General features: G+C 41.9%; 8 protein-coding genes and 1 long non-coding RNA gene across 13 annotated transcripts in view; 5 read left to right on the top strand and 4 right to left on the bottom strand.

Annotated features, from left to right (window-relative positions):
* Nucleotides 1-1101: 1101 nt before the first annotated feature.
* On the top strand, nt 1102-4995 carry LOC134871393 (dexamethasone-induced Ras-related protein 1-like). The gene is made up of 3 exons (XM_063894167.1): nt 1102-1271; nt 3136-3673; nt 3963-4995. The coding sequence occupies exons 2-3, from the start codon at nt 3403-3405 to the stop codon at nt 4490-4492; spliced, it is 801 nt and encodes a 266-aa protein (XP_063750237.1). The 5' UTR covers nt 1102-1271; nt 3136-3402; the 3' UTR covers nt 4493-4995.
* A 35237-nt stretch (nt 4996-40232) lies between these two features.
* On the bottom strand, nt 40233-46378 carry LOC134871264 (5'(3')-deoxyribonucleotidase, mitochondrial-like). Its single transcript, XM_063893962.1, has 5 exons — nt 45783-46378; nt 44016-44116; nt 42847-42907; nt 42499-42613; nt 40233-41347 (listed from the first exon to the last, which is right to left on the bottom strand). Exons 1-5 carry the CDS (start codon nt 46041-46043, stop codon nt 41208-41210), a joined length of 678 nt encoding a protein of 225 aa, XP_063750032.1. The 5' UTR covers nt 46044-46378; the 3' UTR covers nt 40233-41207.
* On the top strand, nt 45512-46514 carry LOC134871265 (uncharacterized). Its single transcript, XR_010166655.1, has 2 exons — nt 45512-46019; nt 46293-46514. It is a non-coding gene; the product is annotated as an uncharacterized LOC134871265 (long non-coding RNA).
* A 1118-nt stretch (nt 46515-47632) lies between these two features.
* On the top strand, nt 47633-54666 carry cops3 (COP9 signalosome subunit 3). The gene is made up of 12 exons (XM_063893979.1): nt 47633-47950; nt 48699-48828; nt 49606-49718; nt 50070-50119; nt 50855-50947; nt 51069-51248; nt 51366-51506; nt 51778-51951; nt 52798-52884; nt 53118-53231; nt 53346-53426; nt 53846-54666. The coding sequence occupies exons 1-12, from the start codon at nt 47896-47898 to the stop codon at nt 53897-53899; spliced, it is 1272 nt and encodes a 423-aa protein (XP_063750049.1). The 5' UTR covers nt 47633-47895; the 3' UTR covers nt 53900-54666.
* A 300-nt stretch (nt 54667-54966) lies between these two features.
* On the top strand, nt 54967-70478 carry usp22 (ubiquitin specific peptidase 22). Of its 2 annotated transcripts, XM_063894184.1 has the most exons (13): nt 54967-55381; nt 59086-59218; nt 62781-62894; nt 63072-63173; nt 63839-64005; nt 64084-64231; nt 64849-64951; nt 65899-66057; nt 66173-66299; nt 66378-66469; nt 67039-67101; nt 67243-67392; nt 68160-70478. In XM_063894184.1, the coding sequence occupies exons 1-13, from the start codon at nt 55262-55264 to the stop codon at nt 68200-68202; spliced, it is 1521 nt and encodes a 506-aa protein (XP_063750254.1). In that variant the 5' UTR covers nt 54967-55261; the 3' UTR covers nt 68203-70478. The 2 variants fall into 2 exon arrangements, with proteins under 2 accessions (XP_063750254.1, XP_063750255.1); XM_063894185.1 differs by lacking the exon at nt 67039-67101.
* A 60-nt stretch (nt 70479-70538) lies between these two features.
* On the bottom strand, nt 70539-76861 carry LOC134870420 (tumor necrosis factor receptor superfamily member 13B). Its single transcript, XM_063892572.1, has 5 exons — nt 76683-76861; nt 73629-73762; nt 72896-73012; nt 72342-72608; nt 70539-71592 (listed from the first exon to the last, which is right to left on the bottom strand). Exons 2-5 carry the CDS (start codon nt 73741-73743, stop codon nt 71339-71341), a joined length of 753 nt encoding a protein of 250 aa, XP_063748642.1. The 5' UTR covers nt 73744-73762; nt 76683-76861; the 3' UTR covers nt 70539-71338.
* Nucleotides 76862-85814: 8953 nt separating this feature from the next.
* On the bottom strand, nt 85815-97007 carry LOC134871116 (somatostatin receptor type 2-like). Of its 2 annotated transcripts, XM_063893713.1 has the most exons (4): nt 96562-97007; nt 93908-94560; nt 92427-92752; nt 85815-91618 (listed from the first exon to the last, which is right to left on the bottom strand). In XM_063893713.1, the coding sequence occupies exons 2-4, from the start codon at nt 94293-94295 to the stop codon at nt 91187-91189; spliced, it is 1146 nt and encodes a 381-aa protein (XP_063749783.1). In that variant the 5' UTR covers nt 94296-94560; nt 96562-97007; the 3' UTR covers nt 85815-91186. The 2 variants fall into 2 exon arrangements, with proteins under 2 accessions (XP_063749783.1, XP_063749784.1); XM_063893714.1 differs by lacking the exon at nt 96562-97007 and having other exon boundaries at nt 93908-94704.
* A 15779-nt stretch (nt 97008-112786) lies between these two features.
* Nucleotides 112787-115595, bottom strand: LOC134870359 (somatostatin receptor type 2). Of its 2 annotated transcripts, none has more exons than XM_063892496.1 (2): nt 115486-115595; nt 112787-115248 (listed from the first exon to the last, which is right to left on the bottom strand). In XM_063892496.1, exon 2 carries the CDS (start codon nt 115241-115243, stop codon nt 114236-114238), a length of 1008 nt encoding a protein of 335 aa, XP_063748566.1. In that variant the 5' UTR covers nt 115244-115248; nt 115486-115595; the 3' UTR covers nt 112787-114235. The 2 variants fall into 2 exon arrangements, with proteins under 2 accessions (XP_063748566.1, XP_063748565.1); XM_063892495.1 differs by having other exon boundaries at nt 112787-115381; nt 115486-115593.
* A 6192-nt stretch (nt 115596-121787) lies between these two features.
* LOC134870766 (zinc transporter ZIP11-like) overlaps nt 121788-129857 on the top strand; it is a 102008-nt gene continuing 93938 nt past the window's right edge. For both annotated transcript variants that reach the window (XM_063893157.1, XM_063893156.1), the window contains exons 1-3: nt 121788-121887; nt 123551-123664; nt 123784-123822. In XM_063893157.1, the coding sequence (XP_063749227.1) occupies nt 123557-123664; nt 123784-123822 (147 nt within the window). In that variant the 5' untranslated portion in view covers nt 121788-121887; nt 123551-123556. The remainder of the gene's footprint in view (nt 121888-123550; nt 123665-123783; nt 123823-129857) is intronic.

The raw sequence follows: 129857 nt of genomic DNA, 5'->3' as shown, positions 1-129857 counted from the left end.
ACGCTGAATCCATTTCTGACCTTTTCATGATCAATAATGGCAGCTTTAGACAGAAATTGGTCACATTTGGACTTTTGGCGTATATTGTGTGACGATTTTGAATATTTAGGGGACACTTGATCTTTTGAATTGCTTATTTATTGGATCTAAAGGTCGCAACACTGCTGATGGTGGTCAAAATCAGGCCACTGAGAGTTCAAATATGGGAATTCTCTTGTTAAAACTGTCATTTTTTGACCCAGCTCTTGCACCACTGGCGTGAATCATACCAACCTACAGTTAACCAACCAGCCATGTCGCACTCTTACACAACAACACCTCACTCCTTCAGCTTCCCAAGACACACACACACACTTCCATGACCTGTTTAACAACACATAAATAGGTGACTGAGTCATAGAACAGCGCGGGTCAGTGTGAGGATGTTGTTATGTTAGCATGGCGTCTCAGAGAATCCATAACATCCAGAGGGTGTTAAGAGCTGAGGCTCAGGGGCCATTCAGATTCATATGGGGAGTTTTCTCTGGTGAGTGGAGAGCATTTAAATGACTGGAGATTGGTTTTGGAGATTATTTTCTAAGTCTATGAAAAAATTACTCTACTTTTCACTTCATTTCTCACCTCAGTGAACGTGTTCCTCATAAATGAATGGTCTTAATCATTAGTTTCAAGTCTTCCTTAGTACAGCATGATGTATCATTTGTAATTATGATCCAATTTTAGGTGAAAAAGCAGTATATAAATAGGTTTCTATCCAAATTCTCAACACATTTCACGATAATGAAGGAAAAAAGGGGCAAATGAATGTTTATTTTCATCCATCATTCAACTGTTGCATTGCTATTGAATCATCATAATTGAAAGAGCGCCAAACAAAACCCAAGCATCCAAAAGTGAAACCAATGTGAAAGTGCATTTGCAACACGGCCATGAATGTAAAGGAATGTATGGTAGATGTAAAAGTCTTGAAAGGTGCAGTTTGCCCCTCCCTCCCCCCACTAATCAGGTGTGCTGCTCCCTACAGGTGGAAGGGGGCGTGGCCTGGGGAACAAAGGAAGAGGGACATGTTTGGGGAAGGATGTTTGTTTGTTTGATTTAATTTGGTAGAGGACAAACTGGGGAGGCATGTTGAGATGGAAAAGGGGGGCTTGCAGCTTTCCAGGAATTGAATTAAAAGGTGTTCAGCTCTTTGGAGGTACCTCAATCAACTGAAGGCAACCATGAAACCAGTGGAGTCTGCAGACCATGAGCAGCTGACCTGTCTACTGCCAGTACGTTGTTCCCCTTTGCAGTGCAACTGTTTTCCCTGGATCGTATGCTGGCTTCTTGAATCATGTTGGACACATCGTTTTGTTGGATTATTTCAGTCTCGTTAAGCAAACATCTTGTATTTTTTGAGTAGGACAAATCTTCCGTCACTGTGTGGATATTCCAAAAGCTGTTTATGGTGTTGTACTTACCTGATAGATTGTCTTTAAGCTAGCATTAAGTTTCCTGCCCGTGTTTTCCTGTGGTTGGGAAAGTAGAGATTTAAAGTGCCCACGTTTTTATTATAAGTAGGCTTTAAACTAAGGTGACAACTCCACTGGTTGCAAAGAGACGTCAGATTGTATAGAAGTCTATGAGAAAATGTCCCAACTTCACACTTGATTTACCCCTCAGTGAAATGTTCCTATGGTCTTAATCTGTAGTTGCAAGTCTGCTTAAACACAGCCTGATGATCATTGTGCAGGATAAAGCATGGTATGATTGAGGACAACGACTTTATCCCTCTCACAGTTTTTGTTTTCAGTTCATGAAAGTTCATTTTGGTTGCCCTATCATTAAGACGTGGATTCAAAGGGCAAAATGTCAAAAATCTAGGCTTAGATTGGGTAGCAAAGGTAAAGTCATGTGACTTTTTATTAACAGCCTCTGGTCAAACATGATGTAAATATGGCCTTTATGTTCAGTCAGTGGTTTAACCCGAGGAAGGTTACCATCTACTCAAAGCTCCACATAGATCTCATGTGTTTTTCTGCCCTCATTTCTCTGAGAGTGATTTTTGGGTCTTGATTTATCTGCAAAAGTCTATTTTTATTTAACTTTGTCACATTATTTTGCGTCTATGCATACACCAACTTTCCAGCGTCAGCTTAGGTGCTCATTCAGGTGCTTTTCATGTCCCTTTTGCACTACTCCTGGGCAGATTCTACCCTCTGCACACCAGACTGAATGAGCCACATTGAAGCTGCGAACATTATTGAATCAATACGTCTGAATCAGCTGTTCTCGTGCCTCTAGTTTCACCCGGCAACAGCCTCCTCCTCCTCCTCTTCCTCCTCTTTACTCACAGAGACTACTTCAGTTGTAGGAGCTCCATACAAACATATTTTTCTTTAGTAAACAAATGTTGTTCTTTACAGATAAATGAGCATGACAGTAAACGTTTCATTCCTTTTGCATTTGAGAAAAACACAATTTTTTGAAGAAAATGAACTGAACAAAGAAATGGAATATGTTCATATTTTGAACACACACACACACACACACACACACACACACACACACACACACACACACACACACACACACACACACACAAATAGGTATTTTTCTCCTCACGTAAGTCATGCCATTCATAGGGATAGACTTGCACTGTTAGTGCCCCCTTCTGGTCGCTTGTGTAACTGCAGCGTCTCAGCTCTCCTACCTGTTGACATGAAGCTGCTGCACTCACTGATGATGAGAATAATGGATATGAATACACTGAAATAATCAGACTGTGCCTGCATTACTAGATGACAGAACACTGTGGCATTTCCCCAAGTGCAAATATGTTTTCCGTCTATTACTGTTGTTGCACATTTTGTCCTTTTGGATGCATGAGGATATACTGTAAACAGGGTTCAGTTCTGCCTGATTTTTGTTAAAACTTTCTGGAAACCTGCTTGCTCACTCAGGCAGAACTCACATCCGCTGACAAGGTTTTGTATTCTGGAGACAGTGTCCAAAAGTCTAAACAGAGTGTCCCAAACATGGCTAAATACCGGAAGAAGCATCAATAATTTACTTGTAAAGTTCCTTAGTATTTAGTCTTTTTGCGCAGCCTGCTTTCTTTAGTCATTCAAAGCTATGTTTTTGGACTGTCTGCAGGTCAATGTTTCCCAGTGGGCCCGTCCTGCCTCCGTTAGAAACAGCACACTGACGCACCAGTGTGAGATTGGTCTGCTTTCCCAGCCACTCAATGAAGCTGAACTGTGACGTAGTCCAGGGGGGAGGAGACTGAGAAGAGATTAAATACCGGGCTCCAGTCAGGAGTCATTCAGAAACACTCAGCACAGCATCCAAGAGCACCTAAAGCAACGTTCTCCAGCTTTTTTACGCACACTATCCACGGGAAAAGCATCTCCAAACTCAACCATGATTAAGAAAATGTCTCCGTCTGAGAGCGACTTTGACATCCCAGCAAAGAACTGCTACAGGATGGTGATTTTGGGATCCACCAAAGTTGGGAAAACGGCCATCGTGTCCCGTTTCCTGAACGCCAAGTTTGACGAGCAGTACACGCCGACCATTGAGGACTTTCACAGGAAACTGTACAGCATCAAGGGGGAAGTTTACCAGCTGGACATACTGGATACCTCGGGGAACCATCCTTTCCCTGCCATGAGGAGACTGTCCATACTCACAGGTAAATATCTCACTGTGGTTCGGCTGTTGCAACAGTGCATGTGAAATTCTGCGGACTCTGTGCCATTAGTGCATGGCTGCAGGGTGCACAGGTTTATGTTCTAGGGTTCAATATCCCTCTCCTTGTATTACTATCCTGTTAATTCTTGCACTTTTTGTATTGCTTTTTTATTTGTCTCTTTATATTATGTTGCAATGAGGACACTTGCATAGGACAATCAATCCTTTGAATCTTTAAAAAAAGAAGCTGTTAATGTTTTTAACCAAAGCCTCCCTTCTTCTTCCTCCAGGTGACGTGTTCATCCTTGTCTTCAGCCTGGACAACCGCGACTCCTTCCAGGAGGTGCAGCGGCTCAAGAGGCAGATCTTTGAGACCAAGTCGTGCTTGAAGAACAAAATCAAGGAGAACATCGACGTGCCTCTGGTGATCTGCGGGAACAAGGGAGACAGGGAGTTTTACCGGGAGGTGCAGCAGGAGGAGATCGAGCAGCTGGTGGCCGGAGACGAGAAGTGCGCCTACTTCGAGATCTCAGCCAAGCGCAACGAGAACGTGGATAAGATGTTCCAGACTCTGTTCACGTTAGCCAAACTACCTCACGAGATGAGCCCCGACCTGCACCGAAAGGTGTCCGTGCAGTACAGTGACATTCTGCGCCGGAAGTCTCTGAAAAACAAGAAGATGAAGGACGTTGGGGAAGCGTTTGGCATGGTCAACCCGTGCGCACGGAGACCCAGCGTGCACAGCGACCTCATGTACATTAAGGAGAAGGCGATAGGAGGCGGGCAGGGCAAAGACAAGGAGAGGTGTGTGATCAGTTAAGAGATGTGAGGACACACACTTTTGACACATATCTTTTGAAAGGAGAAGGAGCCGTGTGTGTGCGCGCTCACACTGAAACGTGAGGTGTGGAGACGCCAGGGCCGCCGTGCGTAATGACGCAGCGCCGTCTCCATGGACTTCAACTGGACAGTCTGCTTGAACTGACCAAAAAATAAACACAAACACTGTCCATGAGACTTCTCTTGTTCTGTCAATCAGAGCCCAATGTGTGACGTGGCTTCAACTCGTGAGACTCGTGTTTTGTTGACGTCATTCCTTTTACAGATGCCAGAGAGAGGAGGGTGGCAGAGGAGACTTTTGGCTAGGGAGTGCTTTTAGAGGAGGAGAAATAATGTTGTTTACATCTTATGTATTTTATAAAGGCTAAGTACACTTGAATGTTTCGTTGCATACTGAGCTTTTTTTAAATTGTGAATGTATATTTATTGTCAACTTTTGCAAAGAAAATCTTAATATAATAAAAAATCAAAAACTAAAACAGATCTTGTATTGTTTCTCATTCCTTCCATGGTACCCTCATTCTGTGTTGTTGAGCTTCATACACTCAGACACCCTGCCATGACATGCACTGTGCACATAAGACATCTTTCAGCCTGCAGGAACATCGCTTTACAACTAAAATCTCAAATGTGCAGAGTCTGCATGATGACAGAAGCTGCACAATTCACAAACCTCCTCAAGTAGGTCTGTATGTTGAAGGTCATCAATCAGGGGCAGAATCCAGTGTATTGTAAAGTCGTTTTTTAAACTGCAATGGGTTTGAATCACGTTAAAACATTGAGAAAATGTAAAGTGCAAAATGGCGGACAGAATACTGTAGAATAAAATACCATTGCAAAAAAACCAAAACATCAGAGGCCAGGATCTGATGTTTGACAGATGTGAAACCTATAATCTGGGTATCACCAGGAGTTAGAAATCACATCCAACCATAATCCTTACGGAAGTGGTCCTGAACACACCATCAAGAGGGTTGATGAAGAGCAGATAACGTCACCACCAACTCTGAACATGTGTAAATATTCATATGCACACCTAATGATGAATGAAAGCATGACTTTAATACAATGAATAAATGCTCTTTGTGAACTACAGGAACATACAGAAATACATACAAGCTCGAGCGTGAGTTAATGCACGCTCAGAGCATCAGCAGTGCAGAATTACAGAATCTCAATCATTAGTTGTTCATGTTTTGATTGTTTCAGGGACCCTTTAAATAAAATAGTGAGCTGGTGCATCCTTCAGACGAACAAACCACTTCTTCTGTTGCTTATAAAGACCTGTGACTGAAATAACGTCCACCTGTGTATTTATAGAGAAAGGAAAAGGGCAGCTAGCTTAGAACAGATTTTGCACAGCAGACTGTGATGATATTTGCACCTCTTTATAATCTGAATCAAGAATACATTTAATAATCAAAATCGTGAAATAGTTTAAGATTAAAAACCTGGATGATTGGCTCTAAAACTCATAAATGATGACGATTGAGGTACTTTTTAAGTTGCATCAATTAAGAAATGTCTCTAAGTGGTTGACCAGCTAACCAATCAGAGACTGGGCTCTGTTTTCAGACAGAGGGGGAAAAGAGGTGCTGCAGCCACAGGCAGAATGAGAAAAAAAAGAGCTTTCTGAGCATCAAAGCACGGAGACATGTCCCAGGAGAGACACTACATACTGATATACACCTGAATATCAGCAGGAGAGGACTCTTTAAAGTAGAGACGCTACATACTGATATACACCTGAACATCAGCAGGAGAGGACTCTTTAAAGTAGAGACTCTACATACTGATACACACCTGAACATCAGCAGGAGAGGACTCTTTAAAGTAGAGACACTACATACTGATATACACCTGAATATCAGCAGGAGAGGACTCTTTAAAGTAGAGACGCTACATACTGATATACACCTGAACATCAGCAGGAGAGGACTCTTTAAAGTAGAGACTCTACATACTGATATACACCTGAACATCAGCAGGAGAGGACTCTTTAAAGTAGAGACTCTACATACTGATACACACCTGAACATCAGCAGGAGAGGACTCTTTAAAGTAGAGACACTACATACTGATATACACCTGAACATCAGCAGGAGAGGACTCTTTAAAGTAGAGACACTACATACTGATATACACCTGAACATCAGCAGGAGAGGACTCTTTAAAGTAGAGACACTACATACTGATATACACCTGAACATCAGCAGGAGAGGACTCTTTAAAGTAGAGACTCTACATACTGATATACACCTGAATATCAGCAGGAGAGGACTCTTTAAAGTAGAGACACTACATACTGATATACACCTGAACATCAGCAGGAGAGGACTCTTTAAAGTAGAGACGCTTCATACTGATATACACCTGAACATCAGCAGGAGAGGACTCTTTAAAGTAGAGACTCTACATACTGATATACACCTGAACATCAGCAGGAGAGGACTCTTTAAAGTAGAGACTCTACATACTGATATACACCTGAACATCAGCAGGAGAGGACTCTTTAAAGTAGAGACTCTACATACTGATATACACCTGAACATCAGCAGGAGAGGACTCTTTAAAGTAGAGACGCTACATACTGATATACACCTGAACATCAGCAGGAGAGGACTCTTTAAAGTAGAGACTCTACATACTGATATACACCTGAACATCAGCAGGAGAGGACTCTTTAAAGTCTTTTCTGATATATATCATGTGTTTTCTGTTCTAACCCTCCTTAGTGTGACAGTAACCCTGAACTGAACTGAACTCAGCATAAAGTGTTAAGAAACGTCTTGAATAAAACATGTGATGAGCTGCTGTTTTTACACCAGAATTCAAATGTCCATGTGAGCATTTTAATAACAGGCTATCCAAAACAAAAACAAACCTTGCTGCCAGAGTAATCACAGCCTGCAGCCGCACACTGTGTTCTCACCAGATCTGCTTTATTAGCAGTCGCTTCTCAAACCTCCTCCCCCCTGAGACGAAGCAGAAACACAGTGTCCAGTTCGCTCTGTGACGTGCCCACTCCTCACTATCAGCAACCATCACAAACACACTCTGAGCATTAACGTGTGTGTGTGTGTATGTGTGTGTGTGGTTGTGTGAGGAGTCAGGGACACACTGCAGAGTACTGTAACTCCATGTGCTCTTCTCCTCATTGCATTCATTATAATAAAAGAGTATCACAGTGTTTATTATTAGGATGCTTCCTTGTCTCCTGTGGTGGAATGCAACTGAGTAGAGTCTCTACTTTAAAGAGTCCTCTCCTGCTGATGTTCAGGTGTATATCAGTATGTAGAGTCTCTACTTTAAAGAGTCCTCTCCTGCTGATGTTCAGGTGTATATCAATATGTAGTGTCTCTACTTTAAAGAGTCCTCTCCTGCTGATGTTCAGGTGTATATCAGTATGTAGAGTCTCTACTTTAAAGAGTCCTCTCCTGCTGATGTTCAGGTGTATATCAGTATGTAGAGTCTCTACTTTAAAGAGTCCTCTCCTGCTGATGTTCAGGTGTATATCAATATGTAGTGTCTCTACTTTAAAGAGTCCTCTCCTGCTGATGTTCAGGTGTATATCAGTATGTAGTGTCTCTACTTTAAAGAGTCCTCTCCTGCTGATGTTCAGGTGTATATCAGTATGTAGAGTCTCTACTTTAAAGAGTCCTCTCCTGCTGATGTTCAGGTGTATATCAGTATGTAGAGTCTCTACTTTAAAGAGTCCTCTCCTGCTGATGTTCAGGTGTATATCAGTATGTAGTGTCTCTACTTTAAAGAGTCCTCTCCTGCTGATGTTCAGGTGTATATCAGTATATAGTGTCTCTACTTTAAAGAGTCCTCTCCTGCTGATGTTCAGGTGTATATCAGTATGTAGTGTCTCTACTTTAAAGAGTCCTCTCCTGCTGATGTTCAGGTGTATATCAGTATGTAGTGTCTCTACTTTAAAGAGTCCTCTCCTGCTGATGTTCAGGTGTATATCAGTATGTAGTGTCTCTACTTTAAAGAGTCCTCTCCTGCTGATGTTCAGGTGTATATCAGTATGTAGTGTCTCTACTTTAAAGAGTCCTCTCCTGCTGATGTTCAGGTGTATATCAGTATGTAGAGTCTCTACTTTAAAGAGTCCTCTCCTGCTGATGTTCAGGTGTATATCAGTATGTAGTGTCTCTACTTTAAAGAGTCCTCTCCTGCTGATGTTCAGGTGTATATCAGTATGTAGTGTCTCTTTATTTTTCTCATACTGCCTGTCGCTGCAGCACCTCTTTTCACCCTCTGTCTGAAACCAGAGCCCGGTCTGCTCTGATTGGTTAGCTGGCCGGCTCAATTGTGATTGGTCAACTGCTGACACCATTTTTTCTTGTACTTTGGTATGTGATCTGAGTACTTCTTCCCCGGCTTGTCTCAAACAGCTGATAGCCCGGTCTGTTTTCCTCCTCAATAAATATGTGTGATCTCTAATCTGAAGGTCAGTCCAATAAAATGCAAACATGTATTTAAAAAGATCACACTCTGCCCGGCTCACACATCAAATGTCTGTGAGGCGGGCAGAGTGTCTTTATGAACACGTCAGCAACAAATCTGGCAAAAGCGTCATGATTTTGTACCGGCGTCACAGGGGGTTGGGGGGGGAGGAAGTCCTAGGTAAATAACCAGTGTGTGTACAAATACTGCAGCAGAACAATGAGAGGCTGAGTAACGGTGCAGGAGTCATGTGAAGAATGTCTCTGCAGATATTACAGAAATGTGTCTGGATTGAAGGATCAAGTCTCAGTTACATCATGCAGACATTACACTGAGGAGTGAAGGGAGTATTCAGATGGTTTACTTCATTAAATGTACTAATACCACACTGTGAAAGTCGTGTATTATAATTAAATAAAGGATCAACAGTTTACAAACATAATATATATATATCCCAATATGATTTGAATGGAATATTGCAACCATTTGTAATGAATATATTTGTGGATCCTGCATTTATTTAAAACCAGAAACCCTTTAAAAACATTATTTATTTACTAATGTAATTTAAGATCTCTTTAAACTGTTTATTATTTTGATATAGTCACTTATTTGTCACAGTTTATAGATTCTTTAGCTTCATAGTCAACTGTATTTACATATGCATTCTTTTTCATTCATTCTCTAATGTTGGCCTTGTTTGTTTTGTGCAGCTGCAACCATTTCCCCCAGTTTGGGATTTAATAAAGTACTACCAGTAACGTTGGTGGTTGTAAATCCTCCTGTGCACAATCACTTCCACTGGGACTGATTTGAATGGATTTAATATAGAATAATAAAAGTCTCTCTCTGCTGTCATTGTAATATGCACTGTGGCTTTAGTGAGGCAGGATATGAATTTGAACTCTGTGCATGGAGACACACTCCCAAACAAAAGTACAAATTGAAACCTGGCACATTTCTGCCCCTTCCATTTAAACAACCTTCTCTTTTCTGAATGCAATGCAAAGTAAAATGCTCAAAGCTGTTTGGGTGTGTAATGAAATGGCAGCAATGAGCTTAACGTGCGTCATTAAAGACACACAGGGTGAGCGGATGGAGGAGTAAGTGCTCTGCTGAGGAGGAAGGACACATTAAAGATCCATAGGTCCGTGCTTATGAAACGCCATGTGGTAACTGACCTCTGGAAACATCGGGGAGTTTTCCAGAGAGGGGGGGTGGATATTAAAGTGTTGATTGCAAAGCTGCAGAGTGAAACCTGAGAGCTTTCAGGGAAATCCAATGCACTGCACTTCCTGCATTTCTAGGTCAATAGGTCTGTTCGGTTTTTCTCTCCATCACTTGACCTATTTTTTTGAATGGTTATGAAGTGAGGTAACCTGATAAGTGAGTCAGCTATTCTGGAGAAATCTGGTTGGCATTTGAAGAAATAAAAAAATATTTACCTTCTCTTTTTTATACGTTCATGCACGACGGCCACCTGTTGCTGATTGGCAATAAACTCACCGTGTTTGTTTGATTTAGAGACGCATATTGTCAGGTTAATCATGTAAATTCAAACGAAACGACTCAGCTTGTTTAGAAAAGAGCTGCGTGCAAAAGTAAAGTAGTCATCGGGTGACTTTGGGGTTCAAACGCTGGTGGGAGAAGCTCTTAGGTTGTAGTTCAGTAAACAATAAAGGTCCTGCATTCAAAGTAAAAGTTCAAAACCAGCAGTGAACATAAACACAATGACCATAGAATGATCTATAGAAAACACACACACACACACACACACACACACACACACACACACACACACACACACACACACACACACACACACACACACACACACATACATACGAGGTAGAAGACACCGTAATAGACAAACATACTACCAAAAGATTTGAATAAACATGAGATATTGAGAGGATTGTAGAAGTGTGCAGCTTTTTAAATGAACATGCAATAAGTTCAGCTTCAGGGCAAGATGTTCAAAACAGATTCTCTGAAATAGGATGAGTATGCGTCTTCATCCGTGAGGAGCAGACCTGCTGAGATCAAAGAGAGACAGGTCTACATTACAGTGACATAACACACACACACACACACACACACACACACACTGCAGCTAGGATGCTCTCCATGGTGCACCTGTAGAGGGTCAGGATGCTCTCCATGGTGGACCTGTAGAGGGTCAGGATGCTCTCCATGGTGCACCTGTAGAGGGTCAGGATGCTCTCCATAGTGGACCTGTAGAGGGTCAGGATGCTCTCCATGGTGCACCTGTAGAGGGTCAGGATGCTCTCCATGGTGCACCTGTAGAGGGTCAGGATGCTCTCCATAGTGGACCTGTAAAAGTTGCAGAGGATCCTGGAGTCCATGATGCACCTCTGCAGCCTGAGGAGGAAGGAGAGCCGCTGTCCAGCTGTTTCGGTGATGGTGTTTGGGTACAATATCAATATTAACATTCTAAAAGCAGCAGGAGTCTAAAGTCCTTCTTTATTTTTCATAAAAACATGCTAAATAAAAGACAGATTTGATCCGTCTTCAGCAGCAGACTTGATTCATTCTTGATTTGTTTATTGGTCCTTTTTTGTTTTCAAGTAAACAGCTCTTTCCACTGCTCTTTGACTCCTGATTAGGTTTGACCTAGTTTATAGGGAGGCTCTTTAGGGTCGTAAAGACTGAGGGATTAATCAGCGAGATGATTGGTGGATTAACTGCTGATGAAATGATGGTTAGTCAGCTGAATACTGACTTCATTAAGTACTGCACCTCAGTACATTTGAAGTACTTGTACTTTGCTTAAGTATTTCCTTTGTTTTTTGGTGAACAGTTTGCTGATTTTGCTTCAGACTTCTCCTGGTTAATGTTAGAGATCTTCTCCTGAAGCAGATTAAACTTTGGACCGGTGAAGCAGAGACTCTGATAGAAGTTAGTATTAACTCGGGTTAAATTACAAACAGGAAGTGTGTCCTGCTGCTGTGTCCCACACATCTACAGCAACAGAATGCATCCCCTCATCACATACTGAGGACTCAACAGTTGTCAAGCTCTGGAGGAGTTCTTAATAAAGTAGTTTGCATAGGAGACAGCAGAGATACAAAGTCCCTCGTTTTCATGAACCTTTGTGCACCTGTCAATCCTAACAGTAAACACAGAGCAGAATCCAAGGTCACGCTAAAGGGTCCTTGAGCATGTTTCTCTTAGGAATTGGGATGTTTAATGTTTGTTCAATAAAATGTAACTCTTGTAAAAATACATCTGCACCGCAAATACAATAGATGAATGAAGTCAAATGCACTGCTAATGTACTGTGCGTGCAATTTAAAATGTGCAAATGTTGCATATACCAACATTACCTTTATGTTGTCTCCTGTCTGTTTGCAATCTGATCCTGCAAGTAATGCAAAATAACAAACACTGTATGATTTATGAACTAAATAAATGTAGTATAGCTCCAGTCTAACCTAAACTTTGATGCACCTGTGTGGTAAAGTTCATAATGCAATTTCAAACAGTTCAAATGAGTTGTGCAGAACTACATGACGCCTGCAGAGCTCTACAGGTATATCCTGCTCGTGCTCTGGCCTGCAGGTGTGTGAACAGTTTCTTTATTATGCATGCACGTCTTTTCTTCCAGAGCATTCTCCTCCACTCATCCCTGCAGAAGGTGTGTTTTCCTGCAGGACTTTGATGCGTGTATGCTCTGGGATCGGCAGCATCAGAGCAGCAGGCCGGAGATAAACAGCCGATCTGACAAGGAGAGCTTTTATTAGAAGCAGATGATTTCTGTGTGTGTGTGTGTGTGTGTGTGTGGGAGGATAATCTGCTACTACAAAGGCTTCAGATCAGGAGAGTAGATTCAATTACTGATGACACAAGTCGTCATCAAAGCTCCTTCTGAAGTCCTGGGTGTGTGTGTGTGTGTGTGTGTGTGTGGCTTTGACGTCGCTGTCTGTTCCACTGAATACAATCAGCCAGTAAATACATATAAATTGAACCTGCAAAAAATAAGACTCCTGACACTGATCAGACGAGCAAAACCAAGATATATTGAACGCAAGATAATAACTAGGAGCTAACTCGCTCATCAAGACACTACTAGAGGTTGGAAACGATATGTGTATACATGCTATAACATCTCAAAACTACACAAATGATTTCTTTACAACTGAAAATCTCAAGGAAACCATGTTGCCTGTTTTAAAGAGTCCCTATTCTGCTTTTTAGGGGTTTTCCCTTTCTGTTCTATAGGTTTTAGTGCATGTAAATGGTTAGCAAAGGCTAACATCCCTGTGTTCCCTCCCACATTGTACGATAGGCTAAGGGGCGGGACATCTCTGAGGGCTTGACCAATCAGAACATAACCAACCAGAGCAGACTGGGTTCTGGTTTCAGACAGAGGGTGAAAAGAGGAGCTGCAACACAGGCAGTATGAGAAACACAAAGAGCTTTCTGAACATTAAAGCATGGAGACGTGTGTGTGTGCGTGTGTGTGTGTGTGTGTGTGTGTGTGTATGTGTGTATGTGTGTGTGTGTGTGTGTGTGTGTGTGTGTGTGTGTGTGTGTGTGTGTGTGTGTGTGTGTGTGTGTGTGTGTGTGTGTGTGTGTGTGTGTGTGTGTGTGTGTATATGTGTGTGTGTGTGTGTGTGTGTGTGTGTGTGTGTGTGTGTGTGTGTGTGTGTGTGTGTGTGTGTGTGTGTGTGTGTGTGTGTGTGTGTGTGGCCTGCTTGCTTTTGAATAAATCCACTCTTTCTCTGGCTGCTTTTCTTTCCCTGAGGAGAAGTGGAGTAGCCTCTTCTGCTCTCAGGTTTGATTACTTTTAATTAATCAGTACGGAGACGTGTGATTAAAAAATAATCAGGCACTTACATTTTCAACAGGAAATCAGCAGGTAGTTTAAAGAGTGGAAAAATGTAAGAAATTATTTTAGTTTTTATTGAAATGAAAAGTTTATTTGAATTATTTTATATTTGTTTTACCTTTCATAGTGCTGTTTAAATAACACCTTATTTCCATTTGATGCTACTGTGTACTTTTACTCCTCTACATTTTTCAATACCTTTAGTTGCTAGGCAGATTAGGATGAACGATGGTAAATATAATCAGCCCTTAAATCAGACTTTAGTTCACCTGCAGTAAATCCAGCAGCAGATATTGTGATTTTAAATCTGCTTCTTTGTGCAGTGAGGTCCACGGGACTGAATCCCTCCTGCTCGGGTGTTTGATCAGTTTTAATTCATCAGCAGGGAGCCCGGCTTTATCTCATTTCACACTGCGTCTCTGATGAAAAAGAGCAGAATCTATAACTCCACGCGTCTTGACTTTGCAGGGAATAAAAATGCAGAGAATTTATATAGTACATATTTCTTTACCTGGTGAGGTTTTTTTTCTATAGCATTTCAATTCATTACGATCCACTTTGGACCCAAAAATCTACATTTTTTAAATGATTTGATCTTCAAATCTAAAACATTAAACCAAAAAAATCACTTTCAATTTATGCTTAACTCTAGATGTGAAAAATAGGAGGTATCTGAACAAAAAAGATCCACAACTATAAAGCAAAACTAAAACTATAGTAATAATTCATCAAAAGGTGTCAAAAATCACACAAATATTAGTTTTTGGTTGAAAAAGTTCAGAAGTTTCCTGTTTGTATTCTATTTTCTGTTGTTTATTAATAAACATCTGTTAAGCAGCTGATTGTATTACATAATGGGAACATCAGTTAAGATTTCAGGATGTTTTTAATCCATTAAGATCCTTTTGGGACCAAAAAAACCCTGAAAATATAAATACAAATAAACAATATATGAATGAAATCGCTGACACAGCAAAGCCAGTTTATGTTATGGGGTCATATCTATTTGTGAATGTGGATATAACACCATCACTCGCTCCTCTGGACACAAAGCCACATTCATATTTTAAAACACGTCTTTATGAAATGGAAACAGGTCAGTGCTTCCTGTGTTCCCTGCAGACGCTCAGCAGCATCTCCCCCCCCCCCCCCCCCACGCTGTGCCTGTCTTCAAATCAGGCTCTATTTCACACCTCTGATCCCCTGGCGTAAATAATCAGTCCGCACTTTGAGGTCACTAGGTTGCTAATATCTGGATTACGGCCGGATTACGGCGCTCAGTATTGACCGAAACAACACCTGCACTCTCATTGGCTGATTATCAAGCACAGTTACGTAAGCCAGGCTTTAATTCGCTGCAGAATGTGTTGCTAAACTCCTAAATGCATTGGTGTGTAAAAAACCCAAAGGCATTTCTTATATGGTTTATGATGTAACAAGATAAGGACGCAGTTCTTCCATATCTGGAGTTGCACTATAGGGGATTTTCGCTCCAAAGGGACACAAACAAGAGCTTTAACATTCTGCAGAATCAGATTTATGATGATGACGGAAATGAATTGGACGTTTATGCTTCTAAAGGATTAAATAATCCCCTCTAGACGTACGTAAAGGGTAAATCCATCATGCAGGCAAAAGAATGCAAACTTTGATCCATTATTTGTTTTAATCTGGTGATAAAAAGTAATCGAAAATACCTGTTGCATGTGTTGTTAAACTGATGAATAGGGTTCTTGAGTTGCATGTGTTTTGGCACATTGTTTTTATATTTGCACTGCAGCAAGTTTCTCTGAGAGGAAATGAGTTGGGCCGTTGCAGCGCGTTTGCACCCATTCAATATTAAATATATACACCGTACTTTGTAGTAGATGACTTGTTCTTCCACATCTCTCCGTTAATATTATGCAAAGTCAAAATGCAAAATAACACATGTGGTGCCGTTTGATTACTTGAGAAATGCCTGGGATATTATAACAAACAAAGGTAAACAGAACCACCTAACCTCTGTTTGATTTATGCCGTGATGTTACAGTGTAATCGTTATCCTGGTTAATCAGTAATGCTTAGTTTGGTATTCCTCCCTCAGTAAATATCTGCAGGTGGATGTCTTGCAGGCAGACAGGATATCCTGCACGGCCGATGTTTACATGAGAAGAAAGTCAGATACTGACTTTGAATTCTTGTGAATCATGAAAGCCACAACAAAGGTTTCCCTTTCAACCATTGACTGTGTACTGGAAGTAGACATCAGCCACATTGAGGTCACCCATTGGTTTGTGGATTTACATAATTGAAGCCTCAGGTTACGCATTTTAGGAGTCAGAGGTGACAATATTTGGATAAAGGTAGTTATTGTTACGCCTCTTTTCTGAAAGGTAGCCATGCCCTAAGACCGCTTTATGGTCTATTTTACTCTAAATTGTACCATCAATTATCAAAATGATCACCATCATGTGTTAAAGAAGACTTGAAACTAAGATTGAGACCATGAAGTCATCAGGGTAATGTTTAGTGATGTAATAAATAAAGGAATAAGAAGGGTCATTTCTTCTCATAGACTTCTATACAATCTGACTGGATACTAGTAGCCAATACTTAAGCATACACTGCTTTATGATTCATTTTACTTTAAATTGGACCGTGACTTACTAAATGAATATCATACTGTATTGTGAGGACTTGAAACTAAAGATTGACACCAGAAATTCATCAGGAAAATGATCTCAAATATGCTCATTTTCTCATAGTCTTCTATACAATCTGACTTTGTCACCTGCTGGATGATAGTAGCCACAATTTAAGCATACCTTGCTTTATGATCTATTTGACCCTAAATCGGACCGTGACTTACTAAATGAACATCATGCTGTATTAAAGAAGACTTGAAACCACAGATAGAGACCATAATCTCATCAGGAAAATAGGGTCATTTTCTCATAGACTTCTATACATTTGACTTATTTTGCAACCCGTGCAGTCGCCCCCTGCTGGATGAAAGAGAGGCGGCCCCACCTTGAAGCATATGATCTATTTTAGTTCATAAGGACCATCATTTACCAGTCAGACCGGTGATTGAAAAAGGCCTGTTGATTTAGGCTCTGTGAAACATCTGCCTATCATATGATTTCATAGCAGAAAGCACGAGGTACAGATCAAATACTCCTGCCTGCTCGAGATCAAAAGCTGGTGGAGAGAGAGAGGGAGAAATCCAACCGATGAAGGATGAATCGCTCTGCACAGGAAATTCATTAACGGTGGAACAATTCCAATTAAGGAACTGAACAGTTTGTGTTATTGGTTCTTCTTAAGACAACCTCTACAATCAATCCTAATAGTTTTTGTTTTGACAGTAACTCACACTAGCTCACCAAACATCGTTAGCATTAGCTTAAGAGTTAGCATACTCTGTTTATGTTGTGCTTAGGGCGAGGGTCACTTTCTCGCATTTACTCTTTACTTTCCACCTACCTTTTGACAGTTGTAGCCGTACCGTAATGTCTTGCATCAGTGATCTTATTCATCTTGATTAAACTGTACTCCCACATTTATACTTGTAGCTAATAATGGTGCATGTAAGTTCATGAAACACTGGGTTCTGCTCATTATGAACTAAAAGCAACTCTAAATCGAATCCTTTCACATTTTTATCCAAACTCATGATGTTGACAAACTCCAAGACAAGGTCACTGAACCTTCAATCTTTTATTACGTTTCAGGGTAATGGGATTGAGTCTGCTTTGTATATAAATACCTGGGATTCTTAATGAATGAAGCCTCATATTCAGCAACTTGTGGAGAAATGGAGACGCTTTCTCAGAAATATTCTGATGCAATGAAGCATGCCCTCATTTATGATCTATTTGACCCTGAATTCAACCATAATATACAAAATGAACATCATGCTGTATTAAAGAAGACTCGAAACTAGAGATTCTATATGCATGCATTATGTTCCGTGTTTTGTTTTGCATAAACAACTACAGAAAAAGTCTTAATTGGGAGTCCTCCTGGGCTCTGGTTTCAGACAGAGGGTGAAAAGAAGAGCTGCAGCAGAGGCGGTGTGAGAGAAATAAAGTAGAGACTCTACATACTGATATACACCTGAACATCAGCAGGAGAGGACTCTTTAAAGTAGAGACACTACATACTGATATACACCTGAACATCAGCAGGAGAGGACTCTTTAAAGTAGAGACACTACATACTGATATACACCTGAACATCAGCAGGAGAGGACTCTTTAAAGTAGAGACTCTACATACTGATACACACCTGAACATCAGCAGGAGAGGACTCTTTAAAGTAGAGACACTACATACTGATATACACCTGAACATCAGCAGGAGAGGACTCTTTAAAGTAGAGACTCTACATACTGATATACACACCTGAACATCAGCAGGAGAAGACTCTTTAAAGTAGAGACTCTACATACTGATATACACCTTAACATCAGCAGGAGAGGACTCTTTAAAGTAGAGACTCTACATACTGATATACACCTGAACATCAGCAGGAGAGGACTCTTTAAAGTAGAGACACTACATACTGATATACACCTGAACATCAGCAGGAGAGGACTCTTTAAAGTAGAGACGCTACATACTGATATACACCTGAACATCAGCAGGAGAGGACTCTTTAAAGTAGAGACACTACATACTGATATACACCTGAACATCAGCAGGAGAGGACTCTTTAAAGTAGAGACTCTACATACTGATATACACCTGAACATCAGCAGGAGAGGACTCTTTAAAGTAGAGACTCTACATACTGATATACACCTGAACATCAGCAGGAGAGGACTCTTTAAAGAAACGTAGCATGGCTTTTGTGTTTATCTGGCCTCAGATAGCCTTCTCTTACTGCTCCTCGCATTGGTTGTGGTTCACATGAAAACATCATCTTTTAGACGATGACGCGTGTGAGACTTCAGTCAGTTCCGAGTCATAACTTTTAACTGCAATATAACTTCCATAAAATGATTCAGAGAGAAATGCTCAGTATGTAAGCTGAAGCCGGAAAGAGTCAATTAAGCGAGGTTTTACTTTCAAAGAGCTCCTGCGTCACTACAAAGCCAGGAGACCTCCTAACTTGGGGTTTTTATAGTGTGTGTGTGTGTGTGTGTGTGTGTGTGTGTGTGTGTGTGTGTGTGTGTGTGTGTGTGTGTGTGTGTGTGTGTGTGTGTGTGTGTGTGTGTGTGTGTGTGTGTGTGTGTGTGTGTGTGTGTGTGTGTGTGTGTGTGTGTGTGATCATCTGGTTTGTTGTTCGATGGTTACTTCCTCTGGATTGTAGGAACCAGCATCCATGTTCTGGTTTTGTTGTCAACAGTCTGACGTTTTTGAATTTAATAAACAAACTTCTCTTGGAAACTACCTCATGTTCACACACGTTTCTATTTTAGTTTTCAAGTCTGATAAAGCCAGGTCTTAATTGTTTGGAATGCTGTTTCTACACTGCTGAGGTTTACTTCAAATAAGTAATTCGTTACAGATTACTTTTTAACTTGAACGTTGTGGTAATGATTTTTTCCTCATTGAAACACAAAGAAATCCACAAAAACAGCAAAAATATTTGTATTTTTTATAATGAAACGTACATGACAACAATGCTCAAATAAATAATGAATTAAAACCTCAACTGAGATGACATAAATTAAAGTAAATGCAGTTAATAAACAGACACCCATTACGGGAGTGAATACAAAAACAACATTAATGAAAAATATTTTAAAATGAAAATAAGATTCAGATATTTTTTTATATTATATTTTAAATCATATTTATTGGTCATTCTTGTGTCGCTAATTTTTCGTTCATGTTTTGTATATTTATAATTATTCTCTATACTTTTTAAAATAATATTTCTATATTTAATCCTCTTTTTTTCACAACCTAATTATTATTATTATTAATTATTATTGTTATCATTATTATTATTATTATTATTATTAATTATTATTATTATTATTATTAATATTATTAATAATAAGAATTATTATTAATAATAATAATGATAAATTGTATTTGTACAGCACACTTTATAAACAACGTTTTCCCAAGGTGCTTCACAATGCTATGGGGACAAAGAAACACACTAAAATGAAATAAAGGCTACCTAAGGATCATATTTAATACAATACATCTGAAAATAAAGTCTACCAGTGAGCTGAGTGTCCAAAAGATCAAAGAAAAAGGTTCAGAGCATAAAAGGTTTCAATCTAAAATGAAGCAGTCAGGGAAATGCGGTGAGGAACAGACGGGTCTTCGGGCTTTTCTTGAAGACTGAGAGGGATGCAGAGGTCCTTACTTCATCTGGTGTTCCAGAAGATTTCCACAGACGAGGGCCGAGGGAGGAGAAAGCACGGTCTCCCATGCTGGCCAGTTTTGTCCGGGGAACAGCTAAGGAGACTGGAATCCCTCTGAATGTGTACAACATGATACACCAGTGCAAACTACGACACTTGGCTTTAAACCCGATTCTGAATCTGATTATCCTTCTATGAATGTAATAACTAGGTTCCTACATCAAGGTAATTTAATTTAGAGCATTAAGTTAACTATTAGAAGTGAAGAATGTCAGAAGTCTGACAGAGAGGCGGTTCTTTGCAACAAAACAAAAGTTCAAAGAAAACCTCCTCTGTGAAATTCCATAGCCTTTGTTGTGAGCATATTTATTTGTTAGACATGACTTTGTTTAACGCATGATAACACGAGTGTTGCATATTTGAGTGTTTAGTGTCTCTCCTGGGACTTAGTGTTCAGAAGGCTCTTTATGTGTCTCATACTGCCTGTGCTGCAGCACCTCTTTTCACCCTCTGTCTCAAACCAGAGCTGCTCTGATTGGTTAGCTGGCCAGCTCTGTTGTGATTGGTCAACCCCTCAGCCTTCTGCATAGAATTTAAGGAAAGTGTCCTTACTCTCACACATCCCTTTGCTCTCGAGCTCACCTTCCTCTCTGTGTCTTAGTGTGTTGCTCTCTTGACTGACTTTAGATGATCTTCTTTGAGTCCTTGACCCCGTGTGCTCGCCGTAGAGCTTCTCAGTTATCCATCCAATCCTCTCTGAGCCGTCCTCGCTCTCACAAAAGACCCTGTCAGTGCAGCAGCACCTGTCATGTTTCCCTTTTGTTGCCAGCGTTGCTCCCTCTCACCTGCTGCAAAGCGAGCACGGAGGTGAGCGGCAGCCGCTCGTGCTGCACGATGTGAGGGAACATCCAGAGCTTTAAACGTGAGTGCCTGATTGGTTCGTTTGATAAAACCAGGAGACAAAAACTGACCCGTCTGTCTGTGGATACAGGAGTTACAAATACTGTGTGTGTGTGTGTGTGTGTGTGTGTGTGTGTGTGTGTGTGTGTGTGTGTGTGTGTGTGTGTGTGTGTGTGTGTGTGTGTGTGTGTGTGTGTGTGTGTGTGTGTGTGTGTGTGTGTGTGTGTGAATTTGAACACAGTTTAACCCTCTGAGGTCTAATCCCTTTTTCTTGTGTCAACTCTGCTATGCCTGATCAACTTATACACACCTTTCTTTGCGAGCGCTTGTTGTTCCGTTGTGTAGTGAGCTATAGTGACACATACTGAGTATAGTGTGAGTATGTAACACACACTTTGGTATCAGAGCCTTTGCAGACCCTTTACATGCACAGAAACCTGTATCACACACTACAGGAAAGGGAAAACCCCATAAAGTATGGCAGGGCCTCTTTGAATGTTGTCACGTTGGTAGGGAGAGTCTGCAGGTGACTTGTATCAGTGCCAATTCATAAACCCCCCCCCCCCACTGAATCACACGGTTGGGCGATTCTGATGAACACAAGAGGCTCTTTCATTCTGAAGAGACAGCAACTTGCAAGAAGTTTCGACATCTGAATTGAAAGACCATCTGCGTGAATGTGACCCAGCACAAGTTGGTTTGAGTCGAGGTTGTTTTGGCAACAATTACAACCTCCAGTCTTTGAGATAAAGGTCATAACCCTCAGTCAGATTTGAAGGAAGTGTGTTGCGTATCGTCCCTTTTAAAGAGAGGCATATCAATCTGACTTCTTTAATGCAATTCTCCCGTTGAATTGAACATACATTCTTAGATAAAGAGTTATGATTAATGGGCCTAACACATCATTATCACACTGGCTTTCTGTGAAGGGTGTGTGATGTCACTATAATGTGTGTGTGTGTGTGTGTGTGTGTGTGTGTGTGTGTGTGTGTGTGTGTGTGTGTGTGTGTGTGTGTGTGTGTGTGTGTTACATCAATTACTCCCCCTCTCTCTTTGATGTTCAGGTCCCGTCACACAGCACATGTCGAGGGCTGAGCGAACACGCTCTCGTTTGATCATACTGTTGTTGTGGATTTGAGGATCAGGTTAGGGTCGTTTATCCTACTCTCCATCCCTCCCTACATCTCCAGTAGGTCACGTAGGTCTTCGGACCAGGGCCTCCTGGCTTTCCCTCGCCCTCGGTTGAAAACTACAGGTGGCCTTTGAAGTAGTGGCTCCAACTCTACGGACATTCAGTCTGCGCGCGAAGCTGTAGGAGCTTTTTAAGAACAACCGAAGACCCCCCACCTTTTTAAATTGGCCTTGTGTCTGCTTGAGGTGTGTGTGATGCTCATGTTAACCTCAAAGTCTGGCACATGGTTTTATTGTCTTCATGTTTCTTTGGTCTTATTTTTGTTTTAAAATGAACAATAAACAACAATAATAAACATATTATCATTATTGTTGTTGTTGTTGTTGTTGTTGTTGTTAATAAAGTAATTATTAAATACAAAGATCTGACACGAGATCACCTTAACACAAATGAACAGTTAATAAACATACATTTAAAACATCTAGACTCTGTGTTTCACTTGTGTTTCACTTTTGGAACATGTTTGTTTATTTTATGAGCAGCAGCACAACAACAACAACAGTAAACAAAGCATTTCAGAAATAGGTTGCACATTTTTTGTTCGTTTTTTTATCAATATTTTATTTTATTTTAGAACATTCTCTACGTTTGCACACAGACCAAACATGTTCTTATTTAAATAGGGAACGATTCAAATGGAATTGTGAGCTGTAAATGTCATGACCCATACACACACAGGGATTGTTCCAAAATCGTTGAATGCAAATTTAATTAATACTGCATTTCCTAGAAATCGCCGCATCGTCTGCCCATCCCCATATCTTAACTGCATTGAATGAATTCCACATATCTGCATTGAGACCGTCTCGTTGATAGACCTCTGTGAAAGGAGTCCTGAGCATCTATGAGTGACCTTTATGCCTCTGGCAGTCACTATAAAAAAACTTCTGCAGGCTTTATTCTACGTCAGTCTTTCTTAGGAAATTAAAAATAGATACTCTTCTAATCCCAGGAGAAAAGTCAGTAACTCCCTGATATTTAGACTTCTCCTGCAGCTACACTCATCATGCATTCCTCCGAGGCTTCATATCAGCTCATTTGAGTGAAATTCGTCTGATCTACTGTCCACACTGCACGCGGATAATTCACTACAGCAGTTCCTTGGAAACCGTCTTGCATGGAAGAAGGCTCTGTGATAATTTTGAGGACACTGCTGGAGCATCTTCTGATGATTTAGGGCTTGCTGCTGTGAACCGATGACAGGAAATAAACTTTGAGACGTGCTCCTCCCCTGTCAACAGGATTCCAGTGAATGATCTTTAACTGTGTTGCATGGATTTCCCAGGAGTTATTTCCCCCTGCAGCGACGGGTCTTGTGTTGTTATTGTTTAAAACAGAAGCAGAAGAAGCTAAATATGAATGTGGCTCCGGCATGCATTAGCTTAGCTTAGCATAAAGACTGGAGCCTGTGATCGCACCTCAAAATAAGTCAGTAATGAGCTTAGTAAATGTACGCTTAACAGGATTAATTAAAAATGCTTGCTTTTATTGGAGTTGTTGCATTTTTCCCCCAACTTTTCCTAGTAACTGAAATCTAATTACATGTTCTGTTTTATCTATCTGCATTTTTGACCTAGAATAGCAATCAGGGAGGTCAAATATTTTCAGCTACTGTCTCTCTGCAGAAGACTGGGCAGAGGAAGAGGGAGAATTTGGAGTTAGAATTGACAGACTCCCAGAGGGAAGAGATCCGGAAAGGAAGGAGCTGCAGATAAACATGCACAGAAATAACAAATGAACAACTGTAAAGAGATGCAGATATTCTACAGGGAGATTAAAAAAACACTTCAAATGACCAAAAAGAAACTCAAATGACCAACAAATGACCCATAAAGAGTTCAACATGACTACAAATACACTAAAAGGACCAGAAATTGACAAAGAAAATGGTACAAAATCAATACAAAGAGACACAAATGACCCAAAGAGACCAAAAAAAGACTCCAAAAAGACTACAAAGAGAGTCATAACTCCCGAAAGATAGTTAACGACCACAAATTACATAAAGAACCATAGAGGAAGGCTACACGACTGTTATGCATGTTTCTTTTTATTAAGTAGAAGGGCCTTAGACTCAAATGCCGCCACAAACTACCAGTATTTATGCTAAGCTAAGCTAGCCTCTGTTGTCAATGTGAGATATACTTTAAAAGCTATCATAGCATACAACACATCAACAAACTCAACCCAGAGAAGCCAGACGTCCCCATTTCAACTCCTACCAGTGAACAAAGATATTGTGTATTTTACTTTAAGTGAACCTCTTCTATCCAACCGGAGGAATCCGCTGAAGCACTGCAACTTCCCAGCAAGACAAAAGGACTTGAGAAACAGCATTATACTCAATGATACTTCAGTTTCCTCAACTCAGACCTCCACTTGACTTTGTTTTGCTTGAGAGGACGGATTTACAGCAGTACAGACGTGAGCGACATGAGGCAGCCTCACACTGACATCATGGCGACTCTTCTTACTACGTGTTTTTTACGCTGCTTCAGGGACTGGTTTGGACCTGTGAGGGCGTTAGGGTCCTGGTTCAATTGCCATAAACTGTTGGGTACACGCTGTTTTGGTCAAATGAAAAACAACATGCATTTTATTTTGGGAATTAAGGATTCAATCAAATTTTGGTCAAGGTATTTTGGATTTTATTTGGGTGAGCATAAGATGCTGGGTCACAGTCTTTGAGAGACAAAGAGGCTTTCAAGTGTAATTACATAAAACCTAGATAAGATCAGTTGTTAAATGCCATGGTCTGTGCTGGCCTGTTTTTATTTTTGGGACTGTTTTTACAGGAGTGCACCTCTGTATTTCACCCAGATTAAAGCTGCATTGTCCTGTATAAAAGCCAGTTATGGATAATACCTGTAATTCATGGCCCCACTGAGAGGGCCATTAGTATTTCTAGGAACATAATACACTGTAGTACAATGTGCTGATCAACAATAGCAATAACAGAAATGAAATTGCTTCATGGTTTTCAGGCCTGCGTGTGCACATTTCTCCAGAGTCATTATGTAAGAGCAAATGGACTGATGCCTCCGACCTCAGCACATGAGAGTGGGTTGAGAGTGGATGATTGTTTGTAGCCCGCAAGCCTCATGAGTCAACCACTGGCCTCTCAACCAAACAACCTTTTAATCCCAGTCTCTATACAACCCTGTACGCCCAGCTTATAGAAAGCCTTGTACAGCACATTTATAGACACCCTTGTACATCTACTTCCCAGACAACTCTGAACCCCACTTTTGTATGTATAGACAACTTTCTTTAACCCTGTAACCCAGTTCTAATCATACCTGTACAGCCGGTAGCTAGACACCCTTTCACACCTACTTTCTAGACAACTCTGCACTAGTTTCTAGATAACCACGTACACCCAGTTTCTAGAAATCCTTGTGCAGCACATTTCTAGACACCAGTGTTTTCCCAGTTTCTACATCTCCCTTTCCTAGAGCCTACTTTATAGACAATACCCCAAGTTATAACCTTGTACAAGCGGTTTCTAGACAACCTTTCAGATATGGACAACCCTCTCAACCTGGTTTCCAAACACCCTTGTACACTTGGTTTCTGGACCACGCTGTTTCTAGAAAACCTTGGACACAGAAAACACTGTAAACCCAGTTTTAGAGCACCCTGTACACATGGTTTTCTAGGGAACCCTGTATACCTTACTTTAACCCTGCTTTTACACCTAGTTTCTAGACATCAATGTTAACCGGTTTCTAGACAACCTTGAACATCTCCTTTCTAGACAACTCTGTCCTAGTTTCTGGATAACCGTGAACCACCAGCTCAAGAAAACCCTGTTAATCCTAGTTTCTAGAAAAACTCCTAATACTCAGTTTCTAGAACCTTTCTTCACCACCCCGTACACCCAATTTATAGACAACCATTTCTTGTGTCCAGAAAACCCTGAACTAAGCTTTCTAGAAAACACCATAAACCTGGTTCTAGATCCCCCCGTACACATGTTTTCTAGACAGCCTTGTACAGCAACTCTCTGGACAACTCTGTACTATTTTCCAGATAACCGTGAACAACCGGGTCTAGAGAACCCTTTGAACCTGGTGTCTAGACAACCCTGTACACCTAGTTTCTCGATAACCCTGAACACCCTTTTCTAAACGACCCTATACACCAGCTGTATAGACAACTGTGTACACCTATAGTTTCTAGAAAAACCCCGAACTAAGTTTTCTAGACAACACCATCAACTTGGTTCCAAATGATCTTGTACAACCAGTTTCTGGACACCCTTGTACACCAGGTTTCTAGATAACCCTGAACATCACATTTCTGGACAACCCTACAGTATACGTCCACTTTAGGGTAGGCATGTGAGAGAATGAAGACGTACTGTAATACATTTGCTGTCAGCATATACTGTACACAGTCAGTGGGTTTACTGTATATCAAGGAAATGTATGACGACACACAGAACGATCTCTAAAGACAGCAGTCGGGTGGGAGGGTTACCAGCGCTGAGGTGAGGGAATTTACTGTTGCTCCCTCTTGGAATGCTAACGCTGAATGATTGAGGATCAAATGACGTCTTAAAAGCTAACAGCACATGAGGGGGTAAATAAAATAGTTGTCAACCCCTGGTGAGCAATCATTACACCGTAGAGAATCTGCATGAAGCGGAATTGTAGCTCTGACACAACAAGGTTCGTATGAAATGATATTCAATGTCATTCAAAACAGTATTAATGTGTAGTTTAATTTCTGATTGATACTTAGGCTAGACATTGTGTGTGGTGAATAAAGCTTCAGGGCTCCCTTGGGTTTCCTGGCGCCTAAGCACGACACACCGCGTCAATCTGTACCTTAAAACAACCACTCACCAGGGGAATGAAGGGAATGCCATGTAAGGATTAACATACCGCCTGGGGAAGTGGCACACACTGCCACACACACACACACACTCATGCATTTCAAAGTGAAACTTGGCATCAATATTTGGCGTCGCACCGTAAGCCTTCCTCTGTGCGGCAGCCTCAATCTGTTGGGCAAAGACGTCAATGTGTGAAGTTTCCTGGCACAGAAATATGCGCTATGCAGGATGAGTAGGTGGGTTAAAATAGCCATCGTAGGAAAAAGACTAACACCCCCAACAGTAACTAAAATGAAGTGTGATATCCACCATGTGTAATGCTTCCCTGTAGCTATTGCACATGGGCAGCAGACAACACAAACATTGTGGGCCAAAAACGAAGTCAAAGATGCTATTTCTGGTCATATGATACCCCTGAGGTTTAAAATCAACAGGACGTCTGAGCGAAACCCACCCCCTAAACACCGTGAAGCTTGGACCAGACATCTTCACACCAAAAATGATTAGTTTCCTGGAAAGAAAGGAGATATATTTTAATTAACTCTGTCTTTTTTCCAAATTTAAGCACTTTTTTCTCACTTTACAACGAAGGGATTCAGGATTCAGCTGCTCTTTCTTTATCCTTTCTTTTCTTCACACACACACACACACACACACACACACACACACACACACACACAGACACACACACACACACACACACACACACACACACACACACACACACACACACACACACACACACATATGCACAGCAAGCTTCTGTAAAGACGCGTGTGGTGTTGTTTGCGTCATCCTCTATTTCCACAGCTCCTGCAGTCCAAGTGTCCTTTGCCTCTGAGCTTGCTGCATTATTTATCCTCTTGAATTCAGTGGAAAACATCCGTGCTCTTGGTGCACACGATGGAAACTGATATTTCTTCTTATTCAGCCTGTTGAGTCATACAGGGAGCAGCTTGGGAGAGGACCACTGCCATCAACAGCTCAACAATCAAGTCATGTACAGAGAAATATGAAATATTTATAGCAAAACAGTGATTCACTCTTCTACTAACAGGAAATACTTGTATCAACGTGGCTTTTTCTGCACGTTTTACCCTAAACTGGCTCAGGAGCACTGCCACTGTCAAAACTGCAGCTTTTCAACAAGGTCTGTAAACACGAACCTACCTGTTGTGAATGCATAGTATTGTAGCTTCACACAGTGATGAAAGAAGTGTGTGTGTGTGTGTGTGTGTGTGTGTGTGTGTGTGTGTGTGTGTGTGTGTGTGTGTGTGTGTGTGTGTGTGTGTGTGTGTGTGTGTGTGTGTGTGTGTGTGTGTGGACGTGGACGTTTCAATCTGCAATACAAGGTTTTTAGGCCTTTCATTCTGGTTTTCAGGTCAGAAAATGTACTGCTTTGCTTACAAACACACAGGAACTCTTTGGATGACTGATTTGTGACGGGAAGTTGAGGGTTTTATTAGAAACCTATTTTAGACCATCCATAGAGAGCGTACTCAACCCTACCCTTTGCATATTGCACTGGTTGCTGGTGAGCCCATGTTTGGTGATTATTTGTCAGATTTCATTATGTTATCGTCATGTTGCCACCCATTAGAAGGAGAAGCTCGCTCCTGTGCCTGGAAATGAAGCAGCTCTCTGCAGGGATGTTAGCTCACCACGGCTATATCTGTTCCTGGGTGAAGATAAATGGCACAGTGATGGGGTGGTCCTCCTCCTCCTCCTCCTCCTCCTCCGCCGCTGCAGTGGAAATGTACCTGCTTTTCCATTTCCCACACACTGGGAGACATAAACAAACACACACAGGAAGCGCTGTTCTTCCCACACTGACTGAACACACAATAAATCATGATTAGCCGATGGTACCACGCAGCTTATCAGCCCCAGGATCATGTGCATGTTATTTTTTCCAATTGTCAGTGTGTGCAAAGCAATGTAACAACCTCCGTCAAAACAGGATCATTGAAGGATCACACTACCCATTTTCCCTGCACTTTTTATTCTTTACATCCCTGCAGAAATCTCCAAACCTTACTTGGAAGTGAATTACATTTCCAGGGATTGTCAGCGGAGCAGGACTTATGCATAATTAGTAATGATGTGAAGCTAGTGCATGACAGTGAGCGTTAAGTGCTTCAGAGTCAACTCTGCACTTCACTCAGAGATTAATATGAATCTCATTGTCTTCCTCTGAAAAGAAAAGCTGGTCCCATTATCTGCAAGCCTGACATGACTAGATAATGGTTTCACAGAAATACTGTAACCCCGTGTCTCTCTGGAGACAGATATTATCATCTCAACCCTCTTCAATTCGCTCATACATTTGTGGAAAAAGAGCAAAAGGGACAGTGAATTACAGATTTACTCACCTTACAATGAATGCTCCATCTAAAAGAAATAGATGTGTAAAGCCTAACCTGCTTTACAGTCTATTTTCCTCTGCAATGGGACCATGATCTCCATTATAACCATCAAGCAGACTTGAAACGAGTCATTGGGGCCATACAAATATAATGAAAATGTTTACTCAGGTGATAAATTAAGTCAAAATGATGGTACATTTTCTTATAGACTTCTATGAAAACAGAGGGAACGAAACCTGTGTGTAAAAGGTTACACAGTGTCTCTGATAATCAGGAAAGCTTATCAGTGTAACCTACTACGATGGCAGTAAGGGTTATGTGTGTGTGTGTGTGTGTGTGTGTGTGTGTGTGTGTGTGTGTGTGTGTGTGTGTGTGTGTGTGTGTGTGTGTGTGTGTGTGTGTGTGTGTGTGTGTGTGTGTGTGTGTGTGTGTGTGTGTGTGTGTGTTTTTTCAGTAATTACTTGCAGTGTTTGACTTCCCCTCATAACAACAGCTCAGCAAAACACAGCGTTCTGTTCCCTGAGGCACATGGATATATGACTGAAGCACGGGAGACAGTGAACCAGCCCAACAGACTGGCGGAGAGCTGTCAGTGGGTGAATCACGCTAGCACCAGTGGCATACACATGCTAACCGTTGACTCAGATACTTCATACGAGCATCTGGGATATTTCCTTACACAACTTGCACATGCACAGACTCATGCTCTCTTCACTTACACCTGCCTTATTCAGCTTTTGGTCTAATATTGAGAGCAGAAACTATAAAAGCTACATTCAGTGGATACTGTTATTGCTTATTACACATCCAGGAGTTATGGAGCATGATTATCATTCATGTGACGGTGTTTTTCTGTATCAATATGAGGGATTTAAGTACAGAGAACCTTTCTTTGAGCTTTGGTTTTGGACTCCACTCGCTAATAAGTGAAATGTCTGTATGTTTAGATGCTTAATGCTCCACTAGCTAGTTGGTAACTGTGTTTATCAGCCATGTGGGGCTGAGAAAGAAGCATATAGTGTTCTTTCTTGTGCTAACAACAGCAATATGTGGTGGGAAATGACACTATAAGAGCCGAGCAAGTGAACCAAAACAATGCGTTTAAACATACACTGTTTAACTTGTTGCTAGCTCGATGACATTAGCTTCACTCCTTTAAACAGCACAGGAGAAAACAAAGCTAACAGCTAGCTGCTTGCAAACTTTAATATTAGAAAGTACCTTAAGCTACAGTTCTTCTGATTACTTGAATCTCACCTAACGTGACATTGCTAACGAGGGGGTGCACCCTCTATTACGACACAATTTTAGTACCACCTTTCCGACAGTCTACCCAGGCGAGTTGGGGGATCGTGTTTCTTTCATTTCTGTTTGTGTGTCTTTTGAACATATTCAGTTTATTTTGTATAATATAATATAGCCTGTTGTTGTAATGGACGCACTGACTGGTTGGCACTCAATTTCGTTGTTGTCCGATCGCCCTGCATCCGATCTGCAAGGGAGTCGCTCAAAGAAAGCTAAAGCTATGCAAGCCATCGAGGCTGCTCCCAATTCTGCGGAGCAGGAGGCCGGAGCTGACGGGATGATGATGGAGAGACTTGGAGGAGCAGTGGCGGTGGATTCGGGAGGGCTATCAGAAGCGTCCATGAGGGAGGAGGGGGGCACATCACCAGGACGGAGCTGCCATCCATGGAGGACCTCTACACCCAGTGGTGTAGGAAGAAGGCCGGTAGGATATTAAAGGACCCCCATCACCCCAGCAACAATCTGTTCTGCCTGCTGCCGTCTGGCAGACGGTACCGCAGCATCCGGACCAAGACCACCAGACTCAGGGACAGTTTTATACCACAGGCTATAAGACTGCTGAACTCCTGAGCTCTGTGAATGTCTACTCACATCTGTTTATAGTACACACACACATATATATATATCTATATATTATACACATCTGTTTATAGTACACACATCTATACTCTTTTTGCACTATTTTATTTATCTTATTTGCACCATGTATGTTGAGTTGTTGGAGGAGCATGGGATATAAGATTTTCATTGCCAACATATACGTTGTATATGCTGTGCATATGACCAATAAAACCTTGAAACCTTGAACCTTGACCTTGCGTGTCTGACAGTGTCAACTACCGCTCCGAATGCTTCCACTGAAGTGGAGCTATGCAGACCCAACGCACCATCAATGCAGACCGTCCGTCACCCTCCCAGCACATCACACACACTTGCAGAGATGACTTCTCCCAGGTGGATCCTTAACCAACACCGTTTCGTCCCAAGGCTAGGCCTACGTCTCCACCAGCTTCCTCAGGGTGCTTGAAACAGATACGAATTACACCATGTCGGAAGGTTTGACAAAAAAGTAAGGTGCCACTACTCCGACAATGGAAAAAATGTTGTCGGAGTAGTGGCACGTTTAAAATGCCGCCACTCCGACAATTAGACGTCAATGTCGGAGTAGAGATATGTCGGAATAGCACACGTAACCGCTAACGTTAGCGTAGCAACCGAAAAAAGGCCATTTCTTAATTGGACGATTGGAATTTTTGCAAATAGCATCAGGTCTTGTTCTGCTCTGATTGAAAGCTGTTTTAATTCAAAGGGTGAACCTGCAAAAATACGAGGCGCTCCACAATGCTAAATAATGTATCTGCTGCACGTAGCGCTCACAAAGATGTAGCTTGAGTGAAGCTAATGCAGTAGCACTTCATCTGGTTAGATTAGAAACGCACCTGCAGGATACCTGCTTTTGCACCTATTCTAACTCGCTTTGGATAAAAGTGTCATCTAAATGAAATGTGAGGTAATGCAGCGATCAAAACACAGTGCTTTGTTTTTAAAGAGGCCAGTGTTTGTCATCAAAATATGACCCACAGTTTACTACTGGCCCCTCCTGTGTAAAGCATGAGTCATTTCAGTCATGAACCATGAGGGAAGTTTGCTTTACCTGGGAAAGTGAAAAGCACATTGCACGCTGTAAAACCTTTGAGTTTTAATTAATTGAGATGTGCCAATGATCCCATCCGGAACAGCGTCTGACTGAAGGAACAAAAACACAACTGGGCAAACAAAGCTCCACCTGACCCGTCCCGTTGTGCTTTATTGCACTTTCTGTACTTCCTCTTATATCCAGCCATGCGTACATCATTGGCACATGCACGCTCAAAACACAACCAATCCTCCTGGAGCACGGGGATGATTCCAATCTGTAACACTGATCCCACACCTTGCTTCTGAGGACATCGTGTACGTTATATGTCCACGCCACAGACAATACGAACTGTACTCTGCAGATGATTTCCTCCGAAGGCTCAATGTGGCTGCACCCCCTCAGACTACAGAGCTCATCTTAAAGAGGAATTCTTGCTACTACTCTTTTGGGATTTCCTTCCACCCTCTGACGCATTCGCTCAATATGGACAAACAGAGCATTCCTCACAAGGCTGTTTTCATTATTCCAAGGATGTCTCGACAGATTGGCTTTCTTGTGAAAAGCACCCGTTGCTGATTAGTGAGAACTTTGTGTTTAGGTTTCAAGGATTCAGCTTGAAACTGCTATCATGGAGTGATGTAAACATAGTGGAGGCAGAGTGGGAAGAGTCCAAAAAGGAGTTCCAAGAGGATGCATATTGGACACCTCTCCCAGTGATTGTCAGTACATTTACACGTTGCTGTGCTTAAGTACAATTTTGAGGTACTTGTACTTTACTTGAATATTTCCATGTTATGCTACTCTGTACTTCTACACTACAATTCAGAGTTAATGATGTACTTTTAGTCCAATACATTTATTTCATACCTTTAGTTGTTAGGCAGTTTTGGATTAATGATGTGAAATATAATCAGCCCTTAAATACTTTCACTGGAGGAACATTTTGAATGCAGGACTTTTACTGTGACAGAGTATTCCTACACTCTGGTACTTCTACTTTACTCAAGTACAAGACCTGAGTACTTCTACTTTACTCAAGTACAAGACCTGAGTACTTCTACTTTAATCAAGTACAAGACCTGAGTACTTCTACTTTACTCAAGTACAAGACCTGAGTACTTCTACTTTACTCAAGTACAAGATCTGAGTACTTCTACTTTTACTCAAGTACAAGACCTGAGTACTTCTACTTTAACTCAAGATCTGAGTACTTCTATGTTTACTTAACTTCTGAGTACTTCTATGTTTACTTAACTTCTGAGTACTTCTATGTTTACTTAACTTCTGAGTACTTCTATGTTTACTTAACTTCTGAGTACTTCTATGTTTACTTAACTTCTGAGTACTTCTATGTTTACTTAACTTCTGAGTACTTCTTTGTTTACTTAACTTCTGAGTACTTCTATGTTTACTTAACTTCTGAGTACTTCTTTGTTTACTTAACTTCTGAGTACTTCTATGTTTACTTAACTTCTGAGTACTTCTTTGTTTACTTAACTTCTGAGTACTTCTATGTTTACTTAACTTCTGAGTACTTCTTCCACTGAGACTAAACGATAACACAGGCCTGTAGTCTCCGTGATGCTGCTGACAGAGAAACATAAACAGGCTGAATGGTGTTGTGGTTCGCTGTGTGTCTTTGCAGTACAGCGTTTCTGTTGTTGCATGTGAGTCTTGTTTGTATTCAGAGGCATCTTAACCCACACAAGGATCAAACTGAATTTATATAAGTAAATGGATACATATTAGAGCGGCAGTATTCCTGCGAGTCCTCAGGGGATTATTTCTTTTGCTGTAGCCTTTCAAAACAAACAGCCACACACTGTTGTGCCTCCAGGTAAAGTGACACATACAGGAGAAATCAGCTGTGAGTGGGTCTTACTGTCGACAGGTGAGTCACTGTGTGGGTGTCTGAAGGATGACGACAGCCTTTTAATTTATATACAAACACAAAGAGACACACACACACACACACACACACACACACACACACACACACACACACACACACACACACACACACACACACACACACACACACACACACACACACACACAGACAGACACTCTCAGACGAAGCAGTCCTCATCAGTTTGTTTTTCTGCTCGATATCGGAGCCACACTGAATAAATGTTGATTCAACGAAATCTTGGCTGAACAATATTTTTCAGTCGACCGCCAAAAACAATAATTCCATCCAATTCTGTTTTGTGAACACTTGTGTTGGCTACTGCAAAACGTGGATAGATTAAAAGAATGAAATGTCCCAGAACGACAGGACCCACTCTACAGAAGCTCTCAGATTAGCAGAGGAGGAAGAAGTACTCAGGTCTTGTACTTGAGTAAAGTAGAAGTACTCAGGTCTTGTACTTGAGTAAAGTAGAAGTACTCAGATCTTGTACTTGAGTAAAGTAGAAGTACTCAGATCTTGTACTTGAGTAAAGTAGAAGTACTCAGGTCTTGTACTTGAGTAAAGTAGAAGTACTCAGATCTTGTACTTGAGTAAAGTAGAAGTACTCAGGTCTTGTACTTGAGTAAAGTAGAAGTACTCAGGTCTTGTACTTGAGTAAAGTAGAAGTACTCAGGTCTTGTACTTGAGTAAAGTAGAAGTACTCAGGTCTTGTACTTGAGTAAAGTAGAAGTACTCAGGTCTTGTACTTGAGTAAAGTAGAAGTACTCAGGTCTTGTACTTGAGTAAAGTAGAAGTACTCAGATCTTGTTCTTGAGTAAAGTAGAAGTACTCAGATCTTGTACTTGAGTAAAGTAGAAGTACTCAGATCTTGTACTTGAGTAAAAGTAGAAGTACTCAGGTCTTGTACTTGAGTAAAGTAGAAGTACTCAGGTCTTGTACTTGAGTAAAGTAGAAGTACTCAGATCTTGTACTTGAGTAAAGTAGAAGTACTCAGATCTTGTACTTGAGTAAAAGTAGAAGTACTCAGGTCTTGTACTTGAGTAAAGTAGAAGTACTCAGATCTTGTACTTGAGTAAAGTAGAAGTACTCAGATCTTGTACTTGAGTAAAGTAGAAGTACTCAGGTCTTGTACTTGAGTAAAGTAGAAGTACTCAGGTCTTGTACTTGAGTAAAGTAGAAGTACTCAGATCTTGTTCTTGAGTAAAGTAGAAGTACTCAGATCTTGTACTTGAGTAAAGTAGAAGTACTCAGATCTTGTACTTGAGTAAAAGTAGAAGTACTCAGATCTTGTACTTGAGTAAAGTAGAAGTACTCAGATCTTGTATTTGAGTAAAGTAGAAGTACTCAGATCTTATACTTGAGTAAAGTAGAAGTACTCAGGTCTTGTACTTGAGTAAAGTAGAAGTACCAGAGTGTAGGAATACTCTGTCACAGTAAAAGTATTCTAAATGTTCCTCCAGTGAAAGTAGAAAGTACTCTCCTCTAAATGTACTTAAAGTAGCGACAGTAAAAGTAGTCATTGTCTGATTGGTCCATTTCAGAATAATATCTCTGATATGTTTTATAATGATTGATCATTAAAGTGTTCTCAGAGCTGGTAAAGGTGCAGCTAGTTTGAATGGCTTTGTATACTGCAGGGTAGCTGCTGGATTTACTGCAGGTGAACTACAGTCTGATTTAAGGGAGATTATATTTACCATCATTAATCCTAATCTGCCTAGCAACTAAATATATGTAGTGGAGTAAAAGTACACAGTACAGTAAAGTAAATCTACTTGGTTAACCCTGACCCTAACCTCTGCAGATCAGCTGCCTGTATTTACCTCAACAAACTGCTTGCTAGTTAGATATTGTAGGTTTTCCCCAGAAGATGGCCTCTTCCGGCCAAAGTCTCGTTTTTAGATTTGGAAATAGATCCTCTCTTTCCTTAATGGCTGTCAAAACACCAAGTAGCTCACAGTGTGAAAAGTACTAAAAAATAAACCGCCTTTTATCCGTCTTACTCTCTCATTGTTGACCGTCACTTCATAGCGTCTCTCTGACCTTTGCTAAGACGCGTCAGCATGACCTCTAGTCGCTTTGAGTCGTTCAAAAGGCTGGATGTAGATAAATCGATGAATGACATGCAGGGAAGGTTTTGTTCCATTCAACAAAACACAACTCTGAAATTACTCAGCTCAGTTGAGCAGCACAGCAGAGACACAGTGACACGCTGAGGTAACAATCTGAGTGGTTGTTTTTTAAGGGCTTGAATGAACCCAGGACCCAACGCTGTGAGATGATCAGTATCCACACATCCGGTCCCATTCACACAGGCACTCTGAATGGTGAGTGCATGCCATTGAGTCACAGAATTGTGTCAAAGGACCTGATGTTATCACTTCTAAATGGTGCAAACATCAAATGGAAGATAGAGCTAGCATCTTTAAGCTTTTGGGATTCTTTAATAAATCATTTCTGCGTGTGGTTTACCAGTAGCTGCTGCAGCAACACACACACACACACACACACACGAGGCATTCATTGACAGAAATATGGCTGATGCAGTGTTTGTGCAATGGTTCCTCGTCATGTAACATCCATGCTAACAACAACAACACGGGGCGATCAACGGAACTAATGAGTTCCTCCACAGGAGTTGTATATGCGCTTCTTAAAGACCTCGTTGGATGGTAGGAAGTGTGCAGAGGAAGCAGAGGTGTGACTTTAATGTGCACCAGTTCAATAACCTACCGTCTAACCCCCAAACTAACACTTGGTTCTACTCTTTGATGAACTGTGTACTCCTTGAGCATAGTTTTCGATGTGTATGGGTGCACCAATTGTGAATTTAAACAAAACTACTTGGTTAGGTTTAGGGAACACTCATGGTTTGGGTAGAATGAGTACTTTTGTCATGCAGCTTAAGGCCCGTACAGAAGCTAAGTAAGAGTATGTGACCCTACTGTAACCTGTGTGTGTATAAAGCCCTAACATGGCAGGGCCCCTCCTATGTTGCAGGCTCAAAACATACTTTTATTCTCTAGCGTTCGACTCCTTATCTGCCTGATGTGTTTGTGCATAAGAGCAGTGTGTGTTAATGTGTGTTTCTTTTATTGATTTGTTCTGTGAAAGCTTGTGTTTGCTACCTGTTCTGTTGTGAACCATCAAGATCTTCTGGCTTCCTCTCAAGGTCTGAGGATGCATCACACAACTCATTTCCTCTCTTTATCTTTATTTAAATCTCAGTTCCTGAATTAGGTAGACAATTTCATTCTTGGAAGGTTAGAGTCCGGCTTGCCGGCGCTTTCCTTTCCTTCCTTTCCTGAACAAATACAGCAGCTTTATAAAACATGATCCACTTTTGTATCTGTTGCTTTTTCTCACCACAAGCAGCATCAACACCTCCCTTACAACCTAAATGTGTTATAAGACATCAAACAAATCCCTGATTTTCTTTACACAGGACACAGAAACAGCTCCTTATACCACGTCACTACACTTTCCCTCTCACAATTAACGCGGTTGCTAAAAGCATGTGTTACTCTGACGCAGGGCCGCCGACAAAGGATCTGACCAGTCACGTTGCCAACCTGCTGCAGCGACAGCTTGAACGTTACAGGGTTTTCATGCCAAAGAAAGTACAGCCATGTAAACTGCTTTATCTAAGTATTCAGGGAGGGTCTTTAACCCCTCAGACTGTTGATCACATGAATGCACGTGAGTCGTTCATAATACTGTGAGCCTTGCACATCTAGTGCTCTGATATTTGAGTGTACGTATACACACTTCTTCTGTATTTCTATATTTGTTATGACTTTGTTTCTGAAGTAAAAACCTTTTACTGTCTTTCCTCTGAGGCTCGCTGGGTATGATTCCCTCCCTGACCAATAAGCATGTCGACATTACACTGTACTTCTATGCATTTATCACTAACGAGGCCCGGGACCCCCACTGCCTCAGCCCCTCTTTAGACTGCATGCATTTCACTAATGCAAACAATATCTATTTATTTCATTTAAGTATTTGAAGTTCTGCAAAACCCTCCAAATATGTGCACATTTGAACACAAGCTACCGTAACAATACTGCACATATCATTTCATACACTGCAGTTTGTTAGTGCATCCAGACTTCATGTAAATAAAGTTTCTATATCTTAACTTCAATGGTTTTTACTTTATGTTTTGCTCGTTTTTCTCACCTTTCATCTTCTTTAACCGTGCTTATGTATGCACTACTGCACAATTTCCAGTTTCTGTTAACCTACTTGGCGATAAAATCTGATTCAATGCAATATTAAGTTTGGTAGATTTAGAGATTGTGTATGTAAAACAAACTCTTGCTGTAATTTCTTCTTAAATACTTGGTGTTTTTTTTTAATGTTCTTTCATTGACAGCTGGTTTGATGCTAACTACATTTGTACATTGTCTACAATAAAGCTGAATTATGTCTAGTTATTTGATTTGATCCTTAATTGGAGTAATCGGCACAAAACCCTCTTTCCCCCGGGATAAATGAAGTATTCTGATTCTGATCTGAGATTTTATGATACGGTTTTTAGTCTCCTCCAGCAGTGAGATTTATTGGGACTGTATAGAGTTGGCTGCAAACACCATCATGCATGAAGTGATGGACATCTATGCGTTTGATATCGAGCATTTCTTTAAATATCATGTCCATCCTGAGAGTAGACGGAGGACGGGCTAAACAAAAGTTCTCTTTCTCCTCTGATAGATCCACAGAGACACAAACAAAGAGGCGGTTCATCAGGTTCACGTATCATCAGGAGACCGGAGTTTCCAAACCTCTGACAAAAGCAGTTTTTGTGAGTTCTTGTGACGTTTGACCCAAGAAAAAGAGCACTAGAAGCACTTTGGTCCTCCTTTATTCATCTCTTTGTTTGTGTGAAGCGAGTAAAAGTAATAACTCGTGGACAGAAATATAGCATTTTGGACGAGGCAGAGAAACAGCAGTCAGCGCTACGCACATTAGTACATTAGCATTCATCACTGACAATAAAACACATTAGGACCAGCCAGGAATACCCAGAGTGGATTCAGATGTAGAGTAGGTCTTAATTGACCATTATCAATAATAAAATGACCCATTAAAAGGTGTTTTCTGAAATATTTAATGGCTAAATGATCCTCAGACTGTTTGTTTTCTTAGCTAAAAAGACAAATGCACTTTTGTGGCGTCAAAACAATTTGGGTTTATTATTATTTGTTGTTTTTGAGTCACAAATGTGGAGATAGCACTCTGTTTTCTTTTAAATCTGGGGCATTATGCTGATGGAAACAAGCTACAAAAATAACTAAATAATGATCAATATGAAGAAATGAATTGGCAAAAGAAGAGGATCAAATTGAAAATGGCATAAATCAATTAGTGCTTCATAAATAAATGGATTCTGGTCATTTAAGGTCCTATTTCCTTCTCGTTTTAGTGTATATCCAGTAGGAAAAGCAGCTCTAAGTGCTCAAAGTTCAGCCGTACGAAGAAAGCACTTCATCTGTGTGTTTATCAGAGTTTAACGTGGAGGAAGTAAAGCGTTGGATGTAATCAATGCTGAAAAAAGTGGAAAATGCTCCTGCTGAGGAGTGTGTGTGTGTGACAGGAAGCTTCATTTAGGCCCCAAAAATCAGTGCAGAAAGTGGCTCCAATAGCTGCAAATATCCAACAGGTCTCCTAAGATCATTAACAATAGGAGCAGTGAACATAAGGTGAAGTACGCAGGCAGTATATTGCAGGCTCTGTGGCATAAGCGTGGTCTAGATGGTGAGTAATTATGCAAGTCAAATCTTTGCAAAGAGGCTTGCATGGTATCTAGACGGGCGAATAAGCAAGGTTTGATCATGAAAATGACTCAAATTCTTAAGTTTGGACCAGAAATGAATCGAATAAAGTGTGTGCAAAATATATTTACTGGCTGTGTGAAAGTAGAGCATGTAAAAAAATACACACAAAACATTTTTCCTTTACATTTTGGTTCATTCTGAAATACGTCTTTTATTCACTTTTTTAAATAAAATCTCCCCCAACTTTCCAATAAACCGTTCCTTTCTGTAATATTTCCAACATACTCAACATGTGTGATGGTTTTTGGCAACATGCATATACTATGTTTCATTCATGATGCATAGATGATTGTGTACCGAGTACATACGAAATAAGAACAACATGTATGTGCTTTGTGACAGTGAAGTAATCTGGCTCAGTGCCTACGACTCGTGGAGACTGTGAGTGTGTAGTGGAGTGTCCTGTGCCTCGCTAATAACACACACTCCTGATGAGCCTTTTGTAAAGAAGACAGTAGATGAACGGCATAAAATAATGGCCAAAAGGCAGCTCACAGTGGGTTCAAGCTGCCCTGTTAGACGGACCGTGTCACAGTTTGCTCACACACACGGTCTCAGAGTGCCCCCCTGTGGTCTAACGATAACATGTCCTCTGAGTGCAACAGGTGTGAAAACATCCAGCATGAGTATAATGTCTGTTAAGCCTTAGTTAATTCAGTGAGACAGCGTTCCCTCGAGAACCAGTGATGATTTCATCCCAAATCTGTCCCTAATGAAGTAGTCAACTGCTGGGGCTTCTGGGTAATGTAGTTCCTCACTGTGTGTAAAACATCCAACATGTGTATTAATGTCTAATTAACCATTTTTTTTCAGAGGTAATTGTGCAAGACAGCGTTCCCTCGAGCCTGAGCGATGATTTCGTCCCCAAATCGGTCACTATTGATGAAGGATTCTGGGTAATGTAGTTCCTATCTGAGTAAAACATCCAACGAGTGTGTACAGGTGTTCATTTGGCTCTTTCATCATTATTATTTTTTCAGTTACTTCCACGAGACGGTGTTCCCTTGAGCCTCAGCGGTGATTTCATCCCCACATCTGTAGCTAACGAGGAAAGTAAACGGCTGGGGATCCTGGGTAATGGAGTTCCTCACTGCCTCCTGCTGTCCAGGATGGCCTTCCAGTCGTCGGCCCACGAAAGGAGTCTCCTCTGGGGGGGGCTGAGGGACAGGTGCTTGTTGTGGCAGGCGGTGAACAGGATGTGCTCCCACGTCGGTGCGGGCTCCACACCTGTCAGGAGACACATACGGTTAGGTGACTGACTGACACACACACACACACACACACACACACACACACACACATTTTTTTACGCATGGTTATTTTATTTGAGCCTAAACTCCTCGCAGCTGCAGCAGAATCTGACTAACAGGCGCTGAAGCAGCTGCCTGATAACGTGTCGATGAGGATGTGAGGAGGATGGTGTAAATAATTAAAACACCCGCATGCCGTCACACGAGCGGCTCAGGAAATCACATTAATTTAATCCTTCTGTCTTTGAAACACATTCATTCATGCTGAAAGCTGTCAATTTGAATGCTATTATTAATAAAATAGGTCCTTTTAGATACTCTTTATATCTTTCCTACTGTCTATATGTATATATTAAATGTTCTAGTTGTATTTATAGTATTTGTAACAGGAGCTGCTGTGACAAAAAATACCAGAAATTGGGATAAATAAAAAGTTTGTCCAATTTAATCGGATTAAAACTCAGTCAGTCAATATCTCTGTTTGCTCAAATCTCTCCTAAGAAAAGCAGAAGTCAAATAGTACTTCAGCAACTTGAAGAAGATGATTTAGTTCAAAACAAGAAATGAAACAAATTATTTAAATTAAGGGATTTTTTGACGCAATGACATCTTAAAATATGAGTCAAAGCTTTGTTAAAAACCCTAATTGGATGCGTCAAATGTAAAAACCAGACATTGGTTTCAGCCCTAAGTACAATACCTAATGTCTCTTTGTCATTTAATTAATTAAGATTACTTCATTCTCAGGGGATACACAATGCATGTGCTCCCAAACATGCGTACTATCGGGTATTGGATCGCGTATCATTAGATTTTTCACGATTTTGGTTCTTTAAGAGGTCAAAGCAGGTCACCTGCATATCTGTCACACTTATTAAAACCTTTCCTCATATTTATAATCAACTTTACTTCATACAGTTAATAAAACATGTCAGTCTAATGCAAACAGTTGAACTAGTTTGCTGTTATTAAATAAAATACTGCATTATTTTTGCATTTTCAGTACATTTTGAGATGGCAATTTCCCCCCGGTCTCCCCTTTATTTACCACATGGTGTCTAGATAAACAATAACACATTTACAACGACAATTAGATAAACAAATCTATAATCTATCCCCTGTCCTCACCTAGTATATCGGGCTTGTCGTCGATGAGGATGTCTCCGCTGATCACCGTCTTGTCTCTGGTCAGGATGACCTGCTCCAGAAAGTCGTGACCAAAGTGCTTCTCCACCCAGGCATACTGGACACACACACACACACACACACACACACACACACACACACACACACACACACACACACACACACACACACACACACACACACACACACACACACACACACACACACACACACACACACACACACACACACACACACACACACACACACACACACACACACACACACACACAGTTATTGAGAGTCATTTCCAACGGGGGACAGGGTGATTGTTGTTTTGCAGATGCTCACCTTCTCATAGGGACAGTGCTGGATGTGGTTTATAGGGCTGGTGCAAAGAAAGACATCTGTGCTGCAGAGAGGAAGCAGAGGGGGGAAGTTAAAACCACACACTTCAAACTGTGTCTACATGACGGGGTGTACTGTCCCGACAGTACGAGGGTTATTTTCGGCCCGTTGTGTGTTTTCTGAGAATGCATCAGGCGATCACAGCGTCCTCCAGGTTAACTCACTTTACACTTAAATGAATCAAAGAGTCTGTGATCAGATTATCTGAAGCAGAACCAGGGCACCGTGCAGTTAGGGTCACGACTCCTGCAGGACTGAAGCTACTCGTATCCAGCATTCACCGTCTTTAACTGGAGGCAAACTATGTGAGCATATCTGCATTATAGTAGGGTGGAGCTGCAGGGACGGCCTCGAGCTCAATCTGTATTTTACAGACTTAATAAAAATACTTATATCCATTTATTCCAAATACTGCAGCCCTATACCTCAGTGTCTGACTCAGAAACATAATAATTAGGGATCATTTTCAACAAGAAATGACATATTGATGCAACACAAGTACAAACTAGGTGTCCCATCAGCTGTTTATATAATATGGATGATTCTTCTGTCTTTGTGGCTTCAAAATGCATACAAATCATGGAAATATGTTATTGTTATTATTATCCCCCTTAACTCATATGTATATTTTTATATATATGTTTTTTTAAATATATATTTTTACTGTAGGTATAATTATTTTTCTTGTTCCTTTCCCGTTTCTAAATAGGGAATTGCTTTTGCATTTTAGGCTCCCGATAAGCAGATTCCTTTGTCTTGTTTTAATTATAATGCGTGCAGAAATAAAGAGTACAACATTTTTTAGTGAACATTTGAAATGATGAGTGAGTGTAAATGCAACCCATAATTTGGTGTTTCATTTTTACCTCTTAATTAAAATTGTAGTCAGGATTTATTTGTAAGCCTAATGCTCTTTTATTCTACTTCATGAACTAGAAAACTGCAACATAAGAACATATATGGACATATTAAGTCAATAAATAAAGAGTATTAAAATTAATGTATATTTCTTTAGAATTCAGTTTTTCACCTCTTTATTTCCCCTCTAGTTTTAATGCTTAAAGCTCTTTCAATGGACTTTAAGTCTTAGAGAACTACTTGATAAAACCTACTTCTCCATCTGGGCCATCTCCCGGACCGCCTCGACCCCCCCCGGCAGCGGCTCCAGCTCCATGAAGAAGTCCTTGGACTCCCAGATACTGATGGCTTTCTCCTGCAGTCAAACACACACACACAATCAGTGATAAGGCGAGCGTACAGTGTGTGTCCACGTGAGGGGCGGGCACGTGTTCCCTGACAGGAGATTGTTGAAAAGCAATTTGTGCAGGTGAGAGAGACACTTCAGTGAATGGGAGAGCCGCTGCTGCTGTTGCTGCACAGCTCCACTGACGGTTCAACGACGACCGATCTGAGAAACATTGCGTTCGATTCCTTCTGTTACGCTCGGAGTGGACCCTGACCCCGTTCCTGCTGTCGTAACACTTTTTATTGTCCTTTTAAAATGTAGGTTTGTATTCATGGGTTTTTCTAAAGAAATATAGTATGAGGACAATACTGTGGCGCTGGTGTTGTATAAAATATATCAATTCTGACGCCCATAAGCTGTCTCTGCCGTCTGACCAGACACCTGAGAACGCCCCCAGTAAGAGGGAGCAGAGACCCTGTTACCCGGTTTAGAGTAAAACCTGGTATCAGGGTAAGGTATTATGCAATTACCACTCATTACTCTGGGTTGCTTTTTCAAAAAGACCTGACCTTGTACATGTGAGGAAGGTCATTCAGGGTCTGCAAACTTTGACAATACCCTTTAACATGCAGGGTTAAATATTATTTAAGTGTGTGGGAACACGATGAGGTATTAACATACCTCAGCTAACCAATCAGAGCTGCTCTGGTTTCAGACAGAGGATGAAAAGAGGAGCTCCAGCACAGGCAGTATGAGAAACATAAAGAGACACTACATACTGATATACACCTGAACATCAGCAGGAGAGGACTCTTTAAAGTAGAGACACTACATACTGATATACACCTGAACATCAGCAGGAGAGGACTCTTTAAAGTAGAGACTCTACATACTGATATACACCTGAACATCAGCAGGAGAGGACTCTTTAAAGTAGAGACTCTACATACTGATATACACCTGAACATCAGCAGGAGAGGACTCTTTAAAGTAGAGACTCTACATACTGATATACACCTGAACATCAGCAGGAGAGGACTCTTTAAAGTAGAGACACTACATACTGATATACACCTGAACATCAGCAGGAGAGGACTCTTTAAAGTAGAGACACTACATACTGATATACACCTGAACATCAGCAGGAGAGGACTCTTTAAAGTAGAGACACTACATACTGATATACACCTGAACATCAGCAGGAGAGGACTCTTTAAAGTAGAGACACTACATACTGATATACACCTGAACATCAGCAGGAGAGGACTCTTTAAAGTAGAGACACTACATACTGATATACACCTGAACATCAGCAGGAGAGGACTCTTTAAAGTAGAGACACTACATACTGATATACACCTGAACATCAGCAGGAGAGGACTCTTTAAAGTACAGACACTACATACTGATATACACCTGAACATCAGCAGGAGAGGACTCTTTAAAGTAGAGACACTACATACTGATATACACCTGAACATCAGCAGGAGAGGACTCTTTAAAGTAGAGTAATTGAGTAATTTAATACATCACACCACTGTTTACATCTCACTGACATACAGGCAACTCTGCAGCTGCCACGTTTGATTCTAATAGTGTATAAATGGGATATGTTCTGGTTTTAATTAACTATGTTACTGGGGACCCAACTCATGGAAAGTGCTCCAAAACAATATCATTACACGTCACTTACACACAGATCACTCCGCAGCTGCCCGTACTGTGTGGACACCCAGAAACCTCTCCTGTCCTGCAGGGTGATGAAGGGGTCCTCCGGGTATCTGGCTCGGTACTTCTTCAGGAACCCGCCCTCGAAGTCCGCCAGAACCCCGTCCATGTCCACCAGAACCCGGAGCCTCTTACCGGAGGACATGTTGACGGAAATCCTCCTAACCGGATCACGGAGCAACGTTTTTCCTCTTCCGAGTAGGCGGGTGGTAGAAAGTAGTAACATTGTTAACGAGTAAAATGAGTGGATGGTGTTACATAAGCTTTCACCACGTGATTGAGTTGTTTTCTGTCTTAAGGGGATTTGATTTTACTGCCAGCTTATCTTTGATCATTCTGTGCGTCTCGTTTATAGCCAGCTAAGACAGCTGGCGGGTCAAACGCCTGTGGCCACAGACAGTGTAATGGGAGCTGTTTGTTTGTGTATTTGCAGGCCAGCAGCGACTCATAATAACCTTTCTAAAAACACCCACAGAATGTGAAACATGTAGCTGATGGTGCTACCTGAGCAGAAAACGATGGAAGGCGGCGGGGAGAACAATCTGTACAAGAACCAGCATCAAAGATATGCTAGGAGACCAAGAGGGTTCACTCCTATTTCGTCTGGTGTAGACCCTAACCCTACAGATGTAAAGCCACAACTTGGAGTTATAAAATATATACATAACGTGAAAAAATAAAGAGTTAAAACATTTCACATTTGTCAATAATGATGAGATATTTTAACAATGTGTTTATTATTTTAAACGGTGTACTATTACTGTTGTCTTATTCTGCACGGGGGAGGGAATGGGTCTTAAAAATGGAAAACATGCACAAAAATGACATTAAAGTTTAAAGGAAAGCCTTTCACCATCATAATCATTTTACTGCAGCAGCAAAGTGTGCAGGCATTAACATTTAACAATCTTCAAACGTGAAAGAAACTATAAATATGATCAAATAAAATAACAATATAAAGGACATGAACCACAAGAATACTCAATGTAAACTGTTCTAGATAATTTAGACTGTTCCACTGTACATCAATACAAACGATAGTGTATGAATGCAAATAGTCGTAAATAAATACATATGATAGTGTATAGATACATATAGTAGTATATAAATTACAGTTGTGTAAGTAGTAGGTGTGCCAAAATGTTCATGGTTGTTCATGCTACTGATGGTACTCCACCTATACTACTATTAATAGTAATATAGTGGAGTTTACTTCTTGAATGAATATTTATTGACAATAATAGCCACTTCTGCTTGGAATAGGTGATATTGTTGTTCTATTTAACATTCTATTGCACTATTTTATTTCTATTCTGTTATTTCTTTCAGTATTTTTATTGGTTTTATTTGTTTTACGTGCTATATGTATCATGTTGCATTGTTAGAGGAGCCTGGGAGTTTTTCATTGCCAAATCTGTAGCTGTAGCTGCAGTGCATATGACAATAAAGCCTTTGAATCTTGACTTAATTCAATAGGAATTATCTTCCCAATATATTGATTTTCAACAGTTACCAATAAAATAAAGGAGCTTGGAGTTGGGACTTTATTTTATCTGCACGAACAAAAGACCAACAGAGACATGAAAGGTGATGTTCATGTTTTATTAAGGACAACAACACTTTGGTGTGGAGTCAAGTATATGTGAACGATGTAATGCCAGTGAGACAGGAGCTCTTACATCTTATAACATCTTTGTTGAATACACTACCCAAATGATACGTCAGTTCCTGTATGTTTTTCTAACGTAAGGAAGCTGGTGCTGCAGTCTGAAACGAGCAAATGGAGTCTCTTAACCGATAAGACAATCACAATAAGTTAAAATGTGCAAAACTAAAGAATAAAGACATATGAAAACAGTGACAGTTATCATGTTTCATATTTCCCGCACACCATGTGTGTGTGGCGCTTTAAGAATCCAACGCTCGCTTCGTAAATCTCGTTGCAGTCTGTTCTGTTTTTGTACCATCGCGACAGTTTGACCTCAGTGGCGGCCCCCTGTCTTCAGTCCGTACGGAGTTGTTTCTGACGTTTGAATGAAAAACAGTGCAAATTACCTCCACTTTGGACCCAGGAAATAATGGCTTCAGCCTTGGAGCAGTTTGTGAACAATGTGCGGCAGCTCTCCGCTCAAGGTATGTTTGCTAAAACTAATTTTAATGGAAAGTATTAGATAGTTAGCTTAGCATAAGCTATCCAATGCCTTGCCGATAGCTTTATCTTTTTGCCTTATCATGTAAACAGACTGTTAAAAATGACTTTCTCCGGCTGCTAGAGTACCGTAAAGGACCACCACAAGCTGCTTTAGTACACAGGAACGTTATGTTAACCGCAGGCGTGGTGGTTTATCAACCAAAATGTCTTAAATCCTACTTTTTGAGCTAAAGGAATAATATCTGAGCACTGCCTACCAGTAGTCCCGCCCTCGCCTCACGTGATTGGCTGTCGGACGGAATAAGCGAATTCTATTGGTTCAAATCACGCTTGCTTTGCTTCTTGATTCAAGGCCTTGACAGGACACTTGACCGGATTTTTATTGACATACATTGCTAATTTAGGATGATTGTAAATATTTTTGTGGTTAAGTTTGTTTCCTATATTTGCAAAGAACAGCCTATTGATGGAAGAAGACGGTTAAATTGCAAGGTTACCACAAATCCCACCATTAAAACAATGAGGAAATTAAGACTAACAACCTAGTGGTCAATTAATTACAGGACAAGTTGCCTACAAAAGCAATTCTCAAATTAGATTTACATCTACCATTAAGATGTGAGCTGTCTTAAATATGAGATATGTGTCCTTCCAAAGATCTAAATGGCATACAAGATGTTTCTAATGTGTTTTAATTTCCCCCTGATTTTTTTGCCCTTTCACCTCCAGGCCAGATGACTCAGCTCTGCGAGTTGATCAACAAGAGCGGGGAGCTGCTGGCCAAAAACCTTTCCCACCTGGACACGGTGCTGGGAGCCCTGGACATCCAGGAGCACTCCCTAGGCGTGCTGGCTGTGCTGTAAGTAACCTACTCCATCCTAATTCTGTCCAGGATTGACACCGTCCGTGTTAAGAGCTCTTACCCAGTGTCTCCTGAAGTCTTCTGCTGTTTTTTTAAACTCTTGTTTCCCTTTTTGAGTTTACTTCTTTCGATTCTCCACACTCCTGCCTTCATGGAGCTCCCAATAGAGTTGTTATTGTTGTATCTGTTGAAGGTCATATTGTACGTTTTGTGTTGAATAGGGTAGAAGTGGACGAGAAAGAGAGTTAAGGAAAACGAAACTTCACGACTATTTTACACAAACAAAATATGATATCAAGTAAATGCATCTTGAATAAAGGGTGCTATTTCCTAATTCTCACTCTTATAAAGGGCTGCGTGTTGCAAACCTGATGTTGACAGGAAGCAGCCGACAGCTACCTGTTGCACGTACAGTAAATGATGTAGGCCTGAGATAGATTTGTAAAAAAGGAAGTGATCCATCCTAGAAAATCCAAAAAGGCCAATGCTGCATTGAAGAATCAACAAATATGAGCAAAGATATTTTTATTGCTCTTTACATAAATGGGGAACGCACAGAATAAAGTATTTTGGTTTTACTTGATGAGAGAGTCATGATATACATTCCCTTCTGCATCATAACGCTTTAAAACTCAACTTAAGAATGATATAGTTGACTCTCTACGAATGGAAATGACCTGACATATAAACCCACCAGTGTGTTGTCATTACCAGTGAAGGTGTATGGCCTGTATGTACGTCTCCTTGGTTCACTGACCTTGTCTTTTGTTCCAGATTTGTGAAGTTCTCCATGCCAAACATCCCTGACTTTGAGACGCTGTTCTCCCAGGTCCAGCTCTTCATCAGTACCTGCAACGGGGAGCACATTAGATATGCAACAGACACTTGTAAGTCCAGACTAACCAAAAATCTCACTACTAAATGGTTGTTTCCTGCTGGTGTTTTCTGTGCAGATCTCTCTCTGTTCATTGTGTCGTCAGCTGTACACTTATAAATGATGCAAGCCATTTTTCATGCATGTACTTTCCTCAGTTGTAAATCAGACACTGGAACACTTTTCCTGTGTCCGCTGACCAGCTCTGCATATGAACTGGGCTTACAATTACATGTAGTGCAGCCTAAAGTGCCAGTAGAGGCTAGCTGATGCATCTCGTGTGTGTGTGAGCAGTGCTTAACCTCCAAAAAACAAAAGGTAACTCAATAATTGAACAGCTTCTTCTTTGTGTTTCCTCTCACAGTTGCTGGTCTCTGCCATCAGATGACAAACGCCCTCGTAGAGCGGAAACAGGTGAGACTTAGTGTTGGTCTTCTGTGTTTTCTCTAATGTCTTAGCTTTCCATGATCGTTACTGCCACGTGTCTCTGTTAACATTCCCCTTACAGTGGCTGCTTATCCAATGCACTTAAGTTCCTAGGCCACCAAGTCTGCAAGGTGTCTCAGTTCTGATGCTTTAGTTAAGTCTCATTGTGTCTTCCAGCGTCATGGCAGGTTATTTCATCCAAATGACACCTCGCTCGGTCCACTACGTACTTATTGATGCAATAGTGTTGTGAACCACGGCTACAAGGTCAAAATGTCCTTGTGATTTGAACTTTAAGATCTCCAGCATCTCACTAGCTTACCGTAGTTTTTAAAAGGCTCTATTACAGCTCCATCACATGTCGAAATTAAGGAAATTAAGCACTTAATAACAGAAGAATAGCAAAGAAAACCAGAGTCCACCTATATCAAACAACAGTGGGCGTACATATAACTGGTTTTCAAAAGCTTTGTGACCCTCATTTCAACATTTGTCTCTGACATTAACACGTGCTTAAGTGGGTCTTGCACCCAGTATGCTTTAAAGGACACCAGCTCTTCTGCATGGAGTTTAATTTTACACAATCGTCCCAAATGAAGTCTCCCCTTCCAGCAGTAGCATGTGTTCCTTTTTCGTCTCGATCTAAATATTTCATGCATTGTGTTTGGACGTCTCGGCTGAATGACTAACTGGTTGTTGTTGTTGTTTTGCTCCTTCTCACAGCCATTGAGGGGTGTTGTCGTCCTAAAACAGGCAATAGACAAAATGCAGATGAACACAAACCAACTTACCTCAGTTCACGCAGACCTGTGTCAGGTGAGTCGCTGTGGAAGCCTTAATGGCCTCGTGTTCAATTATTTAATCCCAGTCTTATTCCCAGTCTCTTCCCAGTGTGTCCCTAAAAAGTCCTCCTCTCTTTAATCCTGTGTCCTCGCAGCTGTGCTTGTTAGCAAAGTGCTTCAAGCCCGCCCTGCCCTTCTTGGAGCTGGACATGATGGACATCTGTAAGGAAAACGGAGCGTACGACGCAAAGCACTTTTTATGTTACTACTACTACGGTGGCATGATCTACACGGGCCTCAAAAACTTCGAAAGAGCACTGTATTTTTATGAACAGGTACTGAAACACCCCTAAAATACTCAGAATGTGTCTTTTTAATGTCCTCAAAGTGCAAAATAATCTACTTTTCTCTTCTATACAGTCAGATACTCATGTATTTTCTCACTCTCTCAGGCAATAACCACTCCAGCCATGGCAGTGAGCCACATCATGTTGGAAGCCTATAAGAAATACATCCTGGTGTCGCTCATTCTCCACGGCAAAGTGCAGCCACTGCCCAAATACACATCTCAGATCGTGGGGAGGTTCATCAAGGTGAGGACACACGGCGGGGAGGGAATTGGTAGCATGAGCTCATGCAAGCAACATCAAAGAGTGGTGCAGGAATGTGTCCTGAAACCTGGAAATGCGTTAGCATTTGAGCCCTGTCGGTTGCCTTGTTTGTGGTGTTGTTAAACTCTGGATGTGTTATCAGCTGGGACTGCAGTGTGAACACCTTGTGGAAACCAGTATAGATCTACTCCTGTCATGCCATGAGGTCATTTGTTTCCCCTCTCTTGTTTTTCCTCTCCTTGCTGCCCTTTAGCCCCTGAGCAATGCATACCACGAGTTAGCTCAGGTCTACACCACCAACAACCCGGCGGAGCTGCGCGGCGTCGTCAACAAACACAGCGAGACGTTCACAAGAGACAACAACACGGGGCTGGTCAAGCAGTGCCTCTCCTCCCTCTACAAGAAGAACATCCAGAGGCTAACCAAGGTGGGGGGGCTTCCACGCTCATGTGATCCAAGAAAACAAGGGTGGAGTTTGTCTTATCCTCGCTTCTTCACGTGGGGACGCTATGAACTGTACTGCTGAGCTTTGGGATTACATTTAAGTTACATTTACGCTGAGGATTTGCATTGTTGACAGATCAGAGAAGGACATGGTGATGAGAATTAAGCTAAATAAAGAGCCTTAGTGTCTGAAAGGAAAGCAGTGCTTTTACTGAGTTTAGTCAAGTTCTGAAGCCTTTTAGTTTCAGCGTTGCTGGCGAGGTAAATCTCCGAGGAGACATCTGGAAATGTGTCCAAATGTGTAACTTAAATGAGATGTCTAAAAGTCAGCTGTGAGTGAGTCTGAGTGTGTGTGTGTGAGTGTTAGCTTCCCTAGAGCAAGTGGTGCTGCTCTGCATAAATGAGGTGTGAACGGGTGAATGACTCGTAGTATGTGAAGCTTTGAGGATTCAGAAGAGCTGTATGAGTACAGAACATTTGTCATTATCCACACGTCTACATCATGACATGAGGAGACATATTTAAGTGTCTTTTTAACCTTTAATATCCTGATTTTAGCTTTGATCTATTTAGTTTATTTCCTGGATTTTGTGCTGCTTTGCTGCAGTTAGCTCTGCTTTCAATCAAGCAATGTAAACAAACCTAATCCACTGACACAGCAAAGCTCAAAGTAACTCCACATGACCACACAGCTGTAGCTTCAGTCTAATCTAATGTTTCTCTCCTGAAAAGCATGTTGTAACCTTGCAGGGAACATTGCTTTATATTTACATGCATTAAATTATAAATTGTAACCTCTTTTAACTTTGTGTTTATGCCCCTCCTGCAGACCTTTCTGACGCTGTCTTTGCAAGACATGGCGAGCAGAGTGCAGCTGTCCGGCCCGCTGGAGGCCGAGAAATACGTCTTACACATGGTGAGTAGATCAGAGTAACTGAAGCATGGAAAGCCTGTCCTTCACATGTCACCTGTGCAAAATATCCAGATGACATGTGTATCCGTGATCGGATCATAGCTGCAGAATGATTCCTGCCTTTTATGGGTTGGTATTTAATAAGTCTCGCATCTGATTTTCTATCCAGCAGCACTTTCCTCTTGATCTGCACTTGATAATCTGAGTTAAGTTGTTCCTCTTCCTCTCCTGTGCAGATTGAAGACGGTGAGATCTACGCTAGCATTAACCAAAAGGACGGCATGGTCTGCTTCCACGACAACCCAGAGAAATACAACAACCCAGCAATGCTCCACAAAATTGACCAAGAGGTGAGGATGTCCAACGCTGTTTTCCTCTTTTCTTTCATGACATATGACTTTGATGTTCTGTAAATATGTGTGGTGGAAACTACTGTTTAATCAAAGCGTTTTGTCTCCTGGCAGATGTTGAAATGTATAGAGCTGGATGAGAAACTAAAGTCTATGGATCAGGAAATCACAGTAAACCCACAATTTGTGCAGAAGGTGAGCCAATCATATCGCTTTAACTATTACATGTTGCTCTGGAGTCTTAAGGGGACAGCACTCCTTCAATCAGAACATGCATATCTTTCCTCTTGAGCTTTTTATGAGTCTCTATTGTTTAAGCACAAACATATATATATACCTTTCCTCATATGCATAGTAAACACTCTAAATGTTTCAAGGAGCTTTAATACGTAATAAATGATTTGAGTAAGATATAAAGCTCCCTCAAATCTGGACTTTTGTTCAATATTCAAAGATCAGCAGTGGGTTTTCTCTGCAAAGCTACCCGCAGATGTTACTACTACGCTCTAAAACAAACACAAATATCTTCCTTTGTTGAACACGGCAGGAACCAGTTTTCCAAGTTGTTTTCCGGTCAGGTAGCGTTCCTCATGTGACACTTGTCTGTGTTTCAGAGTATGGGATCGCAGGAGGACGATGTTGGTAGCAAAACGTCCAGTTATTCCTGAGGATCCTCGGATGGGGGGGGCGGGAGGGGGGTTTGGGAGGAGAACGCTGCAGCAGCTACCAGCCAACACGTTCTGCCCTGGGAGGAGTTGGATTTTTTTTAAGGAGGAAAAACAAACAAACATTCTACAGCATAAAGGACATTGGTCAAGAAAATCTAATTGTGTGAAATGATGATGATGATGATGATGATGATGACGATTTAAATTTGGTTATTTCTTTCTTCACAGGATAGCAAATTGTCCTTTACGAGGAACAACAAAAAAAAAAGAGATTACAATTTTGTCAGTGTTTTATTTATCAATGTTCAGGTCCGAGCGCCACTTAACAGAAACCACAATAATAAAGACTGGACTTATTTGTTCCAAACATATGTGTGAATAATTTCACTGTTTGTACCGGTTCTGCTGCATGACGGCCGTAAAAAAAAAAAGAGGGGTAAAAACGTGACAAGGATTAAAACCTGATGTACTGCAGTGATCGCTCCCCTCTCACTCCTCTTGGTTAGCATTTAGAAATCATCCATGGACATGCCCCCCAAGACCAGACTCGAGTCGTACACAATCCCGAGCACTGTTTTTGTTTGTGTTGTTTCTTCCTTTTCCTCTTTTAGGTTGGATCCACTAGAGGTCACTAGAGCACTGTATAGAAAACCCCGTTTTGACGGCTTGTTGTTACAACAGGGTGAAGTCAATGAACCAAACTGGCATGTCATTTGGGAGCTTTTTGCGATTGTGGATCTGTTAATAATAAATTGTTTAAGATTATAGCTTTGGGTTTCATGCCTTTGTGAAAAAGACACATCTCCTATCCCTATTTCTGTAGTGTTTTAATGTGGATTTCCATCACGTTTTACGGTGTTGATTGATAAAATGAAGCTGGATTCACGTGTCGGCCAATCATCGTCCTCATACAGGCGGATGTGGCGTCCAAAACATTTGAACCAATCACGACGCGGCATTCACGTCACAGAGGCGGGACTTAACCGTGAAAAGAAAGTTGTCACACGTCAATCATACGCCTCACTCGCTTCTGATTGGTCCACCGATTTGAATGAGGTGGGTCTTGACTACAGTCGCCGTGTAAATTCCATTGCTAACCAACTTTAGCCAGCCTGCTAACATGTAATTCTGCGATCACATTGGTGGATTTAAAGAACATAAATAATGTTCTAGAGTTATATTAGATAGTGATGTTGTATACTGCATGTGTCTCTGTTATTGCAAACATGTGCAGTTAGCCCAAACTGCAGCAGTCTGAGGAAACCTTGCAGAGCTACACCCGTTTCTCCTGGGTCTGCGTTGCGGGGATTTGAGGTTGCATCGCCCGGAGAGAGGACACTAAACCCGGGTGTTGGGACTACCATGAGTCCTGCAGGATGTCCCCATGTCAGCAGCTTCAAAGTGGAAAACTGGAAGCAGAACCTGAGGGTCATCTATCAGTGCTTCGTGTGGAGCGGGTCAGCTGAGACCAGAAAACGCAAGGTAACAAGCAGAAGGAAACCCTAATTGTGTGTGTGTGTGCATCTCTGTGTGTGTGCGCATCGCCCTTCCAAAACAACACACACATCCGACAGTGGAGTCAAATACTACCCATGTTCAGACAGTGTTATCCTGGGTATATTTGGCTGGGAATATCCTAAAGTCAGTGGTGGAAAGTAACTAAGTACATTTACTCAAGTACTGTATTGAACTACAATTTGGAGGTACTTGTACTTTACTTGAGTATTTCCATTGTATGTTACTGTGTACTTATACCCCACTACATTTATATAATCCCTTTAGTTACTTTACTGATTAGGATGAATGATGGTAAATATAATCAGCCCTTAAATCAGACTTTAGATCACCTGCAGTAAATCCAGCAGCTACCCTGCAGTATACAAAGCCTACTTTACTCAAGTACAAGATCTGAGTCCTTTACTTTACTCAAGTACAAGATCTGAGTACTTCTACTTTTGCTCAAGATCTGAGTACTTCTCCCACCTCTGCCATACACACACCTGACAGAACTGATGCTAGCTTCCATCTTACCTCCCAGTTAGCTGCCTGTTTGCTCACTTCAAAGCCAGAGAGCGATAATGGATTATGAGCTGATTGTTTGCTTTGGCTCTGAGCCGGCAGCCTCTCCACTTCCCTCCAGCTGCAGGACAGCAGAGCAGTGGTGTTCCACACTCATTCAATATGATTTTGCATGTGCTTGAAATGCCAGGAAGGACATAAATGCAAAATGTGAAAAAGAACAGAACCTAAAGATTATTATTCCAGTCACACACACACACACACACACACACACACACACACACACACACACACACACACACACACACACACACACACACACTTAGACAGCACATGAATTATGAAGAGGCATCAATATGCATCAATCCCTCCTCACTCATCCTGTCAGTATTACAGTGTGTGTGTGTTTCTACTCTCTGAGAGAACAGAGTATTCATGTAGGAGTGTGTGCCCTGTCACTCAACACATCCTCACATCCTCTGCTGTTGTTGAGCAAGAGTACAAACACACACACACGCCGAGTAGTTTTGGATATGCATTAGTAGTAGTAGAAGAAGTGGAACAAGTACTCAGATGTTGGTCCTGGGTACAAGGAGCAATCCCACAGTGTTCAGATACTCAGTGATGCCTCTGTGAGCGCTCTGCAGGCAGGATGTTATGAGAAAGCCGCAGAGGGTAATGGGCTGGAAAGTTCCTGGTTAGAAGTGTGTGTGTGTGTGTTTGTGTGTGACATTATCACTGTCACACAGAGGCTACATCTGTCAGGTCCATTGAGGGGTGAGATCTGTGTCTAGATGGGTGTAGTAAAGGAATTTACCTGCAAAACAAAGGCATTGCAGTTCCTTAGTCTTGAAGTCAAACATGCTTTTTTTGAATGTCAGATGACTGGAAGCTTAAAGACATGTTAACGTTTGTTTTCCAGGACATAAATACATCAGTTTAATAATCATTTTGAAGCTTTTACTTGTCTTCAAAGTGCATTTCTAATATTTAGCGCATCGTAAGGGGGTTGCTAACACGTAGCTAAATGAGATTACGGGGGTTGTGTTGTTTTTTGTTTCATGGTGGACTGATAAAACACAACGCACCTGTCGTTCAGATGTGATTACCCACCTCTCAAGGTGACTGAATGCTTGAAATTCAATCTGTGTTTGAAGGTCAGTTTGACGCAGCATTGGGTCGGAGTGAATGATGGTGTTTCTCCTTCAAAAAGATGGGAAACAACGGTAGAAATGAACGCAGATGCAATTATTATTTCTCGGGGGAAGTGATGGAAATCAACATTTCTGTTGCTCCTCTGCTCCGAGCTTAAGTGAGCAGAGGGGAATAGTGGGAGCTGCTTTATTGGAATAACTGGGTAAACCCACAGCATTCCCCCAGAGGCTAATAATGCTAATGGCGCTGAGATTGTTTACGTGCAAAAACAGACATAATGAAGCCTGTGCAGGATGGAAAACATAAAATCATCCTGTAGACCAAACTCTGAAAAGATCTGTAATCACAATCCTTAAAACATACTATAAGAAAGGGGGAATCCATCTTAAGTTGAGCTCCAATCGATGTAAAGAAATGTAGTGCCATTGGGAGGGATGTGAGAGAGTGTAGTTGGGCAGGAATCTGGAAATCTCTGCCAATGTTTACCCCATTTATTCCAGTAAACATGCCTTCTAGGCTCCCACTGATCCCATGACAGATGACAGGGGATGCAGGGTTTGTCCCAGAGCCAATTAAAGTGCAGGATGCATGGCGCTGAGCACAGCATGCCAATATGGGGCTCCTATGTGCTGTGACGATCTGCGCCTCTTAACGTTACAACTCGATACAAATGCACCCATGAGGTATTAATCCTGTCCTGGATTTGATGCCTTAAAGGGCCATGCTATACTTTTAGGGGGTTTTCCTTTTCCTGTAGTGTGTTCTATAGGTTTAAGTGCATGTAAATGGTCTGCGAAGGATACAATCTCCCACGTTTAGACCCATTTCCATCCTCTTTGTCCTTAATTCCACTCTGAATGTGTGTGATCTTTGGAGGGGACTCAATTTGACATTGAAATCCACATTTGCATTTAGCGTTGATGCTAATTTTTTATAATCTCTCCCTGTGTGTCCTCTAATCTGTCTTTCTATCTCTGCCCTTCTTCTTCCTCTTGTCTTTTATTGTTCTCCCCTCCCTGTTCTTGCAGCCATTACTCATTTATCTCACCTCTGATTATTCATCTTGCTGCCAGCTTCTCTACTGCTTTGAACTGTTGCTATCAACCCTGCATCATGCACCCCCCCCCACCCCCTCCTCCTGCATGACTATCAAACAGCATATATAGGAACATATCCATTATTAACGGTCATTAACTATCATAAGATACTTAAGCCATTAGAGCAGAAAGATGCACAAAAGAGGGAGTTTTTTCCTTATTTTCAATGACACATTCTCACACACTGCACACACACACTTGTTTCTCTCACACACTCCCACACACAGAACAAAACAAAAAAAGGGACATGTTAGAGGGCTTTTGTTTTGAAATTCCCAATCCGAATGTCTTGAGTTGGTCTGCTTAGCATGTTGATGTGAAGTTGGTCTGTAGAAAGTCAGATTACTCTTAGGGAAATGTGTTCTTTTAAATATTTAGCTTGAGGAATTATTTCAACAATTACACGTTTTATTTGTGGATAGCTCTTATTTTATTGTTATTTATGTGTTGGTATTTAATTTCCTTTTTTATTTACTTGTATTTACTAATACTTGACTGACTGACTGACCGACCGACCGACCGACCGACCGACTGACCGACTGAACGTGAATCTGCCTGTCACTGCTGTATAGTTGTTTTTATTCGATTCGTTGCTGCTTTTATTCTGAAATTCGTTCTTGCTTGTCTTACCATAATGCCTAGTATTTACATAGACTCCAACACAATATGGGGGCTTGTTGGTTCATAATGAGGAGGCTAGCATTTCCCATTATCCCGTTCCCCTGCTCCGATACTTACATCGTAATTCAAGATACATTTGAAGTTTTAAAATTGCCAGAAAAACAAAACGTCTCCACCCTACAGCTCACTACACATGTCGGACCTGCAGTCACACCCATATACTGCAGATACGTGCCTCATATTACATGCTGTATTAGAATACGGTGCTAATAATGTCTGTCTCCTCTCTTCCAGGCCAAGTCCTGTATCTGCCACATGTGCGGCGCCCACCTCAACAGACTCCACTCCTGCCTCTACTGCGTCTTCTTCGCCTGCTTTGCCAAAAAACACATCCACGAACACGCCAAGAGCAAAAGGCATAACCTAGGTACGACACACACACACACACACACACACACACCATGGTCCACAAGTAAAGCTGGAGCAGGTGTGTTTGGAGGGTTTTGCACATGGTGTAACACCAGGCATCAGACATGTAATTATCCCCCTTTGCTTAAATGAGTTGCCTCTTAAACGCACACACACAAACACACACACACAGTAATGCCTCTCCTCTCCAAACAAAGGCAGCTGAAGGGGCTAATTACACAGCTGAGTGGCTGATGAAGATGCGGTTTGATCGCAGGAAGCGCTGACAGCCCATAAACACCAGAGTTTATGTCTCTGTATTCGAGGTAGACTGACTGTCACTACGTACTGACTGCTGTGCAAATCAGCATGAATGTCTGATGTTACACGTTTAATTTAGTCTTTGATTGGACATTTCTTTAACTTGTTATGTTTATACAAATACTGTATTTGTAGCCATTAAAAAATATATATTATTTGTTATACTACATTTTAATTAAACTTATACATTTTATGCTTTAACTTCTTCTTTAAAGGACATTTAATAAAAAATAAATGCATAAATATTTGTATTTTCTGTTTTATCTTTAATTGAAATGTTCCTTTATTTTCTTTATGTTCTTTTATTTTTATTATTATTATTATTATTATTATTATTATTATTTGTATTTTTCCCGTCCAAAATGAATCAACTGTAACAAACCCAATTTTGTATTTAATTGAATAATTCTTTAAAACGATTTATTTTTTGAACATGTCCTCCAAGCTTCAACACGGTTTTTGTTTTCATGCATTTAATCAAACTAATTAATCAACAGCAGCTTGTTACGCAACCTGCTGGAACATAATGCAACACAGGCCTCACGGGGGGACCTGAATGTCACCTGTGTATTCAGCCTCAGTTCGCCCATCACAGTGAACCCAGGTCTGTCTTGGTGGCGGATTTAAAGTCAAGCTGATTTACACCTGCTAAAATCTATTGTATTGGGTTAAAGCTTCCTCCAAAGAACATTCAGTGGTTTGTGGGGCACAGCACAAAAAAAGGGATTTGTTTTGACAGGATTATATTCCAGGTCAGAGGAGCTAAAGTAAAACATTGCACATCAGTGACTCCAGTAATAATCTGCACTGGATTGGTTGGAAATCTTCCCTTTTAAAAAGACTTCTATGGCTTCTGTTTCCAGAGGTAGTTGCTTTGCTGGCATGCGTTCACCGTGGGAAATTGGGGAAAGTTGTATTTCAATTCTTTGAATAAAATATCAGCATCCAACAGAGACGATCTGGAACACTGACACAGTGGGTGTTTTGCTGAGAACAGTTGGCTGTCTCTCCCGAGCCGTGTTACTCCCACAGGGACACGCAGCCGGTAATAATCAAAACATGTCACAGAAATCTCAGAATTATTGCAGAGCAGATTGCCGAGTGTAACCTGTTCAAGCGCTGCAGGGAGCATGCAGTCTGGAGAAGTCCCAGGTGATTGTGAAGCAGTCTGGAAACTGCTGCAAGAAGAGGAGTGTTGATATAAAGATGGGTTATAACTCAAGTATTTGTAAGGTTTCATGGTGCACCTTAACCACGATTTTTGCAAGTATCTGCAACTCTACAGGAGAAGAATATTCTCTCATTAGACCTTTTTTGTGTTTTGTAGTTCCTTTATAGCCCAACATTAGCTTCCTTTAGCTTAGCGGTGGTGAGGTGAAGTCATGTGACCGTGCTGTAGTTCCTTTATAGTCCAACATTAGCCGCCTTTAGCTTAGCGGTGGAGACGTGAAGTCATGTGACCGTGCTGTAGTTCCTTTATAGCCCAACATTAGCCTCCTTTAGCTTAGCAGTGGTGACGTGAAGTCATGTGACCGTGCTGTAGTTCCTTTATAGCCCAACATTAGCCGCCTTTAGCTTAGCGGTGGTGACGTGAAGTCATGTGACCGGGCTGTAGTTCCTTTATAGTCTAATACTAGCTTTTGTGGAGATTATAGCGAAACCTGTCGGCTTTTTGTCGAGGGAGCCCTTAAGATGCTAATTTCCACGTTAGCCTACAAAAATACGCCATCACTGCACCACTGCATGGAGGAAGGAAAGGGAGGGGCAGAACCCCCTTGAACTGATGGGACCGGGTTAAGGAAAGACGGGGTAATAATGGTACGAGGGCAATTAGATGAAATCTTCTTTTACAATCCTGAATATATCGACAGGGTCATCAGGTAACCATGGGAACAGGAGGAGGGCAAAGAGAAGAGAGGATGGAGACAAGAGATGATCCTCGAAATCAAGGCTGCAAACAGCATTCAGAAAATAGCTGTGAGTGAAGATGCAGATGATGAAAGATAGATAGAAAGGAGGAAGGGGCTGGGGGGGGGTTAATGGAGGCTTCTTCCTCAGGGGTTTGTTAACGACAACTTAATTACCTCCTGAAAAGTCTGCTGAGATCTGCCCCTTTTTTTCAGTTCTCTCTCCCTCCGAACACATCACGCTGTTTCTCACTCGCAGCATTTCATTCAGAAGCTAACCTAATTAAACTGTGGGAAACACACACACACACACACACACACACCAGAGGGGATATTCCTGAGCAGAGCGATAACGCAGAGGAAAAAGGAGGATTCATAAAGACTGATTCTCACCATCTGACACGCAGCCTGTGTATTGGACACCCCGAGAGTCTGCAGCAGCAAACACTGCAGTGAGACGCCGAGCCTAATTCTTTTATGTGGAGAATAATAAATAAAAAAAGGCATCGCAGCATTTAATCCAGCAGGATGAACGCCTTGTGTTGGAGATAATATGCAGTAATGTCTCTTCTGTTGCTTTTCTCTCCTGTACACAATATAAGGTTGTACAAACGGGTACGTTACATGCTTTAAAGAGGCCCTATTATTCTTTTGGGAGTTTTCCCATTCCTGTATTTTGTTGTAGAATAAAGGGTAGTGATACAAGTGACTCATTTCTGGGTATTGGGACTCATTCCTGCACAACTCTTGTGCACCTGTTCTTTCCCCCTCCTTTTCCTTCCTTCCTCTCCTTAATTCCTGCAAATATAAAAATTCATGAAAAAAAAAACAATTCTTTGAAAATCTGAAAAAAGTGACACATTTCTGGGTTTTAGCACTCATGCCTGCACCACACAATTGCACCTGTTCCTTTCCCCCCTCTTCAGTTATGTGAAGTTGTCTAATTGAGTGCTTTTCCTTCCTTCCTTCCTCTCCTCCTTAATTCCTGCAGAGGATTATATGGTTGTCAACGCAACAGCGAACAGGTAGCTGCAGGTGATGACAGAGGATGAGTGGAAGGAGTTTTTTGTTCATTTAATTGAGCGCTAAACTGCGAGAGATTGCACAATTAGATTCATCTTTCTTCCTCCTCCTCCTCCTTTGGCTCTCTCCTTTATTCTCCGACAACACAACAACAGCTGATGTGTCAGCAGATACCTGGCATCGCAGCGCCATGGTAACGTGGCCTGAATAGAAGAAAGAGTGGGAGATGTAGCAGTTAGCGTAGCAACACACCAACCCTTCTTCGCCCTCTGATTCACCAACAGCTTCCTCATGCATTCTTTGTTTTCTGCGTCTCGTCTGTCCGTGCAGCCATCGACCTGCTGTACGGAGGGATCTACTGCTTTATGTGCCAAGACTACATCTATGACAAAGACATGGAACAGATTGCCAAAGAGGAGCAGAGGAAAGCCTGGAAAATGCAAGGTATGACCCCGAAACACACACACACTGTTGGAGCTACTGATTGTTTTGCATTGTTTATAGCTTAACATTTATTTCAGAGATGTTTTGCAACTGTTCTTTGTGTTGCAGCTCTTTGAGAAGGAGTCAAATTGACGGATGAAGTGTGTTTATCATGTGTGTGTGTTGTGTGTGTTTCAGGGATCGGGGAGAAGTACTCAACGTGGGAACCCACCAAGAGGGAGCTGGAGCTGCTCCGCCACAACCCCAAGAGGAGGAGAATCACCTCCAACTGCACTATTGGTGAGTGCACACACACACACACACACACACACACACACACACACACACACACACACACACACACACACACACACACACACACACACACACACCAGTGATGGAGCGGTTGTGGAAACTCTTCCCCTTTCTTTCTTTCCTATCCCCTTTCTTTTTCTCTTCTCTCACATCCAACTGTGAGATGTTTGGCTCGCTGTAATCGGACAAGGTGTTTCCCTGCCTGCTGCTTCAGGGACATGACCTTGTTTATTCGCAGCCCAGACACGCTGCCGAAGCCAAGTTAAATGGTGCCTTCAAGTTGACCTGGGAGGTGGGACTATCCGAGTTCCTCGTCAGAAATTTCAACTGGAACTGAGGGCGGAGATCATTATTTAAAATGTAGTAATACCGCTCCTCACTGTAACGTTTGTTTTACATTCATTATTCGATGATAAAGAGCACTTATAACCAAACACGGCGAACAGTGCAACTTCCTGACTCATGCTACTGGAACGCAGTCAACCCCGAATTGGACGTAACTCCCAGCCCTGACTTTCGTCTTCCAATGGAAATGGAAATGCAGTAAAACTATCCGTCTGTCTTCAGCCTTTCCCCCCCTTTTTCTTTATCCCCCACAATCCCTTGCTCTTTTTGTTGCCTGCTTCTTATCTATTTGTTTCCACCCTCAGGCCTGCGAGGGCTGATAAACCTGGGCAACACGTGCTTCATGAACTGCATCGTGCAGGCGCTGACGCACACGCCGCTGCTGCGCGACTTCTTCCTGTCTGACAGACACAAATGTGAGATGCAGAGTAACTCCTGTCTGGTGTGTGAGATGTCGCAGCTCTTCCAGGAGGTAACTCATCCTAACAGAATATGCTCATATGTGTAGAAGAAGGAGTCTCACACACACACACACACTTTCTATCTCCAGTTCTACTCAGGCCATCGGTCGCCTCACATCCCCTTCCGTCTCCTCCACCTGGTGTGGACTCACGCCCGTCACCTGGCCGGATACGAGCAGCAGGATGCCCACGAGTTCCTCATCGCTGCGCTGGACGTCCTGCACAGACACTGCAAAGGTTTCACACACATGACACACACATGACAACCCTTTTGATTGTCCTGCATTGAGAGGAAGGAGCTCACAAACACATGAGGAACAGTGATCTGATTGGACGATACTGCTCTCCAGGATCAGCCCCAAAATCCTGATCAGAGCCCCCTTAGCTTTCACGTAAATACACCGTCTGCACGTACACAAAACCTCTGAAATGCATGGATACAAATAGCTGTGTACATGAGCGCTAGACCTCAGATAAACATGTTGCATTGACGAGAGAAGATCAACAGAACACACACACGAGAGGCATGGATGTGAAGAGTCGAGGAGGAAAAATAACAGGAGAGGATTTAGAGAGGAGAGACACAGCTTTACTCCCAGTAACTCTGTGTGTGTGTGTGTGTGTGTGTGTGTGTGTGTGTGTGTGTGTGTGTGTGTGTGTGTGTGTGTGTGTGTGTGTGTGTGTGTGTGTGTGTGTGTGTGTGTGTGTGTGTGTGTGTGTGTGTGTGTGTGTGTGTGTGTGTGTGTGTGTGTGTGTGTGTGTGTGTGTGTGTGTGTGTGTGTGTGTGTGTGTGTGTGTGTGTGTGTGTGTGTGTGTGTGTGTGTGTGTGTGTGTGTGTGTGTTATCCTTTGCAGACGACAACGGGAAGAAAGCCAACAACCCGAACCACTGTAACTGCATCATCGACCAGATCTTCACGGGGGGGCTGCAGTCTGACGTCACCTGCCAAGTGTGCCAGTGAGTGTGTGAGGAGCTTCATCGGGAGATAAAACAAAACACACACACACACACACACACTCACTCTCACACACCACTATATATGTTTTACTCCTCTTCAGAGACAGACACTACCACACTGCTGCATGACCGTACAGTACGTGATGTTACAGTATGCCTGCCCTGAGGTGACCCTGCTGCCCCCCCTTCCGTCTTGATTCACACTGTGCACATCAGTCACTGAGCTGCTACACTGCAGCAACACTGAATCCCTTTAGAGGCTTTTACTGTCTGTGTATCTCTAGCATCACCTGCTGGTCGAAGGAAGTATCTTCAACTCTAGGATCTGAATTCTCCGAGATGCATTCGTACTTTTGAAGCCGTTTAGGTCTTTTTTTAAAGTTCATACATCGCTTTATCGTAATTAAACAACAGCAGGGTGATGCCAGGGTGCTACTTTTTCTAGTGTAGGGCTGAAAAAATAACGAATTGCAATTATTTTTGACTATTGCAGTTCACAATATTAGAGATTGATCATTGTGTGCATCATTATTCTATAAAGGATAATAAAATGATCATGATGGGATGTTTTAAGAGATTACCAGCATATATGTTTTATTTAGTATGTAGAATACGACTAGTAGGCAGGGATATCTCTGCAGCAACGCAATACCACACTTAAAATGTCATTTAACAGAGTTTTCGCCTTTTTTTTTTAAACTATTGTGCTAGTTGCAATTATCTCCAGAGCTCAGATGGACATTAGGAGTTGCTGGCCAAGTGCAGTATTTTAAATCGCCCCTGTTTGGTCTCTCTCTCACGTATGTCCATGTGAATAAGTGGGACTGGAAGTCCAATGTCCATCTCCACAGAGAATCTACTATGAGCTATGTGCATCGTTTTCCTCTTCTCATGCAGACTTGTTTGTCTGTCCTCCTCCTCCACCTCCTCCTCCTCCTCCTTTGCAGCGGCGTCTCCACCACCATCGACCCGTTCTGGGACATCAGCCTGGACCTGCCGGGCTCCTCCACCCCCTTCTGGCCCCTGAGCCCCGGTGGGGACGGGTCGGCGCTGAACGGAGAGAGCCACACCTCCGGGGCCACGACGCTCACCGACTGTCTGCGCAGGTAACGGAAGCAGCGGCTTCACACACACACACACACACACACACACACACACACACACACACACACACACACACACACTGTCTCTCTCTAAATCCACCCCCCCCCCTCCCCTCAGGTTCACTCGGCCGGAGCACCTCGGCAGCGGCGCCAAGATCAAGTGCAGCGGTTGCCACAGTTACCAGGAGTCCACCAAGCAGCTGACCATGAAGAAGCTTCCCATCGTCGCCTGCTTCCACCTCAAAGTGAGACGGACCGATGATGATATATGGAGGTATTATTAATCAGAGCGGAGTTATAACGCTCTCTGTTTCTGCTTCCAGAGGTTCGAGCACTCGGCCAAACTGCGGAGGAAGATCACCACGTACGTCTCCTTCCCTCTGGAGCTCGACATGACGCCCTTCATGGCCTCCAGGTGAAAACGAAATACACACAATGAGATTAGAGATGCACAATTTTGTGGATAAATCATTCATTCAGATTTGTTCTTTGTATTCCAACTGTAATTGACAGCATGCATTATTTGCACCCTTTATGGGACTTTCCTCTCATGGGAAATGGTAATGAAATGATGATTTGGGGACAACCAATAACATTTCCTTCCAAACTTTAAGAAACTTTACCCAGCCATCTTCATGTGTTTACGGTTCATCCTCTCGGGTTTGGATCGACCAGTGCATCTCTAATTTGGATGCTTTTCAACTGCTCAAGAGTGCATCATATTTTCACATCATACTATATCAACTGTATATATGGTACTGCTCATCTTCTATCTGTGAAAACAAAATATCTGGGAAATTATAAGAAATTAGTCAAGATAAAAAAATGTAAAATTCTGAGACAAAGTCAAGATAAAAAAAGACAAAATTTCAAAAGAGATGAAGAGCCCACAACGTAAAGTTAAACTGCAGTTAGAACATACTTTTAATTTGTAGAATAGACACCTGCTGACTCGTGCTGTGACTGTCGTCCTCTGGGTTTCAGTAAAGAGAGCCGGATGAACGGGCAGTACCAGCAGACTGTGGACCCCTTCAACAACGACAACAAGTGAGACCGAAATCAGAACAAACATTGTATAGATCGGCGGTAAAATCCCTGTGCAGAAATCAAAGACAACAACAACGTGTAATGGTGGAAGTATTCTACATATAGCTAGACTGCTAACTGATATTGATCTGTGTGTTTCAGGTACAGTCTGTTTGCCGTGGTGAACCACCAGGGGACGCTAGAGAGCGGCCATTACACCACCTTCATCCGGCAGCACAAGGACCAGTGGTTCAAATGTGACGACGCCATCATCACCAAGGCCAGCATCAAGGACGTGCTGGACAGTGAGGGGTGAGACACGGCGCACGCACACATTTTATAGCCTTAACGTCACAACACATCAACCGGGCATGAGTGTGACGTGGTGTTTACTAGTCACCACACTTTAATGACTAACCTGTTGCAATCATTGTGCCATTTAAACTATTTAAAGAGCGGCATACCCACCCAGTATCAGCTGCATGTTTCAGGACTAATAGCTACTCCATCTATCTGTACGCCACAAGGATAGCAAGTACCATACCTACTCCTTCAAAGTGTTTATGGTCTAACATTTATATGCCATACATCTACTCGGATAATGATCCATGATGAGGTGTTTTATAAAAGGTGCGATCTCCTTTTTTCTATTAAACATCCCCAAGATAATTCCAATATGATTAAGCGACTGACTTTGGCGGCTAGGCTAACATTATCCTTCTCTTAGTAGAGAAACCTGACATTATAAAGTCCTTTGTTTGCGATCCTAAGAAGCCGACCATTGTCATTTAAGTTGGAGAAGAGTTCACCGTGTTGGAGAAGTTCTGCTTGCAATTCAATCTAGCTTTATATGTTTAATAGCAACATAAACACAACTCCAAAGCTGTCCGGCATTGTTGTTTTTGAAAGGAAATGTCACTGGCTGTCGTCGCAGGGACGTAGTGACGCAGCTCTTCTCGGGTTCTAGTTGGTGGAACAGCAAACCAGTTTAACCAGCTGCTATCCCAGCTAGCAACGGAATCATTTGAGTGGAAAAAAAGGCTGCAGTGTGACCTAACGCTACCTTTGTCTTTCCGCAGGTACCTTTTGTTTTATCACAAACAGTTCCTGGAGTACGAGTAGTGTCCAGAAGAAGAGAGGAGGGAGGAAGCAGGGATTAGTTTCATGAAGGAAAGGTAACGGGAGTGATGAGAGAGGCCAGGAAACCAGCCTGAATCACTCTTATTGTTGGAACAACTCTAACTACATACTAACCTAGCTCCAGCGTACGACATCCAAAAAAACCAAACACACGTGCAAAGGTGCAAGGAATAAAACAAATTGCAAGAGGTTTGAAGGAGCCATCGGTACAGGATGTTGCATCAGACATGTTTCACTTGAATTTAAAGGATGCAGCTGTGATGGTCTGATAGTCTTTACTTGATTTCAGATGTTGCATCCTTACATTTTCCACCTTTTCTCTGCCACGCAGAAGGGCAGAAGGTTATTTCAAACCTTAATTCAGCTAGCATAGGTTTACTTGATCACAGATGCTGTTCGTCACCGTGTTTCATGCTCCTTCAGCTGCATTTTAGTGGAGTCACAGCCTTCCAGAGAGGCTCTGCTTTCAGCGAATATGTTGTCTTTATTCACTTTACCTTAACCCGGCAACTTCCTGGACTCAAGCACACTTCCCCCACACACCCACACTCCTGCAGATGACCAAATATAACAAGGATGGAAGTTGTCTTATTATGCATTTTCATTTCAAATGCAAAAATGTTGTATAGAGAGACAGTTAGTTCCATTTATCACCCGTGTCGTTGTCAGTCCGATAGGAAACGTCCTCTAAGCCTCTCATGCTGCGTCAGACAGTCACAGGGGAAATGAATTGCATAGTGAATATTATATTTTTATACATACTGTAATTGAATTGTTTGTTTACGAGTTTGTGTTCTTTCTAAAAGCTCTCACATCTCTTACATTGTGCCGTCCATTCTGTTTATTTGTATTACACAAGAAGTGTAGGTAGTGTCATGAAACTGCTGCTATGGCGGATTTGTTTGTTTTGTTTAATTTGTACAGAAGCCACGAGAGGCCAGTGAGAAACAGATTGTCAGGTGGGGGAAAAAAAGGTTTTAGGAGAATATCTTTCTATTTCCACTTTAATTTATGTTAAAAAAACAAACATTTCCGTTACATTTTGTGTTTTGTTGTTACACTCATGTTGGGAACAATGGAGCGTGAGATGGGCCGGAGAATCGGAGCAGCAGGAGCGGTACTGCAGTCGCTTTACCCCACCGTTGTGACGAAAAGAGAGCTGAGCCAGAAGGCAAAGCTCTCTGTCTACCGGGCCATCTTCGTTCCTACCCTCACCTATGGTCATGAAGGATGGGTCAGGACCGAAAGAACGAGATCGCGGATACAAGCGGCCGAAATGGGATTTCTCCGCAGGGTGGCTGGCATCTCCCTTAGGGATAAGGTGAGAAGTTCAGTCATCCGGGAGGGACTCGGAGTAGAACCGCTGCTCCTTCGCGTTGAAAGGAGCCAGTTGAGGTGGTTCGGGCACCTAGTGAGGATGCCACCTGGGCACCTCCCTAGGGAGGTGTTCCAGGCACGTCCAGCTGGGAAGAGACCGAGGGGTAGACCTAGGACCAGGTGGAGGGATTCTATCTCTTCGCTGGCCTGGGAGCGCCTTGGAATCCCCCAGTCAGAGCTGGTTGATGTGGCCAGGGAAAGGAAAGTTTGGGGCTCTCTGCTGGAGCTGTTACCTCCGCGACCCTGACGGAGAAGCGGGAGAAGATGGATGGATGGATGGACTCATGTTGGCCACAAGAGGTCTCACTAGAATAATTTACCAAGGAACTTTTTTTAATCTGTAAACACATTTTTTAAACATTTATTATAAGGGCAAAGTGTTTGCTGTCCCTCATAGGATAAACACTATTCATAATTATTTCCAGGTGACGTTTTATTTTGTGTTTTTTGTCACTATTTCGAATTTTAGTTTTACTGCTAGAAAAGTTCTCCTTCAATATAATTCATTTTATCTGACATAACTATTGTCCCCACCTGTTTTAAAGATACAAAACACCAACAGATTTAAGTGAACAACTGAGAAACATGTACACTATCTTTAAAAACACACCTTTTTTATTCCTGGCTTGTCTCTCTGGGCTTCCGTAGTTTCACCTCAAAATGTGTCCCCGTTTGTTTTCCGTAAAGAGGCGAATCCTCCACCTTCAAGATCCGTTGTTGTGATGCTGTTTCAGGTAAACGGCCAAAAAAGAAACGATGTGTATCAGGAGTTCGATCCTGCAGTGTTAGTCGCATGTTGCTCTAATCTGGTGTGTGTGTGTGTGTGTGTGTGTGTGTGTGTGTGTGTGTGTGTGTGTGTGTGTGTGTGTGTGTGTGTGTGTGTGTGTGTGTGTGTGTGTGTGTGTGTGTGTGTGTGTGTGTGTGTGTGTGTGTGTGTGTGTGTGTGTGTGTGTGTGTGTGTGTGTGTGTGTGTGTGTGTGTGTGTGTGTGTGTGTGTGTGTGTGTGTGTGTGTGTGTGTGTGTGTGTGTGTGTGTGTATATAAAATGTGTTATTGCGCGTATAGACAAAAACTGAAGTGTGTGTGTGTGTTACTGTTTGTATGCACGTGTGTCGTGCGTATGTAGCGTATGTTCGTGTACTGAATCAGTACTTTGCATTCAGCATGCCGTCCAAGCTGGGTATCACAGTTTGATAGGATGTTTTTCAACATGTTGATGATGTATGTAAAAGTATATATGTACAGTTAGTATGTAAGAGAAGACAGACGCCTCAAAGTGGATTATGAGGGTTGTAAATCTGAACCGGTCAGTCATTCCTCGCACACACACATGTAACTGCTGCAAGAACTGGACACTCGAATAAAGAAAATCTATATCTGTACACACTTTCTGCCTCTTATTCGCTGTATTTTGTCATATTTAATGATTAAATGGTAATATCTAATGGGGATGAGTTTTAAAATGAACAAAAACACTTTAAAAGTAGATGACTTGAACAGTTTTACTGCAGATATTTCTGGTTTTATTTGTTGTTATTCTGGGAAATGCAACTTCAAGGCAATTCTGAATCATTTCATTCAAACCATCACCCAACAAATACACAGTACTCATAATTGACATGCATACACTGTACATATGTGTGCCAGTATTTGCACGCATACGTTTCTAAAGCCGCAACAGAGGAATCAAACCGTCTCCCAGTTGTGGTATTAAAACAACACTGGTGTTACACCTGTGAGCCTCATCCCACTGCAGCCTCCTCCTGCAGCCGGTGTTCACAGTTCTGCAGGTTCTGCTCGGTCCAGACGGGTCCTGGTTTTAGTGTCTGGGCTCTGTGGAGGGACGGCTGCTGGTGCACTGAGTAAGGAGCTCTCTGGTTGCCCTGGCTGAGCGCCTTCAGGTCGGGGAAACAGTGAACACACACGCAGGTCTCCGTAGGGCTGGAGTCATATGTCGGCTCGAACTCTGAGGGGTGGTTTGAATTTTCTTGAAAACCTGCAGAGAGACGGAGGGAAGTGTGCAGAAAGCATGATGTTTTGGTACAAACTATTGCTGAAAAAAGTTCTGCAAGAAGGGATTGGAATTTTGGGATGAGCTGGCCATCTTGGAAGGATAGCATCTTTAGCAACGATGGTAGCCGTCAATATCTATCAGCTATTCCCCGGTCATTTGTCATCTGTTTTTCATCAAAAATGAATCAAGTTTGCACAAAATATGATGGAGAAGCTCTTCAGAGAGGCAGGGGAGCTTTAATCTACATCTGTACTCAATAGGGTTTACTTATTTACCTTCATAGTCAACTGTAAGTATATATCTTTTCTCTAGTTCTGTTTCTATTTCTTCTTTGGAGATGTCTACACTTTAGAGTTGTTTATTTCTTCTTTTTATTTCTAATGATTTGCTATGCCTTGCTTTGTATTATGCTGCTGGAACACAAACATACATTTCCCAGTTTGGGATTAATAAAGTCATTCTTATCTTAATGGACCGATCACTGTTACTGATGTCGGCGCCTTAGCGTGTTTTAAGTCATTTACAAACATGCGGGTTCAGGAAGTTTAAATCTACAGGTCTAATGACAACTGTACATCCTGAAGAAAGTAAGATAGCTAATGCTAATGCTAAATAAATGGTTATGAAACTATAGTACATTTATCCCTTTTCCACACCTGCAGTCTCCCTCATAACTTTCCATAGCTAAACAATAGCCCTGATTGAAGCCTTGACTTGTAAACCACACTTACCTTTGGAGCTCCTCTCTGGTTGGGTGACCTCCTTCCTCCCCTGCTGTTGTCTGGCCTCTTTGGGCCTTTGGTTGGAGGTTTTGGCCTTTGCACCCCTCACTAACACGGCCAAGGCGAGAGACAGACTGGAGAGCAGCAGCATGATGCAGAGGGCCACCAGCGAGTACAGCAGGATGGTGGAGTCCTCCAGAGCCGTCGGCACGGAGAGACATTTGTTATTCTCCGGGTGTGAAGTGACTTCAACCAGGAGCTTTCTGGTGTTCGCAACTGGGGGGGGGAGAGATGAGAAGATCTCAGAATGAGGCGATGCCACCTGCCAAGCATCCATCTCTGCACAGAAGCATCCCCCAAATGACAAGCTGGAGTAGTGGCTGTTTAGCTGTAGCAACTGTACATAGCTTGTTATCTAGCTGCTTACTTTCCCCAAAAAGTCACTGTGATTGGTAATTATATACACCTTCATAAGAGTTCATTATTAACCCTTCTAGTGAAGGTGCTCTGGAAGCTTCGTCCACTGAGTAATGGAAGCTGGGATCTAGGAGGTCAGTACTCACCATGGCAGTGCAGGGAGCATTCTGCAGGATGACTTCCACAGACGTCCGCACACCTCAAACACTTCTTCAGCAGCAGATCATAGTAGTGGCCAGGCAGGATTTTACAGTGTGCTTTCTCTGAGACAGAGGGACACATAGAGGGGGAGCAATAAGGAGAGGACACGTGAAGACTTGTTGTGGATGTAGGGAGGATTCAGGGTTCACTAATGCTACCTACAGGAGGAAATGCATGCCTCCAATCTCTATAAGACAGGCTACACTCATGTCTTGTTTATCCAATGCATTTTAAAGCCAGGGCAACAACTATTTGAATGTAGATTTGAGTTGTTTTAAAGAGATGTGGTGGAGAAAAAATACTAAATCCAATTGAGCTGCATTTCAATTCACATCAAATATCACCCTTGCAACTTTAAAACTCTGATTTTAAGACAATAAATAGCATTTTAAAACATCTAAAGTTAGTGCATAATGTACCTTAGTCTTATAAATGATTACACAAAGTCCTGTAGGTTAATGTGAGAAAATCTTCCTGAGAATTGAGATTTTATTGGTAAAAAACACTTGGATTTTTCTGCATTCTCGTGTGTGTGTGTGTGTGTGTGTGTGTGTGTGTGTGTGTGTGTGTGTGTGTGTGTGTGTGTGTGTGTGTGTGTGTGTGTGTGTGTGTGTGTGTGTGTGTGTGTGTGTGTGTGTGTGTGTGTGTGTGTGTGTGTGTGTGTGTGTGTTTTCTCACCACAGTAGCTGATGCATCTGGGGATGACTTGCCGTTGTTTGCATGCCGTCTTACAGCTGATACATTTTCTGAGCAGAGTGTCCTTGTACTGATCCTCAGGACAGATCCCCCCCATCAGCACCGATGGCCCCACACTGACAGCAACACACACACACACACACACACACAGAGACGCATGGAAATGAATAACTAAGTAGGCTATTGTTGATTTATTGATAGCCATGGGTAATAGAACAAGAGCAAATTGGTGGATTTGAGTTCTGTGGTGAACAATGTAAATGTACCTACTGTTTACATTTGAGAAAAAAGACAGAAATAATGTGATTTTTTAAAAACTTTGAAATAAGTTTTTTTTCCCAACTGTTTCATAGATTTTATGAATATTTAAAGAAGATTAACCAGGAAAAATGCTTGTTTTCACCTTTTCTTAAGTGATAAACACAGAATGAATGAAGCAGATCATTGGACAATTAACATTTTGGGGAGAATTTTGATTGATTAATTGCTGTCACGTGACCAAATATGTTTCTGAAATCACACTTTGGCTTTGAATTAACAAACATCTTAATACTGTCCCAATTTAAAAGGGTTCCAACATTATTTTTTAATCTATAGTGATTAACTTTAATACATTCATTTTTCAAAAACCTTGATAACGATCAACCGGAAAGGGGTGGGACTTCACCTCTTCATAGTTCCGGTTACCTGTTGTAGTGGGTGGGGTGCTAATCAATGACGCACACAACACATCTGAGTGACGTAGCTGCTGGTTCCTGGGAAAACGTTTGACAGCTTTGTGCAAGTGAGAATATTTCTTTCGTGTGTGTGTGTGTGTGTGTGTGTGTGTGTGTGTGTGTGTGTGTGTGTGTGTGTGTGTGTGTGTGTGTGTGTGTGTGTGTGTGTGTGTGTGTGTGTGTGTGTGTGTGTGTGTGTGTGTGTGTGTGTGTGTGTGTGTGTGTGTGTATTCTTGCTGTAGCTGAAGTCATTGTAATGTAACGGAAGAAACAAAGATTGAAGAACAACACTACAGTGATACAGTATGGGGCAATAATGCTCGTCTGGTTGCAAGTCACCATTAAAAAGAAGAAGAAAAATAACGAAACAGAAGGTCCAATTCAGCATGGACTTATAGAGAACCAGCACCATGCGGTCCACAAACTTAGACAGACTATGGAAAGTGTTCTTGTTTACATCACCTGCCTGATACGCGCGGTTCGACAGCGCAGCTCGTGAGGTCACCTAGCAACCCGCTAGCAACAAGCTAGCAACCCGCTAGCAACAAGCTAGCAACCCGCTAGCAACAAGCTAGCAACACGCTAGCAACAAGCTAGCAACAAGCCAGCAACAAGCCAGCAACAAGCCAGCAACAAGCCAGCAACAAGCCAGCAACAAGCCAGCAACAAGCCAGCAACAAGCCAGCAACAAGCTAACTAAGCCGAAGTTGAGTCTTTTTTTTTTACCATTTATTGAAGTGATGATATCTCAGGCTGAGAGGACAATGGCCAGGTAAATAAGATACATTAAGCTGTGTACTTCCAGCCAGCAGTTATGTTAACATTAGTTAGTTAACAGTAAGCAGTGGCGGTCGTACAGGGAATTACACCCCGGGCGAGATCCCCTCCGAGCGTGATTTGGAAGCAAGTCGAGGTGTGACAGTGACATTGCACTATACAGTGCCCGCTTCGCCCATGCCCAAAACCGCTACTGACAGTAAGTCATATATAGTAACCAGTGTGTGTAACCAAACGTTCCAAAAGCAACGTTCAGATAACACGGAATACAGCAGCAAAGCAGAGTGTCTTCATTATGAGTTATTGCTAGAAATATATCCATACACATTACTTGATAAACATCAAAGTGATCAACCCGTGTGTGTGTGTGTGTGTGTGTGTGTGTGTGTGTGTGTGTGTGTGTGTGTGTGTGTGTGTGTGTGTGTGTGTGTGTGTGTGTGTGTGTGTGTGTGTGTGTGTGTGTGTGTGTGTGTGTGTGTGTGTGAGGTTTGATTTTCCTGTGTGTGTGCCAATTTTCAGTATTGAATGTGAGAGTATTTCAATAGTGTGTGTGAGGTTTAATTTTCAGTTGTGTGTGTGTGTGTGTGTGTGTGTGTGTGTGTGTGTGTGTGTTTGTGTGTGTGTGTGTGTGTGTGTGTGTGTGTGAGTGTGAAATACATTGAATACTGAAATACACTCACATTCAGTAGTGAATGTGAGAGTATTTCAGCAGTGTGTGTGTGTGAGGTTTAATTTTCAGTTGTGTGTGAGGTGTTCAGTAGTGAATGTGAGAGTATTTCAGCAGTGTGTGTGCAAGGCCAGGTGTTTTCAGTAGTGTGTGTGCGAGGTGAGTTAGAATTTTGGCCTACACGGCCCCTCACACAATAGGGCCTCTTTACGCTAACTATATTTATGAAGAGCTTGTCTTGCATCATAGACCCTTTTTAAACACTACTCTCTCATTTTTAACACTAACTTAAATAAAAGTATTATTACATTAAAAAAAGAAGAGATTTTTGGGGTGCAATTATACAGTTAATTATTTAAACCCTTAAAATAATGTACCAATTAAATAAAATAATCAGGAAATCCAGTGAGTCAGCCTCTCTGCTCCACTCAACCCTGACCACACACACATCCGTCACACACTGTTGAGCAGCACTCTCTGTCCTCTCACCCAACCTCTCAGACCCCAATGGAACTTTATACACCGCGTTACATCCACAAACTCCTTCTTTATGTTATTACTTTGCCTCTTTTTCATGTATTTGTCTGCTTGTTAATTTCCTGATTGAGTTTTGTTGTTGCTCTTCTTGCAATTTCTCTTTATCTGACTATAAAAGCTTCTCATATGTGGCGTTACTGTGCATTATCTGATGTGTTGTGCTTTCAAAAGGTACGATAATACTTTAATTTACTACTTTAATTGATATAAAGTGGCAATCCCAGTACAAATTCACAACGTCTGCACAAACTGTCTGCATTTTGGCTGTTTACCTCTTCTATAACCACCTTCTTTTGCACCCCGCTGTGTGTTACCGGTGATATTTAGAGGGTCTCTCACCTGATCAGATGTCGAAGTGCTGGGAAATTCTCTGGTTTGAACAGGAGAGTGAGAGCGGCTGTACCTCAGTTTTCAAGATCATTTGATTAGAAACCCACCGTGTGATGGGACTTCCCCCTGTGTGTGTGTGTGTGTGTGTGTGTGTGTGTGTGTGTGTGTTTGTTTGTGAGTTGAATCCCCCCACACACACACAGCGACGCACACACACTAATGTTAGACCACTTTACACTGCCTATAAAAGCCTTCCTGCGTGTGTGTTTCTTTGGAATGGAATCACAGTGAAAAGCATCCTGCCTTGTAAATTTGAAATATGGACATTTTTATTTTTGGCGACATGTAGTGATTTGTTGTTCCCACCCTGGCAGAGCTGTGACTGGTTTTCACTCATGGGAGGTCTCTGAATTTGCGTGAACACCTGCAAGGTTTATTCTGAGTGAGCAGGTTTCTGTGTGAGGTGTGATATTTCCTTCCTCTGTCTCTGACAGTTTGACAGTTTTTAAATGACTCAAGCATTTATATACATGTAAAACAAATGCATATCATACAGTATATGTGAGTTTTATGCACAGTTTTACCACATGCACAGCTCCTCTGCAGGCCTGATATTAAGAAGACATGTTTGAACATCTTCTACCACTTAAGGTCGCAGAGGAAGCATTTTCTTTTTTTACCATGTATGCATTTCCTGAAATACCTGCATCTGTTTACAGCTCCCATATATTAATAGAATAGGCAGTTTTTAAATCACTGTACAGTATAGCTTTGTTGGAAGGGCCTGGGACTTCCAAACGACTCTGTACATGACAATAAAGCCTTTCAATCTTCTAACAGGAGAACCAGCACCCCTGCACCTGCTGTTCTTCTGCGGCTACTTGTTTTAAATGAACCGCATATTTCTGTTGTAAAACAAAACTAACACCTTTTACTTAGTCCTCACCTCCGAATTTCCGTTTGTCTTATCACAGCTGCACAGAAAGCCCTCTCTGGGAAAAATCTGAGTTCAGTTTCAAATGTTTAATTCAAGAGATTTTTGTTTTCTTGGTCTCCTCCTCATTAGTTTTTGTCTCTTTAATTGAACTTAACGTTTGACTTTGACTGGTATTAGTTTATCAAACAGCCACATATAAAGCCTTTTAAAGAAGTCTTAAACACTTGGCATCTCACTACGATTAGAGGAATTATGATAAGTCTGTGCACGGCTTAAAGAGGAACATTTTTAAACGTCTTGCACCCTCAGTCCGACCCGAATAAATCTGTGCTTCACGTCTTTGAGACGGAAGTGTTAATACTGTGGTTAATTCCCTGTGAAGACTCTCAGTCTCAAACCAAGCTGTGCAGAAAGATATGAGAACTAAAGAAGAAACTAGGGAATGTTTCCTCTGCTCACTGGAGAGTGAAACAGTTTCACTCTGAGGCAGAAAGAGTGGTTTTACTCACCAGAAAACACACACTATGACACGTTGAGCAGCGTTAATGTCTGCTAACAATGAGTCCCTTTGCCAGGGCTGCATGAGCACGACTCTCTGCAGACTACTAACCCTGACAATGTTTTTGCATAATATTAATACTTCTAATGATGCAGGCAGTGGTAGAAGGTGTAAGATGAGTTGCTTGAGTATTTCCATGTTATGCTACTGTGTACTTCTACTCTACTCCATTCATTTAATCCCTTTAGTTGCTAGGCAGATTAGGATTAATGATGGTAAATATAATCCCTTAAATCAGACTGTAGTTCACCTGCAGTAAATCCAGCAGCTACCCTGCAGTATACAAAGCCATTCAAACTAGCTGCACCTTTACCAGCTCTGAGAACACTTTAATGATCAATCATTATAAAACATATCAGAGATATTATTCTGAAATGGACCAATCAGACAATGACTACTTTTACTGTCGCTACTTTAAGTACATTTAGAGGAGAGTACTTTCTACTTTCACTGGAGGAACATTTAGAATACTTTTACTGTGACAGAGTATTCCTACACTCTGGTACTTCTACTTTACTCAAGTACAAGACCTGAGTACTTCTACTTTACTCAAGTACAAGATCTGAGTACTTCTACTTTACTCAAGTACAAGACCTGAGTACTTCTACTTTACTCAAGTACAAGATCTGAGTACTTCTACTTTACTCAAGTACAAGATCTGAGTACTTCTACTTTACTCAAGTACAAGATCTGAGTACTTCTACTTTACTCAAGTACAAGACCTGAGTACTTCTACTTTACTCAAGTACAAGATCTGAGTACTTCTACTTTACTCAAGTACAAGATCTGAGAACTTCTACTTTACTCAAGTACAAGACCTGAGTACTTCTACTTTACTCAAGTACAAGATCTGAGTACTTCTACTTTACTCAAGTACAAGATCTGAGTACTTCTACTTTACTCAAGTACAAGATCTGAGTACTTCTACTTTACTCAAGTACAAGATCTGAGTACTTCTACTTTACTCAAGTACAAGATCTGAGTACTTCTACTTTACTCAAGTACAAGACCTGAGTACTTCTACTTTACTCAAGTACAAGATCTGAGTACTTCTACTTTACTCAAGTACAAGACCTGAGTACTTCTACTTTACTCAAGTACAAGATCTGAGTACTTCTACTTTACTCAAGTACAAGACCTGAGTACTTCTACTTTACTCAAGTACAACATCTGAGTACTTCTACTTTACTCAAGTACAAAAAAGTCCACTTTACTGTCAAAGTTTCCTGTGTCATACATACAGAACATTGAAATACCCTTTCTTGCAGTCCCACATTGCAAATATGAACAAGAACATATAACCTAAAAAGATAAGAGCGTAGAAAAAAAGGGGGGGGGTAAAAAAAGTAATAAAGTAAGTAATATATACATAATGTTGGACACCATCAACACAGTGTGACGGTAGTGCAGGTAGTTCTTTAGAGCAAAAAAGACTTTGTGCAGAGTACATTTTCAGTAGCAGCGCAGAATGGAAAGTGACTGGTGCTGGATGAGGGACGGGTGTGTGAGGGAGGGGGATTCATGTCCTGGTACATTTCCATTGACGCAGCGGGGAAAGGCGGGTGGGACGGAGGGCGGAGAGGTCAGGGGAGAGATGGGAGCGGGGGTAGAGGGAGATGAGAGAGGGGGAGAGAAAGGGAGGGACGGAGAGAGGGAGGGAGGGAGGAGAGAAAGACAGGATTGAGGGAGGGACGGAGGATAGAGAGAGAGCGAGATAGGGAGTGAGAGGAGAGAGGGAGGGAGGGAGAGAGTTCAGCATCCTGACCGCCTGGTGGAAGAAGCTGTTCCTCAGCCTGGTGGAGCTTGAGCGGAGGCTGCGGAACCTTCTCCCTGAAGGCAGGAGGCTGAAGAGGCTGTTGGAGGGGTGGGTGGGGTCCCCCGCAATGCCGAGTGCTTTGCGGGTGAGTCGGGTGCTGTAGATGTCCTGTAGTGTAGGGAGTGAGACCCAGATGATCCTCTGGGCAGAGTTCACGATGCGCTGCAGGCTCTTGCGGTTGGAGGCGGTGCAGCATCCAAACCACAGCGTGATGCTGCTGCTGAGGATGCTCTCAGTGGCGCCTGAGAAGAATGAGAGCATGACGGGTGGGGGGGCTCCTGCTCGCTTGAGCTTCCTGATGAAGTAGAGGCGCTGCTGGGCCTTCTTTACCAGTGCAGTGGTGTTGTTGTTCATCTGTGATGGTCACACCCAGGAATTTGGTGCTGCTCACCTGCTCCACAGCAGCACCATTGATGGTCAGAGGGAGGGGGGGTTGGGAGTGGGTTCTCCTGAAGTCAACAACAATCTCCTTTGTTTTCCCCACATTGAGGAAGAGGTTGTTATTTTGGCACCAACGGGCCAGCTGCTTCACTTCCTTCCTGTAGTTAGTCTTGTCGTTGTGGCTGATGAGACCCACCACGGTGCTGTCGTCAGCAAACTTCAGGATGTGGTTGGAGCTGTAGCTGACCTGAGTACTTTTACTCAAGTACAAGATCTGAGTACTTTTACTCAAGTACAAGACCTGAGTACTTCTACTTTACTCAAGTACAAGACCTGAGTACTTTTACTCAAGTACAAGACCTGAGTACTTCTACTTTACTCAAGTACAAGATCTGAGTACTTCTACTTTACTCAAGTACAAGATCTGAGTACTTCTACTTTACTCAAGTACAAGATCTGAGTACTTCTACTTTACTCAAGTACAAGACCTGAGTACTTCTACTTTACTCAAGAACAAGATCTGAGTACTTCTACTTTACTCAAGTACAAGACCTGAATACTTTTACTCAAGTACAAGACCTGAGTACTTCTACTTTAACTCAAGTACAAGACCTGAGTACTTTTACTCAAGTACAAGACCTGAGTACTTCTACTTTACTCAAGTACAAGATCTGAGTACTTCTACTTTACTCAAGTACAAGATCTGAGTACTTCTACTTTACTCAAGTACAAGACCTGAGTACTTCTACTTTACTCAAGTACAAGACCTGAGTACTTCTACTTTATTCAAGTACAAGATCTGAGTACTTCTACTTTACTCAAGTACAAGATCTGAGTACTTCTACTTTACTCAAGTACAAGACCTGAGTACTTCTACTTTACTCAAGTACAAGACCTGAGTACTTCTACTTTACTCAAGAACAAGACCTGAGTACTTCTACTTTACTCAAGTACAATATCTGAGTACTTCTACTTTACTCAAGTACAAGACCTGATCAATTTTCCAAAGTCTTGATATATTTGAATACTTATGTGAACGGCGCTCAGTGGTTCTGTGAGCGGGGCCCAGTGGTTCTGTGAGCGGGGCGCAGTGGTTCTGTGAGCGGGGCGCAGGGGTTCTGTGCGAGCATCACCCTCATTAAAGCACGCAGGACGTTTTAAAGGCATGGTGAGGCTCAGGTATTACACAGCAGACCTTCACTGCAGCAGTACATGAGATGCACCAGCAGATGGAGACGGCCGACAGCAACTGAAAGGATACTCTGTTCAGTGAAGGATCCACACTAATATCCGGCCTGATCTGCGTCTGTCTTACATTAATATATACACCTCTATCCTCTCTTTATATTGGAGAAAATCACTCCTAACCATCGAATGCAGATCTGAGGACAGAGTAAAGACGTCCTGAGGTGAAGACGTGACAGATCAGGGTGTCAGGGTGTGGAGTGGGGATGAAAGGGGATGAGACGTAGAGAGGAATCTGATCAAAGCAGGAGAGACCGCACACTGAGCAGAACGCTGGACAGTGTGTGCTCCTCTCTAGAGATCAGACAGGCTGCCTGAGCTTTATTTATTACCGACAGGGATTCAAAACACCGGCACAGTATCTGTTTTCACTCCCGTTGTGTTGAGGAAAGTTTGGTTTATGATGGGTTGAATGGCCCATGCTTTGTGTTGCTGATACTGTTTAAATACACCCATTTTGAACCATCATGCATCAAGTTGCAGAGGTATAGAACACAATATTTTCTTGACTTTATTCAATCTCTATATTCAAACATGATTTCAGCTTCAGTTTTGGGGCATGGGAAGAAAACGAGTAAACCTATAACATGGTAAACAAGAAAGTAGTCAGACAAAGAGGCATTTAAGAGCTACGGTTACATCAGCATGTTGTATAAAGTGGAAGTTAATTTCAGAGCTGAAAACAACACATGGCACATTACTTGGCTAATTAAAGTAGCATCGAAGTCTATCTGTATTTGTATGTATGTATGTGTACTTGTAAATGTGTATTAACCTGCTGATGCTGTGTGTGTGTGTGTGTGTGTGTGTGTGTGTGTGTGTGTGTGTGTGTGTGTGTGTGTGTGTGTGTGTGTGTGTGTGTGTGTGTGTGTGTGTGTGTGTGTGTGTGTAAGAAGTATTGGGGTTTTTGTCCTCTGTTTAGATTTGATGTCTTTTTGTTTAGTCTTTATCTTAAATGTGTATTTTCTGCGCTGCCATTTCTACCGCAGTTGAGAATGAATCCTCGTCTATCATGTTCGTATCTTTTGTATATCATTTGAAGCATTTAATAAAAGTCTTAATGACTGAAAAAGGAACATTTCTAAGACTTCTGAGGCTTTTCTGTGACCGTAGGAACCCCAGGAAAACCCAAGATGGTAAATCAGTCCAGGTTTAGTTTAGTCTAGGCTCTAGTTGTGGTGCTCTCATTTCCATCTGGCCTCTGAGAGTGGCCTCTATCGCTTCCTTTTCCATGAGTATCATTCAGTCTGCAGAGTCGAGACTCGTGTGTAGTTTAGATTACAAATCAAATGTCAACAGTGTCCCTTTATCCCCAGAAATCAATTTGTTCCTGCATCAGTTTAATCTGATTAAACTGCTCTAAATGCTCCAACTCGATCAATGTGATGCTTTTGATCAGGGTTTGCACGCAACAATTAAAGTCAGTGGTAAAAAAAAAGTAAATGGATTTCAGGAAAATGTGAGGGGGATTGCACATAGAGACACAATTAACATTCAATCTGCAGTTAAACTCAGCTCTATGGAGAGTCTTAGAGATTTATTTGGGGTTTTTAGACATGCAACTTTGTCGTTTTCATCCTCAAAAGGCAGCTGCTTCCATCAGACTGATCATGTAGCTGTTAGCCTGAAGCTACTGCTAGCCCTGGGCTTAACATACGTACTGTGAAAAACCCAATCGATTCATCAGAAACTTAAATGTTAATGTGTAGGAAAGTTTGCCAACTCTTACTCCATACCTAACTACAAGGTGTTAATATATTAGTGTTACAGCTCTGTTACTGCACGTTTAATAAAGATAACACAGATTATATAAAACCGGAGGCCTACACTGCTGACATTATTAAGTGGGAGTAAAACGTGAGCTTTAACCGACTGAGCTAATTACTAATATGTATTGTAGTCACGAGAACTGAGCCTTGTATCAACAGCCGCTTATCAATATGTAGCATCTCTACTTTAAAGAGTCCTCTCCTGCTGATGTTCAGGTGTATATCAGTATGTAGCGTCTCTACTTTAAAGAGTCCTCTCCTGCTGATGTTCAGGTGTATATCAGTATGTAGTGTCTCTACTTTAAAGAGTCCTCTCCTGCTGATGTTCAGGTGTATATCAGTATGTAGAGTCTCTACTTTAAAGAGTCCTCTCCTGCTGATGTTCAGGTGTATATCAGTATGTAGTGTCTCTACTTTAAAGAGTCCTCTCCTGCTGATGTTCAGGTGTATATCAGTATGTAGCGTCTCTACTTTAAAGAGTCCTCTCCTGCTGATGTTCAGGTGTATATCAGTATGTAGTGTCTCTACTTTAAAGAGTCCTCTCCTGCTGATGTTCAGGTGTATATCAGTATGTAGTGTCTCTACTTTAAAGAGTCCTCTCCTGCTGATGTTCAGGTGTATATCAGTATGTAGAGTCTCTACTTTAAAGAGTCCTCTCCTGCAGATGTTCAGGTGTATATCAGTATGTAGCGTCTCTACTTTAAAGAGTCCTCTCCTGCTGATGTTCAGGTGTATATCAGTATGTAGCGTCTCTACTTTAAAGAGTCCTCTCCTGCTGATGTTCAGGTGTATATCAGTATGTAGAGTCTCTACTTTAAAGAGTCCTCTCCTGCTGATGTTCAGGTGTGTATCAGTATGTAGTGTCTCTACTTTAAAGAGTCTCTGTTATTTTTCTGTCTGCTAATTGGAAAGGTCACACGGACAGCATCGGCCTCTTGTAATTAATCCATCGTCGGCTACATTCACTGACATTTTGTCACATTGACATTGATTCTGAAGCTCTGAATACAGGTGCATGAGAGAAATCACTTTCCCAGAGCATGCATTTAATCCTCATTTCATCCTCTCACCTGCCGCCGCCAACTCAACACAAAACCCCCGAGTATGACTCTCATTAGAGAATAAATGACTTGTTTCACCATGACGCTCGGCACTGCAGAGTTCCAGAGAGCTGTGAGTCATATGGAGGCGAAAGTGCGGTGCTGTTGCACTCAGTGAGCATTTCTGGGTAATGAATCCAGCCTTAAGTACTTCTACGTGTGTGGGGACGACTTCCTAAACCTGCGTTAGACCATAGGAACATGCATTTATAGGATTTTGCCTCGAGGAAGCTCAGATTGGATGGCTGGTTTGACAGGCATGTCTTCACTGTGAGGGGTTAGGGCTGTAAGCTTTATTTTAATAGGATTTTTTAAGTCAAAATACCAAATAAATCTACGAAAATGTTGATATTTTTCAAAATAGGTCTCTTAATTATGGCTATACTGAACACTGGGTTTATAATTAATTTGTGTTTCTGTAAGAGAGAATAAAAGGGAAAATGACCAAAGTCTTACAAATGAAATCTGTCTCCAAACGTGCCCCAAAAAAAGATTCCCATATAACTAAACGGCATTCCCAATCACGCTTTGAGTCAACAAATGTTTCAAGCACCAGGTTAACTGATTGTGACTTTAAAACGAACACTACAAGAACTACGTGGTAAAGTTTAGATAAAACACTTCTGGGTTAAAGTAGGTTTGTTGGTAACATCAATTAAGTTATGAATGTAGAAGAAAATCCACAAATGCCTTTCAAACCGTTTAGCCAACATGTATACCAAAGGGAGAGACACATGAAGTCTAAATGTAAAGCTTTTACAAAGTGATAGTTTGGATGTTTTAATGGGAGTTAAATAAGGTTATTTTCCATTGTATTACCTACAGTTAATGGTGTCCAGCTAGCCATAACTTTGAAGAAATGGACTGCTGTGAACGGGATCAGCAGCAGAAATCAGCGTCCACCCCCCACTTCAAACTTTGGATTGATTGCTGTATTTGTTTCTGACTTAGCTGACTCTATCTCTCGGTAAACACGTGTGGTCCCGCTTGTCCGACCTTGAGCTACAGAACAAATGAGGCTCTTAACCGCTGTGTGTTTGGAGTTCACGGCCCCCTGAGAAATGCTGGATCCCACACTGAATCCCCCCCCCAGTGGCTCACATTTGTTTACAACTTAGTTTATTGATGCGTTCAGGGATCGGGGGGGAAACAGTGAGTTCTTCCAAGGATTGTATTCCTTCGGGAGTGGAGAGATGAGCCTCCAAGAACCTTCTAAGATATACAGTAGTCCTTAAACATGGTGCAGACAGCCAAGTGAATACACACATACACACACACACACACACACACACACACACACACACACTTCATCCACTGACGCATAAACACACAGATTTGACCATGGGAGCAGAACCTGCTTTTTAATAGCAGAGACGAGGACATCAGCGCGTCCATTACAATCAATGATCACATTATACTCAACGATAAAGAGTCACAAATAAACATCGGACATATCACACGAATATAAGCCGGGGGACATAGTGTTTAAAAAGTGATAACCAGGAGGCGTCTGTTCAACATGTCTGTAGAGTACAAAGGCCTTTGGTAACGATGAGGGGTATACGTCATCACGTGGTTTCTATATTGAGTTTCAAGGCACATAGATCAAAGTTACTGCACACAGAAGTACATATCCATGGTTGTGCACAGCCAGAAACAAGCATGTAAGTTAGGATTACATATGAAGTTTGGACAACCCACTTATTGTTTTATGTCTCGGACAAAATGACTCTAATTTCCTACTGATTATAACCAAAGACGCTACTAAGATGCCTCTGCTTTTGCTGAAGGTGAACCCATCTGTACCTCTTTTCCTAAAGTGTATTCAGCAAGAGATGTGTCCGTCCAGTAGGGCTGGGTATCCTTTTTGAAAACTACCAATACCAGTACATTTAGCGTGAAATTACCTATAGATTTGATGCCTTTTTTGTACTTAACTCGACCAATCATGCATTCAGTTGATCCAAATCTATGTTACACGAATACCTTTTGAATTGAAGTTCTTTAAATGACTAAAATGCTGTTTAAATAACCACAAAAAAACACTGTTTGGATTTTAAACCAATGGCCCTATGACACTTGCACAGCAACACCATATAAATAGCACTTTTCCTCGGTACAAATAAGATAGGATTTGACTTGAGAAGCTTCGATACTACTTATGGATTGTTTAGGTATTGCGTACCCATACCCAGCCATAACACTGGATTCAGTTTGTGAGTGGACATCGGGATGCACAGCCCTCCCCATGCAAGAGCAAGCCGAGGAAACCACAGAGTTAATATTGAACGGTGCATCCTCAGGAGTGCACGTCCTAGCCCTTCACAAATGAAGTTGTGTTTCCTTAAAAAAAAGAAACGGAGCACAAGAAGAAGAAGGCAGAGTTTCCCCCACATTCCTCCGCTTGTTTCCTTACCATCTGCACACTATACATTGGCATCAACCAAGACAGGAATCCTTCACATCTGGCCATGTCAACCCAAATGACTTTTTCATTAAACAACCTAATCGCAGGGTAATACGTAGGTCTTGATTCCACAGAAAGGGTGTTTGTCTGCCTTGGTTGTCCCTTTTTTAGCGCTACATTTACACTGGTTTTGCCACAAACTTGTCTTATCAACATCTACGAAACATATGCATGGTTGATTAAGTACATTAAGCCCATTAAGTGTGTCCAAATAGCCAGCGGGAATGACAGGCATAGTGTGGTTCAGTTCATTACAGCTCAGTTTGGGTGGGTGTAAAATGTGTGTCAGTTCATATTAGTATTGGTAAAAGATAAAGAGAGAGACAGAGAGAGAGGAGGACTGGGAGAATGTCATTAACTGTGAACGATGAGAGAGGAGTTCTTGCACGATTAAACTACACTTAACTGTACTGGGCGAGATTGTTAATTGAGTTCCTTACTGTAGGGCATTTGACATATTAACATATGAATACACCGAAAGACTCATTCATAGTTTATTTTTCATTACCATCTGCATAAAGCATTTGTTCCTGGCATGTGTCACATTATTCCACACAGTACTCTAGGTCACTATGACACATTTATGCAGAATTGGTCATCACCTCCTGCATTACTCACACATGCAATGTGCGTATGTGTGACACATTGTGAGCAATACGGCTAAAGGTAGGAGTCGTTTATCTTATTATATAATACTGTACCTACATGAGGATGCACCGTTTGGACAAAGTATCTAATTGAAAAAAATGTTGGACTGATAATGCATTAACGATATAGGAGAAAGTGATCCTTTTTGCATCTTTTTGATCATCTTTTATTGAAAAATATATCAAAATAATGGGGATTTTTTTCACCAAAACAAATATGCATGGCTAAATCTGTAGAATATGATTTGGAAATATAGTTTAGTGGTTCATACATCTTAATTGGAGCTGTAATAAAAGCTACAATGCTCTTGCAATTAAGATGTAGCTTAGCAGAGTTAGCCCATTATCTTATAACCGCTGATACTGAATTTTGAGGAAGGAGGAAATGGTCAGTATTGCATCTTTATTACCATGTTTTATTTAAAGATATTTCACAGTGATGCTGATGGGATGTTTTAAGAGGGTATGCACCAAACAAATATGCATTGCTAAGAATATGGGATAAGATTTGAAGGCAATGATATCTCTGCAGCCCCTTATTCCTGCAATTTCAATAATGCACCCGTTAACCACATCACATTTTGATTAATTGTGCAGCCCTAATGCATCCCCTACAATTGTCTGGGAGTGTGTCTTCCTCTTTTGACCTGTGAGTGAAGATGGCAATAAATAAAGCCCCTAACAGTGACAGTAGGGAGACAACGCTATGATGTATTCTTGTCTACAGCAGCCTCCCGGGACGAGCTTCTCTTTTGATGGCAACGACTTTTAACCTGACAGATATATAAACTGGGCTGAAGTGACTCTGACACCAAAGCATAAAGTGGACAACCTTATCACAAATCTCTTGGCAACCAGGTGGGGGTCATGGAGGAAGGGGTGGTAAACTGATAGCTAAAACGGAAATAGATCATAGTCTGCTGTGGGTTCACTCAGTCGTTATTAATGGAGTGATAAGGTTCAAACGTGCTGGGTATTGTTGTGACAACGTCTTTTGTTGGCGCTCTACTAGGAAGATGTAGCTTAGCAGAGGTAACCCAGTTAAATAAGCAAACTTTACGGTAGCCAGCTAGCTACGTTTGCTATTTATCTTCAGTGAAGCTGTTTGTAGTTGTGGTTCTGACCTTCTCTGGTAGCTATTTTAGCTCTTACTCTCCTGAAGATGTAGCTCAAAAGATCCCAGTTAGCTCAGAAAATTGTGGTTGTTTTAGCTAGCTCATAGACCAGCTAGCTCATTTGTTAAAGCTGCTAACGGTTTAGCATTTTGGAAATGTAGGTTAGGAGTTGATAAAGCTTTGTTAACCTAAACCAGCTCTTTGCCTGTAGCCTACTTGAGCTAAAAGCTAATATTAGTATGCTAACATGCTTAAAATGACGATGCCCATCATGTTAGCATGCTAGCGTTTACTAATTAGACCTAAACAGCTGAGGCTAAGGTGAATACTATGAGCTTTGCAGGTTCATTTCATCAGAAAATTCTCAATTTTGACGTGACGATGATACTGCAGCACACTTAATTTGAGCTAAATGCTAATATCAGTGTGCTAACATGCTCTAAATGACAACACATATGGTGTTAGCATGCTAGCACTTACTAATTAGCCCTAAACAAAAAGTACAGCTGAGGCTAAGGTGAATATTATTAATTTTGCAGGTTTATTTCATCTGAAATGTCTTAATTCAGACGTTATGATGATACTACAGTACATGTTAAGTAATAAAGGGGAATTATGGCTCAATGGATTACAGTTCCTTCCTTCTGGGAGCCATGAATGTCTGTAACACATTTCATGGCAGTCCTTACAATGCTAGCATGGCTAAAACACACTAACCTCCATGATGTTCCTCTAATTGATTGATTGATTGATTATTCTGTAACTCGATCTGGCACCCTCACAGTGTGGCGCCTCTGAAGGAGCCACTAATTAATAGCATAGGGATGTACAGTATTCAGTCGATGTACTGAATGCAACTGAGATTTGGTGTACAATAATATGAGCGTAGCATTTGTGGCTTCAACAATAACTGGCTCTCAACCAGTGTGACTATTCTGTGGAAATCTGAAGACCAACCTTTAGGTGAATACTTATTTTCCATACATACAACAAAGTTAATCATAGAAACGACAAAAGGTCAGAAGTTTGAAATATGTTGACATATCACAGCGTGCAGGGTCTGATGAAATAAGCTATCCTGTTGCATCTTGGGTAATGTAGTATCCTGTTAATGGGAGCTTCACTTTTACTGCCTTCCGCCTGATTTCGTGTCTTTTTAAATAAATGGATGAATTTGTTTTGGCTCTATCGATACCTATGAGTTAAAATATAATTTTTCTTAGCTATTATTGCCCAATATCTCCAAGAAATGGTCTTTTGAAAGCTTTAAACAATAATTTCCGAACTCTACTCAAGCTTTTAATTCATAATACTGCTTCTCTCTCACTCTCTCTTTCTCTCTGTCTCTCTCTATCTATCTAAATTATATTTCAGGTATTTTTGCGAGCATGTCCTGGCTGAACCAAATATAAAGCTGACACTGAAGGACATCTTAAATAGCCAAAACACAGCACTTTACGAGTAGACATGGCCTCTTTACAATGGCACCGCTGGTAAAGCCGAAGTTAGGAACAGGAAACAGTGAAGTATAAAGTTCACAAGAAGAGTTTCACAAAGTTTCAGAAGCTGTCCTTGATGCATGTTAAGCCAACAGAAACAGGAAAGGAGTTCAAATTCATTTTGGATCTTTCCCCCCTCAGGGTTGACAGCACATCTTTTTATATATATATAAAGTCAAGCTGTTTTAAAAGAGAGCAAGGTCAGAGTGGCTGCCAAGATGTTTTCCCTTCCCTTGCACTTAATCAATAATCCACGACATTGAATTTGAGAGTTTACGGATCAATGCGGCTCCAGAGAGACGGACAGAAACCTTCACTTATCATAAATAAAACGTCTCGTTGGGAAAAGGTCTTTGTCATTTTGTTCCCCTGTTGATCGTGCAGAAAGAGCTAATCAGGTGCTATGAATTAAACAGGAGCATTCATCTTTTGCTTGTGGTTTAATCATCTTTCTCTGGAATTGCAGAGCCGGCTGTTTTGCACGGAAATATTTGGCTGATTTCTTCGTCCACTTTCAAAAAATCAACGGTGATCTCCAAACACTCCCATCAAGAAGAGCACTGATGGCGCCCCCGTCACCAGTCCTGTATCTTCCTTCGATCTCGCTCAGTCTGCACGACTCCTGACAACATAATAGTAACTCAAGCTGACATCGCTCCTATTTATCTTGTTTGTTTCATTACTTCTTCATTACCTGCTGTGCTGCAAAAATCACCCTCAGTTGAGATGCATTTTCTCCACAGACCACAACAAGATGCCTCATTAACCCGCATGTCAAGCTGGAGTCAGTGTCCTTTCCCTGACCTCTGAAACCCCTGAAGACATTGTTTGTTTAGACTTTGTTCATATGTCAGTGTCCTGTGAGCTTTACATAATCCTCCAGCCCCCACATCTTTACAACACAGGTCAACAAACAACAGATCAGGCAGCTCATCCGTCTGGAAGCACCACCAGTCCGTCGACCTGGATGTGGCTTTTTTAAATGGTGGTCTGCAGCTCGCCGTTCAGCAGCGCGGCGTTGTGAGTCTCCAAATTGGCGTTGATGATGGCGGCGTCGTTAGCCATCCTGCTCCTGTCCGCCCGGCTGTCGCTCCGCTCGATCTCGTCCAGACCCGCCACCTTCTTCAGGCACAGGACGTTCTGAAAGCTCTTCTTGAAGTTGTCCGACAGGAAGGCGTACAGGATGGGGTTGGCGCAGCTGTTGGCGTAGCCCAGCACGACCACGAAGTCGAAGGTGCTCTTCACGGCCGACGTGGGGTTGATGGAGCTGGTGACGGAGGCCACGTTGAACACGTAGAAAGGCAGCCAACAGAGGACGAACACCGCCACCACGATGGACACCATGCGGGTCACCTTGCGCTCGGATCGCTTGCGCTTTGTAGAGCCCACCCGCATGCCAGAGGACTTCACCTGGGGAAGACATGGACTGTAAGTGGCTCTAAATACCCCAAAGCACTACAGTATGTTCAATCTATGAGACATCTGTGTAAGCGAAAATGGGACACTTTCTCTTTCACCATCAAACAAATGACTCTGAATTGAACCCATTCTAATAATAGGAGCGGTGGGATATATGTATTTATGGATATATAAATAATAAACTAACACTATATGTCTCTGTTAAATACGAAGCTACGACCAGGAGACTGGTACAGTATCTTAGCTTAGCATGAAAACTGAAAGCAGGCGGTTCAAAATTAAAGTATCTGCAAAAACATAATTTTCTTGACAATAAAGTAGCTGAGATTAAGAGATGCTAATCTTTGTGCTAAGCTAAGCTAACCGGACACTGGGGGATGGTATTTTACCCTGGAATCTGAAAGAGCTAAGAAACAGATTACAAACATAGTCTCCAAACTGTTCAGCGCTTGAATGTTCGAATTGTAACTCTGATGTACCAGAAAGCTCATAGCCATGTAAAGGCAGACTGGAATCAGAAAGAACCCAAACATTTCCTTCTTCTAGGAACGCTTAGCATGAAAACTGAAAGCCGGCGGGTCAAAGTTAAAAAATGGCCTTGTGTTGACCATAGCAAGTAACCCATAACAATTAAGTAGCTGAGATTTAGAGATGCTAATCGTTATGCTAAGCTAAGCTAACCGACACCGGGGGATGGTATTTTCATGAAACCCTTGGAAAGAAAGTGAGTAAGGTTTACTTTAAGAGCTATGGAAACAGATTATACGAATAGTTTCAGTTATAAAGCTGTGGCTCTTACCTTGACTATAATGAGCAGGTAGCACATGCAGATGACAGCCAGCGGCAGGAAGAATCCGATGAAGAAGGTGTAGATGATGAAGGTTGTGGAGTAGACCTCCTGAGGCTCCGGCCACACGATGCCACACACCGGCACGTTGTTGAGGCCGCTGAAGATCAACGTGGGCAGGATCGTTAGCAGGGACACGCCCCACACCGTGATGTTGATCAGCTTGGCCACTCTAGGTTTCCGCCATTTGGTGGACCTGATGGGGTGAACCACAGCCAGGTACCGGTCGATGCTCATCACCATCAGACAGAAGATGCTGGTGAACTGGTTGAGAGAGTCTGGGAGAGGAGAGCAGGAACATAAGGATAGGTGACAAGTAACGTGGGCCGAGATGGCAAAAGTACAAAACTCGAGATACTCGTGTTTAAAATCAAAGTAGAAGTACTGACTAAACTTCTTTACTCAAGTAAATAAGTATTGGCTTTGAAATGTACTCAAGTAAAAAGTACCGATAACTGTTTCATAGAGGGACTGGTCCTCACTTTATATGAATAGAACATCAAAGATCTCCCTCATGTACAGCCCTGGGTGAGGGAGATTAATATCTCTCTCAGTTCATCCCCCTTCTCTGCCTCTTCCGCTTCTACCCTTACGTACTGGCGCGGTTGCTTCCGGTTCAGAGGATGATGGTAATAGACTGGAGTTCTCCTTGGTCCCTCTTCTTGAGAGAAGACCAGGAAGATCGTGTTGAAATCAATAACCCCACTGTGATGGAAACTTCTGGAGCAATGGAGAGGAAACTCAGAGAGACACGGGGAGAGCTGGAACTTTGATGGCAAACACTGAAGGTTTACTCTGAAGGTAAAGGCTGGAGAATTGACAACACATCTGCTGCAGCCACGAGGTGACAGAGCGGTTGCCCGACCAATCCTGAAGATCTCCAGGTTTTATCTAGTTCAGAGTGGACAATCAACATCCTTCATTCGCCAGACTAAACACATATGGATCCTGAATCTAACTGAAGCTGTCGCACATTGGAAAAGAACGTACGTCAGATAAGAAGGGCTTCTAGACGTCCCTGAACAATACACTCAGGTCAGCTTGAGCTCGGTCAGAAACTGGACTCACAAAGCGCCCGAGTTGCCCCTCCTTAAGGGAGATTACAGCACCCCCAAGGCCGAAGAACAATGCCATGGGAAAACAGACAGAGGAAGGAGACAATGATGAACTAGGTCAAAGGTTAAACACCTAAGCAAAAATCATCCCAAACACACAATGACTGTAAATAATAATGATCACGCCACCAGACGCAGATTCAAACTAAAGGAGCTGTTTTGAAATGTAAGAAGTAGGAAGTACAGTGTTAAAAAGGTAGCAAGGAAAAGTAAAAAGTAGTGGAGTAAAGTACTGATAACTTAAGACAGTAACAAAGTATTTGTTCTCCACTTCTTCAAACTAACTCTTAAAACGTGAGCCCTTTGCGCTCCACTCACCCACAGTCATGATGCCTTTGCACAGCACCTCTCCGAAGGGCCAGTGCACGAGGGTCAGCTGCAGGGCGATGAACGGCAGGCTCATCATGCACAGCACGTCGGCCACCGCCAGGTTCAGGATGTAGATGTTGGTGACTGTCTTCATCTTCGCGTAGCGCAGGATCACGTAGATGACCAGCGCGTTTCCACACAGCCCCACGGCGCACACGATGAAGTAAATGAAGGTAATGACCACGGAGCTGGTTTTGTCCTGGTGGGGCTCCCTGGTCTTGGTGACGTTCATGTCCAGGTCGGACTCGTTCCCCTGGATGTAGCTGTCGTACAGGAGGGGCTCGGGGAAGGAGATGTTGGGGGGAGTCGGGAGGAAGGTCCACTGATCCAAAGCCATGGTAGCTGAGGGGGGTTTTTAGGCTTTCAAAGTGTGTCAAGAAGGCGAGGAGGGGGTAATTATAGGAGCTGGGAGAAGGTAGATATAATGAGGCTTGAGGTTAGTTTTTAGCACGCAATAAGGGTGAAATGACTTCAAGGTCTACGACAAGCCTGGGAGTTTGACACTTTGGGGTCTCTGGGTTTTGGGGCTCTGAGGATTTTCCTTAACGACGATCCACAAGCATCACATCCCAGCTGAGGAGAAACAGAGGAGCACAATAGATCTATGGAGAGAGGGAGAGAGAGAGAGATGCTGAGAAACAGAACAATCCTTTGAAAACACACAAGGGTCTTTAAAGATCCATGGCAACAGTTTGCAAGGTTGCATCAGACCTCCTCTCTGGGGAAGTCTCCAGATGTGTCCTTTACATGTTGAGTGCTTTTTGTCCACGATATCACTTATCCACTTCACTACGACACGATGTGCAGCTTTCTAAAAATAAATCAGTGCCAAAACTCACACTTTTAGTCATTTCCTCATTACGACAATGATTTGCACGATTTTGCACCAAATCCAGTTCAAAAGGACACAACGATCGATACAGAACCGTCACAAAATCGACTTAAGAGCATTATTTGTGTCAATTTCTACAATGTAAGCTGAATGTTATCTGGTTTCATGTGCGCCTTTTCCCAATTTCAAACTGTGTCCAGGCGATAAATCCCCTGTAATCCTACACTGAGCAGTGCAGATCAGGTGTGTGTGTGTGTGTGTGTGTGTGTGTGTGTGTGTGTGTGTGTGTGTGTGTGTGTGTGTGTGTGTGTGTGTGTGTGTGTGTGTGTGTGTGTGTGTGTGTGTGTGAGACTCCCACACATATGCATACATGCACGACAAGGGCACTGCGCTGCCGAAGGCAAATGTTTATTCAATTGATCTCGGGGACAAACAGCTCTGACACCGGGACGGGATCACTCGCTCTGACCCTGCATGGATAAACTCACTTGGATCACCTGTGATTGGCTGGCACACGTGGGCCCACTTTGGAGGGTCCAGTTTGTGACGATGAGGGCAATCATTGGGTATTTGTTGGGTAGAATTACTAGCAATCACAGAGGATGTGTATACCAGAGCCAAAGTAGGTGGTTTTTAACGGGTTTTGTCTGCAAACCAGTGAATAAAACAAGGGAAAAGACCAAAGCAATCAATAAAGGATGCTAATTGAAACAGAAAAGGTTTGTTAATCCAATTCTAGCACTTAAAACAAGTCCGTTTAGGAAGAAAATACACTTTACCCACTGGATTTCTGCAGGATTCTTTTCTCATCTATTTGAGGAGCTGTCTAAGATTCAGAGCCACATTTTTAGGGACAAAGCTGAAGAATCCCACCCTGGTGATCCTTAAGATATCACTTATTTCAGCTGCAAGTGCAGGAATCCAACCCCCCCCCCCCACCGACAATGAAGACAACCTCATATTAAATGTAATTACACAGACTGGTTACTGCTGGGAAATGCTGAATATGAATTGAACCAGTATCAGAGCAGCTCCTTTATAGACATGTGTTGGTGTGAGAAGGAGAGTGAGTCAGAAAGCAATCTGCACTCCACTGACTGAAGAGGGGGGGGGGTTGTCTCTCACAGGAGGCAGCGTTGATATTATTTGGTGATGTCTTGGTCAGTTTAATCGTCGGGAGGTGTAATTGTGTTGGTAGGAGCACAGAGGGGTTTGGGGGTCTGGTAAAACTCTTGAACTTGAAACGTCAGAAGCCTTTCTCTCCAAAAACATTTCCAGCTCAACAGAGATTTAATTCCATTTAAAGTGGAAACTCTTTACACATAGCGAACAGGTTGGTTTGTTTTCTCCACATTTGACCTCCTAATTAAGATTTCAAAACCTCTGAATCTCCTTTATTTATCTCCAAACCCGCTCACATATAATTCCAAGTATTTCTCCCATTAGGTTGCACCTGTTCCACGGAGGAGCATGCACCTTCCCAGACTGCACCTTCCTCCTAAATCAAAACGCATAGGCACAGGTTTGGGATTTGAGTGCAGTACGCTCCCTGTCTAATTGAATGAGGGGGCTAATTGGCAAAAACGAGCTCACTGCTGCGTCATGAAACCACAAACGAGCTGCACATCTTAACGGAGAAACCATCCTCTGTGGAGGGATTGCGTTAAAGTGCGCAAAAGCAAACCAAGTCCACTTTAAAATGCCTTCAGATAAGGACACACTTACGCACATCAGAACCAGCCTGCACAACAACTTCAACAGCATGACTTACTTTATAAATGGATGTTTTAAAACGTCCCCTTCATGTAAAGTCCGTGGTGTTTAAAGTGTCCTTCAGGGGAGAATTTGGAGTCCAGGCGCTCCATCCCGGCAGCCTCTCATCCACCTGCTGCCCGAGGATTTACGCACGAAACCGCCCACCGTCTCCAGAGCTGCTGTACGTGTCTCAGGGCATTTTACTTCTTCATAATATTCCGCGTTTGTGAAGTGAAACTTGGGGAAATCCGTGGATTTAAAAGAGAAGATAATTGAGAAAAAGACGCTCACTGCGCGCGCTGCCTCCAACGAGCGACTGTTGGCACAAAGTCATCCGCGACGAGTCCGTCAGCGAGATACAGAGGGAGAGAGTGGGAAAGGGGGAGAGACAGTGACAGTATTTCGTATGGCGCGTCACCCTACGTGCGTCGCTGTCCGTGGGATTGCTGATTTGGGGTCACGCGCAGTGAGCACATATTTGTGTCATTAACAGCTTCATGTCAAAGCATTTCATCTGATGTGTGTGATTTCTTAATGCTCCTAATGGTTCTCCTTATGGTAATCATTTCAATTGCCTTGAGTTGAAATTTAAAACAAAACTATAAATGAATGTTTCTTATAAATTTGTTTGACTTATTATTTGGTCGTTAAAAAAAAAGGATTCTGAATTAATTTTGTATTTTATAAATTATAATTTATCTTTGTATTATAAGTATCATCAACCCAATGTCACTTGATGTCTTTGGTAGGTAATGGTATAATTAAGCGGTGATTCATTTGCTGTTTTTTGTGTTTTTCTCCTGGCATATTGGGATCTGTCCTCATTGTGTCATCAACATCAACAGCTTTATGTCCCTGCAAACATTTATACAGAAGTAGTGTCAAGATTAAAAACAAATAATCAGTTTAATAATCCGTAAAATACATTCCAGAATCTACCAGCAATTTATACAAATAAAATGCATTAAAACAAATGTTTATTTTACAGGTTCTTTGTTACGTTTCATTCTTTCTTCAGTTTTTATTTACAGTTAATTATTGCTCTCATTGGTTGTTTGTATTAGTAGCGTCTGCCAGATTGCCAACACGCATATTGAGCTACTTTTCTTAAACAGCTTGATTTACCTGAAAACTGTAGACTTTTTAAAGCAAGATTTATAACAAATGTATATTTAGATTTGATGTTTTTTATTAGTATTTATTTTTATTCTATCTTTCTTATCTTCATTTAACATTTGTATTATTCATCAGTGTGTGCATTAACCAGTACTCACCTTAGTGTACGTGCTGTCATGTCTGTTTCTGTTATTGTTTTTGTGCAAAATGAATAAAGGAAAATAAAGCAGAACAAATAGAAGTGCAATAATCCTTAAACACATACCTGGACAAGTTTAGATGCCTTTAAAAACCAGATCCTTGCAGAGTGAATGCACACACACTGCTGCAGGGATTGATCCCCAGTTGTGTCTTCAATCAGCTCCCTCTGAAGGTATCCCCATTGTTCTCCAGAGTTGTCAGCGATTTATCTGCAACAGAAACCCGTCTCCAGTCTTTATAAAGGAGGAGTACTGGCCGACATCTTCTGTGAGAAAATGTCCTGCCACTTTTCCCAGCCTGGCAAAAACCAAAGTGCTGCTATTATTACAACCAGATGTCCCTATCGGAGATTAATAGTCCTATTTATGCCCCAGAAGGAAGGGACGGAGGCTGCACGATGACAGAGGATTTTGGGACTTCTTCATTTATTCTGCAGAAATCCCCCATACATATTGAGCAGTGTACAGCCACAGGGTTCAGGTGTGTGTTTGCAGCTTCCAGGTCAACAAGTGCTCTGTGGGTTCATCTGAGTGTCACCGAGGACCCGCAGTCTTTGCTTTCCACTTCTACATGAAGCCCAGAGAACGGGGAATTATCGCCCGTACAAATACAAGTTTAAATACCATTACACTGTGTACACTTCAGAGCCTCTACTCTCATTTTAAAAAGTAGAAGTACTCAGGTCTTGTACTTCAGTAAATTAGAAGTACTCAGATCTTGTACTTGAGTAAAGTAGAAGTACTCAGATCTTGTACTTGAGTAAAGTAGAAGTACTCAGGTCTTGTACTTGAGTAAAGTAGAAGTACTCAGATCTTGTACTTGAGTAGAGTAGAAGTACTCAGGTCTTGTACTTGAGTAAAAGTAGAAGTACTCAGATCTTGTACTTGAGTAAAGTAGAAGTACTCAGATCTTGTACTTGAGTAAAGTAGAAGTACTCAGATCTTGTACTTGAGTAAAGTAGAAGTACTCAGATCTTGTACTTGAGTAAAGTAGAAGTACTCAGATATTGTACTTGAGTAAAGTAGAAGTACTCAGATCTTGTACTTGAGTAAAGTAGAAGTACTCAGATATTGTACTTGGGGAAAATAGAAGTACTCAGATCTTGTACTTGAGTAAAGTAGAAGTACTCAGGTCTTGTACTTGAGTAAAGTAGAAGTACTCAGGTCTTGTACTTGAGTAAAGTAGAAGTACTCAGATCTTGTACTTGAGTAAAGTAGAAGTACTCAGGTCTTGTACTTGAGTAAAGTAGAAGTACTCAGGTCTTGTACTTGAGTAAAGTAGAAGTACTCAGATCTTGTTCTTGAGTAAAGTAGAAGTACTCAGGTCTTGTACTTGAGTAAAGTAGAAGTACTCAGGTCTTGTACTTGAGTAAAGTAGAAGTACCAGAGTGTAGGAATACTCTGTCACAGTGAAAGTATTCTAAATGTTCCTCCAGTGAAAGTAGAAAGTACTCTCCTCTAAATGTACTTAAAGTAGCGACAGTAAAAGTAGTCATTGTCTGATTGGTCCATTTCAGAATAATATCTCTGATATGTTTTATAATGATTGATCATTAAAGTGTTCTCAGAGCTGGTAAAGGTGCAGCTAGTTTGAATGGCTTTGTATCCTGCAGGGTAGCTGCTGGATTTACTCAATAAATGTAGTGGAAAGAGTCCCTGCTCCGGTCTGTGGAGAACAGGTGTAAATGCGTTTGTGTTTTTCATACAGCCTCTGCAGGGGCAGGAATACATAACGCATGAAGCTGCTTCCAAAAGGCAATAATAATAAAACAGAAAATGCCACTGTGGGCTCGCACTGGTTTTTAGTCTGCAGCTGCCACAGGGCATCAGAGAGGCGTGAACACGATCACCTTCTCCTGATTTATTCGAGAAAATACAATTTTGAGAGCTTGAATGTTGCAGGTCGAGTGTCTTTGAATCAGTCATATGTTGTTCAGGTTCAGGACAACCGCTGATTGACATAAATCTTTGAAAATTATGGTCAAAAAGTTCTTAAAATGTCCCTTTTCTGCAGGTTGGTTATTGAAAATGAGTTTGTTGTATACAGAAGTGATAACATTATTCAGCTCTTTTCATTGAAAGGAGCCCTATTCAGTTTCTAGAGTCCGAACTTTCCCATAGAGTGATATATATAGGTTTTAGTGCATGTAAATGGTCTGCAATGGCTAAGATCTCTGTGTTCCCCACTTCTAAAGCTCCTCTGTTTCCTGGACGTTAGCTCGATGCTAAGTAGCAACATGTCTGCTAGATGTCCTTCCCCTGCTGTCTGTGACCTTAGTCCCTCTTGTTTCTATATCATTATGAAGCTGACTCGTTAATCCTTGGGATAAAGTCAGGTCTTTTCACTCGAGCTGAAACATTCACGCGTCCGTCTGCACACGACTCTGGGGGAATTTCTGCGCCTGTCCACTAGCTTGACATGCTATCCGGGCTGGAGTGTTATGTGATATAGTTTGGATACTGTGGAGAAGTCCACCAGTTTTTCCACAAAGCTTGAAAGGGTGTCGGACAGGAAGAGGAGACAGCACCTCAATGATTTCCATGAGTTTCTTGATGTTCCTGCAGCCTCTTCATGATTTTAAAGCAGCTCCTCGTCACATGAATAAAGTCAATAAGTCAGTTTGATGTGTCATAGAAGCAAAGCAGCTGTTATTCTCACTCACAAAGTGTTATGCTGAAAGAGACACTTAAAAGATTAAAGTATTACTGTAGTACATTTATCCTTCACTTCAAACCCAGTGTATTGAATCTCTTTCAACACCAGCCTCGATCGTCACCGATCAACAATTCTGCTCTTTGCCTTCAACTCCGACACACTTCTGAGTCAATATGAAACCCAGTTAAAAGGGTAAAAGTCCACAGAGGCTGAGAGTTAAAGATCAGGCAGAGGGAACAGTAGTTTTTGAATGTTATTCCCTTTATGACTCTTTGTTTATGCCAGAAAACGAAGCACAAAAAGCCCTCGGTTTGAACCCAGTCTACAACATAACAGACACTGTAATGGTAACTATTGGTATTAAAGGTTGGAAAACATAACCGTAGTTTAGTACTCGTTCAAAACCAGACTTTTAAAGGTAAAGGATAAATGTGTTTTAGTGTTTTATATCTGGGTTAGGGGGGGTTTTGTTGATGTGCTTTTCACGTTTTAAGAGACTCTGTGCTATGCTAACTCACTGTAGGTCGTCTGCAAGCTTTTAAGAGGCCCTATTATGATCCCTTCCACTGATTTTAAGTTGCAACAGAAACTCTCGTCAGTCGGTTTCTTGCATTATTTACTTTCTAACTCTAACCTTAACCCGGAAAAGCAGCAGAAAACAACAGCAATGCTTCAGTTTTAACGAGCTATACATCATCATAGACACTTTAATCCACACGACCAGCTGGACTGGACTTTGTCTCATAGCTTTGCACTTCAATGATGACTTTGGTCCGTGTAATGCCTCTCAAACAGACCTAGGAGGAGGACTGCAGCAGTGATGGATTGTTGTTGTTGTTGTTGTTGTTTAGACAAGGTGTTACAGGAAGGTGTGAAGCAGCTGGAGAAAAATTGCCAAAGCATGTATGCTTCTCTCCCCCGCTGCCGCCTCTCGCCTGGTATCCTGTCTTCCTCTTATACATTCCCTAGCTCCTGGCAAACACACACACACACACACACACACACACACAAACACACACACACACACACACACACACACACACACACACACACACACACACACACACACACTTTGACTGATTGCAGGCCGCTGTAGAACCTTGACGCTGAGCTTGTTGTGAAACTCTTGCGGGGGGAAAGTAAGCAGGCGTGATTTATTTTCTGTTTATTACCTTGACTGCTGGTGACGGTCCTGCAACACACACACACACACACACACACACACACACACACACACACACACACACACACACACACACACACACACACACACACACACACACACACACACACACACACGTCTTTATGGTCTTGTTTTCCCTCGTGTAAAGTTTAATGGTTGTATTTTAGTGCACAGTGGTCAGGGGGCTGCAGGGGTCTGAGGGCAAGGTCACGTAATTTGTCGTCCTGCATCTCTTCAGGTCGTCCTGCATCTCTTCAGGTTGCTCTGCATGTCTTCAGGTCGTCCTGCATCTCTTCAGGTCGTCCTGCATGTCTTCAGGTCGTTCTGCATCTCTTCAGGTCGTCCTGCATCTCTTCAGGTCGTCCTGCATGTCTTCAGGTCGTCCTGCATCTCTTCAGGTCGTCCTGCATCTCTTCAGGTCGTTCTGCATCTCTTCAGGTCGTCCTACATGTCTTCAGGTCATTCTGCATCTCTTCAGGTCGTCCTGCATCTCTTCAGGTCGTCCTGCATCTCTTCAGGTTGCTCTGCATCTCTTCAGGTTGTCCTGCATCTCTTCAGGTTGCTCTGCATCTCTTCAGGTCGTCCTGCATCTCTTCAGGTTGCTCTGCATCTCTTCAGGTCGTCCTGCATCTCTTCAGGTTGCTCTGCATCTCTTCAGGTCGTTCTGCATCTCTTCAGGTCGTCCTACATGTCTTCAGGTCATTCTGCATCTCTTCAGGTCGTCCTGCATCTCTTCAGGTCGTCCTGCATCTCTTCAGGTTGCTCTGCATCTCTTCAGGTTGTCCTGCATGTCTTCAGGTCGTCCTGCATCTCTTCAGGTTGCTCTGCATGTCTTCAGGTCGTTCTGCATCTCTTCAGGTCGTCCTGCATCTCTTCAGGTTGCTCTGCATCTCTTCAGGTTGTCCTGCATGTCTTCAGGTCGTCCTGCATCTCTTCAGGTCGTCCTGCATCTCTTCAGGTTGCTCTGCATCTCTTCAGGTCGTCCTGACTCTCTTCAGGTCGTCTGCATCTCTTCAGGTCGTCCTGACTCTCTTCAGGTCGTCCTGCATCTCTTCAGGTCGTCCTGCATCTCTTCAGGTTGCTCTGCATCTCTTCAGGTCATTCTGCATCTCTTCAGGTCGTCCTGCATCTCTTCAGGTCGTCCTGCATCTCTTCAGGTCGTCCTGTCTCTTTCTAGTCTCTTGAGGCTGTTTGTTGCGTTGCATCAAACTGAATTGATGTAATGTCATTTGGCAGTCTCTTTTTTGTATTCGATATTTGTCTATTTTTAGTGGTTTGCATGTCTTGTGTCTTTAACCATCTTTGTAGTTTCTGCATTTTTTGCCGCATCTTTGCAGCTTCTTAAGCTTTCATTTGCAGTTGTTTCTCTGTGTATTATTTTAGGATTTATTTCTAATTGTTTTGTCTCTTTTCTAGTAATTCTCCAGCTCTTGGTGTTGCTCATTTCTTTTCATCTCATTGTAGTCCTTTTGTGTCTTTTTTTTAGCCCCGTTACCTCTTTTTGTAGTTGTAAAGCAGACCTCCCAGGTGCAGCTGTTGGTTCAGGAGCTGCACACTGAAGGTGAAGGGAGACTGAAATAAATACTCCTCAACACTGAACAGAAACATAGAAGAAAAACCTGAGCTGTGGGATCTATTTTCAGAGCTTTTCTGCTTTATACTGCCTCACTTAGTGCCGTGTATTTCCCTCACGTCTATATCCTCTGTAGCTGTATAAAGATCAACAGCCCTGGGTCTGTGCCCGTTCGTCTGTTCACTAATCCCTCCGCGGCCCGCCGTGTTTTCCTGCCCGTCACGGTCCGCCAAGGTGTTTTAGAAAGCAGATTTCTGAGTTGCGACACCCAAACCTAAACTCATAAATATCTCACGTTAGTGTTGAGTCTGTAAATTACTGGCTCTAGCCCTGGAGAGGAGTAACTCCACCTGCCAGAAACACTTTGCTATTTTATTATTTCTGAGGTTTGCTTTCAGATCAATACTTGTCTCTTTTTATTCTTCTGCCTGGCAGCAACATTCACACACCATTCCTATGCTTTCTTCTATTCAATCCCCTTTCTGTGCAGATATATATTATACATTTTAGACCTGGTAACCCCACTAGCATCTGCTCCTTAAGGAAGGCCGTGGAGGGATGTTTGGTTACATCTCGATCTAGAATTTCATTCTTCCCTTTCAGGAATATGCGTAGGATCTGTTCAATGCTCTTTTTAAAGAAGCCAAATCCAATTTCAATCAGGAGAGAGGATTATTTTTGCTTGAATAGACTCTGTAGTGATGTAATGTATCTTAAAGAGGCCCTATTGTGCTTTTTAGGGTGTGTTCTAATCATTTTTGGTGCATGTAAATGGTCTGCAAACACTAAAATCCCTGGAAATCAGCTGACTGTTTTGCCCATTTTCTGTACAGTTTTCAGAGCAGGTTTATCTTTTTATTGTTTTTATTGGAGAGTCTGATGCAACCGTGGCTCTCCACTGCCTGCAGGTGATTGACAGCCCCCCACCCATCCCCCACCCATCCCCCCCCAGCTCCACCGTCACTCTCTGATCTTGATCAAGGCCTCTTCTCTGCTCTGGGTCAATGAACTCTCCACTGGTTTCCCCATCACTCTCCACAGGCTAGAATACACTAGTACGGACGAACACCAGGCTGCAGAAAATAAAGGGGAAGAAGAGACACACACACATACACACACACACACACACACACACACACACACACACACACACACACACACACACACACACACACACACACACACACACACGCTCTCTCACGTAGTTGGCTTTTTGGTGTCTTTCCTGTTTCATTGTTTTTGAAAACCTTCACATTTCTTCTAGGACAGAAAGCTGAGTCCGACCTTCATGCTGCAGAAATTTAAAAAAATAGGCAGTGTGACATTCAGCTCAATGAACAACAGATACCAAGGATGCTGGCTGGTGAAGAAGAAGAGGAAGCTAGGTAGCCAATATAACGCTTAGTCATCTTGCCAAATAGTGAGCCTGTGTTGATGTATGAACACTATGTTAGAACTGGTTTATAACTGGTTCTTAATAAAGTGTTTACAGCCTAATTAATAACCTTATTATGAATCCTTTATAAGGGTAGTCTTATTGTAAATGGTACCAAGAAAAGCCATGTTCTTTATGCAGAAATCTGAATCCAGATGTCTGAATAAACATTACATCTGTGTGTCTTTGAACATTTTATAAGTAAGAAATCTCCTCTCACTCGTACAACAAATGATGACACCACGACCCTCGGAGGCTCCGACGCTGTGCAGAAACATTTGTGAGATTGTGAATCGCCGCCCGAGATGCCGTTGTGTGTTGTGACGCATGATTCGATCGGCCTGCGTTGTCCAACACTCTGCGCTTTGATCTGAAGTATCACTCAGCTGAGTAATAAGCATACAGTATGCCGGTCACTCCGATGGAGCGCTTATAGGATCTGAAGAGGGGTTGTTAAGAAGCACAAACAAACTGTGATGTTCAAGAGAATAAAGGAACAACAGAGGGATCGGTGGAGCTTTTACAGCCGGTTTAAGTTCATTTAAAGGACCATCTGAGGGAAAATGACAGTCCTTTGAGTGCTATTGTAAGCGTGCTATTATTCTGTTCTGTATTTCAAGCATTCGTTCATCCCTGTGGCGTTGGAGACTCACAGTTCTCACTCAACAATATAAACAGAGAGGTGAACTGAAGCGTGTCTATTGACAGATTTAGTCACTGGAATAAGGTTTTAACCGTGCAAAGCACAGGGATTTTAACCTTTGCAGACCCTTTACATGCACACAAACCTATCAAACACGCTACAGGAACCAACAAAAGCATAAAAGTACTTATTTTAAAAGGTTTAAAAGTCTTCCACTACAACCAAAGCCCTAAAGAGCAGGACTTGCATTAATAAAATGTCCACTTATCAGAGCTCAGAGATGAGTAATCAAAGTAAACAAACCTCTCCAATCCACCGGCGTCTTTTCACTTCAAAGCCTTGATTTATGAAACGACCTGGAGACGAAAACAAGGTCTACTTTCTGGTTCTGAAATCCCAGCTAAAGGCTAGGACAGAAAATGAATCAAATGTACTTTTTTAATGACATATTGGAAAGAAACTGGAAGGTTCAACAAACTGACTACCATTGAGGAGCCAAACCAGCGTGGTGTACCAGTCCAACAGCGCTGACCTGAAAACAGAGGAATCATTGATGAGTATTGATCCAGAGGAGAGGTCAGGATGTGTTCACTGGGTGAAGTACTACCTCTGACTTCAATACAAAGACACACCGAATAAAAGCGTTTCAGGAAGTAAAGGTGGCTGTCAACTTCTTATCCTCCAAACACCCACTCTGTCTTGGTTTGAGGGTCTTTGTCCTGAATATGAACGTCTCTGTCACACAAGCTGACCTCTAGAGTTGGACCGAGATGACAGGTGGGAGTTGAGTTCGACGTCGTCTGGTTTTTGACTCTCCGTTCCAACCGTTTAATCGATCTTTCCCAGGCCCTCTCAAAGCACCCGGCAAATATTTAGATGTTGAAATGCTGACCTGACCCCCAAAAAGTGCAACACGTGTAGATACCGTGCCGCGATCGATCGCTGACATCATGGCTTTATCTCTTTGCATGTTTCTCTTTCAGATCGTCCACATTTTGTCTCTGCTTTAACGGATATTGGACATTGAAGCATTCATTTCTGGAATGAGGCAATCAGGGGATATTTGTAAACGCTCATAAAGTATTTAGCTTCATTGAGAAATCTCTCAAAGTGGGCAGACACCATGCAGCGTTATTGACCTTCTATGTTGTATTTAGAGAGCTTGAAAGCTTTTCTGCCAACTCAATCCACGGTGGTTGGCCAGAAAAAAAGGCCTTTGTCTTTTCTGTTCTGTAGGAAAGTTTAGACTCATTCTTTAAGAAGTTATTGCTAAATTTGAGATGCAAATCTGTCACTGTTATTATTGTAAAGTACATTTGTTTTTTGCAAGAACACAAAGCAAACGGTAGCAAAGACAGAGAATTGGACGGTTGCTTGAATGTAATGTACGAATCCGCTGCTAAGGAGGAGGTCTTATCACACGGCTTAGTTGAATACTCGATCCTGATTGGTCAATTCAGAACATGTGACACGTTGTTAATCCATTAGTACAGAGCGCCGTCGAGGACTATGAAGGAGGATCAAGAAAGAGAAAGAGGTTCAAAGACGGAGTGGTGGACGTCACCAGAAGAAGACAGACAGGAAGTGAGCACTAACAGGAAGTGAGCACTAACAGGAAGTAAACACTAACAGGAAGTAAACACTTACAGGAAGTAAACACTAACAGGAAGTAAACACTAACAGGAAGTAAACACTAACAGGAAGTAAACACTAACAGCAAGTAGACACTAACCGGAAGTAAACACTAACAGGAAGTAAACACTAACAGGAAGTAAACACTAACAGGAAGTAAACACTTACAGGAAGTAAACACTAACAGGAAGTAAACACTAACAGGAGCACGGTCATTTTAATACGATCATTTTTGAGTGAATAAAATCATTTCAATTAACACTGGGAGTTGAGTGGTTAGTTTGTTTAGTATCTGGCCGTGTAATAAGCGGGATAATGTGCAGCGAGGCGGTCATTATGGGGAAAAGAAGACCCTTCAGGCTGATCAGGGAGTGATTATCCCTTACATATCAATCCGCAGAAAGAAGACCGGTCAATTTAACGTCCGCTGTGGACAGAAAATATTACATTTCGTACGTCGGAAACCGTGTGGAATACCTTTTGGATATTCCTGCTCGCTGCACATCATCAGGATGTTTTCTGTACCGACACTCTAGCTTAATTCTCGTGGGAAAGGAAATCTCTCCCTCAGTGATTGGACGTGTTTCAAGAGTTCTTGGGCTAAACAACAACAACGTGCAACTCTGACAGAAAGGCCTCACAGTGCAGCTTCAACTGATCTCTGGGAAGTACAAAAACAGCCAGAAAAACAACAACATTTGGAGAGAACATCGGAGGATCTCACCGCTATATTTATCATTTAATCTGGTCGGTCCCTGTAACTTCTGACGGCTGAAACAGAGGTGCAGGTCATCATTTGTTTGTCTGTTTTCAGCAAAGACTGAAGAGCTTAGGCAGCTTTATGGGGCAAAGTTAGAAGGAGTTTCGTACCTTATCTCTGTGAGAGTCGGCCCGCAGCAGCATCCCCATCAACCTAAAAACAGCACGCTGATAAAGGTCGTTGTGGTGCGTATGCTGCCCTTTATTCTTGGACGGTTTCCAATGGGAATCAGCATCATGTTTAATGGAGATGGATGGTTTATGATCCAGTGAAGTGGAAAGATATGGACAGGAAATGAAAAGCACCATGGCCCTGAGAGAGAATGCATTATAGAGTAAAACCTGGATTATCTTGTTGGATTGATTTGTTTTTTGTGCAACTGAGGATCATTGTCTGGTTTTGAACTAAATAAAAGTAGTGGAGACATTGTGTGCTCTGCTACTCAGTCAATAATCTTTGTAAAGCGCCCCAATTATATATTTTCCTACAACGTGTGACGGATTAAGAGCGTCAGTTTTATTGAAATACTTTTGTATTTGAATGAACTTCTTTGATGCAATGAAACTCAAACTCAAGGTCTGCTTTCGATTTATAGTCCTTAACAGAAAGAAGCATTCATGGGTTTAAAAATGGATTTGTGTAATAAAATATTCCTTTCATCCTCTCTCTTTGACTCTCACCTTCATGTAAATACTAAACCAAAGGTGAGTTGCCTAATACGATGTAGCAGCAGCACCACTCCTATCTCATTAATATCTTACTAACGTTGAAGAATAGTTAAACTCACATGCATGAAGATCTGCAATAGAAGATTAGATATATGTTGAATCAGAAAAGGACTCATTTGGTCACTGATTCATGCAAACCTGAGCATTTTAACGAATGGACCCACTTCAGAAAGCAGACATAAGTTGTGAGCAGAAAATATCCTCGCATTTTTTATTAAATATTGACTTTTTTATCTTTAAACATTGTGTATTTGTTCACCTGATGAATTAATATCAATTAATCTGAAAGGATGTGACTCAGAAGGAATAAGAAACTACAATTATTAACCAAATCTGTATTTTTTGTGGACTTTTCTAAGACTAAACACTGTTCGTCCTGACATGTGTTTTACACAATGTGTTTTTGGCCACCTGATGACTGAGTTAAAGTCCAAAAATTGATCTCATTTAGCTCCAGTTTTGGTCTCCAGCCTCTCCTGAAGGTAATTATCTGGCTACCACTGGAACCTTGGGTCTCACCAATAAAAAAAAGTACATATTTGAGTTAATAAAGCAGACAATGAGGAACAAGACCAGGAATAAATATGAAATACATTTCAGTCCATAATGCTCCCTCTTTAAACTCTGCTTTTGGTCTCCAGCATCCACAGAGGGAAATATCTGGATGTTAACTCCTCACAATCATCCACGGCTAGTCATTTACTCTACAGCTAATTAAGCTAAAAGCAATTAACTCTTAAAGATGGACCCATAGACCGAAACCATCTTAAAACTGTCGATGCATTCATTAATAAAACGAGCAATCAGCCTGAGAATGAGCAGAATAAAGCCACCTCCGAAATAGCAATCTCTAAAATACAATACATAAAGGAAACCGCACAAATAACGTCAGATAAATATAAGGAATGTTTTGAAGCAATAGCAGGTGCAGGAGGTTTTTCCTACCTTTACCGTCACTTTATTGAGTCTGAGCCTCTGCAGATGACCTCTATACTGCACGTAGTCTCCATATATAGCAGTTGTACTGCAGATAAAACCATTAATATCGAGTTATCCACATTATTGAATTATAGAACACCTAATTAAAACAGACGTTGGTATCACTCGCTAACAGGCAGATTTATAAAGCTTCACTCACCCTGAAACAGTTTTTAAAGACACAGGGCTTTAGCATAGAGCGTGAATCCTTTATTTATGTTATAGGAAAGAGTTTTGTGTCTTAAAACATTCAGATTGTTGTGCCTTCAAAGAACCCAGTGAGGGGATGATAACTCCAGTCTGTCCTGAGAGATAACCCAGCCTCTGAGATGATGTCTCACTCTCAATGAATCATCAGCCCTGTTGTATGGAAGAATTAAATGGGAGACAGCGAATTAAATAGATAAATCAATTGTTGGGTAATGAAGTGAGGCCATGACGACAGCGGAGGAGGAGGAGGAGGAGGAGGAGGAGGAGGAGGAGGAGGAGGCGGAAGAGAAAATGAGGTGTAGAAAATCGAAAAAAGAGACATGAGAAGGAAATGTAGAAACACCCGACAGCGAGTGGACTATGTTAATTGCTTAATTGAACTTTATTGATCTGTTCCTCTAATTAAGTCATGGACACACACACACACACACACACACACACACACACACACACACACACTCAGGGGTCCCATCAATACTGTTAGTGAGAAACCTCTCAGGCAGTTTGCATCTGGTCTTAATCACAGGGTAAGATCAGTCACCGTAAAGAAGACCAATGAAAATAACTGCTGTCTGCGCCACTGCATTAATTAAGACACACACACACACACACACACACACACACACACACACACACACACACACACACACACACACACACATTTAGACTTTTTAATTACTGTGACCTTTTGGACTGTGGCATGACAGATCGCTGTAAATCCAGCACCATCGGACACATTGGATTGAACTGTGATTGATTTGATTCAGTGTTTCCTGCTTCAGTCGACACAGATGGTTGTTCTTTATTTAATTGAAAGGCTGGATTTTGTTGGAAAATAATAATGTAGCCAAGAAAAATCTGTTTCGTTTCAGGTCCCAAATCAGTCCCTGCTTATTTTAATTCAATCATTGCAAATCTGTCTCGAAGATCTCCATTTGGTGACACATGCATGGAATATTTCAGGCGTGTTTCTAGATTTTAAAGATCCCACAGGTCAAAAAATTTAGTGTAACAGTGAAGACGTTTTTTTTAAATCCTGAACTGAAGGCAGCATCTCCCTGGTTCCCTCACGTCACCACCGCTAAGCTAAAGGAGGCTAATGTTGGGCTATAAAGGAACTACAGCACGGTCACATGACTTCACGTCACCACCGCTAAGCTAAAGGAGGCTAATGTTGGGCTATAAAGGAACTACAGCACGGTCACATGACTTCACGTCTCCACCGCTAAGCTAAAGGTGGCTAATGTTGGGCTATAAAGGAACTACAGCACGGTCACATGACTTCACGTCACCACCGCTAAGCTAAAGGAGGCTAATGTTGGGCTATAAAGGAACTACAGCACGGTCACATGACTTCACGTCTCCACCGCTAAGCTAAAGGAGGCTAATGTTGGGCTATAAAGGAACTACAGTACGGTCACATGACTTCACGTCACCACCGCTAAGCTAAAGGCGGCTAATGTTGGGCTATAAAGGAACTACAGCACGGTCACATGACTTCAGGTCACCACCGCTAAGCTAAAGGCGGCTAATGTTGGGCTATAAAGGAACTACAGCACGGTCACATGACTTCACGTCACCACCGCTAAGCTAAAGGACGCTAATTTTGGGCTATAAAGGAACTACAGCACGGTCACATGACTTCACGTCACCACTGCTAACGTTGGGCGTGATGACCGTGTTAAACACAGACCTTCCAGGCGAGGAACAGGAAGTGTTAAAATGCTAACTAATTTATGGGTGAATTATTCCTGCCCCACTTTGTAGGAAACACAGTATATTACACATGCATTTCACCTTACCCTCTCTGAACTCCACCACCTCGCCTCCACTTATCTCCATGTTCACAGACAGATTACATTACCATGAACTCAGTGATGCCTCCAGGTAAACCCTAACACCTCTCCTACACTATCTCCCTATGAGGTGGGAGCTGCAGCTCAGTAAAAAGATAGAAAAATAACAACCAGGTGATTTATTTCAGGGCCAATTGCACTTTAATTGATTCCTAATAGTGACAGAGGATTCGAAAGACCGACTTCTTAGGCAAAATATACTTTTTTACATAGTTATCATGATTTTAGATGTATATTTTGTATAAAAGAAGAGTACAAATGATGGCTTATAGCCTTATAAAAAGATAAATATTCATTTCTTGACCAACAACAGCACATCGTTAGGTGGTAAAACGTTTTGTAAACCAGCATATTAAACTTTAAGTGACACCTTAAATAGTTGGGCTTTATAAAACTGTTCCTACATGATTGATAATTAAAATCCTTCTGCAAGTGTATTGTGCTTTTAGGCTGACACTGAGCTTTGTATTGAACTGTTGCACCTCAATTTCCCTCGGGATAAATAAAGCTTCTTGAATCTTGAATCTTGAATCTTGTTCCCGCACACTATCTGTCACTTTCTCCTCCGCCGTTGGCATGTGAGCGTCTGTAAAAGTTTCAGGGAGATGTCGCAGGTTTTATGAGTTCTTTAAAAAACAATCCAGAAGACACACGTCTCAGCAGGAAGGCTTCACATTAACATCCTCCCAGTTCACACAATGCCCACCGGGGAAGTAGCAGAGCTCCTATACTCCCACAGGAGAAGATCATGGAGGATTTTTGGGTAAATTCACCAAAAGGAATGCAGTATTTTACTATATAAACCTGCTAGTATTTACCTGCATTGTGTCTTGGAAGATGAGGTGTTTGAAGTGCTTATAATTTATAGTTTCAAAGTAAAAGTCCTGCATTCAAAATGTTACCTAAAACACTCCTTTGTTTACTTCACTTAAACCAAGTATCAAAAATATGATTTGCTTTGATGCTTTTTGGAAATGTAATCCACACCAATGCATCCTTTTATTAGATCATGATTAATGTTTCTTAATCTTATTTTGAAAAGTCAAAAGGACAATAAATCTCCCTGAAATAGTGGATAAGTGAGTATAAAGTAGAGTAAAATGGAAATAATCAATTTAAAGTGCATTAGTTGAGTAAATGTACTTAACTTTGTATTTTCTTATGTAAAATCTTTGTCTGAGATGTAACCGAGGACTATTGTGGTCCAGAAATCACGATATATCCTGCTGCAATGTGGAGCTTATTCATCCATACAAGAAAAACAGAGTGTGTGGCAGAGGGTAAGAGTTTTATTCCACATGAAGCAGAAGCACCTTTTGCTTATTTACAAGTGATAAAAACAGAGTGTGAGACATGCTGATATATTGATATATACAGTAAAGTGACTATATGTGGGCCTCATTATGTTTCAGTCAACACAATACAGATTGTCACTCACACATTGATACATGTTTACATCACTGTCAGCATCATCATCTATGCATCCAATGTCTTTCCTGTTCTTGAATTATCTACATGCTTTGATTTATTTACCTTATGTTGTTATTGAAATCGTCCAGGATGCTAAACGAAAGAAGCCTGAAAGCCATAACACGTGAGAAGCATGCAACGTCTATCATTGTGCATGAAAATCAGATCTTAAATTAAGCAACAATTTATAAAAATGTTCATAAATCAGGTTTCAAATGGTGTGTGTTAATGCTACCCCTCTGTCAAAGGCTTCAGAACATAGAGAGGAATGACGCTGGACAGTTTGGTATGTGTAAGTGCTACTGAAGAGCAGATTTCTGCTGCAATACTCTTTGTATTACAAGTTTTCTGAAATGATATGTTTAGCTGTGCAAATGAGGCTTTATGTGCTGACTTTTGGTGAATTAAGGACACATCTACAGACAGACCAAAAGGTCATCTGATTCCCCAATCTTAAAGCCACCCGTGCATAATCCAGCTCTGGGAGACGGGCGGGCTGTGTGTCTTTGTGCTGGTGTTTGCCCACGGACATGTGACTCATGTTTCCACCTGTCCACACTTCATCCCTCTTGTGCCTCATCTCATTAGTTCTGCTGAAAAGCTGAATAACAGGAGAAGCAGTGGAGCGGCTCGGCTCAGCAGTCGGAGTTATTAGTACAGAGAAATTGTACAAAAGGTCTGAGGCAGATAGAGCAGGAGCTACTCTGAAGGGGATTTGTGTTAGAGGATATCCAATTGAAGTATGCTGTTTCATGAGAATTTTGCTGCCTTTGTGACAAGACACGCTCTCTGAAATTGAAAAGTAAAAGGGGGTCTTCCTGCCGTTCACACATAGATATTACGGTGAACCTTTCAGCCGTGCAGTCAGCCACACAGAATCAACACCTTTCTGCTAAATCTCTACAGACACTTGATGAAACATCTACTTTTTAGACAACATTTCCTTCAAAATTCAGCAAATTTGATCACATAGGATAAGAGAGCTCAATACAAATATATGTACAATGTCAATATATTCCAAATAAGGTTAAAGAAATGTATCTACAATCCTTCAAACAAGTACATCAGTGTGAAGAAGCATCATGAGAGGAAATTCATGAACAAAATTCAAAATAATTCAGCAAATCTGATGTAAGACTTACAACTTCAATGAATTTAATGTAAAACATCTGAATTTATCCCAAATCTACAACCCTTCAAACAGGTTGTATCATGCAGTGACAGGATATCGAGTGTTTATAACCGCCTCTCTACGCCAGAATGGTCACATCCCTGTCATTTAAGTCATACCGTTCGGTGTTGCACTGCATGCTGGGAGGTGTCTTGGCGGCGGGGCAGAGGAGGGTCCGGAAGTGTCTCCAGAAGGTGTCGGAAAAGCACGCGTAGAGGATCGGGTTGGCGCAGCTCCATGAGTACGACAGCAGCACCACGAACTCAAAGGCTCTGGCGAAGGTCATCACCAAGCCCATTTGGTACAGCGCGTAGAAGTTGAAGGTGTAAAACGGCAGCCAGCACATCCCGAAAACCACCACGACCGCCACCACCATCTTTGTGACCTGCGACTCCAGACGGTGGGTTGCGAGGTTCAGCGACGTCGCTCGGATCCGCTGGAACCTCATTGTGAGCAGCAGCGCCGTGTAGGACGCCGTCATGACTGTGAACGGCAAAGCGAACCCCATGACGAAGGTGTAGGACAGGACGCCGAGCCACCAGTCGTCCGACACGAAGTCCGGTATGCACAGACCTCGATCGGAGGTGAAGTGGAGCGCCATGGGGAGGATGGTGAGGAGCGAGAACAGCCAAAGGAACACCGAGACCATCTTGGCCCAGCGCGGCGTCCTCCAACGGGCGAACCTCAGCGGGTCGGCCAGCGCCATGTAGCGGTCGATGCTCATCGCCGTCAGGCAGAACACGCTGGTGAACTGGTTGATGCCGTCCAGAACCATGACCACTTTGCACGCCACGTCGCCAAACATCCACTCGTTCTGGAAGTTCTGGCTCGCTATGAAGGGAAGACCCACCATGAAGAGCCCGTCAGCCAGCGCCAGGTTGAAGATGTACACCGTCGTGGAGGACGAGAGTTTGTCCAGTTTCAAAATGGCAATGATGACGAGGGAGTTCCCGGCCAATCCCAGGATGCAAACCACCAAGTAGAGCAGAACCATGGTGATGCCAAAACCGTCGACAGTGTCCTTGAATAAGAAATGATCGTCCACAAAGGTGGTGTTGAAGTCAATGTCGGACAATGAGGCGTCCATTGTGCCTTGATGGATCAGAAAAAGGAGAGAAACTTCAGTTTAAATTCCCTGGAAAGCAGCTCAGGAACTCCCTCTGGACTCTCCGTTGGGGGAGTGAAAAGTTCTCAGAAAGTGGAGTCAACAACTCATCTGAAAAACCTGAAAATCAAATCAGGGGTTCAAGTGCAGCCAGGGTTCAGTAAGTCTTTCAACTGCCCCCATGAACTCAATCCTTTATCTTTGGTTGGAAAATAAAAACACACCTGCAGAAGTTTATTCCGAGTCTGCACGGTCCGTCTGATTCCCCTGAGCTCACTTAGAGTAGACACACTCAATTGGAAATGAGCAGCACTGAACACTCTGACTTTCTCCCTGGGAGCTCCTTTATATGTCTTCCCCCCACAGTGTGTGAGGAGTGTGTGTGGACCCCCCCACCCCCCTGGATCGGTCTCTAGAGATTGTGATAAACTCCTCCTCAATGCCCCCCCAGTTCCTGTGCCGTAACACTGTCTCCAAGGTAAAGCCATCTGCTGCAATACTTTTGTTTTCATAACTTTTTTCTCCCCACTCTTTCTTCTTCTGTTTACCTCACCCCCTCCCATTTTGCCTCCTTCACAGTTCAGTGGGGGGTCATGCAACTACAACCTAAACACACACACACATAGATAATAACACCACCCACCTTTACAACCCAGACTGAGTAAATCTAACCCACAGGAAAGAGAAGTCTGCTTTGTGTTTTTTCAGGGCTTTTGTTTTTGGACTTTTTGACCATGGGATGTTGTTTTCACTCCTTCCTCCTCCCAACCCATTCCACCTTGTTTTTGTTACGCCACAAAAAGAGGAAAAAGGGGGGAAAAGAGGCGAGAGGTGAAAAGGAGACGACAGAGCGGAGTGGAAGGAAGGAAAAAGATGGAAAAAGGAGGAGAAAGGGGAGGAGGGTTTTACAAGATTAAAGACTCTGGATGAGCGATGACCTCCGTCCTGTTGCCGCTCCGACACGCATTGTTGGAATACCCCGGGAACGTCCTCCAGAAAAGCCTCCAGCGTATTGCGCCACCCACCATCCACACGTCTAACAAATGAAAGTCAATTCCTCCCAACCTTGCAGGTTTTTTTTCTCTAATCTCAAAGACCCTATCCAGAGCTCATTCATCAGGTGTCATAGAGTTCCTTGGAGATGTCTCGAGACATACCTTCCTCTTTTAACTGGTTCCAATTAACCGGAAAAATGCCTTTGTAGTCTAAACTCCTGATTAGGTTGTGGCTTAACTTCCCCCTGGAGACGGACACTTCATACGGCGAAGCCCACCTCTCCACCCCGTCCCCAGCCCCTCGTAAAACCTCCACTGGAAACACGGTTTCATGGTGCTAAATTTGGAGACGTTTGACAGCTTTGTGTTTCACGGGCAGTATTTCCAGCGGTGCTGGGACAGACATGCTGGCCTCCACACCCACGTGCTGCAGAGTACAATCCATCAAACCGATGACATAACTCACATCCCAAAACTCAGAGGGAAAGGGTACTTTATCAGAAAAACTAACCTCAAGTATTACCCAGTTCTTAAGCCATCCTGACTGACCTTTCTTTTTCCCCACCATCACCACCATGAAGCTGATCCAGCTTAAAGGATCCAAGTTCTTCTTCTGCCTTTGATTATGATGCAAAAATGTCCCCAAAATATGCAGCAACATGTCATGGTGGGATATTTTCCAATGCTGGTTTTGTGAAATTATAATGCTACTCATGTGTTTTCTTATCTTGAGCGAGTATTGTTCACAGAGGAGTAATTACCCTGCAAATACACAAACCTATACAAGAGTGATGATACATTGTCTGCTGTGGCACAACATGGGTGAATACTGGATGTTTGGAGGGTATTTTGTGCTGATTATACCATTTATAATTCACGTGAATTCAATTTGTAAACCAGTATTGCTTCACAGGTTTACAGGAAAGGTTTTGGTTGTGGATTATGCAAAAGGGAACCTGGGTTTATAGTATCGGAAACAGGAAATGAAATGCTAAGACGAAGAGCTGGATCGGTTACTGAGGAAGAGTCTACGGGCGCAAGGTCAACATACCGAGGAATTACAACTGGGAGGTGAATGAGAGCAGCAATCATGGAAAGTTCCACTGGGAAGAGGAAATTCCCCAACAACATCCCAGAATCTGATCCCTGTCAGCAGAGAGTCCACACATGCAGAGCACATGTACACAGAGCCAACAGACAGTGTAAAACAGCCAGTACAGGATATCATTCCTGACAGCATGTCCTTAGTAAGTACTATTAACACACAGAGGCAACAAGTAAGTGTAAAAGTATCTGCATTACTATTTATACTTTAGTTTTACATTAATTATTGTTATTATTCAGTTTTATAATATTATAATTATAATAAAACCACATTTTTGTTATAATAATCTTTATATAGAAATTAATTCACAATAAATCTTCAGATTAAAGAAAATATATTGTGTTTTTTTTCTACTGTTTATTTTATTTAAGTACAATTCTCCGTTCATTAGAAGAGAACAACGCTTTGGAAACTTCTACCAAGAACTACAAAAAAATAGCACTGCTATAAAATAATTTAGCTTAAGAAAGAAATAAAAAAACAAACAAACTTTTGTCTTTTTTATTATAAATATGACCTTTTGTTTTGGGGTTGTTCTTTATATTTCTCATCTTAAATCTTTGTATCCCTGATTTAGTTTGATTTGTATTTCTTAATTATTCAAGAACATAGCACATCATATCTTTTGTATATAGATAAGTTCCCGTTTGACAGCTTTGTGTTTCACGGGCAGTATTTCCAGCGGTGTTGGGACAGACATGCTGGCCTCCACACCCACGTGCTGCAGAGTACAATCCATCAAACCGATGAAATAACTCACATCCCAAAAATCAGAGGGAAAGGGTACTATCAGAAAAACTAACCTCAAGTATTCCCCAGTTCTTAAGCCATCCTGACTGACCTTTCTTTTTCACCACCATCTGATATTTTGCTTTGTAAGACAGCTGTAGCTCTGACCTTTGTACTGATTTCTAGTGAAGACGAGTCGCATGTTTTATGCTTTACATTTGTCTTGTAGAGATCACACGAGGTGATAAAAGCCTCAAACGCAATGTGGTGCATGACAAAACGTCAGGAAATGTACAAACTCATAGGATCCATCCTCCTGAAACCATACAAGAGATTAAATCCATCCTTATTTTGTGCAAATCTGTATGGTAGATGTCGAATGATTTACTGAATAAATAAAAAATGCTATCTGCTGGCAGGACTAGAGTTCAAATCGGAGGACAAGCAATGCATTCATCCTCAAGCGACCATAAATATATATAGCAAATGTGACCACAATTCATTTAATGGCTAAGATATCTCACTAGTAGAGAAGGCATGGTGTCACCAATGTCTCTAGGTTTAAACCTCCAGGGACAATGATTGTTTGTAAAACAATGCAGGCCAGTCCATCTGAGAGCTGTCAGCTTTTCCCACTGAATAGTACATTTGTTCTGCACATGGTTACCAAGGTCTTTGGGGGTAAACCTCAAGAGACCATGAATAACAGAAGCAAATGTCACCACAATCCATTCAGACATTTCACCAGAAGAGACAAAAATCAAGCGTATGATGCGCACTATAGGAAAAGTCAAAGGGTCGTCAATGTCTGTGTAGGATTCGCCCCCCAGGGACCATGAATATGCTTAATAAAATGGTGCCAGTCCATCAGATTTTCTTCTCAATAAGGGTTTTGTTCTGCTGGTATTTGTAGAGTAAACGTCACATTATAACCAAAGGACTTTGGGATTCATCCTCGAGGGACCACGGATATCTGTAGCAAATGTCATCCTTCTGATGGGACGTGAGGATGAGTCAGTGCGTCACAAATGTCAGTAGGTTTCAACCTCCAGGGATCATGAAAGTCTGTAGAAAGAAGTCCTGATTTTTCACTGACAGAGGAGGTTTATCTGCCTATGTTTCCATCCTAAAAGTCCAAGAATTGCCACAGTTTATCTCTGAAATTCGACCGCAATTTGACCAATAGTTGTCAAAAGGGTCCCTCTTACCCATTTGGTTTCAAACTCACGATGGCATTGGAGGAAACATCCAGGTATCACCAACTTTCAGTGCGTGTATCGTCGTGCGATCATAAATGTCTGCACCAATTTGCACGCCAATACAAACAACAGATCTGGAGATAGCACATTCTGGGGGAAAAGTGGTTTAGCAAAGTGCTTAATTTCCAGTCATAGAGCCATGCTTAAACGAGCTCAATCTGTATGCCGGTAACATGATGGCAAAAGAAATGACTTTAGTTTCTGTTGAATCTAATTATGTTTATAAGAAAAAAACAAACACAGAACCCATCTGCAGCCTGCATGCAATGATATAATTCCAGCTAAATGTGAATCAGATTGTGTTATATTGGAATAAAGATGTTTCATAAGAGCGTGTTTTCAGTAAAGGATGATACATGTGGAAAGGCACGCTGCTCTAAATACCTAGAGGTGAGATGTAGACGCGTTAGGAATCTGGAAACCCCACACATCTTTTATGTTGTTTATTGTTTCTTGGTATTAGCTTATTTTCATCATTGTGCTTCCCAGCAACAAACCCAGATGCAGTTCTGCAATTGCAACACAGGAATGTAAACTATTTAAAGGGGGATGTTGGCAGAACAACAATCCCATCTGCACAAAAACATCTGTGATTTATTAATGACAAAGCGGGGGGGACACATGTCATTGTATAATCTAAATTTATCACTGGATGGATTCATGGTGTGTTAACATGCTGCCTTCAGCAATTATTTAAAAGCACATGAAAAGAAATACTCACAAATGTAAAAGGGAAAAGGCTCCAGGCGCTGTTGGGATATTGTTTCTGTCGTCGTCGGTCAGTGGGGCAATGCAATTCCTGAAGTACCGTACTGACAATAGAAGGTTAATTAAGTTCTTTACATTTCATGCTACTTTATACTGTCATGGTCTGGCTCGAGACACGAGGTACGAGTAAGGTAAGTGATTTTTATTATAGCTAAATAAGCCAAAACCAAAGGATAGAATCAGAGGATGAAACACCTCTCTATTGTCACATACATGCACACAGCAGAGCACACACAGTGAAATGTGTCCTCTGCATTTAACCCATCCTAGCACTAGGAGCAGTGGGCAGTGAGGACCTGACATGGACACATCACACCAGGTCATATCCAAGACGGCTCGACAGCGGCTCTTCTTCCTCCGCAGGCTGCAGAAGTTCAACATGGACTCCAGGATACTCTGCAACTTCTACAGGTGCACCATCGAGAGTATCCTGACTGGCTGCATCACCGCCTGGTATGGCAGTTGCACCGCCCTCAACCGTAAGACTCTACAGAGGGTGGTGAAAACTGCTCAGCACATCACCAGGACGGAGCTGCCATCCATGGAGGACCTCTACACCCAGCGGTGTAGGAAGAAGGCCGGTAGGATGTTAAAGGACCCCCATCACCCCAGCAACAATCTGTCCTGTCTGCTGCCGTCTGGCAGACGGTACCGCAGCATCCGGGCCAAGACCACCAGACTCAGAGACAGTTTTATACCACAGGCTATAAGACTGCTGAACTCCTGAGCTGTGTGAATGTCTACTCACATCTGTTTATAGTACACACATACATATATAAAAGTAAATTCACCAACAACATCCCAGAATCTGATCCCTGTCAGCAGAGAGTCCACACATGCAGAACACATGTACACAGAGCCAACAGACAGTGTAAAACAGCCAGTACAGGATATCATTCCTGACAGCATGTCCTTAGTAAGTACTATTAACACACAGATGCAACAAGTAAGTGCAAAAAGTATCTGTATTACTATTTTTACTTTAGTTTTACATTAATTATTGTTATTATTCATTATTAAAAACAGTTTTATAATATTATAATTATAATAAAACCACATTTTTGTTATAATAATCTTTATATAGAAATTAATTCACAATAAATCTTCAGATTAAAGAAAATATATTGTGTTTTTTTCCTACTGTTTATTTTATTTATGTACAATTCACCGTTCATTAGAAGAGAACAACGCTTTGGAGACTTCTACCAAGAACTACAAAAAAATAGCACTGCTATAAAATAATTTAGCTTAAGAAAGAAATAAAAAAAACAAACAAACTTTTGTCTTTTTTATTATAAATATGACCTTTTGTTTTGGGGTTTTTCTTTATATTTCTCATCTTAAATGGTCTTTGTATCCCTGATTTAGTTAGATTTGTATTTCTTTATTTATTCAAGAACATAGCACATCATATCTTTTGTATATAGATAAGTTCCCATCAGGTGTAGACATACAAAGTAATAAAACAACATAAAACAAATATATATTGGTTAATTTCACAATGATTTTTGATTAAAAAGGTTTGATTCATAAGGTTTTTATTGTTGCTACTATTTGTTTTGAGGTCAGCTCATCTCTCTGTCTGAAATGTCCCTAAAAATAAAAAACAATGATGTGATGGTCGTGAATAAAAAGCCACCGCTCCCTCTGCTGCTCCTGTCAAACGGACTGACCAATAGGAAGAGAGGAGGGGCGGGACCTCCGCGTCATAAACACGTGTAACGGAAGTAGGAAATAAATACAGAGGAGTCTGGGTGCTACTGGAAAGAAGTGAGTAAAACTGAAACTAATGGCAAAAATGACCTACAAAACAGATTCAAAGCGACTTTAAACTCAGCCGAATGAATGAATAATGTTTAATAACGACACAAAGAAAGTTTGAGTGAAATATAAAAGCTTAATTGTATAGAATAAGGTGAGAAAGCATTAAAAGTTATGCGGTTTTCTGTCATTTACAGGTGATTCACGTTAAATACCTGCATATATTAAACTCTTTATGTGTGTTTTGACTTACTTTCTCGACAACTAGTTATACCTCACATAGCAGTGTTAATGGACATCATTAAAGCAGTTTATGCAGCGTACTTTGACAGCAATAAACGTCACTTATCTTAACTTGATTGTTTAAAAGTCAGTCAAAGCTAAACACTGCCTGTCTGTTTTACATGCAGAACACATGCCATTTATTCATGGGAACACATGCACTCTAAATGCATAACAAATCCGCTTTTATTAGATGAATATCAATGTCTGTAAGTCATGCATTTACCAAATGGAGTTCTCGGTCCTACATGCGATGCAAAAGCCCTGCTACTGGGTGGTAAATATTCCCATTGCATGTTTATTTTAATTAACATGCTCATGCAAAAATCATCTGAAGATTACATCAAAGTAGATCCTGCAGTCACACACATGTTTATTTAATGCATAGGAGTTTGAGAAGTTGCGAGTTAAAGCAAGAACGTAAATTATAAATGTAAATATAAGATAATAAGATGCAATACATGGAGACCTGTCCCCTTTTTCAGTACTTTTTAATTGTCCTTACAGTGGTCCCTTCTATAGCCAGGCACACACATTATATCAAGCGTACACAATGAGGAGGCAAAGCTTGTTTACATGAATGCAAACGTCTTAAATACGTAAATAATCATTTGGTTTTTATAAAGTGCTTTCCAGTATGAGTTATGAGGCTGCAGTGTAATAAAGTGATGGTCCAACCTTTATACAGGTTTGGCTGCTCGGATGCAAATGCTAAAACTCCAGGATATTCTTAGAGCAAACAGGATTTGCTTCTCATTTGTTCAGGGTGTGTGTCACAGGAGTAATGTGGGGACTGAATGACACACACACACTTAACATGACTCAGCTTAAATACACTTAGCCTGGTGTGGGATCTGTGGAGTATTTTGAGAGAAAAGTCAGAATATCTTTAAGGAACATTTTGAATTAATACAAGGAATACATTTGTAATATATTGTAAAAAATCTCTGGATATTTGACTTATACTTCTTAAATTAAATATAAACTCACTATAGGTGGAACGGTTGTGTTGCTTTAACATGTTGTATTTTTTTGGCTGATTTCTACAAAGGTTCTTGACAACATTTCCCCCAAATGTTAGGAAAAATTTATATTTTTTTATATAATATTTGATTTAAGGAAACTGGTTAAAATAACCCAAAATATGGAATGGTTTCAAACCTCAAAGGAAATCATGTTCATATTAATCTGTAAGTGAACATTTTAGTTCAGAAAATGAAAAAAATGGTTTCTCGTGTGTGTGTGTGTGTGTGTGTGTGTGTGTGTGTGTGTGTGTGTGTGTGTGTGTGTGTGTGTGTGTGTGTGTGTGTGTGTGTGTGTGTGTGTGTGTGTGTGTGTGTGTGTGTGTGTGTGTGTGTGTGTGTGTGTGTGTGTGTGTGTGTGTGTTTAGGGCACCATGCTGGAAGGCTACAGTCCTGTTAGACAGGCCCTGCTGGGGACCCTCTTCACCTGGGGACTCACCGCTGCTGGAGCCGCCTTGGTGTTTGTCTTCTCCAGCAGACAGGTAACACAGGAACCACACACACACACACACACACACACACACACACACACACAAAACTGCAGAGCTTTAAAAAGCTTTCGATTTAAAACAAACCTCTCTTCTTGTCATCCCTTTTTCAGAAGCGCATCTTGGATGGAAGTTTAGGATTTGCAGCTGGGGTGAGTACGATCTACACACGCACGCACGCACACACACACACACGATGACATGCTTCACTGACAGCGTCCTCTGACAAATCCCGACATATCCAGATGCCACATTAATTCTAAAAAGTTTGAGATAATTTCTCCCTTGAAGGAATTCTTGGCCTTATGATATCTGAAGTGGTATCGTGCTCTTCAGATAGAGCTTAGACCCCCCCACCCCCTGTACACCACTATCTGACTCTTACCATTACATTCATTAATTTCCAGAGGGGGAAGCAGTTCATGGCGGACATTTATTTTTATACTTATTCGTCCCAGAGAAGGGAATCGGTAACAAATCTAATCCGACACAGGAGTGAAAAGGCTCACAGTGACGCCTTTTGAAACGGTGTAATGACTTTTTAAGCTTTTTTAAATCCATGAGAGTTATCTTCTGCTTTCTTTCTGCTGGGATGTCACAGCGCTGCAAAGATATTTAACTTCCTAAATTGGAAATGATCGGACCCACACACACACACACACACACACACACACACACACACACACACACACACACACACACACACACAATGTCGCATTTTGAGAAACTAGATCTTTACAAGGCAATACAGCTGATAACGGTTACATCATTAATACTTATTAGTAAAGGAATTGTCAAATCTAATCAGAGGTACATTTGGTAAAGACATTAAGTTCATTTCAAATGTACAGTTTTTCAATTGTTTTTCAAAAATGTTATTTTATGAAAAATAGTGAAAATCTGCAAAAAAAAATAAGGGAAATTCAGATAAAGTAAAATGCTGGGAAAAAAATGAAACTGAATAAAAATCTAATTCTGTGAATAAAATAATATCAAAGTGAAATTCAAGGAAAAAATATCTTGGAACTTTTCGAAGTGAAATTCTACGTTTCTTAGAAAAAAGTAAAATACTGCGAAAAATTGAAACCCAGAGGAAAATTCAGTGAGATTCTGAATTGTCAGCTGGCTCGCCTCCAGCTGTGATTGGTCCACCGCTGAGAGATGTCCCGCCCCTTAGCCTATCATGTAAAATGTGTTGGGGCGCTATCCAATAGGAGCGAGATTGTCCCATAGTGATGTCACTGTGTTATGGAAGTAAACAAAGGAGTCCAATGGAGGCGTTTCAGGCAGTGGGGGGGGGGGACTGTGTGTGGTAGTAGCCTGAGGAGTGTATCCAGGCTTCCTTGAGAAAACGAATGGCAGAAAATAAATGGATGTTATCTCAAGCAGCTCTAATCTGAATTATCTTCTCCTTCATCTTACCAGCTTTTCGATTACGTCCCAGGGTCTGCTGATCCCCCTCCTCTGATATATGAGCCGAGGGGTGTTCCTGTCAAACATTTGCTTAACCTCTTTGCAATTTTGTGAGCGGCTCGTCTTCCTGAAATATATCTTTGAGGAACTTAGCCACTCGTCATGAACACTGTGAATTATTTACACTTATTTCCAGAGTCTTTCAAATTCCACAGCCTCTCGTCGGCATAACTTGACATTTATCGCAATTAATTTTAATGGGATGGAAACTTAATTTTTCATTCTGTTCCTTGCATAATATAGATGGGATTTTGTGGCTCGGATAATCCTGCAGGTATTCTAAGTTATTAGTAGCTGGTTGCTGAGCAGAATATGCAAATGTATGCCTGGTAGAAATACTTTTCCCTGATTAATTTTAGTTGAATTATTGCCTCTACCTCAGCTCCAGATGGCTCTTATTACTGTAAGGGTCCACTTTAAATCAAACGCTGAGGCAGACATCTGAGGAACAGGACAGGTTGTGTAATATTTAGAGAAGATATATTAATGTATTTACCTGGAAAAAGTAAAACTAATAGATAAGTTCCTTTATAGCCCAACATTAGCCTCCTTTAGCTTGGCGGTGGAGACGTGAAGTCATGTGACCGTGCTGTAGTTCCTTTATAGCCCAACATTAGCTGCCTTTAGCTTAGCAGTGGTGACGTGAAGTCATGTGACCGTGCTGTAGTTCCTTTATAGCCCAACATTAGCCTACTTTAGCTTAGCGGTGGTGACGTGAAGTCATGTGACCGTGCTGTAGTTCCTTTATAGCCCAACATTAGCCGCCTTTAGCTTAGCGGTGGTGATGTGAAGTCATGTGACCGTGCTGTAGTTCCTTTATAGCCCAACATTAGCCGCCTTTAGCTTAGCGGTGGTGATGTGAAGTCATGTGACCGTGCTGTAGTTCCTTTATAGCCCAACATTAGCCTCCTTTAGCTTAGCGGTGGTGACGTGAAGTCATGTGACCGTGCTGTAGTTCCTTTATAGCCCAACATTAGCCTCCTTTAGCTTAGCGGTGGTGCTAACTTCTAGGTCACTCTAAAAAAAAAAAAAGAATCTTTAAACTTAAATAATAATTTGTCCTTATTTTCGTGGCTGCACGTGTCTTTCTGTTTTTGCATCTCATATGATTCAGATCCTGTTCCCATGCTGTACATCTGCTGTCCCCTTTAATCTCACATCCTGTATGTAACACATGCAAACACACACACACACACACACACACACACACACACACACACACACACACACACACACACACACACACACACACACACACACACACACACACACACACACACACACACACACACGCACTTCAGACATGCCATACAGTCCTTGTCACAGCAGAAAATCACGTCATGTCCCAACTTCCCTCAGCTGTCATTATTGGCCAAGAATAGCATTTTTTCAGCCATTTATGATATTTAATTATCTTTAAACCCCTCTCTGTATCTCTTCTATCCAACCTACGTATCTTTGCTGTGTAATTCTCGGACGTGCTACAGAAAGCTGTTAAACGTCTGACGTTGATGTGCGACATTTAATCTGAGTCCTCTTATTTCTCTACGTTATTTTCTGGGAACATTTTAAATGTTTTTTTTCCTGGTCAGGGCTCAGTGGATATAACTGGACAGTAATTCCTCCACAGACCGCTTATGAAGGCGACTCCAGCTGTGTTTCACCAATTACAATCATATAGGAACTATTTGAATGGGCTGAATACGTTTCGCCTGCTGTGTGGTAACGTCACAATGGAACAGGCTGTTGCCAGTCAACGTAATGTGGGTGAAAACAAAACATAACATGTTATTTTTTACAGAAATCAGAAGTCTTCCTTACAAAAAACAAGTTCTACAGTTCCTGGTCGCTTATGTGAAGCTGTCTTGCAGTAATAAATGTGCTCTCAGTTGCCAAATTTGATCTGAAAATTGCATATTTTCTCAATTTTTGGACCCAATAATAGGAATCTTTCTGCTCCAATATTGAGCACACAATCATTTGCAGAGAACCTAGAAAATGGGTTTTTGTGATTTATGTTCATTATGCATCCAGAAAGAAACAAATGGTGAGGAGTTTATATCAGAGTCTTGACACTTGCATGCATCATTGTTGATGTAGTAAACCTTTCAAGTGCTCAGGGCGCTTTACATTACATATTACATATATAATACCACCAGGAGCCCTTTGTGAATGTTGACTACAGTGGCGGTCAAGGGATTGAACCTGCGCTTCCCTGCTCCTCTAATCTAAAGATCAGTGCACTAAATCACTGCGCCACAGCTGCTAAGATTATTTATAAGATTATATAAGAAGAAAGCAACAGCAGCACACAACCATTGAATACATGCACATAAATTACAGAGAAATATACACTCACATTCCCGAAATGCTCACTGCGTTTGTTGTTGTTGTTGCAAACACATACCAGTCTGAAATATTTAGTCTAGCAGCAGCTTCTCAGCCAGAAATGAAGCTTAAAACGAAAGGAATGTGTCTGCCAGTAAAACAACAATCACATTTTTAGTTTAGCCGTTCGATATGTGGAAGAATAGATGAGGAATCTGGACATCGCAGCAGATTAACCCAAAGAAAGTTCCTCATTCCTGCAAAGAATATTCTCCGGTTTCTTATCGTGAGCCCTCGTAATGATTCTCAATCAACAGAGTTTTTTCCCCCTCCGAAGAGTTCATGTTTCCGGTTGTTGAAAACAAATGTCCTGGCAGGATGTTCATGCTAGGACCAAATAAGAATTAAGTTGCAGGACGGTTAAACCTGTTATTTTTCTACCATGGAAACCAGCTTGGCATGAGATGTGTCCTTCTAGTTTTAAATGTAATACATGTGCAGAAACAAAAACAATTGGCAGTAGCGATGCGCAGCGTCTCCAGGCCAGTGTGAAGGAGCGGCCAATAAATAGCATTTTATGTAATTGCACCGTGTGGGTTTCTTTTTTTTTTAGGGTGTTATATTCCACAGCCCACGTTCGTCTCCAACAGGCGCTTCTGTGGTTTTGAGCGTTGCGTGCACTGGTTGAAAATCAGCCTGAAGGAGAAGAAGCAGTAGAGGTCCAGGCATTCGTCCATATGGGCATTAGTTCTGTTGCCATGCTGCTGCCAGATGCAGCGTCCTGAGGCAATACCTGTCAGGAATACTTCATAAGAGGCTGTGCTTTTTCTGGCTGTTTATAAAGACGTGGATGCACGCAGAATATCAATATTTGGTTGTATTTGGGATGTTGTATTGATATTCTTTCAATAGAGTGGTATAATGTATATTTGCAGGCTCCCTTTACAAAAAGCCAATGGGACTTTCCTTTGCACAACAATGAGACTTGCATGATTTATTCAGCAGGATCATCTCCTCATATTAACACCGCTTTTTTTATTGTAAATAGCTAACGTTATGCAATAGAGAAACTTAAGCTCAGTCACATGACTTCAGGTCACCACCGCTAAGCTAAGGGCGGCTAATGTTGGGCTATAAAGGAACTACAGCACGGTCACATGACTTCAGGTCACCACCGCTAAGCTAAAGGAGGCTAATGTTGGGCTATAAAGGAACTACAGCACGGTCACATGACTTCACGTCACCACCGCTACGCTAAAGGCGGCTAATGTTGGGCTATAAAGGAACTACAGCACGGTCACATGACTTCAGGTCACCACCGCTAAGCTAAAGGAGGCTAATGTTGGGCTATAAAGGAACTACAGCACGGTCACATGACTTCACGTCACCACCGCTAAACTAAAGGAGGCTAATGTTGGGCTATAAAGGAACTACAACACGGTCACATGACTTCACGTCACCACCGCTAAACTAAAGGAGGCTAATGTTGGGCTATAAAGGAACTACAACACGGTCACATGACTTCAGGTCACCACCGCTAAGCTAAAGGAGGCTAATGTTGGGCTATAAAGGAACTACAACACGGTCACATGACTTCACGTCACCACCGCTAAACTAAAGGAGGCTAATGTTGGGCTATAAAGGAACTACAGCACGGTCACATGACTTCACGTCACCACCGCTAAGCTAAAGGCGGCTAATGTTGGGCTATAAAGGAACTACAGCACGGTCACATGACTTCACGTCACCACCGCTAAACTAAAGGAGGCTAATGTTGGGCTATAAAGGAACTACAGCACGGTCACATGACTTCACGTCACCACCGCTAAGCTAAAGGCGGCTTATGTTGGGCTATAAAGGAACTACAGCACGGTCACATGACTTCACGTCACCACCGCTAAGCTAAAGGCGGCTTATGTTGGGCTATAAAGGAACTACAACACGGTCACATGACTTCACGTCACCACCGCTAAACTAAAGGAGGCTAATGTTGGGCTATAAAGGAACTACAGCACGGTCACATGACTTCACGTCACCACCGCTAAGCTAAAGGCGGCTAATGTTGGGCTATAAAGGAACTACAGCACGGTCACATGACTTCACGTCACCACCGCTAAACTAAAGGAGGCTAATGTTGGGCTATAAAGGAACTACAGCACGGTCACATGACTTCACGTCACCACCGCTAAGCTAAAGGCGGCTTATGTTGGGCTATAAAGGAACTACAGCACGGTCACATGACTTCACGTCACCACCGCTAAGCTAAAGGCGGCTTATGTTGGGCTATAAAGGAACTACAGCACGGTCGCATGACCTCACGTCACCACCGCTAAGCTAAAGGCGGCTAATGCTGGGCGTGATGACGTTGAGTACTAAAATTAATTTA

This window comes from Eleginops maclovinus, chromosome 10, assembly GCF_036324505.1.
Source record: "Eleginops maclovinus isolate JMC-PN-2008 ecotype Puerto Natales chromosome 10, JC_Emac_rtc_rv5, whole genome shotgun sequence".
Lineage (NCBI taxonomy): Eukaryota > Metazoa > Chordata > Actinopteri > Perciformes > Eleginopidae > Eleginops > Eleginops maclovinus.
This window is presented reverse-complemented; position numbering and strand designations above follow the sequence as displayed.

What these genes read in the sequence shown, in the direction of transcription:
- LOC134871393 (XM_063894167.1), top strand. Translation starts at nt 3,403, where the DNA reads ATGATTAAGAAAATGTCTCCGTCTGAGAGCGACTTTGACATCCCAGCA. An exon ending in GAGACTGTCCATACTCACAG is followed by an intron (nt 3,674 to 3,962) that starts GTAAATATCTCA and finishes TTCTTCCTCCAG; the next exon opens with GTGACGTGTTCATCCTTGTC.
- LOC134871264 (XM_063893962.1), bottom strand. Translation starts at nt 46,043, where the DNA reads ATGTTACTACTTTCTACCACCCGCCTACTCGGAAGAGGAAAAACGTTG. An exon ending in AGCTGCGGAGTGATCTGTGT is followed by an intron (nt 44,117 to 45,782) that starts GTAAGTGACGTG and finishes GTTTGACTGCAG; the next exon opens with GAGAAAGCCATCAGTATCTG. An exon ending in CGACAAGCCCGATATACTAG is followed by an intron (nt 41,348 to 42,498) that starts GTGAGGACAGGG and finishes GTCTCCTGACAG; the next exon opens with GTGTGGAGCCCGCACCGACG.
- cops3 (XM_063893979.1), top strand. Translation starts at nt 47,896, where the DNA reads ATGGCTTCAGCCTTGGAGCAGTTTGTGAACAATGTGCGGCAGCTCTCC. An exon ending in CTAGGCGTGCTGGCTGTGCT is followed by an intron (nt 48,829 to 49,605) that starts GTAAGTAACCTA and finishes CTTTTGTTCCAG; the next exon opens with ATTTGTGAAGTTCTCCATGC. An exon ending in TCGTGGGGAGGTTCATCAAG is followed by an intron (nt 51,507 to 51,777) that starts GTGAGGACACAC and finishes GCTGCCCTTTAG; the next exon opens with CCCCTGAGCAATGCATACCA.
- usp22 (XM_063894184.1), top strand. Translation starts at nt 55,262, where the DNA reads ATGAGTCCTGCAGGATGTCCCCATGTCAGCAGCTTCAAAGTGGAAAAC. An exon ending in GTCACCTGCCAAGTGTGCCA is followed by an intron (nt 64,952 to 65,898) that starts GTGAGTGTGTGA and finishes CCTCCTTTGCAG; the next exon opens with CGGCGTCTCCACCACCATCG. An exon ending in ACGCCCTTCATGGCCTCCAG is followed by an intron (nt 66,470 to 67,038) that starts GTGAAAACGAAA and finishes TCTGGGTTTCAG; the next exon opens with TAAAGAGAGCCGGATGAACG.
- LOC134870420 (XM_063892572.1), bottom strand. Translation starts at nt 73,743, where the DNA reads ATGGGGGGGATCTGTCCTGAGGATCAGTACAAGGACACTCTGCTCAGA. An exon ending in ATGCTCCCTGCACTGCCATG is followed by an intron (nt 72,609 to 72,895) that starts GTGAGTACTGAC and finishes TCCCCCCCCCAG; the next exon opens with TTGCGAACACCAGAAAGCTC. An exon ending in ACCAGAGAGGAGCTCCAAAG is followed by an intron (nt 71,593 to 72,341) that starts GTAAGTGTGGTT and finishes GTCTCTCTGCAG; the next exon opens with GTTTTCAAGAAAATTCAAAC.
- LOC134871116 (XM_063893713.1), bottom strand. Translation starts at nt 94,295, where the DNA reads ATGGCTTTGGATCAGTGGACCTTCCTCCCGACTCCCCCCAACATCTCC. An exon ending in CAAAGGCATCATGACTGTGG is followed by an intron (nt 92,753 to 93,907) that starts GTGAGTGGAGCG and finishes CTCCTCTCCCAG; the next exon opens with ACTCTCTCAACCAGTTCACC. An exon ending in ACCTGCTCATTATAGTCAAG is followed by an intron (nt 91,619 to 92,426) that starts GTAAGAGCCACA and finishes TGTCTTCCCCAG; the next exon opens with GTGAAGTCCTCTGGCATGCG.
- LOC134870359 (XM_063892496.1), bottom strand. Translation starts at nt 115,243, where the DNA reads ATGGACGCCTCATTGTCCGACATTGACTTCAACACCACCTTTGTGGAC.